Source organism: Motacilla alba, chromosome 4 (genome assembly GCF_015832195.1).
Source record: "Motacilla alba alba isolate MOTALB_02 chromosome 4, Motacilla_alba_V1.0_pri, whole genome shotgun sequence".
Classification (NCBI taxonomy): domain Eukaryota; kingdom Metazoa; phylum Chordata; class Aves; order Passeriformes; family Motacillidae; genus Motacilla; species Motacilla alba.
This window is the reverse complement of record NC_052019.1, coordinates 49,221,861-49,362,294: the sequence shown is the minus strand read 5'-3', so window position 1 is coordinate 49,362,294 and position 140,434 is coordinate 49,221,861. Positions and strand designations below refer to the sequence as shown.

Sequence of the window (140,434 nt, the reverse complement as noted above, 5' to 3'; positions counted from 1 at the left end):
AGTAAGTTTCAAAAGTTTGAACTGTTCATCATGGAGGAAAATCTGCTAAAAACATCAGCTGTTTCAAAATGTTAAGCTATAAAGTTGGTGGGCAGAGAGCTTACAAGTCAACTCTTGTGGGCTAAGCACGGTCACTGAGCAGGGAACAAAACAGAGAGCTGGACAAAAAGGAGGTCCAGCCATCTAGTGGTAAATTACCCTGCTGTGCAGCCTGCTGCTCTCTGCCTTCCAGAGGGAGGCTGCATCTAGGGCCTCGGTGTGCTCCGGACTGGGAGAAAGGGACATTGCCCAGATTTTGATTGGTTCAGGACTCAGCAGCAGTGAGACATTTGGGGAGCAAGCCAAGGTGCATAGGACCCTGCAGCAAAACTAGGAGAAAGGGTGGCAGGAGCAGTGACCATGTCAAACACAAGGGTAGCTTTGTCTGGGTGGACAAGGAAGAGCCTGCACTCAGTTCTGCACTATAAAGGACATCTGTTTACAGGTGCCTGCTTACAGTGCTTTCCTCTTTCAGAATACATTTTGTCCTAACGAGCTTATACTTGCTACCCTGCCTGCATCTGTGCAGCAGCAGTCAGGGAAAAATTTGGGCAGTTTTCCATAATCCCACAGCAGAGAACACATGTCCAGTGGATGTGCACAACCGAATGATGCAATGCACTCGTGTCCCACTTCACACACGGAAAAGCAAGATTTAAGCCAAATTGTCACATTTGAAACAAGAATGATGCAATCAAACAACTACATGAAGAAAGCCATATGCTGAGTCCAAGCTGGAATGAAACACCCATTAATTTATTGAGAGTGAACTGTTTTATATTTTCTATGTGGTTACAAAGTAATAGAAAAAACACAACCTTGGCAAAGCCAGAAGAGACATCAAAACAGTAAACCATTAAATACTTCAAGGAAAGTTTAAAAACCAAACAATCTGTATGCCTGAATACCTCCCAGAATTCAGCCCAGTATGCCAGAGCTCCCACTGCAAAAGTGATCTTGATGCTTAGAAGACCAAGTCTCCTTGAAAGCAGTCAGATGCAAGTCCTACAGGGCCTAGTTTGCAACTTGCTTGGGCACTGAAAATAGGTATCCAGTGGGATGGTGTAAGCAGTCTGGATATGAAATGACCATTGGTGATCTCATTTGACTGCTACTCAACACTTTTGAAATATCAAATTTTGTCCAAAGCACAACCCTTTCTTGGTTTACAGACACATGATGCTGCATTGCAGCTTGTAGTCAGCTTCCAAACACTGGCCAAAGTGCAGTCATGGTTATACCAGGCATAGCCAGGTGAATATGGAATAACTCTGTGAAACTCCAAATAGTTAACTTTGTGCTGCGAGATTTTTTTATAACTGAAACCAAAGCTTTGTTCCAAGTGGTTACCGCAACATGAACTGATTGTAGCAGAAACATTTGTTCTTTATCAGAAAACACAGCACTTGGAGGGACCACAGAAGATAATGCTTCCCTTGAGGCAGGAGCTAGCCAAAGTCAGCTGACAGCCACTAGTGTAGAAAAGAAATGCAGCTGTGTCCTCCCAGAGTGGTATCAGCTACTATATCTCAAACCCTCACTTCTCTTTGTGAAAGGTTTCTGTTACTCACAGTGATAGCTGAAAAAAGCAGGGAGGAAACATCTGGTTGCTACTTTGAAGAGGTTCTTGCTATTGATTTTCCAATGTAACACTAGAAAACAGATGCAAATTCATCAGGCATGTTTTGACAAAGTTCTGTTCTAAGGAGTATTTGGCCATGGAAAGGGTGAATTTCCCAATGTGCAATTATGCTCAGTTTTCATTTGGCCTTTCCCAAACATGCTCTCTTACCTGGCTAACAGGAGAAATTAACTGCCTGGTGCCTGAAACATTGTGTTCCCCAGCGGGATGCCTCACACCATCTGGCTTTACCACTTCCATTTCATTAATGGATCACACCTGAAATTTGCATTGAATCCTACACCACAACACTTTCAGAGCTATCTGAAATCACAGACTTCAGAGAGAAAACAAGGATAAAAGTTGTACTTCTCACTTTTCTGTTTTACCCACCAGGAAGCTGAAGTAACAGGTAAGGTGTAATGGACTTTCTTAAAGCATCTCAGTAAATCAGTGGCCAAGTTTGCTGTCTGTTCCTGTAGTCAGCAGTAAACAGGCTAGGGCAGAACGCTGGATATGAGCATCCTGCTCCACAATCTGACAGTCTGCTTTTCCTTTCTTTTTCTGGTGAACAAGACCTCATCTTTGGGATGGAGTAGTACCCAAATCTGCATTCCTTTGCCATATGTTTTGGAGATTCATTGAAACAGGGTTATTTTTTAAAGACTTGAAAGTGGAATTTAAAAGCTGCTGACTTAACAAAAAGGGGTCAAGAAGGAGAGCAACAGAAAAGGGATCAATGTTTTTGGGCAGAAAACATGGAAACAGCACCTCCTTCAATTTGTAAAACACCCACTGGGGTCAGGTTGGAGTGGTTTGGCAATGAGTACACAATCCTGGAGACTCTTTGGGGCTCTCTGCGCTCGGGGCACCATTGCTGTCCCACTTTCCCCTACTCTGTAGGTCCCCTGCTGCGCTCTGCAAACACTCTCCCATGGTTATTTTTGAAGCAGCTCCTTAAAACAGATGTCCTCATATGTGTCTCTTCCCTGCTACACAAATAACATTTTGCCTCATGCTCCTGTCATCCTTTTGAACTTAATTTAAAAAAAGGAAAAAAAAAGGGGTAAAGAAAAATATCCTTTCTCATTGGTGATTTCTGTTTTAACTTTCATGGCACTGCCACTCTGAGGCATGTGAGTTGCTTTTGTGCCCTTCATAGAGCAACCTACAAAGGTTTTTTCTTTCTGGCCTTCTTCCTTGCCCTTCCAAGGATTCTTCTCTCTTTAGGCCCTTTCCAACTCTCCCCCTCTTCTCCTTCTCTGACTTCTGGATGCACTGCAAACACCACAGGTGTCACAAAAACTTCCTCTTGGGTAATACTACTGAGGAAAAATCCACATGTACCAGTTACACTTTGTCCTCCTTGCAGTCTTCCTGCAGCTACCAGTACCATTGTCTGGCACACAGGCACACCTGCTTTGGGCATGCCAAACTTCTCCCTTGGAAGGAATCACTCTCCTTAAATACTTTATCCTTGCTTTTCTTAGTATTACTAACACTGGTATTTTTTCCCAAAGAAGCAAATGGAATGTGTGCAGAATGAACTAGCTTGAGATGCAATGATCAAAGGAGGCGCTAATTTGTGGAAAAGCAAATGAAGTAAAATACCCTTGATAGAACATTTGGCCTAAATGTCATTATCTTGTGTACCTTTTGTGCACACAGACACTGATTCTGCCAGCCTTGCTCACTAAGTAGGCAGGAAGTATCCTTAGGGTTTAAAGGGAACTGATCAATGAGGGACTTTCCATGAGTGGAGGAAGCAAGCACAAGCCAGCAGAGGTGGAAGCAGAGGAATTACGTAAGTCTATGAACTTTGAGCCCACACGTGAAATCCCAGCTCTGAGAAAATCAGTAAGAGTTTGGGGATTTTGGCTGGGGGTGGAAAGGTTTTACCTCACAGCTTATTGGGCAATGTTTCTACCAAAGTGCAAAATTAAACTAATTTGCAGAGCCAGGGGCTTCAAACAAGAGAAGAATAGTCTCCCCTGTATTCAAGGTCCTATGTACAATCAGCAGTGACAGCCCTGGAAGCTAAACCAAGGAATTATAGTTTAGAAAATGCAACTTCTCAGAGGCAGCCCTGGTAGTATAATAGCATTCCTGAATAGCTGTTGTAACACTGTTGTTAACAAGGCTTCTGGAACGCCAAACAAGGTATCAACAATTGTTAATCCCACTCAGTTTCGTTTGCTTCTTCCTAGGGGACTGCAAAATTATCAGGCTGTCCATTTCTACTCCTCCTCTTTGCCTGATGTCTGAGAGCAAGGTCCTTCAATCTCCAGTGCCTGCAGAAGCTTTGTTACTGGTGGCCCAGGGATTATAAACAGGCCATTGTGTAGGGACAGGGTTTAAACTGGACTCATAAGGTTTGGAACTTGTTTTCTCAGTTTGTGAGTTTTTCTTTTTTTTCCAACCATGTAGCCTCTCTCTCAACAGCCATGCTCCCCCTAATGCTAGAGAAGGAAAACAGCCTTCTCCAATTCAGCGCTGTCTAAGAGGAGATGGAATGATGCTTGACACACAGACAGGCCTTGCACACCCTGTGGAGGTTTTTTAGCCCTAAGTCACATCTCCCAGCATGACTTGGCCAGCAGAAGAAACTGAAAATGGGAAGTGTTACCTGCTAGGCACAGCTCTGTGCTATGCTGCGAACCCTTACACTTTTGCTGCTGTAGCACAGAAAATGGGTCACAGTTGTGATTTCAGGAGGAGGTCATTGGCCCAATTGCTCAATAGTGAGAAAGGGAAAACTTTAGCTGCTGTTCTGCCAAAAAAAAAAGTCATGACCCAGCATGATGTGAGCCCGAAGGTAAGCACTGAAGTTACATACGCTGTGTGGTTCCAGATGAGTGAGCATGTTAACCGCACCCAAACACAAAATCAAAATAAAGCAACTTAATTAGAGAAGATAAAGTAAAATCAAACATCCCCAGCCTCACAAAGCAGCCATGCTGGGAAACATGGAGGCTCCAGCCTCCTTATGCCGGCACATGAAGCCCATTGGCAGGGATACAGACACGGCTACACAGAGCCTGGAGGACACACCGACAAAGGGTCGGGTCACGTAACAGAACACAGGCACATAATGATGGGAAATGGGGAACAGTTTTAAACTAAAGGAAGAGAGATTTAAATTAGATAGTAGGAAGAAGTTCTTTACTGAAGGAGTGCTGAGGCACTGGAACAGGCTGCCCAGAGCAGCTGTGGATGCCCCGCTCAAGGCCAGGCTGGATGGGACCACCCTGATGTGGTGGGTGACATCCCTGCCCACAGACCAAGGAACACTCAGTGTAGCTGCAGTACAGCATCTCCATCATAAACACTGAAGCTCTCAGCATGATAGGGAGAGAGGAAAGACAGAGAGGGTGGCAAAGACCTCTAGGTGACCTTACCCACTGCAAGGGACAGGGGTTTAAAATCCCCCACATACCTGTTTCAGTGACAACTCTAACATTTCACTGTCAGCACAAAATAGGACAGGGGAAGACATGAGGGAGCAGGTTGAGGGTGGTGGACAGTAGGTTAGGACACCTGCTGTTGCTGGCTCTCCACCAGCCCTAGGACACGCATTCCCATCACCACCAGGATAACACCTACCCCTCTCTCCCTGCACAGTGCAGAATTCACCTCTCTTTCCATACAGCCACTCTGGCAGGTGGGAAGATAGGTCAGGAAAACCCATCCAGGGTGGATGTGGCACCATGCCTCTGGCAATAGAAAGAGCTTGTTGCAGGTCACATCTCTCTTCACAGTGCCACAAAAGCCTGAGCCACCTCCTCCAGACACCTTCTGTTCCCTACTGTCACCAGCTGAGAGAAAAAAGACTAGTTTTGTTTTAGTTAATTTTAAACCAGTGAAAGCTGATTATTACTTAGTAAGCCTAATCCATGCCTGCTCTCTAAACACAAAGGGAAAATATATATGTTTTCCTTTATATAGCAAAGAAGAATAGGTTAACACAAGAATCTCTTCAGAATCTACAAATCCGAGGACTTGGTGAGAGCTGTCCAATTTTATTCTCTTCCTTTCTAACTACCACTGCAACCAGGAGTTGAAATTCTGCTGGACTGAAGCTTTCAGCAGAGCGTGGTCAGCTCTGTGCTATCAACATCCTCATCCTGGAGGCTCACTCACACTTTGAAAAAAATATTCCGCCGTGTCAGAAGCAGTAAATTTCAAAAGCAGCAAATTTCACAAGCAGCAGCCAATGAAAAATCATGGAAACTTAGGTGCCTGTGACAGCTGGAACAAAGGTTTAGCAATACATGTCATGCTGTCTGCATCAAACCACGGGCAACAGATGTACTTTGACACCAAATCCTCTTTCTTCACATTTAGGTGTATTAACTGAGTAAGGGCTTCCTCCCACATACCTATTTTCCATCGCCCTTAATGCATGGCATTCTGCCACCCAGAGTGTAAAATGCAGTCACCTTTTTCTTCAGGTCACAGAGCAACTCCAGCCGTGCTTGAAGCTAAGCAGTCTCCCAGCTGCCACCACTTGAGTCTCATAGCAGCTGAAGCTGATTTAAAGGCAGCAGACAGCAAAGTCACATCAAGCAAAACTGATCCATTTCTGCTGCAAAATTTACACGTGGAAAGGCAAGGGCAGGCAATAACAGTCCATGGATCTCTAAAAGAATTTGGTGCAAGGTGCAGAGCTGCGCCAAAATGAAAGCAATACAGGAAGGCTGCTGGGTTGCCCACATGCCCTGGGGACAGGGGAAGGTAGCAGCTTCATCTGCAACCATTACCTGTCTTGGCCCTCTGGCAACACAGTCAGGGAAAAAAGAGCAAGATATGCATTCTTGTTCCCCTTCTCTCTTTCTGCAGATGCAAATACTCAGATTTTTCAGACTGCTTTTATGTCTTCCTATGCTTCATCACAGCAAATATTTGCAGGAAACATAGTGCTTCTTTTTGAGCCATCTCCTCCTTAAACCTGGATTCTCCCTTCACCCTCTTCTGCTTTGTAGTCTTTGCTTTTCTATTTGTATGGTTTACAGGAAGGATAAAGGTGTTTCTCTCCCCACCCTCCCCACAGGGGTGAAACCTGACAGGTTTGACCTGAAGCCATCACTTTTCTATCGCTGTCATTGTAACAAACCCACTCTTCTTCCTCAGGGTTTTCATCACAGATGCATACCAGATAAATTCACCTGTGCAGGGATGAATGGCACTTTTAAAATACCTGAGTCCCTTAGAATTTAATCTACAATACAATTTATAACTAGCAAAATGGCACCTGCATGTCCTCATAGGTCTATAATCCCTAGCTGAAAAAGCTTATATTAATCCTGCAAGGCTTAAAATCAATTTCAGATACAGACTGAACAGAGTTAACCAGCAGTTCCATGGGTCCAGCTGTCTCACTCTAGGGGCAGACACCTTATCTAATACAGGCAAGATCGATATGAGTAACCCTTTGATAAGCATCACCCAGACTGGGCTGGAAGGGGTTTGTGATTGTTTGGTTTGTTGCAAGGAGCTACGAAGAGTTTCTTGTGGGTCTGTAAACCAAACCAGGGAGTTTGATGAGACCAAAACAACGAGCATCTGGGGCTTGATGACACACACTGACAGCAGAAAAACTGCAGGTGGGTGCCATCATCAGTAACAAGTAGTTATAAATGTTCATAAGCTTGAAAGTGCTTTTCTTCATGAGTATGCTGGAGCAGGGCTGGTCTGCTGCCCTGCAGATACCAGCATCTTCCTATCATCTCCAGTGCAGTTGCTTTATCCTTATCAGCAGAGCCCACAAAATTGTTTACAGGGGAGCAGGCTGGTCAGGTTATCTGGCAGCCTTAAAGCTGTCTCTTTCTGACAAATACCACACATTCTGCTCTAGGAAGGGGCTGGCCCTTACTGGGAGCAGTAAAACAAGCCTAGTGGTAAATAAATCTAAAGTCAGATCCAATGAATATATCCAAAGGGAAGCCTCCCAGTGTCAGGCAGGTAGGTGAGTTTGAAACCTGAACTTTGACAAAATAATAACTGACAGCAGCTGCAAACCAGAGCCGGCAGAGCTGGAGGAGTCACCTGCACTTTAAAAGTGGGCTTTGTCTTTGGTTGTGAGAAAAGGAGTGACCTTCATTTATATCATCTAAGGCAAGATAACTAGTGCAAGGTAGGTGAGGGAGCAAGCCAGCCTTACAGCCTGATTTGTAACAACCAAGAAAATGAAACAACCGACTGTCGTCCTGCAGTGCTTAGACCAGTGTGACTCATACTGAAAGGACAAATTGTCCATGACAGGATATGAACTATCACGTACAAATACCATCATCTTTTTCCCCAACCAAATGTGTGTCCATAAAGCCAGAGAACAGGAAGCGCATCCTTGCCCCTGGCATAAACCCACCTGATGACAAGGAACATCTGTCATTATGCAACTTTCCCATGAAGCCATTTTCTGTGGCAGATATGTTTGCCAAAGGACATCCTGTGGCAGATACCAAAATGACTGATTGGGGGAGAAAACACTTTTGTCTTATGATTCCATAAGAGAAAAGTCCCTTTTCTATGGGTTTTCCATGAGCATGACTGGAATCATCTGCCCAGGGAGGTGGTGGAGTCACCATCCCTGGATGTGTTTAAAAAAAGACTGGATGTGGCACTTGGTGCCATGATCTGGTTGAGGTCTTGGAACATGGGTTGGACTCGATGATCTTAAAGGTCTCTTCCAACCTAAAAATTCTGTGATTCTGTGTGATTCTGTGACTGAGTTTTAACCCAACTGGTTAGAAGAAGAAAGTAAGTTCATCCATTCACAGTTAACTCACAGGTAAATAGGATTTCATAAATATTCCCACAGTCCCTTGGCAGCAGTGGCAGCCTCCACTGCGAGTGTGCCTAATCACACCTAAAGAAAAGTATTAAGTCACACTTTGAGCACCATTCTTTAAATCAGTGAAAATTTCTTTACACCCCTAGTGACATCTGTCAGCAAAGGAACTGTTCTGATTGCTTTAGGAAGATGTTCTGCACTGAGTCAAAAAGCCAAAGCCCTAAATTACAGTACCAGAAACCCGAGGACCAGCAGCCACGTTCTTTCCCTTACTGTCAGCTCAGAGGCTGGCACAGCAGGTTCAGCAAGAAGCAAACTGAGCACCTGCAGTGCCTGCAGGATTTCCTTGGTCTTACCTCAATGCTCAGAAATGCCCTGTTCCCCTCTGAACCTTGATTAAAGCTGCCCAGGCTGAGCTGTCAGCATGACTCAGCAGCAGCACCATACCCAGAGCTCACACCGAAGCTCTCACTCTTGTGCAGCTGCATTACAGATCTCCTCAGAAGCTTTGTGTGAGACAAAGGCAGCAGACATGGCCTGTGCATTGCATCAAGGTCCATAACAAACACAGTTACCTCAATTACATCTGAGGACTGAAAAGAAATGCAAACTTCTTGTAGCTATAAATCTTACAATCTCCTCCCCCTCCATATTTTTTCAAAGGAAAGTAAGTTATAGCTGGAATTCTCTATTATTTGAGCACATCTTCAATGAGTTCTTGAAAGAATCTTGGACTGTAGAAAATATATCTTCAAGAAGTTATTATGTGGACTGGCTGATATTTTTGTAAGCTTAATAAATAAGATTTTTTTATTAGCAAATTACAGTACAGATGCCTCAAAGTTAATTTTATGGAAGTTCATTAAACTTCCTTTACTCCTAAAACTTGTGTACAAATAACACCATTAGTTTTAAGAGTATTTTTATCTTCAACTAAATTTGTCTAGAAAGGAGTTCACTTTTTCAGGAGGCAACATGATGCATCAAATCTGGTAAGACATTTCTTTGGCAGAGAAAGAACACAGAACTGTTCTGTTCTACACAGAACAGTTGTAGCAATTACATCAAGGTCAGGCTTTTACTCCTTTGCAGACACAGACTCTCTCAGCATGGAAACTCTGAAATTCAGAAATTTAGAAACCTGAAATTCAGGCTGCTGTAACAGGTCAAATTCCCTAAAAAGTAAAGTTAATACCTAGGCGAGTGAGGGTTTTATACCTATTAGTATTTATCAGTAACAGTAGTTCCTTCCTTTTTGCAAGCTTCACCGTGCATTTATTATTCTAGAATAATGAAAGGAAGAAAAAACAACCCACAAAAACCTTCCTCTCAAGGAGACCCAAGTATTGCTCTTGTTGATTCATACTTCTACATTTCCAGGTCAGCCATTCTGTCACCAGGACAGACAGGAGCTTAAAATTGGGACATAAAGAACAAGCAGAATAGAAAATAAAGAAAAAAATAATCGAGATCGTTTCAAAACATCTCTCTCCCTTCAGCCGTTCTTCAAACAGCACGAAGTAGGATCTGGCTGACAGCATTTATTCCCTTGAAGGTCAGCTTTGAACGAAAGAGCTACTGTAGCTACCTCAAAAGACTGTGAAGCTTTTTTCTTTTTTTTTTTCCAGTGGAGGAGGAAGCCTGAACTCTGGAAGAAGGGAGCAGGAAGAGACAGGCGTGTGCTCCCCAGGGAGATGCTCCCATGGAAATGCAGCTCTGCCCCAACGTTGGGGTCCGCTGGCTGCTCGGGCTGCGGCGGGTCCTGATCTGCAGAGCCCCGAGAGGGGAATGCAGGAAGCTCCCTCACCGCGACAAAGATGAGTTCAAAGATGAGTTTCTGTGATGAGTCACCTCCCTCTCAGTGCCTCTCCTGTTTGACAGTGTGGAGCCAGCAAACAGTGCCTTTCCGTGGCAGAATGCCTGAGTGAGGAGATTAGGCTGCCTTAGTTAGGGCTGTTTCATTTATTAGGTCACGCGGTTCCCGAAGTCATCGTGGGGCTGTTTGAAAACAGCAACACGCGAGGCCAGAGCGGGGCAGAGAAGGTTCCTTTGCCAATATGCACCATTTGCATTTGTTACTTTCAACCGAAAGGGGATTTACAGCATCAGCAAAGTGAAAATCACACAGTACCTACAGACAGCTCTGCCAAGTGGCATCTGGACTTAGTGATTTAACTGTTATCAGGGTGCTTGCATGAAACAACCTTGATCCTCTTGATCAGGTGAGACAGACTTGGAGAGGGCCACACAGTACTACTTTGGAAAAGCTGTGCTGATTATCAGGAGATGCTCTTTTTTCATTTGCAATCAGATTTTCTGTTTCTGTAATTCCATTATTTTTATGGCATTTACGAGTCAATTGCAAGACTTTTATTTGCATGCTGTTACATTTTGGTTTGCATAGCCCTAAGTGGAAGATATTAAGTTGTTAACCAGGCTTCCAGTACTCAGCAACGGAAACCCACAAAAAATATGCAAACTAAACTGCAAACAGGACTGGCAGAGACCACAGTCTGGAAAAAAAAAAGGTATCTCCACCCTCATTTGTTTAGTGGTAGTTCTGACATGTCTGCCACCAGACCGAATTGAAAGGGGAGGCTCAATCTGAATTGTTTTGTGGAAAGCTACAGTGACACAAATGGAAGTGCCTGCTCGCAATGCATCTCTGTGCTGGAAATTCAACTGCTGTGTCAGCTTCAAAAATCAGTATTATAAATTCATTCAGAAAGGGACTCACCAAATTAATGGAGACAAATCAATCAGGAGCTATTAAACACAGCAGTCTTAGGTGCAGTTTTTTTGCCAAAAGTGGACAAGGTATCCCAAAGGAAAAAAATCACACTATGGATCTTTCATTCCTCAAGCTGTTTCCTAATCATCTGTCACTGGCCACTGTAGGAAACAGGACAAAGTTCAGTCAATACTTTAACCGAGTCAGTAGGACACCTTTGCTGTCAGCCTCAAGTTTAAAATAGTGGTTGAAATGATGGTTGAATACAGTATGTGCCAAAGCAAGGCAAACAGCAGAGTTCCTGGATCCCAAGTGAGCCAGAAAAGTAGTTTTCTGCAAGTAGATTTCTGCAAAGTATCTCTAAGTAATGAAGTATCATTCAGTAATGAAACTCCTGCATTTGGGGGAAATTTTGGGTTTTTAAACTGCCTCCAGAGAATAAACAAGTCCTGAATTTTACCACACGGAGACAAGTAAAGCATATCCCCTTTTACTGACATTTGAGTCTAGAGAACAAAGGTTCCTATCAGCCCAGTTCAGTGTTATAGTTACATATAATTAATTCTTCCTACTTGTACCACAACTCATAGTACTAGATAGGAATTAACATATATGTGACATTTTTATCCTCCTACACTGAAGGGAGAACAACAGTCACATCAAACTGCACTCTGAAAAGAACTATCAGCATTTTCAAAAACATCCACCATGGTTTATGGGTTACCTTTCCAATCCAGGCAGCTGCAGAGAACTGCTGTAGCTATTGGCATTTCCAGCTTTGGACTGTGGCAAAGCACAAGAAAAATTCCTGCAACAGTTATTTTCCTCTTGAACATCTCATGCCACTATTTCTCTCTTATTTCTTGAGAGAAATAAGCTCTCTCAAGGGCTCCCTGCAAAAGCCAGCCCATGCCACAACCCCCTGCAGCAGAAGCCCATAGGCTTTTCCATCTGTGTTAAGTCCTTCTTGCTGGGGCAGACAGGAATAGCTTTACAGGAGAACACAGCGAAGGTGGTTTTAGGTGATCCTGAACATGGCAAACACAGTACCAGCTGTTGGGGAATGGCAAGGCACTGCTGCTTTGTGTGTCTCTTTTTACTGGAGCTCCATTTGGGATACGCTGCCTACCGCTGTATTGCCAAACGTCTCCTTCCACATGTGTTCACCACTTGAAGGTTTTTATAGAGCCATCTTATTGCTGCTTGAGGGCAGCTGGAGGCCTGCACCTGGAAAATGTGCAAGTATTTGAGTCAGCATCCAACCATTTCAGCCAGGAAGGAAGTGGGAACATGCCCAGCTGTCAAACCTTTCCAGAGACTATCTGGAAACAAAACACACACCTGGTGAAGCTCCCAAACACTGTGTGTGTGTGTGTGTGATCTGCAAGCCTGCTGCAGGGAAATATATGGCCACATGCCCCCAGCAGAACAGCCTTGCACAAAACAGAGAAAAGAGGATGCCTAAAAGCCAGGAATGGCACTGGACTCAGGGAGTTTGCAGCCTGGGTGGACTGGAGCTGTTCTTACCTGTGCCTCCGGAAACCATCTCCCTATGTGAGCACATCATCCTGCTGGATCTTCCTAATATCTACTCATTCTGTGTCATTGAGGAGTTCCTTTTTCCAGGGCAAAATTCCTAAACCACACATTCCTTTCCCTGAGTCTTCCTAGAGCCTCTGCAGCAAAATCTAGACCACGATAGATTGTCCCCATGTTGCTTAATGACAAAGCAAAAACGAAACTTTGCTGAAAGAGAAAAAAACCCAAATCAATAAGGTTTTTAAAGTTGTCAATGACTGTTTTCTCCATGGGTAACACTGTAGCAAGAATGGAACACACCAAATGCCACAGGGCTGAAGTTACTGGAAAACAAGAAGTCAGTCCTCAGTGTTCACTGAAATTTGTAAAAAAAACCCAGATGGCTAGGTCTCACTAGATGACCAAAACAAAAGATTTAAGTAGCAGCTTATCTGACTTGTTTCCCTTTCTAGGGAAAGGAAAGTTTGAGGAAGGCCTCAAATTCAATTGAATTACTTTTCTGTAAAATATCACAGAGACAGAAGAAAAGCAGGGAAGCTCTGTGATTGCATTTTCTACCCCAGCACAGACATGGAGACCAGGATGGACTTTGGCAGACTATCAGGAAGTGACAGAAACTTTTCTCTGTCTTTCTCCCCTTCATGCCACCCCAGACCCTTCTGCTAACACCTGAGCTGAACACTGGACCAGTGCTATGGCAAACTCCATCCAGAGAGCAGAAGCCTTTCTTTTCTTGTCTGGTTGATGTTTACACTGGGACTTTGCTGCACAGAGCTGCAAGCTTTTCTTCCCCTCTTTGTCTTCTGCTGTTAAAAGGCCTTTACAGTCAATTGTCCCAAGGGAAGAATTCCAGACTACAAACTGGAAAATATGAACTGCCCTGTCCAACAAAACCATGTCAGAAACTCTGATTTCTGCCCGCTGTAGTAAGGGAGTGGCACGGGGTGAACTGGGAAGACCAAAACTGCAGCATTAAGCAACCAATAGAACTGATATGTGCACAGCAGTCACCTCACAGAGCAGCTGCCAAGGAGGAATTACAATGTTTAGGACAAAACCTACAGATTTGAACAGCATTTTGGGTTGACCACTTCAGATCCAGGAGAAGCGGTTTCGGTGTCCCAGGAGTTCAGTTGCTTTTGAGTAATGGTTTCGCTGTCCTCTGGCACATTCCTGGGAGGATGCTCCTCTATCTGCTGCTGGCCACCCCTTCTCCACTGATAGGTAAACTAAAAGAATGCCTTTACTATCTGCAGTCTCCATTTTAAGGTTATGGCTCAGCTTTGGGAAAAAAAAACTCCTCAAACCAATCCTTAATACATGCATGAGGCAGCTAGGAATCTCTTCTCCTACTCCAAACAAAAACCAACCCAGCTGCAGCCAGCATGCAGGTGCACTAACCAGCATGGTGCTCCAGAACTGCTGGAAAATGTTAGCACTCCAATAACAGTTATATACATATCTATAAAGAATAGCTAACAGTATAATAACAGTTACCATGAGCAGAGCTCAGCAATGCTGGGGAAATCTTCAGAAACTGTTATAAAATGGCAAAAATAAAACCTCTGAAAATTGACATAGCACATGGAAGAAACGAGGATTTTAAGACAGAAGTATTCTCAAATGTAGTTAAGACCTGTACAAACCTCCTTACAAAGTTGGGACCCAGCACTGCAAGACACAGCACTTGGCAACAGGAGAGCCAGCAAATGATCTCACTGCAAACACCTCACACTGCCAAGGCATTTCATTCCCTCGCTGACACACGCCGATTCTGCTGCAAATTCCTTTAGGGGACGGGAAAGCAGACCTAAGCCATAGTTGAAGCTTATCTGTATTAAAACAAAGGCATAGCTACACTCCAGCATTTCCAAGAAGCTGATTCTCTGCTGTTCAAACCTAGAAAAACACTAAAATAAAGGCAAGGAGTAGGACCGAGTTGCCTCAAGGTAATTTAACTAGAGATGACCCCAAACCATAATACTTCCAGTGCAATTAAGTTGTAGCCTCGAGAGCACCTAAGAGGAAAGGTTTGTTGGGTTATATTCAACCCAGAATTAATCCTGTTCTGGCAGAACACCTAGAGTTTCACACGAATACCCATCTAGAAAGCCACACAAGGGGCGGGGTTAATGCAGCAACAGCAAGTGCACAGAACCAGGAGCAGGTTTGTCCACCACAGGAGTGCAGCTGGAGGAGACCATGTCACAGAGTAAAGTGAAAACCTCGTCCCAGAGCTTACTGGAGATAACTGAGAGCACCCACAGCACAAGCTCCGAGAAGAGAAGCAGCTCCCAGCTGCTGAGGGCTGCCTCAGTGTCCCCTCAGCAATGCCGTCACTCCTGCTGCTGTCTGACGGCTGTGCACAGCTGTGCAGGGACAGCTGGACAGCACCAGCCTCTACTGAGAAACAATGGCCAAGCAAAAGCATCAAATCCATTACAAAACCTAATTCTTCCCTTTGCATCATGTTCACATTTTGCACAAATGTGAAAGAATCATCTATTGCTTAAGAAGTCATCCATACCCAAACAGTGGTTTTTTTACAGCACATTACTCAGTTACTGCTGTCACAGCTTATGACTACTCTGCACCGCTCCTACAACCCCCACAAAACACTGGCAAAGCTCCAGCTTAATGAAGACAAAAAGAGACATTCATGGCATGAGGCCTCATCACCCTCACAAACTTCAAACAACACTGAGGGTTAGGGGCTACTGTAGCCATAATTAAAGGAATACCAGAACCATGAAGGGAGAATTTACCTTAAAATTCCATAAAACTGTCAGTGCTTGAATCTAGTTGCCAATTTTTTTCTCCCCAAATAACTTTTGAAAAACCCCCATGGCCTGAGGAAGAAAAATATATATATTTAATCAAACCTGTTTTGCCCTTGATGCCCACCTGCCCCTGACCCCCCAGGTGGTGGGTACACGGAAGACACCTCTACCAATGAAGCAATAAATATTTAAGGGACCTTTCTGAGTTTGTTTTTTTTGGTTTTTTTTTACCCAATCAATCTGGGATGCATCTGTCCCCACATGCCAGCCTGCAAATTTCTCCCTCGCTTTTAGGGAATGTACTGAAGGATGAATGGTCCAGAGAAACTTTAAAGCAGCATCTCTGCCTCTGGACTTTGGGAGTCACCGTTTCCACACTGTGCCAGAGCATTCCCTCTTCAAACACACGACATGAACATGTCAATTGAATGATACGAATGAGGTGAGCCAAGTCAAACATCTACTCTTCTATCAGAAAACCTCTCAGGCACTCAAGTGCAAAGCTGTGCAGCGGTAACATCTACAGAAAGTTTTTTTCTGGTGCTGAAGCCCCCAGTGGGCAGCCCAGGCAGACCAAAGCCCTCCTGCAACTTCTCGGCGCTGTCTCCAGCTGTTTGATATCACTGCAATGGCACAACAGGAGCTCCCATTAAGGGCTCAGCTGCACTTTCCTGCTGGTTGATCCGCTACACCGTATTTAGACCACTCCTTCTTACTGGAGAAACTCTGGTAAACAAGGGAAGAGCAGCGATTTTGCAACCACAGCGTTACAGTGTTGCAATCACTGCTGTTAACACCAGCTCTGCTCAGAACAAGGCTGATGTGTGGGTGAGCTGCAGGAGCCCCAGCGACACACAAGCTCCAAACTGAAGAGAGAACACAGGTTTCGAAGTAGTTCCACACTCATGTATGTTTGAGCTGCATTTCTCTACATCCCATAGAGAGTCAAGAAGCTGAGACATTAGTTCCTCAGAAACTTTATTTTCATTCAAACTACAGAAATAAAGTAGTACCTTCCAATTTCCCATTATATTTTCTGTGTATTTGTACGGCTCAGGGCGAGATGCACTAGGATAAACTACCCTGTACATACGGAGGAAGATAAGGCTCAAAAACTAGCTTTACTTCAAAGAATGCCAAACCTGACCTATGAGGTTGGCTCCAACTCTTTGATAACAATAATAGGCACAACATAGGAAAAAAGATTGATCTAAACTACCTATTTGTAAGCAAAATCCAATAAATCATTACAGAAAGTCAAAGAAACCTTTTAGAAATAACAAAACAGTTTTCTACTTTGAAAAAATAGATGAGTAATTTTTGCTTTATATACGATATATTCACACACACTTTCAAGTATCATTTTCACTATTATCATACTTACATGGCTAGAGATAAAAAAATGAAATCCCATAAGCAGATTATTATGCCAAAGAAGTCACACACGGTCTTTATCTGGGTTTAGCAACACCTGGAATTCTCCATGGTATCACAGTGACTAAAAAAAGCAGTGACTAGACTCAGTGTAATTTTTCCCTTTATTAAACATGTTTTAGTAAGGCTTGAAAAGCATCTGGATTTAGAAAAATGGAGACAAGAAAAGCATAGGCAGTCATAAACCCCACGCAGTCATAAACCCCACAAATAAAGCCCACAAATTCACAGCTAAGCTTGTCACACGCTCAGTACTAGCAGGGAATAAAAAAAAATAAATCTGAGTTGTTTGGTTAGCAGGCAAACTGATACCAACAGGCAGACTTCAGCTAGGATGTTTTTACATTTAAGGCATCACACAGAATAACAAGTTAATGCTGGGAAGCATAACAACCATCATGTGCACAGCCATAATTCACATTTAGCTCTGGACACCAGAACCTGCTTTATTTCAAAACAGAAAGGCTAGGAGGGAATCCCATAGTCTTTTGGGAAAGTGCCAAACAGCCACCAGGCAAGAGGAAGAGTGACCGTGGTTTTTATCACAGGGAAAGGAATTTAAGTGCTTATTAAAGGCTTTGCTGCAGTGCCAGAGCCAGACACCTGAAAACAAATTCTGGCAGAATACAAAACTTCTAAGAGCTAAAAGACAGAAAATCTGTTCAAGCAGCTGCAGTGAATGGGTGTCCCACAAGGAGTTTAAAAATGGCCAAGCCATTTGTTCAAGCCTTTGGGAATTAATAGCTCCTGGAGCTCTGCAGTCATGATGGAGAGGTGCAGCAGGTGCCTTCCATAGGCCTGGTTCCACACTGCTTGCTAATGCACTCTGCACTTCCACCCTCCAAAGAATTTAGATGGACAGGTATGAAATGCCTCAAAATGAAACAGACATGACCAGGAAGGAAATAGGCATCACATTTCCATTTGCCTGTTTCTTGCCCAATGGGAAAAGGCACAAAGTCTGCATTAAAAAGTTATTTTAAGACCTAAGTAAAACCTATTAGCAAAAAAATGTTGCAGAAACCACTGACTGTTTTCAAGAGGGCAAAGTCATCTAAAAGTTAAGTGCCAGCCAGGCAGCCTGAAAGCTCAATGGTTTTAACTATCAAACTTAACTGTCTGGAAGAGTACTTGAGTACAGATGTTCTTAAAAACTAGTTTTAAGACCATCAGGCCAAGACTCAAAAATTAAACTTGTTGGAAACATGGGAGGTCACATATCAAAGGGGAGATCCATGACACTTCCAGAGACTAAAATGAAAGGTTTTAGGTTTTGGGGTTTTTTTTTTGCATTTAGTAAGAGTCCCAAAATGGAGTCCACAGTACTTTCTCCAAACAATTTAGTAAGAAAGGATTCCATTAGGTAGGATGGAAGCTTTGAGCTCACTCCAAGCTTGGCTAAAAGCCACTACTCCAAGTTTCCAGAATTTGGGTAAGATTGAAGTTAAGTTTCCTGAGCTAGAGACAACTTGTTAGACAAGACAATGACAGCGCAGCAGGACAAAGAGAAGCGACAATGAAAAGCATCGCACAGTCCAAGACTTAATGTTATACCCAGAAGCTGACAGTTCTCACATATTCCTAATCTGTTGCCCCACCTTCACAGGCTGTATTTTGGCACATTCTTACACCTCTTCTAGCACAGCAATTTCTGCTGTCTTTCCTTGCTCTGGTTTTGTAGCACATAACCCCACTTCTGTAAGATGCTTTATACATTTACTCTGTAGTCTTCCCAGGCTTGCTAAAACCACACATTGACAGCAGCCTCTCCTTTAGCTGGGAGTTTAAGGACACCGAATACTCTGCAGCAATAGGAGACACTTCAACATTTACTGCTTTGTCCTCTCCTGAGCCTGTGGCTGTTCTAGTAATACACAGAATGGAGAGCTCTCAGCTTTCTTTCTCAGCACACAAACTACACCATTATAATCAGAAGAACATTAGTATGCAGCACAAAGTGATTTGCAAGCTGGAGAAAACAAGTTTTGTGGTCATTTATTTCCTGTAAAAATGAATTAAAGGCATAGGCTGTATGTTTGAGAAAACAACCATGCCAGCTAATTTCCCCTCAAGTCTTCTAAAAATACTGCAATTGTTATGTGAGCAGCAAAGAGCCTCAAATCAACGCACCTGCAGTTTTCACACTACAGTGCAAGTTAGCTGGCTGCTTCAATAGGTTCAGGCTCAAAAACCTGACGCCATACCAATCGCTTTTCTAGCTGAAGAAAACGCTGCTACCCTAAATAATACTCTGGTCAGTCTCATAGTGCAATGAACGAACCCAATACTCTGTAGTTCTCACAACAGCACTCGGGTTAATCTCAATGCTCTTCACAAAAAGGGCAGCAGCACCAGTTACCAGTGACACTCCTTTGAGGGAGCCTGGCTGCCATGCTCCCAAATTACACACACACAGTCACCACTCGGGAGGCTGATTCATCTTCACATTCCCATGCAGGCAAGCACTACTGATGATTAGCTGAAGCTGGCAAACAGGCATGGACTGCTATATTCTACTATCAATGGACCTATTAAACTAACCTGACTTGCTCTCACACCTGCTGAATCAGGACAGGCAACCAGTTACACAAGAATCCACAGACACCAGCCCACAAACAGCCTAGACAGCTCTGTCCACATTCACAGATATCCTGGTTGATGACCAATACTGAAGGCATAGCATCTTTAGATAGAGATGTCTGTTCTAAGTGTTTCTATTAAACGGCTGTAATAATGATCCAGACATTTTTGGCATAGTCTCATATGCTCCTTATGACACATTTCTGAATAAATGTACAAGAAAAGTGTTCAAATCTATTTCAGCACAGAGACACTTCAGTGTCTTCATCAGGCAGATGCAACTGAAGCTTCACTGCCAGTGACTAAACTTGCTTTAATCAGTTATCACAAAGATCAAAACCCCAATAAACACCTGCCTTGATACTTAGCTAAAGAAAGGCTCCACAGCCCTGGCAAGATCTTTAAGTACATCACTCACTTATAAAAAAAAAGCAAGAAATCAGCAATAAAGCACTGATTTTGCTGCATGCTCTAAGAGGTGGAAAGAGCAAGCCCCTCATCTTCTGCTCAAAATAAGTGAACTTGACCCTCAAAATCTCCTCCATCCTGTGAGCTTCCAAGTAAACTAACAGCTCTCTGAAGTAACTTACAAACAATGAAACAAAGCTCCAACTACTCAGACATATGTAATAGCAAGCTATCTAGATACTCATACTTTTTTTTGTAGCCATGTCTCTGGGATGCTCTACTTGTACTTTATGCATTATATCCTTAGAGCAGAATCACTCACTGAAGCACTTTTACTGTAGCTCCTACCTGAACTAAACAGCTTTCTGTGTACTCTTAAAATTCTTGGTTGGGCATAAAACAGAAGTCAAAAGAGAAACAACACAAACCATGATCAATCAGACCAACCACTAAGAAAGAACAGTAGCCACATGGATAGAATTCCACTTTGATTTAGGGTGCTATCTAATAGGTTTATTAAAAGTTTCAACAGACTATAGCTCCAGACTTTATCCTTCTTGGAAGACACTACAATAGAAGCCACAGTAGAGACTGCCTTGTCACAAGAGGTACAAATACTTGCTGTATAGATGGAGAAATAAAAGGACAAATCTAGTTGTCTAAAAGACAATTCACTGTACACATTTTATTTACAGTTTTGTACACTGTCTTAGTATGAATGGGACCGCTTTTCTACTTGAGCCATTTTAACCAAAGCAAAATAACCTAAGTAATACAAAGTGTTAAAATACAGCATAAGATACAAAAACAGACATACTATTTCTAGTAAGGAATGTAAATTATGGTGTTACATTAAAAAAAAAAATCCACATTTATGTTCAGGAAATCACACAAAAAGATCACTGATTTGACTGAAATGCATAAATCCGTAGCAAAGCTCTGATGTTACAAAAAAACCAAAAAATTACCAAAGAATGCACAAAATTCATGTTTATTCCACCTTTGTCATACTCCCAGATTCTTCACCAAGTGTTACATGAGCAAAAACAACTGAAATCAAAATATCACTAATGTTATCAAATAGGGAAAACAAATAAATTAATCTAGCAGCCATCAGCAGAGGTTACAGCAAAGATGATGCTGTATAAAAAAATTGCTAGAAAACTGTATGCACCATACTCTTTTCCAAACCAGCAAAATCTTACTGCATACAATGCAAATGTAAAACAGAGTAATTTCCTGCAGGTACAGAAATGCAACTTCTTTTCTGAATACTGTGGATAAACAAATTATTTTTTGCAATAGTAATGTTTCTACCAAGCTATTACAGAGTGGGCCAGAAACACACTTATGGATTTGGGGGGGTGAAGTGTACTAAAATTCCGATTGGTAACAGTTACTTCGGCCAAAATAGAAAAATTGAACATAGAAGTACAAGACAAAGGCGAATGAGACTTCTCACAAATCTTAGCAACATTTAGATGGAAATCAAATTTAAATGTAGTCCACTCTGCTTTTGAAGAGGCTTTGGTTCAGCTCCCAATCTCGATTGCTTGACGCAGTCTCCTATGAAAGAATACTCAGAAGGTGTCGTCTTAAACAACAAACCTATTTTTAGTGGTGGAGCCGCTCTTAGTAGCTGTGTCTGCATGGGACTGATAACCAATCACTATCTTTGGAGGAAGTCCTAATCTTTCCTTGTATACTCTCCTGGAGAGGAAAAGAAATAAAACAACAGTTTAAGCAAAGTCCGTAAGAAGGAATTAGAATCAGGACACCTGCTTTTAAGATCTGGGGACACCATAAAAAAAGAGTTGCCTATTTAGAAACAATTTCTCAGATAAAGGACTTGAAATATGATTTTTCTAGCGTACTGCATCTCAAACCCACCCAAAGTCTTGTAAAATGACTTACCACATATAATAGGACAAGCTCTTCCAAAAAAAATAATTACCAGGCCTAAATAAATGCAATATGGAGGGACTCTATACTGCATTCATGTGAGTATCATTAAACCAGAAAGCTGTATTTCCACATACAGAAACTAAACAGCTATGAGGAACTCATGGCTCATGATTCCAGAACTACTGAGATGATAAAGTCACCTGAACCAAAGAAAACAGCAAATCCCTGGAACAGTCAGTTCTAATCACTCCACACACCATGGCTGCGGAGAGTTGCTGTCTTTCCTTTAACTACTGACAGAAAGAGGAGTCCCACAGACCTGGTCACAGGCACCTTACCCAATAGAAGCTTTAAGAAAAACCACCTTGGATCTTATGTCTAAAGAGAAAGCAGCAGCAGTACCTGCCTTAGACACGACCACACACACAGTGCTCCTTAGCACAGAGTGAGATGCAAGTCACTAACAGCCGCTCCTGTCTGGAGTTAGGGTAATACAGGAGCAAGCAGGCAACATAACTCACACCTTGGTACTTGTGTCAGTTTGCAAAACTTTTAACTTTTTCATAGTTCTCTAAAGGAGTCAACTCCTTAGTTAATGGTTTATACCTTCCTAAAACGCTGTCTGATGCCTACTAAGTTTATTGCAACATTGTGACAGCAGAAGATGAAAGCCCTAGTTTTGCTTGTTTATTATTAAACACTTACCATTGAAGCCTGGAGACATGACTGTACAATGAAATTGTTAGTAGAAGGCAGACACATTCTTAAAGGCCCAAACAAAAGCATGCATCAAAAGAGTCATCAGGGAGTGAAAAAAGTAAGCTGCTATGCCTAACAGTTCAACTTTGGCTTAAGACAGATGCACTAAGCCAGGAAAAGAAATATTTTCCTTGGTTTGCATAAGGTAAATGGCCTACAATGACAAATTTAACAGCAAGTTATTCCGAAGCATCAGTTCTACAGAATCCAATAAACACTTGTGTAATTAGTAATTGTAATGACATCATTGTGTAAATAGTAACTGTGTAATTAGTAATATCTGCTACACACTAGAGGACAACATGCATTTTCCATAGCACAGACTCAATCTGAGATAATTACTCTTGCTTTACTTAAAGACTAGAGCATGCAGGTCAAATAACCCACAAATCATCAGCTTTGCTTTATCTGTACTTAAACAGAGGCAAAACATAGAAAAACACCTGTGGAGTTACACAGCTCATCACTGTACAGCTTTTTTCCCCTCAAATTTGTGAAACATCCTTCTGTGCTTAAGACACCTTTCCTATCTTATTTGTAAGCATCACTTTCCTGGAAAAAAATTATATCAATGCTCTACTCTTACTGACTACTCACCTTTACAAACTGGCAGGCTGGAACAGATTGCACATTACCTACAGTTGTTAATTACAACGCCTCATTGTGAAATGAGAATTTTTGCCAAGATTTGTGTATGGGCATCTGTTAGTAACTACTCTGTACTGCAGCACTACCTTCACTGTAGTTTAGAAATGAAGAATTGAACACAATTTGGCACAGTTACTTAGGCTTGGGATACAGCTCTGCACAGGCTCCACTTGCCTGAAATGCCTCCTCTATCAAGCTAACTGGCTTTACATGCATGGTTACACTCCACAGAGCTGAGGCAGCGACCACGTTACTTACCCTATATGCGTAACAGCATCCCTGTTTTCACATTCAGTTGTCCATATTGCTATTTTATCACCCTTAGTTCTAACATTAACAACAGCACCACACACATCATCACTGTAGTCATCGAATGACTCCCCAATAAGGCACAGCAGCTGTGAAAGAGAAAGCAGTTCAGAGTCAGCATCCTGTTCTGTAGGCAAGCACTCAGTGTACACAAGGACTGATTTTTTACAGTCACATTTTACTGCCTACAGCCACTTGCCATCCAACAATCACTTTCTATTTATTGCAATGTCTTCAAGTTCCAAATATTACAAGTGAACATACTCTAGTAGGGTATCTTCCTTCTAGTCTGAATTTTCCATTCCTCCTCCTCCTCTGCCACCTGCTGCAAGTTCTGACACAGCTAATCATTTCCATTGCTGCCTTCCACCCCATCCTCCCAATCCAAAACAAGAGAAGAATTGATTAAAGCACTGTATTCTTCTTTCTACAGCACACTTAACACAGATGGACCAACCTGAAATTTTAAGCGTTTCTATCCATTATCTAGGAAGAACCTGTTAAGGATTATTTGCACAACATCAGGTACATAAGGTTTCATTTCTATGCTGCAGTCTATCAATTCAGAGGTAAATCTGACTGCAGCCAGACAGTAAGTGCTATCCAGTGAAATGTTACCTCCTATTGACACAGAAGCTTCAGCATTTCCATAAACTCTAAAGTGGGCATCAACAATCCTGAACAGGGTTTAATACAATGCACCAATGCAGGTGTACAAGTAACACAAGATTTTTCCTCCCAGGTTTGTAGCAGTGAGGCTTGGAATTGGCCAGGAACATCACACCGAGCAGGGTCACAGCCCTGTGCAGCATGCTAACTGTGAAAGCGGTATTGACCATCTTCAGCTTGCAACTTGTAAAACAAGCAATCCTGATATTCAAAACGAATGGTTTCTTGTGCTTGAGACAGATTCGCCAGGACTACGCTGAATTAAAAATCTTTCTGCACACTGAATCTGCAAGTGGACACTTGTTTCCTTCACTTGCACAGTACATGAAATACACCGCAGTTATGTCAGTTTTGTGGTATCACTGATAACATTTGGAAATTCAACATGCTTGCAACTTCTCAAACAGAGCAGGTCTTCCAGTACCCATCAGACCCCCAAGGGCTGGCTCACTCAAGGAAATGCGAAAAGGACAAAGTGTGCTAATGAATGAATCAGGTATAACTAAACATGCTTTAAATGTTACACCCAACTGCAGGCTGCACACACTCACCAAATAATTCAAGCCATAAATGGTTGAGATCAAACCACACACAAACATGCAAACTATCAACCCACTATCTTAGTTCACATGCAAGCAAAGATGACTACCATGCTCAATGAACACTACTCAGGTACATTTTTCATGAGTGTTGCACAACAGGGAAAGAAGTCTTTTCAAATGAAGTTTAGCTTACAGTTAAGAACATTATATCATAATAAAAATTTGTTCCAAAGGGGAGTTATAAAGACTTTGATTTCTATTGCAGAAAACTGGTTGCATATAATTACTGGAATTACAAGTGACAGGGCTGTTTCAGGGCACATATCACAGTCACCTGGGTATTTAGGCTCTGTGCCATTGCTCACTGCTAAGCAAAAAGCAGAGCCCTCTAGCCTTTAGTTTGCACAGTCTATCTACATGTTTCCAAGCCATATGTCATGGCTATTAGCAGTCAGGACTCACACATGCTTAGGCCAAGTACATGCAGCAGGATGTTAATTTGCTCACATGCAGTCACACTACCCTGTACTGTAAAGCTCTCTTCAAATCACAACTACAGTGACTACAGAGATCCTGAAAGTTCTGACATTTTGGATACCTCAGCTTTGATTCTGAAGGTCATTGCTCCCTTTTAAAGGGGTGTAATACTCCTTGCCTCTCACAAAAACAAGGACAAAAGATGAGAGATTTGCCAAGACTGCTGTGCATTGTCCTGTCTGCAATCCATGTCCCTAATTCTTAGATCGCACTGAACTGTTTTAGGCTATTCTGAGTCAGTTCCTAGACACATTTTTCTGTAATACATTTACTGCAATCCACACTAGAAATATATTTACCATTCAATTCTATTCCAAGAGATAAGAGCAATGGAAAAAAGAAGTATTTTTATGGTGTGTATATACAGGATCAATGTGCTATTATTGTTTACCCCAGCATTAAGATAAATACAGCAAGAAAAAAGTAAATCTGAAAGTCCCTTGTTCAAAGCCAAAACCTGAAAACTATTCACTTTTTTAAGAGTATTTGTAAAACAAATTGTTTTATCAATTGAACCAGCAAGTTGCACTCAAGGCAATGTATTATTTTCACAGTAGTTCAACAGCAATGTTCCGCACATTACATGGGAAACGCTTCATCTGTCCTACAGAACTCTCCCTGCTGCTGCCTGTTACAAGGAATTAAGACAGAATATACCCACATGAAGGATCACTATTGAAAAAACAAGTTTCAAATACAGCCTGTCAATAAAACCCTACAGGACACTCCGCTGCCAAGAAGTGAGACTAGCACAGCACCCAAATATCAGACCAGTTAAATGTATTTTCACACAAACGTAAGACTCCTCAGCTGCCACTGGTGCTTACTGTTTCTAGCCAGAAGCGATCAAGGTCACTTCGTCTCTGCTGCTTGTTTAGTGTAATTAGCCATCGGCCTCCGCGCTTGTTCTTTTCATCTTCCCACATGGGCTCAATCCCATCCTGCAAAGAAAGGCCGAAAGTTAAATCACACTCCTTCTCTTTTTCCTAAAGAACCACCAAAAGGCTAGTGATAACTGGAACAGTTAGTTAAGAAAGAAGCGTACAGTTTACGACACGCACCAGAAGGTCCTGAAATACTGTTCTCACACCAATATCAAACTTCCAAAATAACAAGTGCACACTAGTGAATTTTTGGTTCTACAGAAGCATCACAGTCGAGGCAAAAGTCTTAGCTACATTTGCATTTTAAAAAATCCTGAGGCAACAAACAAAGACAACCACCTGCTTTGTCCTGCATTAAACCAGAACGTAGCTGCTAATTTTATCTGGAGTCCTTATTTTATGTCTTGCACTCATTGCAAGATCAGCCAAGTGCTTCACTCATGCATACAGATTATTTCACTGAAACAGACACCTTTGGAAGTCTCTCTCAATGACTTCCTTCACATACAAGGTGAAAGTAAGAGGATTTTCACTGTTGGAGGAGGGGGGGGAAATATCAAGATACCCTTTCAAAGCAAGATCTTGATTCACATTTTGCCAGTGGCCCTGCACTGAATTAAATGATTCTGCATGTGCTCATACAGCAAAGCAGCCAGCTACTGCTCCCATATCAACCAGCCATGCTGCACTTCAGAAAGTCATTTAAAAAAATAGAGTAACTGTATAGACAGAGGAATTCTGTTAAGAATTGCACGACAAAACTTGTGGCTGAAAACTAAGTGTTCAACATGCAGGATGGAGTGGTGTCATCTCACTTTAAATATAACACCCTCACTGGCAGCTGCAGAGCTTAAACTACTTCATCACCTTTAAGAGGACCTCTTAAGAGGTCACAACTGAAGGGCAGCAGTAAGAGATTGCCCAGAAGCCTGAAAGAGTTGCCAACTCTATACCTGTTCCATGAAGTTACATAATTATTACTGCTTGATGACAAGCAAACACAGAACAGATACATGTAATTAAAACACAAATTAAGGATTTATGCAAAAAATACAAGCATTATCCATAGGTATCCTAATCTCTGAAGGGCCAACAGCTTCTTAAAATTCTAGAAAGCTTTCTCAGTCACCTAGAATACCATTACCTTTGCAAACCCAAGCAGCAGCACCTCTTCACTACATAAAGCTGCTGGGTCTACAAACAGTGCACACAGTCTGCTGAGGAGGCCCAGCCTGCAGCTACATTTTATAAGCAAAGGAGGAAGCAGGCACCAGCACTTCAGGGACTGTTTAGGTGCTGGAATCCAGAAAGGAAGCTGCATGATAGAAGCACTACCAAGACGTTAGGATTTAACTTAGAGCCCCAATTCAGATCTCCACCCCAGCTGAGGAATGATTTCCCATACACTTTCCCTCTTCACTAGTCTGGACACTTCCTCAGCATGTTCTTATTGTCCATGTTGGGTGCACTCTCCTATTTCATGTTTAAGTAATACAGCATTTACCCAGTAGTATAAAAATTAATAGGAGTAACGTGCCTCTGGCTAGCAGTACCCATAAGGAATACTGGGCAACACTGCTGTCTCCCAGAGACATTTTAACTCATGTCACATCAAGTGACAGAGCTGGAAAACCTTGCATATTGGAAAAATTTACACTTAATTGTTTGCACAAACATCTCAAATGTAAAACAAACACTAAGAGAGTCACAGATTAAAATCTCCTGTCTGTAATATGTGTTAAAGCAAGTACTTGCAATTTCAGAAGTAGTGACAACATGATTTTCAGACAATGTTTGGGACTTCCCAAAAAAAATTAACACCTTTATGACATTCCCAACCACATTCCTAGATGTCTTAAGTGAAATATTTGGACAGTATCTTGCTTAGTCAGGAAACAACCCATCAACATCCTCAACTCAAGAAAAAATGCTAGCAAGCCTACCTTAAAGAGCGAGTAGTCACAACCAGGCATTAAATTACTAGAGAGCTGGATATGGTTGTATAAACTATTGGAGGGAAAAAAAGCAGGATTAGAAACTAAGCATTGTTTTAAGGTACAAAATTCTTAAAGAATTTAAGACATATGACCAAACAAAGCCCAAAAATTAAGGAGCAATAAAGTTATTTCAGAAGCAACCCTATTTCTTTAGTTTTTTTCAACAATATAAAAGTATCAGTATTAAGATGTTCTAGGCTTAAAGCAGCAAAATGGAATATGAACCCCACAACTGCTTTTAAACTACTTTCCAAGGCTTCTTTTAAACATAGTTCAGTTCATAGTTTAGAACTGAAGTTCAAAGTTATTAGGAACATAACACACTGAGCTTTCATGGCAAGAGGTTCTCTGTCCATGAGTATTCTATACCTTCATGGAATAAGGATAATTGTTTGTATTTCTAGGGCTACTCACACTGCTGAGAAGTTTGGTTTTTTTTTTAGGAGAAATGCTCAACCTTGCTATTTGATACAGCACTCTAGGTATGAATGCTGTAGGCCTGATAATTCAAATTAAGAACTCAAAAGGCAAAAACAGATGATAGACAAAATGTCTATTCACAATTAAATTTACAACCGTGCAATTCAGAAAAACAATCAAAGGAGTACATAGTGTCTCCTCCTCAAATAAGGAGATGGATGCCTTTTGCCATCCCTAAGAGGTCAGACTTCAGAAAGAGGCCTGCACATTTTACTGCAACCTGTAGCCCAAGACCAACTAATACCAAGGCATAGCTTAGCATCAAAAAGAAAATTGATTAGTGTGATGTTCTAACAATGAGAAATCACACACAGGAATTTGTAACACCAGTTACAAATTTAACAGTTTACCTCTGAGATTTTCTTCCCAGAACAACACACCTATTTCGCCCTCCAGCCACAAAAGAGGTGTAACTTAACTGCTGGTGGCTGATTTTATACCTTCACTGCAGACATCTAGATTACGCACTTTTTAATTACCAAGACTATCTTGGATATAGAAGCTCAAAAACTTACCCTTAACCAACTTCAGTAGTGAGCTTCAAACAGCTCAGATGCCCATCACATACCCCACCACTGTCAGATGAGTGAACCATAATTTGCAGTCACCCCCATAGTAGGAATGGGGAAGCTGGTTACAAGCCCAGAATCCCATTCCCTGTCGGGACTGCACCAGTAAAGTCACTGAAAAGGCTGAAGCGTATTTCCTCCCTCTGCAAATGGGTCACTGATGGGTCCTATTACTACACTCAGACTCCATCTCCCTCCATGGGATCACATTCAAAAAAAGTATGCAACAGAAATAAGAATTCTACCACTCAATGTAGCATGAAACACTAAGATCAAATTTATAATGTTTTTTTTTTCACTCTCAATTTCACAGCACCTGCATTTTCTCCATGTTTTAGCATTATGGCAGGCAAAATCTTGATTGAAGCAAGTGTTTGGAGAGCACAGGCCCACCTTCAAGGGCTTTTTATTGCTGTTGGAGCCTAACCACACTCACAGACCTTCAACTTAGAATGAAGGTAATTTCTTCTGTAACCTCTAACAAATTTTTTTCAAGAATGCCATTAATCTGCACGAGTCTCAATTATCACGCTCCAGATTCAGGCACTCTTGAACATGCGACGTGAGCCAGTGGTCAATTTAATCAAGGAGGAAAATGTGGGGCCATGGAAGTGGCAATCAGTTGGCCACCAGAATTTACAGGTTCATGTTACTGTGAGATAGCTACTGCACAAATTAAATGTTCTACATGTCTGTCACGTACACATGAACATAAGCAGTGTTGCAGTGTTTCAGCAAGACAAGGTACATTTAAAGGATGAAGAACTTCTCCATTTGCATTTTCTTCAACATACTTCACCTTTAATTTTGTAAATACTTCAGATTACAAACGAGAATTTGCAGTTAATGGGAGTACTTTATGGTTTTTTGACTTGGACAAAAGCTTTGCCAACAAATCCCAAAATTATCACGCAGATTGAAAAAATCTTTACTTACGCCCAAAAATCCTCAACGGTATCGAACTTTGAGATAAGACGAAGATTTGCTTGCCAAGTTTTGCTCTTGTCATTTTTAAAAAACCAGAGTGCCCATCTGAAGGAGAACAAAATAAAAACATCTAGAAATTAAAGTATATTAAAAATGTAGTTATTTCTATTGTTATATTCAAACTAATTGCAAACCTTAATATTTTTTGAGCATGGAAGTCAGTTTTCATCAATAAGCTACATGATCAATTCTTTACAGACTAACAATGTTTGTGCTTTCATTACAAGAATCCTGGAAGACTATCAATCCATTAGGTAAATATTTTCAATAGCTTTGGAATGCTTTTAAGACTCTAAACTTCAGATGTTTCTCCTTGCTGTCACTGCTAAACTGCAATCCCCTACCACAAACAACTGACTATGGTCTAAAACAACACCAACAATTCAAACTGGGCTCCCTGGCCAGTAATTTCCTTATAAAGGTTACATAAGCAAATTAGATCACTCCAAAGCTATGTATGACATGAAAGCTTCCCAAGCACTCACATACTAGGAAAGCATAAATTTTAAAATGCAAGCTGCATTGAGCTTACTAATGGCAACCACCTCAAATGCCCACAGATTGATCGTTTCAAGTTTTAAAAGTACCATACATAAAGATGAGACTGAATTAAAAAAAATCATCTCTGCTGAGTAAAAATATCAAAACAAAATTGAACCTTTCACACAAAGATGCTCTTTCTGAATCGAAAAGGCATCACTGCAGCAATTTAAAATGCTGGAAGAGGATACCTAATGAGGTACTTAATCAAACAGTTGGGTTTTTTTTCCACTTCGATCATTTCAGTAGTGTTGAAATAACTCAGGTTAGCACTAGGCTATATTTATCTTCTCTCAGCAGAGAGCTTTAAGTCAGTAGGTGTCAAATCTATTGTTTTGAGACTCTTCCTGACATTTCAAACCTAGTTTTAAAAGTTTACTCCATTCCAGTAATAGCCTCACTAACACTTATAAAGAACTGTTAGCATCAACTTGGTCAAGGTGTTTAGAACAAAGAGCAGGAAGACAGAAGCTGAAAGACAACAAGGAAAATGGGATACACGCAGCATAGCACTACAGGGAAGCACTGTTTTCCACACTTGCTCAAAACTTAAAAACTAAGAGTAAGGTATCACTTGGTAAAAGGTACCTGCCAACAATAAGTACTGAGCATTCCACAGTAATTTATCAGCTCACTTGGAGAAAATTACTTCCAAGCTGGTCTTTTCGAAGCTGTAAGTGGGCTTGAATTTCTAACTTCGAAATATAATTTTAACTACAAGTTTTTACCACCGACACCTTAATTTACCCAAGTACAAGGCAGAATGCAAGGTTTCCCAGTTCTAGTGGGCAGCAGCTTCACCTCAGTGTCAGCCTCTTAAAAATCAACAAAAGCTCTGCCTGCCTCCAACTAAAAGCAAAGTCATGCTCTTTCAAAGTACCTGGCTGCATTTTGAAAACTTGGAAAGATTTTCAGCTTCTGTAACTGCATTATCTGAAGAAGACTCTGAATATTAACATCTGGAGCAGATTCTTACTCTGCAACCCCACTGCAAAAATCTTCAAAAAAACCGCTGAGAATTCCCAAAATACTGCTAGAGAATATAAGGTTAACAAGAGCTGCAAAGACACAGGCATTTGTCTATCCCTGGCAAAACTACAATCAGTTTCTGTACCATTTACCTGTTTTGTAGTGGATGTTTAATATACTGTTCAGGGCTGGCAACCTCCTGACTAGGTGCTGGCTCGGTTTTCTCCTCTTCTGCAGGTTGGGGGTTGGGAGTGGTTTCCTGTTTGAAGAAAGGAGTTATCATACATTCCTTCACAATTTTTATTGAAGAAATTTAGTTCTCTGAAGTTACTTTAGAAAGGGTAAAGCTAAGAGTTCCTATAATTTATCTTGATTGTGGGCCCAAAATCACATAATGGAAGCACAATTTGCATCTCTTTATTCCTCAACATCTGAACAGGTCCTACAATAAACACTAACTGCAGGAATTTGCATTGTACTGTTCAGTGATTTGCTTCCTATGTAATTTATTTCCAAAATGGTTTACTATACATACTTGTCTAATTTTGAAGTTGTGTATTTCTAAAATAGCACTCAAAACTATGTAATCTAGAATATGCACATCTAAAATAAATTCAGAGAATAGTAACTTCAGAACAAAAATTATTTTTATCAGCTTTTGATAGAGCATCACTTGAAACAGCCTCTGTTATTTAAAAAAAATCTATTAATACAAGTAGAAGATAAAACTCAAATTCTCAGATCTAAAATCAGCTACTGCAAGCAGCTAGAAGCCAAGCCAGTAGCACAGTTATCTTTATATTTGCAACATCATCACGAACCAAACAGAATTTGAACATGCATCAGTTCTCAAGTTTCCAACTGAAATAAATGTATTTACTGATTTAGTATGTATTAAATTGATTGCAAGAGTTATTTTTCAACTTTCTAGAGACAGCTCTAGAAATGTTAAATATACTTTAACATAAAGTAGTAAATTATATTCTCTTTGCATGCAAACCCCCTCAGGCTTGTCATTCAGTTTGAGAAGTGACTGTGTCAGATTTGAAATTCTAGTGCCTTTCCTTCAAACCAGGGAAGGCAAAACTTCATGGCGAGGCCAAGTGTCCCTGCCAGTTACCACCATCCCTCCATAACCTGCAATCCATGCTGGAATATCACAGAAACACAGAATGAGGACCATAGCTCCTTCCCAAGGGCGAACACAAAAATACCTATACAGCTGACCCCATGAAAGAAAAAGCATTTCAGTAATATAAATAAAAGCTAAGTAAAGTAGACCCAAAGACTCTAGACATTTCCAAATGTGGTAATATAGGAGTAGTATTTAAAAACTAATTTAAATTTTGTGGTTTTAACAGGAAAAAGTAACATAGGAGTGAATTAAGTAATGTTAAGCAATTTAATTAATGGAACAGTTCACTCCAGACTTCCACATACATTTATCACACCAAAGCTGTTGAAAAGTGGATTTGAAGTGCTAAGGCTGTTCAATCTTCACAGACCCAGCTAGCAAACTCTCCTGGATAACACCTGAAGATCTGTCTTAACAGAGATTTTCTTTTCATTATCAATATATTTAGCATTATTAAGCATGATATTATGCTTTACATCAGAGAAGTTACTCCTTTATGGCTGAAAATAATCAAGTATGCTTTCGTTCACTTGAAAACTTTAGTTTACCTAAAAAATACCTCATGACATTGCAGAACACTCACATGCACCTGCATTCACAGTGAAGAGACTGACATGTCAAGATCTAACAGGAGTACTTGGCCAGTACAATAGCACAATTCCCTTCCTCTAAATAAAACTAAATGCTTTCTGAGGATCTCCCAAAGAGATCATCACTAACAAGCCCACAGAAGCACAGTGTTGAAAAAGCTGTCACATCTCCTCCAGTGTAACACTATAAAAAGCTAAGCAGACCTTCAAAAAAACATTGAAAGTTTTTCAAAATATATCTGAACACAATTTCTAGTGTTGTCCCCACTTATTTTTGGTATCATTCATCTTCAGTCACACAAAACCATCCCACTGAACAATTCAAGACAGACAGTGCACAGAAGCTGTATAATTCACCAAGGAAGCACTTCAATAGTTCCTCCTTCACATTATCTGCATTGTATTAAAAAGAAACAAGTATAGACAACTAAAATTTCAGTGTGGTTCCTTCAGGGGCTTCCAACTAGAAAATTTAGGAAAGTTACATGTGCAAATAAGAAAAACTCGGCTGATATTCTGGAATAGCACCAGGTTTTGTGATAAAGCTTGCTTTCAATCACAACACTCTGCAGCTGTGAGATCTAATATTCACAACTGATTTACAAATGCTATTACACTAGGAATTTTAACATCAAACAGACTCACTCTTGGTGAATCCAGATGCAGAGCATCTTCCATAAACAATTTCAGTTGGTAATCTCATGTTTGTTCAGCAACTAGCTTTCAACATACAAAGAGCTAATCCCGAAGTCTCCCTGGTCACTCTTCCAGAATTATCACAACTATATAAAATGGAAGAATCAATACAAAGCCACTGAACAAATGCAGGGCTAAACTGTTTCATAACTTCTGACAAAAGACAACATTAGAAAGGATTAAGGTAGCATATTCAGACAAAAAGAAAAAATGCAATGAGCCTCAACACTTGCCTGGTACACTGATAATCACCCTTCACATGAAATTCTGGTTTTGGACGAACAGAAGACATCTGACTCAGCACATGCATTTACTTAAGCCACCACAATATCAAGTCCCTTTAGATATGCTGAAAGCTACATGGCATTCATGAAACTCGGACTAACCATTATTCAAGCTCCTGTCCAAAACAAGAGAATGACAGCTCAGCTCCAAGGCCCACCTAACAATGACCTTGACCCAGAACTGTGCCACTCCCTCAAAAAACTGTGCCACCAAAAGAGACTTTTTCAGCACCAGGCTGCCCCATCAAGGATAGCTACAGGCCTACACACAGAACTTTTTATTAAAGAACATTATTTCTGGCTGGCCTCAGAGAGAAGCCTAAACCAGCTGATTTTCACTTCCTTCTGTTTCCCACAGCCATCAAGGAAAACAGAAAAGTAACCATTTTAATTTTTGGCTGGTTAATCACTATCAGCTCCTCTTTCCTTTCATCTTACCTTTAACTCACTGTTCTGAGTACCAAAATGGAATGTTTGTATACCAAAGCACTTCCTGTTATTAGTCAAATAGAAACTATGTAAATTTGTTAATTGGTATTTAAAGTCCATTTAAAGTCCTGATATCCAAGAAATTCTACAAGAAATTGCATACAGTTTTATTGTTCCATGTACAAATACCACATGAACTAATGTTACTGTGTACATTTTAGCAATTCACAGCTTGGAACCCTGCAATTGCAACACTATTAACCAAAGTCAGACTGACTCCGCCTGCAGTTTCTGGACTACTTTATTTAAAATCCTTCATAATACTTTACCATTGCATTAGTAAAGAATTACTAATGTATTCTTTAACCTAAAATTGACTCTATACACTAAGTAACCACTGAGTTTGCTGCTTTTAAAAGTAATAAAATAGGGTAGTGTTACCAGATAAACTGGAAAGCTTCACATGGCCAATCCCACTTCTCATACACAAGACAGCACATAATTAAGTGACATTTATTCACCACCCACATGGTTTTTGATGTAGGAATCAGCCTGCAGAAGTCCATGAAACATTTGCCTATTCAGCATTTAATGACTCTGTATACCTGCAATTACTTGGATTCGGACACTTGCAAATTTAATTGGCGTTATTAACTCTTTCTCCACAGCTCATAATGACCACCATATCAAAGAAAGGTGTGCACGTCACTGGGACAGGAAACAAAGCATTTACAATAAAAACTGCTTCATCAGGTTCGTTTATTAAGGAGAACAAGCAGCTTGACTAGGTTTTACCAAGGGCTTTCAGATGCTGCCCAGACCACATTCATGTCATTAGCTGTCTACAGAAGTTGTTCAGCAAGTCCAGTTGGAGTGCAACAATTATTGCCCAAAAGGCCATAACCTAGCGCTATTACGTGCTCTTGGTGAAGGTTAAGAGAATTAATTAGTGGAAGAGGCTTTCCAAGTCTTCTTCCATTAAACCAAAATAAGTTACATTCTGGAGTTTTCACCTTCCTGTTTAGGGTTCCCAAAAGAAGAAAACTGCATGCCCCAGTTACCTGATGTCTTGGGAAAAACAATTTCTACTATCTGCTGGTCCTTAAGTGTCTTGTGGTAACTGCTATGACACTACTGTTAGGATAATTTCTAAAGCACAATATTCAAGAGCTACTTATTTCAAAACATTCTGGACCAGAAGAAAAAAAGCACACCCACAAGCAATTATTACATCTTGTAAGAAAACAAACCAAGTGATGATTTGACACACAACTCTGAGGAACGAATGCAGAGTGGCAAAAATCATATGTAGTACATGCAATAGCAACTGGAAGAGAGGTACTAACAGCCACCTGTTACCAATTTAAAAGTGTGAGGTAGATTTCCAGACACGAGGACAAAAAAAGGATTGCTACTTGTTACACAGCAAGGCGTAATAGAGAGCAACTATTCTAACATCATCACTTAGAACACCAGAGATTTTTAGAAAGGGAGTCACTATTAGAACACAAGCATGAAACTTGATTTTAGCTGAGTGACATCCCTTCACTTTACAACAGAAGTGAATGCGTGTACAGGAGAACAGGAAGAAAAGACTCAATAAAAAAGTCACACGCTTCCTCCATGGTCAAAGGTTTTCTAGGAAATCTCACCTGAGATTTAAAAGACAGAGAGACTATTTACAGCCCTCTTGACTTCTGCAAAATGGGTTATGTACTCATGAATATGCCCATCAGATTTTCGCCATTTAATTCACAAACTTCTAGCTAGCATTAGCAAACAGCTTAGAAGGAATATCAAACTACCTCAGTATCTTTGTGGTTTTTGTAACTGCCTAAGCAAGATGACCTTGCGCTAACACCTCTTACCCCAGCCTGCACCCTGCTGCTGCCTTTGCTACTGGAACACAAAATCTACCCATGGGATGACTTACCACATATAATCTGTCAGTTCTTAGGCACTCTGACAAGAAAATTTCCCAAAACTGCTGGGGAGAACAGTTCCGATGATTCAAAGAACAAAAAGCCTCTAGTCTCCCCCAACACTGCTACACAAAAGGCCTCCACATTCTGCATGTATACTGAGCCCCTGGTTCAACAAAGCACAGAATTTTATATCAGCTGAAAATTTAAGACACATTCAGTATTCCAAAAATAATTTAATGTACCAATGGTCAAAGAGAGGTCTTCAAAGAAAAAGTACTGGATGCACTACTGGTATGCCTAGTGACTGCAAAGGATGTCATACATACAGGTTATCTGATGAACAGCACAGAGGACAAGAGAAACAAACCTCTAATAAAAATCTCAAAGAGTTAAAACTTTTCTGCCTTACATCCACTATACAGAATGAAGGACAACTGGCAGGTGAAGGCCACTAACAACAGTCATGTTACAGCACACTTACATCTGCACGTCACACACTCACACCTTCTTAACACCAATGTCCTATACAGGAACAGGTTTTAAACTTCAAGAAACAAGATAATAAATGGCTTCTAAACTCAAGTTTAACCTTGACTATAGAATATTTCAAAAGGGAAAGACAATTTATCTAAGGAAAAAGTGCCATTAATTCACATACAAAGTCTGCATTTCTCTTTCACAATTCAGGCACTCTACCAACATCCCTTATTTAATGCTCCCCTCTATCTCCTCAAAATTCAAAATAATCTTTACAAAGCTGCCAAAAGGACACATTTTCCATCAAAAAGTTTCCAATGTACCTCTACACCTGCAGGTAGTACCAGTAAATGAAACACAGCTTGATTTCATTTGCTATTTTTATGCATTTCTTTGAAATAAGTTTGGTATTTTATATGCTGTGTGAAATGTAATTATTCAAAATTGCTTTCAAAAGCAATACTTAAGAAAATACTTTAGAAAAGTGTTTATCTCAAAAAATTTACAAGATGTGCAACATACTCCACTTAGAGGAAGCTCCATACTCACTCAGATATGTTATTTGAAATTCAAAAGCTCGTGATAAATATTCTCAATTATAAAACAGCATGAAAGGTACATCTATCCTGTATCATTTAGAAAAATGCAATGAGCAAGCAACTGTGTTCACAATACTGCAGTTCAATGTTACACTGACTTCAAGCAAAGCAGGTCACTGACTTCTACAGCAGAAATACCCAGCAACAAGAGCAAGTCTAAAGTTGAATTAAACTTACATGCTATCTGTCTGCAAATAATGCAAAATAAATACCTTTCAGTCTACACTGAATTTTAGGAGCAATTATGAACTTTCCAGAATTTTGAGGAACTATACCACTATGCTTGTAACTCCTTGAGATAATAGTTTCATTTAAATAAAGTTTTGATTCCCACCTATGTATGATTACCTTCTCAAACAAGCACTTTTCAAATTACAGATAACTGAAACGTCACTGTTGTAGACTAAAGAAACCAGAGTTAAATTTACAAGAATTGTGTTTATGACAATAAATGCCATTAAGCAAAAATACAAAAGAACCATGATGCCAATTCCAATTTGCACAATGAGGGATTAGATTTATATGCACCTAAAAGTTACAGGCTTTGTGCAGATACATTTTAAAGTCACCTTTGGTAAATTACTGTTTACTAAAGCATTACTACTGGTGTTGTTGTGGACTTTCTGCATGGTTTTACCTGATCACATTTAATCCTCAAAGGCTGTATGAGCACTCTAACAGGTGACACTTGTGCATATTATCAAAAATTAATCTGAATATCTTAAAAAGAAAAACCTAGATATCACAAGAAAAACTGAGAATTCTAACTTGTCAGTGTTATAAAGGTTTACATCCTCCCTGTTAAGTGGAGAAGCAAGCCACTGTGCAATTGGTCTGTATTTACACAGAATAATCTTGCTTTTTTGACAACTATTATGGGACTCTCTACAGAACTCTCAACTCAAGTTTCTGTATTGGTTAACAGTCCGAAATATTTTTTCAAGCCTTTTAAGACTTTCAATGTATACTACTTTTGAAACCATGACAGTACTAGAAACATCACTGATCTTACTAGAAGCTGGTATTAAAAAAAAACCCAACCCATACTCAGTTGTATTTTCATTTCCCAGGCCACATTCTCCCACCAGGAAAGCATTACAGATGACATCTCTACAAACCCAGGTCCAGATTTTGCAGGTGAGCAACAGAAAGGCCTCCCTATGATGAAGAGGTAATCCCTAACCACGGATGCAATTAAATTGTTCAGCTGCAAAGCACGCAGCATTTCTGCAACACCTCTGACCTCAGTCACTGCACAAGTCTAACTTGAGGCTTAGGCAGGAGAAGGGAGCCAGCTACAAGGACAATAAACAAAGACTTTGTTATTTACTGCAATTTGAAAATAAGCAAGCACAGGTGATAGCTGACTCCTGAATGAGAACACACTGCTGCTACGGCAGAACATTCTGCAACTGTGTTAATTACTTCAACTGCTGTGAGTATTGCCCCATCTTCTACTTTTAGGGGTTCAGCACAGCTGCTCATGGTGAACTGCATCTAGGCAATCAATCTTGCTGGGACACACCATGACAAAACCAACTGTTTACTTTCTGCTACATTAGGCCCAGATCTACCACAATGTGCAGATGGAGTTAATGGAGAAAATGGTGCAAAGACAGCTTTTGTGCCAGCAGCACAGCAAAGAAAGCCACAAGGTGCAGGCCTTTAGAGTAATTTTGATTTCCAAAGGCTATATTGCAAATTATTTATTGCAATTCCTACTAAGCTCCACAGTCACAAAGCACTGCACTGAGAGGAAGCCCTCATCTTCAGATACGCAGGCAACAACTCAAAGACTGGCTTTGGATGTGGAAACAAGTGTTTAGCACTGGCTGAAGAACACGGGAAGGGTGCTGCTGGTGGTCTCTCTTGCTCTCTTAATAACTGACACTCTCCCTGTACAGAACTGCTGCCATGCCATTTATAAATGCTGACCCACATCAAGCTCTTCCACATAGGTAAAATACGGGGTTTGGTTCACAGAAGAAAGCCATTAAGAGAAAAATCAGTGTCCCTTACACAAAGGGGCAAAATTAAGTCTATATATACAACCACTGATTTTTAATTTTTTTTCACTTTGTCTAAGTGTTACAAAGCCTCCCCAAACAGCACACTGGCTATTTAGTCACAGCTGGTATGCACAGCAGCAAGACACCAGCCCTCTTTAACTGTGCTTTCTTGTAACCCTAACAGAGTCTTCTGCTGTCCTCTCCTCATGATACACAATCATGTGGGATTAGAATAACAACTGTACTTGGATCACTTCCAGCCGCTCCAGCTCATTATGGAAGTGCAGGCTGGGGCTACGTTTGTAAGACCGAGTTTAATACCATGAACATAACTTATCACCTGGAAAAAAGAAAAAAAAAAGAAGTACTGAATTATCACGAAATGTCTGAAAAGAAAAAAAAATAAAGCAAACACCCCTCGAATAAAAGATGACACAACCTGGGAAAGACAATTTCGTTTGCCGACTCTCACCAGCCGGGCTGCTGTCGCGGCTGCCCCAGCAGCGTATCTGTGACTTACCGACGCCGCGCTCCCTCACCGCGGCGCCTCTGCCCGGGCCGCCGGGCACAGCGTGCCGGGAGCGCGGCCCTTGCCCGCTGCCGGAGGAGCCGCCCCTCGCCGCCCGGCTCGCCGCGGCGGCGGGAACCAACATGGCCACCCCCACCGCGCCACATGCGCCGGGCGGGCCGGGCGGCCGCCGGGGCCGCGGGCGGGGCGCCACACAATGGGCGCCGCCGGACCGCGGGCCCCGCTCCCGCCGGGCCCCGGCGGAGCCGCGGCCGCCGCACCCGGGTGGCAGCGCCGGCACAGCCGCGGCGCCCGCCGCCCCCTCCCCCGCCCCGGCCCCTGCGAGCGTGCGCTCCTCGCCGGCCTCCCGGGCCAGCCGCCTCCTGCCTGCCCGCCCGCCCGGGCCCCCGCCGCGCCCTCGCTCGTCGCGGCCGGCGAAGCGGCGCCTCGACGAGGAGGAAGAGGATAAGGATGCGGTGGGAGGAAGGCAAAGGAAAGGCGGGCGGGAGAAGGGAACGCGGCACTCACCGGCTCCACCGCCGCCATCTTAGAGCGCTCGGATCGCGGACGCACCGCGGGGCGGGGCGGGGGCGGGTAAAGGCCCCGGGCCGCACGCGATTGGCAGCCCGGTGGTCACGAGAACCCGGCGGCCGTTTGGGGCGCGGTGCTAGCCGGGAGATGTAGTCTTCAGGCGCGGGGGCCGCCGGGAACCCCGCCTACTGTCGCCTGGGCAGGAAGAGGCGGGCCGGGGCAGGAGCGCCCTCTCGCGGCCGCTGTGGGAGCGGAACCGCCCGCCCGCGCGGAGCGCCTGAGCCGCTCGTCCCCAGAGCACAGCGCTCTGCGGCCTCCTGTGTCCCGAACACAGCGCTCCGTGGCCTCCTGTGCCACAAGCACAGCCGTGTGGAGCCCCTTGTTCCTTGAACACAGCGCTTTGTGGCCCCTTGTCCCCAGAACACAGCGGTGTGTCGTCCCTTGTTCCTTGAGCACAGCGCTCTGTAGCCCCCTGCCCCCAGAACGCAGCGCTCTGTGGCCTCCCGTCCCCAGAACAGAATTAGAGAATCACTTAAGTTGGAAAAGAGCTTGAAGAACATTGAACTGTTAACCCAGTACTTCCAAGTCCAGCTCTAAACCAAATCCACACGCGTCACATCCACGCATTTTTCTGAACAGTCAGGGATGTGATTCCCCCACTGCCCTGGGCAGCCAGTTAAACCACGTAAACCCAGCCATGGGATTCATTTCAGTGTTGTGATTTGATTAGTACTTATCAAAGGGTTCAATAAAGAAAAACACAACAAAAACATAATTGAGTTCTTAACCTTTTGTAATACTGCTTGATGAAACAAATACCATAACAGTTTTCAAAGAAAAAGAACTGGGGCATATCTTAATCTCAGGGACAAAACAGAAATTGAAAAAGCAAATATTTCCTCTTAAACCATATAATTTTAAATCACATTATGATGGCAAAACAAGAAATAATCTCTGAAAATGTTACATTCAGAAAGTACATGAAGCTTTTTTTTGCTTTTTGTTTTTGTCCAATGGCATACTGTTCATTTTACCAATTTCATAAAATTTGATTTATGGTAATTCTTTATAGATGGTTTGATGCAAACCAGTAATTAGTAAATCTTCCTATTTATTTGCCTAATATGTTGCCATATGGATCTTATATTTCCCTTTACTTGTTTGGCGGCCAAGCACATTCTTTGACTGCCTGTTTTAATCCTGCCTTTAAGTCTCTTAACATAAATAAAGATAATCCATCCAGAATCATCCCCCTCTCTAATAATTTTTTCTTCATCTTCTTCTGTGTTTAATTTTGTATTTTCTACTCTCAATGAGCCAGGTGTACAGATCTACACTTTACAGCCCTGAATATCATTTTACGAAGAAGAACTGTAAGTGAGTGTTAACCACCAAATTGTATTGAATGTCATATAGCATTTGGCTATTTCATTTCTCTCATGCAAGGCAGGGAGAACAGCTTGAAGCCCTCTATAAAACAGCTATGCTTATTAACAGTGTTTAATTAGCTAGATGAATATAGCACAGCTGAGCTCAGAACACAGCCTACCTCATTGCCACACAGGAAGCAAGCACGTGTTGCGGTTTGGGATATGTTTTTCTTTGATTTGTTGAGTTTGAGAGGCAAAAAGCCTCTAAAGATGACATCAGAAGTTATCCAACAACTTAGAGCAGCAATGAGAGGATTATGAGCTACTGTAATCTTTTCAAGTGGCTAACACACATCACAGACAACATGCTCAGAAGTGATGTGGCTGCCTTGCAAGCGATATAATCTTCAAACTAAAAGGAAATTTAAGATAGAAGGCAAAGAGGTATCACAGATAGAGCCAGGAAACCCCAGCTTTTGAAGTTACAGTGGAGAAAAGAAGGGGCTGAAGTAAAGAAATGCTGAGTATCTCGTCTTCAGCAATCCTGCAAGAATTTATCAGTTTCCAGTGTGAATTTAGGTAGTGCTGGGAACATCTTCATTCTGTAAAGTGTGGCATCCACGTCAGAGGTGTGAAGGTATGAGCTCTAATTGATCTGCATGCCTGTATCTCACTGATTTGAGTGAAATTACATTTTTACAATCATTGTGTTTTATGTCATTAAAAATCTGATCATCTTAGTTTGATTTTGAAACCTGAAAATAAAAAGAATTTTTAATGTCACATAGTATTATTCATGGTATCTAAAGTGGAAATAAAACATTGATTGTATTTTACTACTATTAGACCTATTTTTATGGCCCTCTGATGACACAAACTAAGTGAAATCTCTTTGGATATCAGTAACATTCCCGTTGAATTCATTGGGCCAGAACTTTACTCCATGATTTCTACTCTGTTTCCATAGCAAAGAATTAAATTTTTCTCATCTCCAGACATATTCATGGATTCTTTCAAATATTTCCAGCAGTAGAGTTTCTCTCTTTAATGCTTGCAACTTACTGGTTAAATAGGAATGCTTTTTATAAAAACACTTTTTTTTTTTTACAAAGATGCAGCTTGTTTCCCTTTGATCTTGTCCCGTGATAAAACAACCAGTTTCATATGCATACATTGGAAAATGCTAAAATTCTTGGATACCAGAAGAGTGTTCTTGAATGCAGAGAGAACCATTCTTACATCATAGTGCAAATTTGATGCCCTACATTAATGCAGACTCTGCAAGAGGCAGTACAGCTTGAAAAATCAAATCAAATCAAAACAAAACAAAAGTATGTAGGATCTTCCTTTTCACCACAATTAAAGCTTGCTTGGAATTAGGTTTGAGTAAGGCTGCTCCAGCCTGGATTCTGGCTGGAGTGGGCCTTTCAGTAGTTTACTTTACATCTGCACCAATGGAGGGGAAAAGAGTGATACAGGGGCTTAAAATACATTTCAACCTCTTTTACCTTACAGAATTGGACAGAACTTGAAATCCCACATGATTTTTCCTTAAAGAAGAAAAACGGAAACAGGTATTTCTTTAATGCAACTCTATTCATTTACAAAAGGATGTTACAATGATTTTTTCCCCCTATGCTCTTAGAAGACTATTTTGCTTTGAGCACAGGTTTGTCTTTTCCTCTGGGTAATGTTTCCTATAGGGCTGGTTTTCATTCACTTTTTAAGATCATGCTTTTGTGGCCATCTTTGAGGTGTATGTGATGGGTTTGCATTTCTCTTTTTTTGCATGCACATACAGACACACACAATGTACATAACTGTTGCATTTGGAATGAGAAACTCAGTGAGTGCCTGTACCATCTGGCCAAGCCACAGCAGTGCACATTTGCATGTGGTCTGGCTCCTGGGTGGCATTTTTGCATTGTTTCAGCCCTCCCTAGACAAAGAAGCATTTAATTGTGTCTGCAATGAGCCTGAACAGGAGACAGCTACCAAGAGCTTCACTGGGAAAGGGGGACTGCCCAGCCCCCCCTGCTGCAATGTAGAGAAGCAAAGCGAGGAGGGGGGACCCAAGCTAAGGTGCTCTCTTAATTAAGTAATGTCAAATTCAGTGGCCATTTTCTCCCTAAGCTGCAGCTGTCTCAGCTGCCAGCTGCTCTCGCTTTTCTGCCACTGCTCTCTGACCCATGAGACATCCCTGACCTCCCCTTTTGCCCTCTTTGCTGCCCTCACGTACTCCCAGCCTTGCATCACTTTGGAGAAGCTGGGAGGACAGCAGTAGACACAAATCAAGCATCATGAATGGGCTATAAATTTGTGACTCATGCGCTGATCTCTGTGTGCATTGGTCTGTAACACAGGGGGACAGGCAGCCAGAAAGGGACGTGAAAAGCCTGACAGAGAAAAAAGACCTCCGCTCAGGTAAGGTCATAGTAAAGGTCAGTGAACTTCCCTGGTGAGAAAGAGTGTGCCACCAGATAATGGGAAATGACAGTGGATGGACCTCCAGGATGCAGGAGCCAGTTCACTTTATAAATCAGAACATCAAGGCCAAATTGGAAAACAAAAGCATTGAAATACCACAGAAACCACATACTTTTTAATATGGGGATCATGATGTAGGGCTGTTTAAAAAAGCATTTCAACAGCAAACCCTAGGCCAAATCTTTCAGGGTTTGTTACTCTAGACTGATCTGCCATTGCAGTCTGTGTTCTTTCCGAAGACTGCAGAGAACAAGCACACAAGTTTGCAAATTCCTCAATTAGGGGGGTTGCTGTTCTTTAAATTACACATACTTTTAAATTGTTTAATTAATACATGTATCCTTGGCTTCTCTGAAGAAGCAGGGAAACAGCATGACTTTAATTTGCGCTTCAGAAATACAGTAAATAAATGAAACTGAATAACAGAAGGAACCCCATCTACTAGTTAGAGCAGGAGTCCTCTTTTTTCCTTACATGCCTCCTTGTTGACCGCTACAAAATGAGCACAAGCACATTTTCCCGGTAAGGCTGAAAGACAAAAATAGGAATAAATTGTGAATTTATATTCAGATATGAATTTGAATGTCAATTAGATGATCATAAAATTTAGTAAAGTATCCTAAATTATTAATAATGATTGTACTGAAATCTCATCAAGAAGCAGATGATGACATTTGAGCAGGAGACACTGAAACTAGATCAGCCAGTATACTTCAGGATTTTTATACCATGTCAGTGACAACAGGTACTTGCAAACCCTGCTTAACCAGGTAAACGATGTCTGCAACTCCTTAGGGTTCCTTAAATGGAGCAAAGAGGCAACTAAAGTGTATGAAGGTACCTGTCCTGCTTTGCTTGATAGCTTGGCTTGTTGGTTACTTGGAAAAGTAGCACTGATTTTTCACAGTACAGTACCTGCTAGCACAAGGGTCATTAAGGAGCAATTCTGCCTGCTCAGTAACATTTTGCTTTAAGAAGGTTAAAATAAGCACTCAATGATGTGTCCTTTAAAGATGTTTCATGATGTTGGTTGGCAGTTGGTTGCCTGTCTTCAGAATTTGGACACAAATACTGCCACAGCGTGAGCTGCATGAATCAGAACACAGATATTTTCACTTGTTTAAGAAAATAATTATTGTAATCTTAGTGTTTTGCAGGCACCCTAGAAACATTCCTAATTTGCTGACAGTGAATTCATGCTTTCTACAAATGGTAGGCTGATACCAGTCTTATCAGTACTGGAGAAATGAAGGTGAGAACTATCAGAAACACAGATGTCCACCTGCAACTACACTTCAGTAATAGCATGACATCAAATTCCTTTGGTTCATTTGCCATGCTAAGTGAAACAGCTTATCACACAGCAAACCTGGATCATACACTTTATCTGCTGCCCTTGTCCTATAGTTGGCTGGGCTCCTTAGCCACTTTTTGCCAATTAATGCTATCATAATGCATCAAGCAGATTTATATGAACACACTTATTCTGAAAAAAGAGGATGTATGCTTTTCTGTTCTGGGAAAGCAGAAATTCTCACCTAACCTCTAGCCTAGGAAATAAGCCTAAGCCTTCGAGATAAAGATTTTTAAAATTATTGCTATTCTTTATTAAAGATGGGGACAGAAGACCACGGGGAATAAGACAGTTGCAGAAAATACTGAGATTATAGTTTGGATTTTGAATCACACTTTCTGGCAAGTCATCTGGATGCCAGGAAATCAGGAGAATATTTTGTGTACTAAGATCAGAATAAGGATTGGTGCAGTTTCATTGAAGTTAATGGCGCTGAAGTAGAAAGACCGACAGAATTTAATCCTGCAAAGTTTTAACTTAAATCATAGTCTGTACTTGCCAGCAGTGGGAAGACAGATGAAATTTAAACAAGGAGTGGGATCCCAGTACTAAGGGCTGGATCTTGCAGATACATGCTCTGAAGTGTTTTGCAGCTATTCTCCCACTCAATAGGCATCTCCCCATACTCTTTTTGAAAGCAACTGCTTATTGACATGAACCAGTAAAAAGCATCTTGCACTGATATTAAGCTAGAGATGTTTTAGTACATAGGATAGTGATCGTTCCTCTGTGATACTGTTGAGGCTGCATCTCAAATCCTGTGTTCAGTTCTGAGCCACTCACTACAAGAAGGACATTCAGGAGCTGGAGCACGTCCAGAGGAGGGCAATGGAGCAGAGGAAGGAGCACAACTCTGGTGAGAGGCAGCTGAGGGAGCTGGGGGTGTTTAGCCTGGTGAAAAGGAGGCTCAGGGAGGATCTTATTTTTCTCTACAACTGCCTGAAAGGAGGCTGTAAGCCACGCAGGGGTTGGTCTCTCCCGGGTAACAAGTGACAGGACAAGAGGAAATGGCCTCAGGTTGTGCCAGGTGAGGTTTAGATTGGATATTAGGAAAATTTTCTTCATGGAAAGGGTTGTAAAACATTAGAACCGGCTGCCCGGGGAGGTGAAGTGCCCATCACTGCCCATCGCTGAAGTGTTCAAAAAATGTGGATATGGCAGTTGAGGATGTGGTTTGGTGGTGACCATGGTGGTGGAGCAATGTGACGACTGGACTTGATGATCTTAAAGGTATTTTCCAACCTTAACAACTCTATGATTCTAAATTGACACTAAGTTTGAGAACACCCAGAGAACATAAGCACAGGCATCTCACAGGCACAGGTAGTATCTTTTTTCACTCTCTAACCCATGCAAATGAAAGAAATATAATATGTGCATTAATCACATTTATTTTTATGACAGAACATTGGTTTCGAGTCTTTCCAGGAAGATAATCAGCATCCTTCATGTGACAATGCCACCTTGACTCTGCAGCCTATTTTTCTAATTTTAGTTACTGCCTTACCGAATATTGAATTTGTGATGGTTTTACCTGGGCTAAAAATAGAGCAAAAGAATTGTTATAAACCACACAGACAGACCTACATACCACAGCCCACACTCCATAACAAAGAAGATATGCTTGAAAAATTTATTGTACAGCCTCGCAGATGAAAACTACAGCAAGTTCTTCACGGAATCAATTGGGGTCGGAGGGGTCCTCTGGAGATCATCCAGGCAGGGTCACTCAGAGCAGGTGACACAGGAGTGCGTCCATGTGGGTCTGGAATGTCTCCAGAGAGGGACAATCCATGTCCTCCCTCCCTGGGCAGCCTGTTACTCTCATTGTAAAGAAGTTCTTCCTCACGTTGAGGTGAAACTTCTTGTGCTTTACTTTATGGCCATGAAGTCCTCATCCCGTCACTTGGCGCCACCGAAAAGAGTCTGGCACCATCCTCTTGACACCCACCTTTGAGACATTTATGAGATCCCCTCTCAGTCCTCTGTTCTCTGGGCTAAATAGGATAAATACCCTCTTTACTGTGAGGGTGGCGAGGCGCTGGCACACGTCGTCCAGGGAAGCCGCGGACGGCCCATCGCCGGGACCGTTCAAGGCCGGCTCGCATGTGGCTTTGCGTCCCCGGAGCCTCCTCCCTCTCCCCTCGCTCCCGCCCTCCGTCCTGCTCTCCCCGCCCGCCCCAGCCGGCGGCAGCTCCGGGCGGCGGCTCCTCCCCCGTGGCCGCCCGGCAGCATGGCGGCGGCGGTGGAGACCCGCAGAGTCTGCGAGACCGCCGGCTGCAGCAGCGAGGCCAAGCTGCAGTGCCCCACCTGCCTCAAGCTGGGCATCCAGGGCTCCTACTTCTGCTCGCAGGTGAGGTTCCCCGCGGCCCAGCCCCTCGCCCGGCGCTCCGGGCGTGCGGCGGGCGCAGGATCCAGCTCCCCGCGCCGGCTCCCGGCCGCCCGGGCCCGGCCCGGCGTGCCCGGCTCTGCCTCTGTGCCCGCCCGCTCCCGGCCAGCCTGGGCCAGCGGCGCCCGGCCAGGGACCCCCGCACGAAGTTCCCCCCGGGTTCTTGGAGCCGGGGGAGCCGGGCTGGCGGCCCCCGGTCCCGCCCCGTTTCTCCTCGTGGCCGCGGGCGATGCGGGACCTCAGCGGCGCTGAAGCGGGGCCGGAGCGCTCGTGAGAGGGTGCACGGATGTTCCTGTGCCTGAAGGTGTGGGTGGTCCGGGTGCCCCCCTCGAAAATAAAGGCTTAGTGGGACAAAGTGAGGACGTGCTCATCAAATTCCAGCGGCTGCGTTTCCCTGCCGGCGTCAGCTCTGGAGTTGCTCGGCTTTGATAGACACCGGGAGACTTGTTGCTCTGAAAACAGATTTTCTTTCAGTTATGAGTTTCTGTGAAAACTGTTTGATACTCTTCCTTTTGTATATTATTCCCTTTTCACTCCTAACTTTTTTTTTTATCCCCACTATGTCCTTTGGTGTTCTGCTTTGAGGGTGCCAAACAGGAAGGTTCAGGTTAGGCCACATGTCACAGAGCAGTCAGCTCCCACTGAAATGTGAGAATTGAACCTGTTCTGTGGGCCACAGCGGTAACAGAGTGTGGTCCTTCAATAGAAAGAGCTGTCTGATGACTGTTTGAGTGCATTTTTTGCTTGTGGTGTTTGTTTTGGTTTTGTTTGGTTTTTTTTATTAACTTTCAATTGTGCACTAAAAATCATAGCCTAATCCTTGGAACTTTTTGTGTGTGTAATTCTGTCAAAATCAGTGAGGATGTATGTGTTTAGTTCAGAGATTAACACTGCCTTTCCTTGTCACAATTATAACTCAGAGTAAAGTCACTGAACTTTTGTGGATAAACATAAGAAAATAATTCAGTCACATCAGCTAGATTAATTTATTAATTGGGAAGAAATTTTTTCCGAGTCAGGATGTAAGCTGGTAGTTTGCATAGGACTAGGGGAAAATTTCCCACGTGCTTGTGACACACCCGCTGCACATTTTCTGGTACTTTCCCCTGAAGTCTCTGTGCCCTGTGCTGGGTGCTAAATTAGAGCAACTGCACCTCAGAATTGTTCTGACAGTTCTGTATCTCTAGTTCCCACGTGGTGCTTGTGGTTAACTTCTAGGATTTGCTCTAGATTTTACTGTGTGTTTTGACATGTCTGATATAAAACTCATCCTAAATGTGACATTGGTATATACAAATATTGGTTGGTGATGACAAAACCATTTGTTAAGGGAATGAACAGGCCAGTGAGATGAGTTCCAGTTACATCTTCACTCCCCTCCTTCCCATCTCTAACTCAGCTAATTCCATATGGGACGCAGAGATTCTTGTTTTTTATATACTGAGTTTAATTATTTGGAAATATCTGCTACTGTTGTAAGGTAAAATGGACTTACTGGAAATACTTCTTGGCTTGTTAAAATAGGCTGCTGGATAACTGACTACATGCTTGTAAGGCTGTCCTGCCTAGAAAATTAAGTACTGAACTGGGAATCCCAGTCGTCTCATTTCTGAGTGACTTGGGGCATGTTTTGCCTTGCTGTGCCAATCAGGAATGTGGGTAAGCCCACTGAAGGGGCTTTGGAGGTTTTGGGGCGAGGTGTTACAGAGAAGGACATGCACAGAGAGGAGTTCCCATATTCATCCTGTAGCAAGGGCCCTTAGCCCCCCTTAGTGCCCTGTGTTGGCCCAGCATGGAGCTGTCCCGAGGCTCCAGCTGTCCTTGTCACCTGGTGTGTGCCATGCAGGAAACTCGCTGCTGTCCTGCCCCGGTGTCTGGCCGGCGCAGTCAGGAAGGTAGGTGAGGTGCTGCTGACAACCTGGCTGCTTCTTCAGGTAAGCACATGGCAGGTGAAGCACTGTTATTTTCTCTGAACTTCCAGCAAGTTTCAGCTGACAGCAGTGGACTGGTTAGCATCGGTGAAACTTCTCTGGCGTTCTGTCTTTGGTGGTTTTCTTTCCATGCTAGTCTTACATGCATACACAACTCTTAGATTAGCTGGTGAGTGGACCTAGGATGTTATTCCACCTCACAGCACAGCCTGTGTTGTAGCTGGCTTGGTGCTGCTCCCTCCCTCTAAGGATGCAGGCTTCTACCCTTTGCCTTAGGCTGTCCCTGATTCCCTGGTGAGCCACTTCTGAGGTCTTCAGAGTTTTCTTTTAAATGGAGGAAAAGCAGTTGCATTAATTATTTGGGGTTTTTTTTGCTGGTTTAGCACTGCAGGGTCATGAAGCTCTTCAGGAGTGAGCTGCTGAAGAGCAGGCTTGCCCACTGTGACCCAGATTAGCCCAGCCATAAAGTCAGCCTGTCCTTATCGAATGCACTGGTGTTAGCCAGGTGTGTGGGTGCTTCCTTTGGGCTGAGGGTGGATTGGGAGCCACAAGCTATCTGGCATTTCCTTGACAGGTAAAAGCATCTGAATGGGCATGGACACCAGGTGATTAATCTGCTTGGAAGCCTACAATGCAGCCAGACCTCCAATCAGAGCTAAAACCAAATTTGTAGGAATTTATTTTCTCTAGTGCTAAGATTAAACAACAGAAAATTGTGAACTGCTGTAGGATGGTAACCATGTGAAGCCATGTGTTTGGATTATAAGTTACTAACATATCATTTGCTAAGAAAAAATTGATATAGAACTGAAAGGTATAGGAGGTATAGTAAGTATAGGGCTGAGACTAGATTAAAATTATTTTTCATGACTGCACATAGAGAATTGAAGTGAACTTTCCAAGTAGATTGCATCAATACAATGATTTCCCTGGTGGATTTATCATTTGTGTTTCTCCTTTCCTGGAGAAAGGGTGGTATTCTGGTCACTTATATTTTTATCTTCCTCTGCATCAAAACATATGCCTCAGCAACATGCCCTGAAAATGCTTAGGCTGGGGTAATTTGACATTCTCTGGGATTTCTTTGAGCCAACACTGTTTCTCTGGCACCTTGGAAGCTGGGTACAGTTGCTAAATGATAGTTGTGCTTGTGGATCGTGGGTGGAAAGGGGGCCATGTGGCCAGGTTCTGGCCTAGCAGGGAGGTTTTGAAGCTTTTGAACTGGTCATGGAGACAAGGTAAAAATGGCTTTTAGCAGCAGAGAAGCTCTTGAGGTGGTGTGTTGAACCCTGGCTTGTTTTTTTCCCTGTCACTTCAAGCTGTAACAAGAGCAACTGTTCTGTTGAGGGATTCTGTCTGCTGTTAACCCTTAGCAATATTTTATGCTAGTAAATCAAGTACTGTCACTACCAGCTGACTTTTTTCATCATCTTGTTTTGTTTTTGTTTTGGTTTTTTTTTTTATTTAGAGACTTACTGCAGTGTTGTGTGTGTATATCATCTTATGGTGAGATACAATAATTCAGTCTATCTTCTGAATGTGGAAATCACACAGATGTCCAGCATCACATCTCAGGTGTAGAGTTTCCCTTGCTAAGATGAATTTGTTATTGTGAAATCTGCCTTATAGCTACAGTCACTTGCATGTACATTGTGTGTAGTATACATAAAGAGTTTGTGTTTAAGTAGACAATTGGCATTTCTTTTATTGGCATTTCTTTTATGTCTTTTACAAGTGGCTGAAGGATAAAGAAGGGGAGAGTAGTGACTGTTCTTAAGAACTCCAGTTACCATTTTTATATGAGCCTTCTAATTGTGAATGGATCATTTATTAGTGATTTTGTGTTGCTTTTGTGAAAAACTTTATCTTTCATACTACTTACGTAAGTATCTTGGACAAAACAGAATAGGTTTACTGTGGTGTGGACTAGATGCTGGTACAGGGCCATTTCTCCAGCCAAATTCAGAAATACCTACTTGTAGACACACTCTGGAAACATTCTCTTGCGCTGAAGTCAGTGGCCTTTGCCATTTTTGTTTCTCAGAGAGCTGGTGGCCATGGGTTGTATCCTAATAGTAGTCATAACTGAGTCAAAAAGAAGTGTTGCCCCCTCCTGTTTTGTGTGCCCTTGTGTTGCCATCCCCAGGTGTACGAAGTGGTCTGGTTATGGAGTCAGAAGTGAGGACTGGGGTTATCTGGTGACTCTGCCTCATGTGTTTTAGGTGTTTGAAGGGGTAGCATTTCTCTGAACTGTACAGTCAGGGCCAGTGTCTCTCTTGCACTGGTGGGTGCCTCCCAATATCTCCTGATATCTCTTGATACATGAAGTGGGGTATGACTTGTTCAGGAAAGAAATACTGTTTTGTTCCCTCAGTGAGTTTATATACAATGTACTGCTTTCTGGAAGGCACATTTTCACTGACCCTCAGCTCTGGGCCCTTGACAGCTTTGGATGCTCAAGGTGACAGTAATTTGTGAAAAATCGTGGACCTGAAGAGAAGATTGTTGTTCCATCTGCTGCTTTGCTGTTTCCTTCACTGTCAGTGTGCTGGGGATGGGGAGCAGGGAGCAATAGACCTGGATGAAACTATTTTTTGTCCTCTCTCACATCAGACCATAGGACATCAGTGCAGTGTTTCATCCTTGGTTCACTGTTCTTTGTGCCTGAAATAGGCTGAAACCAGCTGCTTGGATTCAGCTGCAGCACATAGCAGTTTCCTCAGGCATAAATGGCACTCAGCTGATACCATCTTCTAGAAAATCAGATTTCCTTCGTCAGGAAGCTGACATTCTCAATTGCCTATAAATCACCATGAATACCTGTGTCTGAGGTAAGCACCTGATTGTTGGTGAGATACGAAAGCTGAGCCCTCATGACTTTCTGAAAGTAAAACTTCAGACTCCTGTAGGCAGACTTGCTGAGCTAGTGTTCCACGTACTGACAGGAATTCCTCTGGAATTCCTCTGGTCTCTTATTCCTTCACTACACTCAAAAATCAGTTGTGTATTTCTGTAAATCCAAAGAGCTGCAAAATGCAGTTCCTTCCTCAAAGGAAGGGCTTGGTCATGAGGGACTCAGGAGTCTCAGGCTAAGATGGGGTCTTAGATGCAGGAGAAAGTCAATGAACCCTGCTGACACCAAGGTTCTGCATGTCGGTGCTTCTCTTGGAGTTGAAAACACATATTATGAAAACACATATCCGACTCTTCTGAAAAACTGACTATTCATGTGTGCTGCTTAGACTTCTTTGGGAATTTTGTACGGAGTTTTTCAGACTGGATGCTGTCTCTGTGGGCTTGTACTGCCCTAGAAGGATTTCAGCATGCTGAAAAGAATCAACTGTTTCATTTAGCATCAAATGTATTAACATCTCAACATACTTGTACTTATGGGTAAAATATGAATTAATCTGTACTGTATTTAATATGTATATATAATTGATAGCCTGGTATTAAACTAAATGCTGTACTTCAGAGGGGTTTTTTTGTCTTCTGTTTTGCATACCTTTAAGGCATTTGGTTAAAAATGAGTTCTCATTTTGCAAAATGACATTAAGGTTATTTGTAAAGCTTTAGAATGTAAAACTGTCTGGGGCTCAGGTTAAGCCCCAGACAGTTTTACATTCTAAAGGACATTTGTAAATTCTGTTAAAAAGATTGCTCAGAATATTTTTAGCTACAGTATGCTGCTTGGCACTTGCAATTTGTCCATTGCAGTTCAGGATATAATGACATGCAAAGAGACAGTCTGTCCTCACAGTCTTGATTCTGACTTTTTTTTTTTTAATTTTCTGTAAAGTAGATATTTTTTGAAATTCATTGCAGTGGCTCTAAATTATGACCATAGAGGATGGAGGGGGTATTTCTGTGTAAGTTGGGCACAAGTTGTAGTACTGACAGAGGGGTTGGCAGAGATAGCTTGAAATGAGCCTTTCCCATGCCAAGGCAGTTCAGAAGCACAGTCTGTCAGCATGTCTTGGATTCTGTGCTGTGGTGCCTGCATAGCTTCCTGGGCTTGGCTATCGTAGAGGGGCCTGGCTTGGAAGAGACCTTAAAGACCATCTAGTTCCAATCCTCTGCCATGGGCAGGGACACCTTCCACTAGATCAGGTTGTTCAGAGCCCTGTCCATCCTGGCTGTGAACACATCCAGGGATGGGGCATCCATGTCTCTGGGTAGCTTATTTAAATCTAGTTTGTTATGTCTGTGCCATACAGAGGTTTGTAGTGCAGTAATATCCTAATCTTGATTGAGCATCCTTTTTTCTTCTGGAATTTGCAGTTGACTGTACTTTTCCACTTCTTAATCAGATTGTATGCATACATGAACTGAATGAATAAGAAGCTTTCTGTTATTGTTGTAAAAATGACAATAAACATAGCAGATTTTTTTTTCCCACTAATTGCTTCAATAACTATTTTAAAGGATGTTGTTCTTTCAATGGTTGATCTAAAAAAAAAATCTCGAGGTATTTGGTAGTGATCAGTGTGTTCATAGTGAAAATGCACCATACTATAAAACAAATGCTGCTATGTCACATGATTCTCTTGATATTGGGCAAGTCCTTAAGGTAAAAATCATTTTCAGAAATAACACATCTTCCACAAGGGAATCCAACAGGAATCTTTTCAAATGGTAATTCTGGTTGTGCCTTTGGTTACCTTTTGATATATTCTGATGAACACTGGGTTGAACTTGTCTCTAAACATAAAACCAGTGGGATTGGCACAAGAATGCCCTGAAGCCAGAAATGTTGTTAAAGGTTTCAGTATGTTGATAGCCTCTGTCTAGAAGACACATTTATATTTTTCTTACCAATAGAATAGTTGTGCCCAGGATTTCTCTAAACAAGTCAAGGATTACTCTCTGCTCTTTTGGTTTTTTTTTGTCATACATGTGACCTCTCTTCTTTTACAGTCCTCTTCAGTGCTTCCACGTGTGTCTTGACTGAGGTGTAAAAGTCACATGCAATAAAAAAAAGAAAAATGGTTTAGGTGAGAAGGGTGGGGATATTTATATCAGGCTTGCTAATGGATTATGTAGTGCTTGAAATGACACCCAGGAAGTCTTCCAAGGAACTTGAAGCCAAATTCATATTGTTCCTGTGTACTTTCCCACTGAAGCTATTTAATGTTTTAAAATATAGCCATGCAGTGTTACATGGTCCTTTTTTCATTGTATTTGAAAAAAAAAACCCAAACCTTTATTTTCTTCATTTTAATATTAAAAGTCACCCTGGATATTTTTTTCCCCTGGATTTTGTTTATTTAGTCATTGAAAATTTTCTACCCTGACCTGAGTAGGGCATAGGAACACAGAAGAATTGTTAAGAGGCAGGAATGGCAATAGCCAGTTTGAAGTAGATGTGTCAGGAGAAGACTCAGTGAAAAGCATGATTTTCTCCGGAAAATACTTCAAAAAGTGGCCCAGATGGAGAGAAAGAGTAGGTTTATTCCATATCTTGTTGGGAAGTCTGCAGTGTAGAAGGTGACGGTCTTTGCAATGTGCAGTGGTACTTTGGGAGTGCTTTGTTGCCAGAGCTATGATTCTCCACCCTGTGAGATGACAGCTGCCATATTTTTATGTGGAGCTGCCAAGGCAGAGCTCTGCAGTCATGTGCAATGTGGTGCTTGTGCCGTAGGTTGTTGAATATAAATAATTGGTATGTACCCGATAAGTCCAGTGCTCGCAGGAAGCGTATGACTGATCCTACACAAAATAGATGGGCTGTAGGTGGATGTGCAGCATGTCCTTTGAGTGCCTTCCAGCAGTGTCAGACCAAGGCAGAGAGATTGATGGGTTGTACAGCGCGCTTGTAACAGCCCCTGCTCACCAAAAGGCTTCGGACGTACTGTGCGTGCCTCTTGCAGTTGATGGATGTGCACATGGTGCCGGTGTCTCGGTTGTCTTGGGCTACAGCAGCTTTGGAGCTGTGCCCTGGGAGTTCTGGCAAAGCTACTGCTCCTCTGGAGATAGAGGGCAAGTAAAATCTGGGAAACATGTTTGGGAGAACTTAGGCATATGGCAGCATTATGCGGAATCATCTTAGGTTGTCCACAGCTGCAGGAAATGAAAAGCCAAAATGGAGCCTCTCAAGTTATGCTACTGTCCCTGGTGCTGTGTTTGCCTGTTTTTCTCTGGTTAGGGGCCAGCAGAGAGGAAAGGCTGCTGGTATAGGACAAAGCAAGGGCATTGGAGAACATCCTCCAGAATTTCATGGGAAAGCAGAGAATGAACTACAGTCAGTAATTGCCACAGCTGATGTGTGTCTTCCTTCCCCAAATACTCCTTTATATTCAAAAAAGTGGATTCTGGGTTTGCAAACTGTAGCTGCTCTAAGTCCTTAGCTGCTTAGTCTTCTTTTATGCTTCAGAAAAAAGACCTCGTGTTTGAAAGGGGATTAAAACTTACTGGTTTTTCCAGTGTCCTTGAAATAGCATTTTTAGATTTTTTTTTTTAATTGTCTTTTCCCTAAAGCAGGCCTCAGTTAAAACCTGTTCCTTTTCTCCCAGCTCCCCAGCAGAGAACAGTGCGGTGCAAAGGTCTGTGTGTGCAGTGGGTTATATAAGTGTGACAGTAAACTTGGGCTGCTGTTGGAAGTGACGTTCTCTCCGGCCATCGGAAGGGTTGGTTTCAGAGCTCCTGGCAGTGCAGGCACTCCTGGTGTGTGGGGCAGCACAACACAGCGGGCAGCTGCTTCTGGTCATGAGGGGAACAGCACACACACAGCAGGGTGTCTTTGAGCGTAGGTGCGCTTGTGCACCACTGCACTGTGTGTTTGTGGGTGCACTTTGGTGCCTGCTGGTTACAAGACTAATGAGGGAGGAGGGAGAGGGTGCCTCAGCAGGAGCAGACTGCTCAGAGCACTCAAGTGCAAGCCTGAAGCAAGGGTAGAATGTTACAAGCTGGGCTCAGTTTGCAGATGTGTTGTCTTGGACTGGTTGAGTGCTGTATACTTTAGGTTGAATCAGTTGGCTCTGGATGGTAGTTTTACAGTGATGATTCAGCATTAGTATTGTTTCTCCTTAAAAAGAAAACCAGTTTGCTTCCTGCCTCTTTCTTCAGAAATTCAGCTGTAATTGTCAGTGATTGGAATTAGCAGTTTCTTAATGGATGTTTTGAGTGCACATAGGCATTGATTTAGAATTTCTGCTACAAACCCAAGTAATTTGCTAATTAGCACCTTAAAGGATCACCTTTAATGCTGCCTTCTGCGGTTTTTCTACTTAAATCTCTTTTCTTTCATGTCTTTTCTTCATCTTAGTCCTTCTTTATTGTCCAGCTGTTAGTCATTTCCATCTGCCCCTTTGCCGATTCTTTGTTCCTTGCATGAACTGCTCTATTTGTGCTTGGGAAGAAAAGACCTAACTCCTCCACAGCCACTCTTTTCTTGATTTCCATTTCAACTTTCTCAATATTTTTTTTTCAATTTCCTATTTTCACTCAGTAGCCCTCGTTTCCGCCCTTTTGTCTACTTCATTAGTTCCCCTGTGGTTGTGCTAATTGGCCTCTGTTGCTTTCCTGTGCTGGAGCAGGAGGCAGAAGGGATGCAATTAGCAGGAGGGGATCGCTTCTTGTAGGAGTCAGGGGAGGACCTTGCTGCTCACTGCGGTGCTGTAAGATCAGGTACAGAGATAGACTCTGCTTCAGCCAACCTGCAGCCACCACGGTGTTTAGTTACTCACTGAAATGATAAATAGTCAATATATAGGATTATGTCAGTGTATTTCACTGCCATGGGTGTTGTCTCTTTGGCTGTGCTTTTTCTGCCTTTTCTAATTCATAAACTTTTGACTGTAATATTTTCTATTGCTAAGACTGGCAGTTACCAGTAGCATTACTGCATAATGCTGCAAGAATTAATAAAAAGTCTTCCAGTCTTCCAGTTTTCTTGTAAAATACATTTGCTTCTCTATTTTGTCAGCTTGGCATGTCCATCCATGTAAATACTGCTTAAAACATGTATTTATACATTTTTGTTTGCAATTCTAGGAATGCTTTAAGGGAAGCTGGGCCACTCACAAGTTATTACACAAGAAAGCAAGTAAGTACATTACTTTTTAAAATGCATTTTCATATTTCTTTGAATTGGTTTTGTCCTGTGCAGTGAGCTGTTGGTGGCCTTGCTTGAGCTGGGTATTGGACCGGATGACCTCCAGCTGTCCCTTCCAATCTCAACCCCTCTGTGCTTCTCTGCCTAGGAATGGTATTCCATTTTTTCCAGGACACCTGACACTGGGTGATGCGTATCTGAAATTTTGTCCAGTTCTCGACAATCTAAAGTGTTGTGTAAAATTTTAGAGGCAGAGATTCACGGAAGTGTTTGTTTCTGTTCACTTTTCTATGTGTATGAATTATTGCTTAAGCTACGTTGCCAGGTATATGAACACAGAAAGAGGGGTGCTGAAATAAAGGGCAAGGAAAATAAATCACTATTGTAAGGCAGTGTTCCTTCATAGCATTTTGATGTCTAATGCAGTCAAAGGCAGTACAGTGGGAAAGGTTCTTGCAAAGTCTTTGTGATTAGACATTTGCTGGAACACAAGTGAGTCAGAGTGCAGCTGTTCTGTACATTTTTGGGAAAAAAGGGAGAATGCTTGTGCCCATGGTGCAGCCAGTGATAGAGGATGTATCATAGCCAGGATTTTGCTGAGTTCAGTTCAAGGTGGTAAGTGTATCTATGTGCCCTAGTGACAGCTGGTAGCTCTGTCACAGAAATACTAGGAGACTGGTAGATTCTGCCTTATATGAGTAGTGAAAATAACCCATAAGTTTAAAACCAAAGAGAGGGCAGACCTCAGTTCTGCCCCCTTGCCTCCTCCCTGCCACTACCCTCCCTATCTTCATTAAGCCTTGCTGAAAAGGGAGGTAGGATTAAAAAGTGATATGGAAGAAACTCACATCCTCAAATAATTAACCTCCTTTCCTAAAACCCAATAAAGCTTCTTTTTCCATGATGAATGTTGAATGGTAAATAGCCTGGAGTAGTACAGATAATTACAAATGTTTTCCTTCTTTCTACCTTCCCAGTGTAGGGATCTAATAGTTCACGCTTGCATTCTGCATCTATTAATTTGTGTGAATAGGAACAGCTTTGGACTTTTAACTTGTTATTTCTCAGTTTCATCTGAACGGAATGTCATTTGAGCAGATGGCTCAGATGTCAGCCACAGAGGCTCTGAGGAATTGACATTAGGCCTTGCAATGGGAGACCTTTTGCTACCTCTTCATCCTTCTGAGATGTAAAAAGAGAAAACAAGTTATCCAGTTATGACTTAAAGATTAAAGTTACTGTGCTCTTTCTTAACCCTTGCCTTCTCTTTCTAAGTACTTCTCCTTTTGGTATTGCTCAGGATCTGCTTGTTTCAATCCTTTATGTAAACACCTTCAATTTGCCCTCATAGGAATGTGTTATTTGTGAATCAAGTCAGTCATTGGACCACATCAGACATGAATTTCACAAGGTTTGGAGAGCTGGGAAGCTCCAGAAATTTGGGACCATCTCCTAAGGTGTGAGCACTGTTTGTCCTGACCTGCAGAAGTGGCAGGACCTGCACTGTCTCCATCAGCTCTGGAGGGGTAGCAGCCTCCATGTGTTGAACCTGACAGTAGGATGGCCTCCCTTCCACCTTTGGATGGTCTCCTTCCCACCTCAGGTCATTTTGGTCACTGGGTGCTAAGGGAGATCACAAGGAAGGAATGCTCTCCTGCAGTGCAAGGGTGTTAATTGAAGGAATACTGAGTGCCTCTGCAGAAACAGGCTTTTTTCCCAGGAATTTGTAAAACTACAAATGAAGAACAGCTTAATTACTACACTTCTTTTGTGCATTCAGTCCTGACATTCCCCAGTTTGCTGTTGAATAGGGTAGGAAGAATGTGAATTTGGAATGGACAGTACAAAATGATAACTGCTACTTACACTTGCATATATCAGTATCTGAAATTCCAGAAGGAGTCAGGTCTAAACTTGGGCACTTGTAAGTCACTTTCTAGACCTCACATTTCTCATTCTTAGTAGGACGGATTTTGCTGCTGCAACCCCTTTTCCTTGTCTTTTCAGAAGATGAAAAAGCTAAGCGTGAAGTTTCCTCCTGGAGCCTGGAAGGCGATGTTAACACAAATCCCTGGTCTGGTTATCGATACACTGGGAAACTCCGGCCACACTATCCCCTGGTAAGCAAGAGGTGCCACTCTACTGCAGCTCTGCTACGTTCTGTAGCAGCTAACGGACCACTCCTGACCTGATGACCTCCCACATTTTTTGCTGAGAGAGGAGAACTTCTTGATCTGAACCCGATGACAAGGACGTACATGGCTGTCCTTATCGTGGTTCATTTTAGTTTTACTTGTTCTATCTCCTGTTATATTTATAATTAAGGGAGTGCCTGTAAGCATCAGTAACAGGCTTAAGCTCTGTTTCCATCCTTACCTTTTGGATGTACACTGTGACATTTATTCTGAAAAAAAGCTACTGCTGGTTCAGATGGTGTCTCCCAGCTGTTTGTTGTCCTCACCCGTTATGGAGCAGTCTGTTTCTAAATGTTCAGGTGATTTCATTTAGAATTTAAATAAATGGTTTTGTATTATATTATGTGAGTGGCTTAAAATAACCTGGTGAGTGAACTGGTGAACAGCTGAAAGAACAGAGGTTATAGTAATCTCCTGCACTGGAATGGTGAAGAACAGCAGAGGTCAGTAAGATCTTTGGTTGTGAAAGGTGGGTTTAGAAGATGATGACATATAACTGTGTATATGTATTTATTTATTTATTTATTTATTTATACACACACACACACAGTGGAACATACAGATGTAACTATATTTTTAAATTGGTACAAGTATCAATAATAGCATTTTATTTACATTTGTCTTTTCTAATTGGCCTGTGCTAGAAAAGCTGCCCCAGTGGCATCCTCTCTCTAGTCTTCTCTATGTTACAGGCTCACTAGAGAACAAATTAGCTGAGCCTGAGCCCATGTGTGTTTGTTAGTGTTGCTGGAGAAAAAGGTATATGGGACATTTCACTGGCTAAGTAATTTAGTTGTGTTACCTCTGAACATTGGCTTTTTTTTCTTGTGACTGCTGTGAGACTGAGGCAGATGAAATTAGAGATTTTGACTAAGGTGATGATTAGAAGTAGCAATCTTGATAAAGAGAAGAGGTATGTATTTGGAATCAGTGCACTTGCAGTCTGGAAAGCAGCAGAAAAAAAAGCTACAATAAGGCATAATACATTATAAAACCAGTTTGATTCACTTGACAATAAAAATTTGATTTTTAAAAAGCTGTGCAGTTGGCTATTAAAAGTTGTATAATATGATAGCAATAGAGGGCAAGAGCAGAATGTCTGAGATTGAAACTTGGAACTTTTGGAGTGTTTACATACATTGCAACTTTTTCTAAATGGACTTAGCCGTATTTCACATGAAATATTTCATATTGTATTTAATTTTGCTGTGTGACTCTGTTTTTGTGACTATAATAAGTGTTGTTGCAACCTAACCAGCTTTGCCTGTGATTTATTTAGACGCCCACAAGACCTGTGCCAAGTTATATTCAGAGACCGGATTATGCTGATCACCCACTAGGTAACATGAAACAAATCATAATTATGAGTGTTACGTCTGCTCTCTCTTTTCCTTTCCATTGAAAAAGCCTTTAAAGCATGAAGGAGATTCTGGAGAAGGGAAGCTCTTTTATCTGTTCTCACTTTACTACTTATCCACAGTAACTTACTGATTTTTAAAAAATCATTGTTGCAAGTATTTTTTCAAAGTCCAAAGTTTGTAATGGGCTGTCTTTCAAAGGTGTACAGGAAATTAAGAGTTAGTTAATTTGGTTTGGGTTTTTTTTTAATCTCAAACATACAAGTCCTAGTTCTGTTGCTAATTTGATAACAAACAGCAATCAGCTGACTGTCACAGATGAATTCTACTAAACCATTCTCTGTGGCATCAGTGTATCTGTTGAAAATTTATTATTTTATAATAAAACCAAGAAAATCTTGCATTATGCAACCCCCAAAAGAAAACTGGGGTATGAGTTCCAGCTGTTTTTGGACAGAGAGGGAATGCACATTCAAAATTACTTACTTACTGGATTGTTTTGGTGTTTTCCTCTTTTTATACCAGTATTGGGGCTTTGCATTTCCCTAAAAGGCTGCTATAAAGTCTGTTAGCATTATTTTTTAATTTTAAGATATTCCACCGTTATTTTTTAAAGAGTGTAAATATTAAAACAACACAAAATACTGGATTTTATGGGGTTGCTCATCTATAAAGCTGAAATGGCACACAATTTGGTAGGAGTAATTTACATGTTTTTGTCAGCTGATTATTGCAGTAGTATAACCAGATATATTCCCAAGCTCATGCAACCCTTTATGACTGTGTTAGAATGTAATTTTCACTAATTATTTTCTAAGAGCAGCTGAAAAATGCTTTTCTATGAATAAAACAACTCCGTTGTCAACCTGGTATTTAAGGTTGTGTTTTGACTAACTGGACATGATGGTTTTATGCATGGGCTAAGTGAATGGGCTTCCTGAGCACATGGGGCATTATGGTATTGTGGAAGGCTTATGAATGCCAATTAATCTGAATAATGATGATAATACTATGGCTTGGTAGGTTTCTTTCTTCAGGCTGTGGTGAGAAAGTCTGTACTTCTATTGCCCATGGTAAGCTAAGGAAGTTCCTGGATTGGATATGTGTAGCAATCATCACTCTACATAACATGGAGTTTTTAATTTCTTTTTTTAATCCTCTCCCTTTTTTCTTTTCAGGAATGTCTGAATCAGAACAAGCTTTAAAAGGAACCTCTCAAATAAAAATACTGTCATCTGAGGATATAGAAGGGATGCGAGTAGTGTGTAGGGTAAGGGGATTTTGATTTTTCTTGCAAGGTGCCTTTATAGTCTTTAAAAATCTATAATGATCTTACCACTTTTTCACAGCACATTTGGGAGTACAAACTTTCAAACCACTTCAGAGCACTGAAAAATAGCTTAGGAAGCTTGATATTTTCTGGCTTTTTTCCTTCTTGTGACCCCAGTTCCCAGTAAAGTATTTTGCAAGCAGAAGGATGACTTTTATCGGTTTCCTGCATTTGTTATTAATAGTAAGACAATCTGTGCCTGACACGTTGTTTCTGTTAAGAATATGTTTTATAGTGCATAAATGAGAACTTTTTCCTCTCCTGGAGTTGGTACTAAGTAAAAACTAAAAAGCAGAACAAAGCCCCATCCTTAAGAATTTTTGAGAAAAAGCAGTTCAATTGTAATCACTTCCTTGCGCATAAAGTCAAACTTTGAAATGCATTTAGGTAGTCTGATTTAAGATTATGGCATTCAAGGAAAACGTGGTCCAAACCTTAACTGGGGTATTTTCAGCTCTCACAGAGTGACTGAGTACATGACCTGGAGGCATCTCAAAGTCTTTCTAGAGCCCAACTCCACACAGCTTTCCTAGTGATCTCAGTGTAGCTGTCAAAAATGGGTTACAAATTTTGTAGAGGGTACTCCTGGCCTATTTTAAATCAACTTAAATTAGGCCAATAGATCAATTTTAAATCTATTTTAAATTTTAAATTGTTTCATTTGCAGCTTGCTAGAGAAGTATTGGATGTTGCTGCCATGATGGTGAAACCAGGAGTAACAACTGAAGAAATTGATCATGCTGTCCATTTAGTAAGATAAGTTTATTATTCTTCTGGTGTTTATAAGTGTTTTCTTCTGTCTCTTTATTTTTAAATGATTATTGTGTGGTTTTCTTTGTTGCATGAATTCCATTTCTTTATTTCAAACTGTTTCCCACTTTGAAGCTGGTGGGTAGTGCAGATGGCAGAAATGTGTTACAGTGCAATGGTAGGTTCAAAGTGATTTAGGAACTCCTGGGGCTCTCTCTGTATCAGTTGCTTCCATATTTCTGGCTTCAGATTTCTTCTAAGTATCTTCACTTGCTTTCTCAAATAACATCATGTTTTCTTTCTTCTAAACCCTTTTTGCTCCACAGATACCATTATATAAAGAACAACATTTGTAGGCCATGGACTTTTTGTACTCTGTGGTTGGCTAAGATATATAGAGGAGAAAGTGAAATTATTTATGATTGGGTATCAGAACTGCAGTGCCTCAGAGAGAACTGAAACAAGATGTTTGATGTAGTCTGCCAAAATAAAGCCACAGTCCAGTGAAGTGTTTAAAAAACATGTTCAAGAATGCTTCCTGCCTTAACTTTCCATAGATATTTGAACTGTGTAATTTTTTTTTGCTTTGCTGTCTTCTCTGTGAATCATTTAATCTGGTACTTCAGGCTACTTCTGTGCATTGTGAGAAAGGAAACAGTTTTGGTATAGTTAAGTTTATTAGAGAACTTTATTTTTATCTGCAGCTGTTGAGCCAAGATTGTCTGCTTTTATTAGGCTGGAGACTTCTGTTGAACTGCGTTAAACAATTCAAAATTGTTAAACACAAACTACTGCATTGAACATCAAACTGCTTGCTTAGGCATAATGTCTAATATGAACAAGTAGTAGTTAACATGGAGTTACCCCTCCTCAACACTTTATGGAAACTTTGGCAGGTTGTTGATACCGACTGATATCCCTAATTGGTATTTTGCAGTTTTAAAAAACAGTATTATTTTTCTAAAAATTAAAAAAAAATGTAAGGCAATATTTTTTCAGCACTTTGCTCAGTATGTCACAAAGTATGTGTATGTATGTATGTATGTATGTGTAAGTATATATGAAATGTGTCGGTTTTGCAAAAATACAGAAAGGTTATTACAGTGCAAGGGAAGCAGCTTAAGGTTTTAAAGCTGGGGGAAAAATAGTGCTAAATATTATTTTGTTTAGCTAGTGTGTCTTGCAAAAATCTTGGACTGGGTGCTTAAAAGCGGTAATTGAAAATTACTTTTTAAGACTGAGTAAATATTGCCATGCATTGTTTCAAACCTGAATATCTCAGCATTTGCAGTCAAACATGAAAATTAGTAGAAACAAAATGAAGGTAGCTTTAATTTCTTCCTGGTAAGAAATGCAAGGTGTAATGAAAAGATTGCCAAGAAATGCTTGAAGAATCTTATTTTCTGGAGTCGCTGCTTTTCAGCCTGTCATTCTTACTGTGAAGCTGTTGCACATATCTTTTTTACAGTGTTTTTTCCTTGTACAAAACTTACTAGTGTAAATTGCATTTTCTCTGTTTAGGCTTGTATTGCAAGGAATTGTTATCCTTCCCCTCTGAATTATTATAATTTCCCCAAGTCGTGTTGTACGTCAGTGAATGAAGTGATCTGTCATGGAATTCCTGACAGGAGGCCATTGCAGGAGGGAGATATTGTTAATGGTAAGTGCTTTGAAAATGAACCTTCAACATTTTTACCTTGTGTGCAGTTAAACCGTGCAATAAGGTGAGGTTTCAGAAGCTGGTGACATCACTGGAATAGCTTCTTAAGAGAGGCTTTTGTTCTCAAATACCAGTTAGGTTGTTCTCATTTACCTCTGCTCTTTACATACTTTAATTAATGTATTTATTTAATAAAATGATTTCAAAAGTTCAGTCCACTTTAGAGCTTTATAATTCTTCTACCCTGATCTGTGCATTAGTATAGTACCTGAATATTCCACTTGTAGACTAGATTGCAGTTGTTCCAGGCTGTGTATATATAGTGAATAGAATGTATATTGAATTATTCAACTGGATTAGTTCCGTGTGAATTCTTGATTAGATGGCTCCAGATTCTTACAATTTTGCTATGCTCATGATGATTATAATGACTCTAGAGGGTCCTAATGTGCAGGCATAGTATTTTGTATATTGTATTGTTACCCTTTTTTGAGCATCTCACAGCCTAACAATACCAGCTGCTTTTTGTTCTTGGTACTCAAGGTCCTTAGGCCTTCTTGGGTAGTGAGAGATAATTTTATAAATTATTTGACCATGTCTTGTTTTAACTTTCATTTCTTCTTGGTATGGCAGTAAAACTTAATGACACTTTTTTTGTACAAACATTTTCACCTTTGTTTATTGCGTTGGTTTGCTTTTCTCTTACCTTTAAATAAATGCACAGAGTATGCTAAGGTTTGACCTGCCTCTAGAAGCAAGTTGTAATATTTTTAGATTATCAGATATTTAATATATATTGGCTTGTAATAATAGCTACTAAGTCTACACCTCAGTGCTGTGGGTACCAGCCTTTTCAGAACAAGTCTCACGATTGTTGTCCCGTCTAGGTAAGGTGTGGTCTGGTTGAAAGCTCTGAGCTTGTAGGGTACATGTAACAATGTATGCCAAAGTTCCTTTATCTTACTTTAATTTCAAAGATGATGCCTTTGGAGAGCTCTTTATTATTGCCAGCTATTCAGGCAATTGCTGGCATCCAGCCTAAGAAGCCCAGCTCATAGAACCATGGTTTGGCTTGAAAGGGACCTTAAAGATCATTTGGCTTCAACTCTTGTGCTGTCAGCAGGGGCACTTTCAGTATAAACCAGGTTGCTCAAAGCCCCATCCAGCCTGGCCTTGAACATTTCCAGGGATGGGGCATCCACAATTTCTTTGGGCATCCTGTTCCAGTGCCTCACTACTCTCGCTGTAAAGAATTTTTGTTTAGTATCTGATCTAAGCCTGCTCTCAGTTTGAATTCATTCCTCCTTGTCCTCTTGTAAAAGTTACTCTCCATCTTTCTCCTTGGCTCCCTTCAGGTGCTGGAAAACCACAATTAAGTCACCCCAAAGCCTTTTCTTTTCCAGGCTGAACAATCTGAATTCTCTCAGCTTTTTCTAGTTGAAGAGGCTCTCCAGCCTTCTAATCAACATGGTTGGCTTCATCTACCCAGTGCCTTACCTCTTTGCTGTTTGCATGCCAAGGCTGTACCTCAGCCCTAGAGAACACCTTCTGTAAGAGGCTCTAGTCATACCTTTGTCCACATTCCTGCACTTGATTGGGCTTGGAGCCTTCTGCTTTGTTATGATAAAAAAGAAGCCCTTCTTTTCTCTCCTGTGAAGTAGAGGCTCAAAAGCCTGTTGAAAAGGACCAAAACAGTTCACAAGGAGGGATAGAAAAGGTACCTTGAAGGGAATGTACCCAATGAACAACTAAAAGGAAGCGTCCATCTTTTTCTTTATTTAAAACTTTTTAGCCTGGAAGCCATGCCAAAGTCCAAAACAGTTTTTTTGAATCACAGGAACATGCCTTCCAGAAGGTACAAGCAATTATGTCTAGTTGTTGACACCAAAGTGTGTTTTCCAACATCTTCCTATCAAAATTGTATTGGTCTCTCTCAGCAGCTCATGTTTGATATTCCTGAAGTATTATTGTTCACTACAGTTCCCTTCATGACAGTTTACCTGTGAGAGGATTTGGATGTGGGTTTCTTCATGAATAACAGAGCAATAGCTCTTCTAGTGGGTTTGGTGATCTAGCAGCTATTAGTCCTGCCGGCTGACCAACAGACTTAGAAAGAAAAGTTCCCATTCTGCCACAGCAAGACAACTTGATATGCAAAACAATGATTACATACGTTTTAAAATTTAATTTCCCCCTATAAATGCTGGAATGAATTCTGAGAAAGTACTATAATCAGGCAAATCACCATGGAGCAAAGAGCTTCTCTTTCCCATTTTTATATTTACCTAAAAAACCAATGCTAGCTTGCTGTGTCTGTGTTGTGTTGTTGGGGGATTTTTTTCCTCCCCCTCCTCCTTTTATTTTATTAAATCAAACTGTTCACCAGTGCAACACTGACTTATAAATTATTATATAGAATCTACAGGATAAGCACAAAAGAACTGATTCTGCTGGAAGAGTTTTCTTAGGGAATTCTTGTGAACTAATCACTTCCCAGTTGGAATGCCCCCTTTTTACAGGTTTGCTCTTTGAGCAGCGGAGAGGCAGGAGGTGAGGAGCAGAGCGCTAATTTCCCGTGTCTGCTGTTGTTTGCAGTGGATATCACCGTCTATCGCAATGGCTACCACGGAGACCTGAACGAGACCTTTTATGTCGGCGAGGTGGACGAGGGTGCCAGGAGGCTCGTCCAGACAACCTATGAGTGCCTAATGCAAGCCATCGATGCAGGTGAGACACGCCTGCAGCAGGAAGCTTTTGGTTCTCAGATGTGCTTGCTCATATTGCCACTGCTCAGGGTGACTTCTGGTGAGCACACAGAAGCGCTGGTGTGTTGTCACCAGCTGATGATGGGTGTTGTGTAATGCAGTCATGCTTCTGTGAGTGGTGGCTGCAACTTCTTTTTAAATGTGGGCTGATGAGGAAAATGTATTTGATGCTGAGCTGATGTGTGGATGATACTGACATGGAAACAGCCTTTTTTTGACCATTGATGAGTAAGCCATCCTTGATCTGAGTGACTTAGAGAATGTAACAAGCAAATTATGTTTTGGAAAATCCTACTTTTATAGTTTGTATTGTGTTGCACAGTGAACTGGTAAGGTAAAACACTGTGTGAGCACCTAAACATGTCTCTTTAGCCCTACCAAACCTGATGGTTATTTCATAAAGCTAGTTATGAGCTCTTGATTTTCTGTGGGAGGGTGCCAGAGAAGACAGATCCATATCTTCCAGTACCTACAGAACTTTAATTATCTTGTTTAGTTAACAGGGCAGCTGCATCAAGATATACAATAAGCTAGAAAGGTAGCTGCTTGTTTAACTTCAGAAAACAAAAGAAGAATTTCTTAAGTCTCTGGAAGTACTTGTACCATCTGTATCCTTTATACCTTGCAGCTTCTTGAAATCCCCATTATAATTTAATCACTTCTTGGCCTCTAAAGATTGAAGTATAGGGTACTATATGTAGTAAGGCTTTAAACTTGCATTTAATGAAAAGTAAATGTAAAACAAAGAAATTAAAATGAATGCAATTTGGGTTAATTGTTTGGAGATAGCTAGTCCAGTTGAAAAGACAAAAATACATAGGATTGATGTCTTGTGTGTCTGTTGTGTGATCAAGAAAATACTGCCAGGTTGAGCTGTGAAGAATAGAGATTACCTGTTTATGTGGGATTACTGTTCAGAAATGACCACTTTGTTTTTCAGAGCTAAACCAGAACAGTATGTATCTTTGGTCCTGTACTTTTTTTATAGCAAGTGTTACATGTGTTGTCTCTTATCCTTTGTGTCCTGGCTTTGGTGTAGAAACTGTGACAGAAATTTCCCCGTGTTTGTTACAATGAGATTAAAATTCTCTCTGTAAGTCTTTTTTTACCAATTTTTTAGATGCTGTAATGTGTTTTAAAGGGTTTTAGACATTGCATGTGAGTAGGAATTCTGGAAGCAAATGTCTCAGCTTCCAGAGGGGGTCACCTAAAAGGGGGTCACCTCTCCCCTCTTTAAATCATCTCAACATCTTGGTGTTGGACCAGCAGAGCTCTAGCTGGGAGAGCTGTATGAGAGAGAAGCAGAGGGCTCCGTGCTCCATTGAAATGAGTTGCACGTGCTGTCAGGCCCATACTTCACAGCTGTTCAGCACAAACACAACAGATGAATCTCTTCCCCACCATGTCCTTTTTTTAATTTTTGGAGAAGCATGTATATTCCAGTAGTATAAGTTTCTTGTTATTTTCTGTAAATTCAGCTTAGGGGTTTCAGTTGTAGTGGCTTACATTAGCAGAGAATTGAACTAAAAGGTTGCTTTACATAAAGCTTTATTTTTGTGTGAACTCCGCTCAAAATGGCTCCACACAACCACACATCTGGCTCCTGAGGGGACAGCATATATTCAGGGAGTTGGGAATAGTCTTGGAAAAGCTTGATACTTTGTTTTAAGGGGCTCAAGGTTGTTTTTGGGATGAATTTTCATTAGCTGAATGATGAAACATTGTTGCTTTTATGGTGTTATTACTCCCTTTTCCAAGTGCTCAAAGTTAATTTCTCACACCATTTTCATGTGTTTCAAACTCTTTAACTTGTAAGGCTTCCTAAAGGGGCTGTCAAAATAGGTAGACCGGAATATGAACATTTTTATTTGCTGTAGCGTTGTCACTGAGAATCTTGTCTAAGAGTAGAGATACCCGTTTTCCTTTTATTTCTTTTTCTAAATATCAGTCCTTTGTGTGCATTTTCCACATCGTAGAGGGATAAGTGTATATTAAAATATGGTTCCTACATTGATTGCAAAAAGCACTGCATCTCAGGGTGTGAGAGCTCAACAAGTACTTTGGAAGTCCTTTATTTTTAATTTCAAACTTTGACATCCTTTTAATGTGAGCAGTTGCATCCATGAAAGGAAGAAAGTAGTATTCTTGTGAAAAAGGCATTTTCTTCTGTCTGTCTTGTGGGTTTTTTTTAATATGAGACAGTTTCCTCCCTCTCCCAAGTTGTTGCACTCACATACATACCCAGTGGATTAAGTGATCATAGGAAGATGCATACTGGATCAGATGGACACACAAGCCATGAGTGCTGCAGAGATGGTGTTTGATGGTTAGTTGTGTTGAAGGAAAGCTCTCTCAATTCCCTTCTGTATCTTTAATTTTGCAGTAAAACCTGGTGTTCGGTACAGAGAACTGGGGAACATAATTCAGAAACACGCTCAAGCAAATGGATTTTCAGTGGTTCGGAGCTACTGTGGGCACGGAATCCATAAACTTTTCCATACAGCTCCTAACGTGCCCCATTATGCCAGTGAGTATTCACTCTCTTTGTGCTGTTCTGTAGACAAGTGATTTGCAGTGAATGCACCCAATTTACTTGAGCCATCAAGTTGGCATTTTGGCACTTGAGAAATAATTTTTGGTTTTTAACTCTGGACCATAGCATACTTTATGAACCTGTGCTTGCATTATCTGCCTGCACTAATGGTTAGTCTTAGCTCTCATCAGTACTGGGTAAGTGCTCAAAGTTTTTGCCTGAATTCCCAGCTGAGTTCCCTTAGACATTCTTGTCTGATGTGAACTGCCAAGTGTTTCTCTCCTTAGGAGTTCTAGGCCAAACCTTACTGCCATTTACAGATGCAAATAAAAAGCTCTTTGAATAGTATAGATGGGTGTTGTGCCTGAATATGGATCCTGTTTTTTTCCCTTTTCTTTGTTTGAGTGTTGTCGTTTGTTTTTTCTGGAAACTTCATCCTAGTGTGTAGCAGAGGAGGAATGAACATTCCCCCAGTAGTGATAGTTTTTGGAAATGTCCATGGTGCCATAACAGTTTTTCCAGCAAGACTAAGAAACAGCATCCACAGAGGCAAAGGACAGAAGGTTAAGTGCCAGTGGACAGTTAAGGGCAGAGTAAATATCATGAGGCAGTGATCAACACTTCACACTCACTTCAGCTGTAAAGCTGCCCTGATAATAGGACACTTATTCCTCAGACCTGGCAGGTGCCTCCATCTTCCCATCTCCTAATGAGCTTTAACACATGTTATGGTCATACAATATAGTCTAGCAATTCCTGACTTTCCATGTCATCATTTCCCCAAGTTATTTTTTCTCACAACAGCGCGAATCTGTTAACTGCAGAGTAAAAGGGTATCAATTCGTGGTATGTACTTTTTGTTGTGTAAAATGAAGAAAATACGGATTCTTTGGAGGTGGAGAGCTTTTTATACCAGTTAAAATCCAGTCCAATACAAAAGGAAATTTCTATCTTTCTTGGCTATTTAGAACTTTCAACTTTTTTTTTTCATTGGGCGAATATGTCTGTTCCCAGAAAGAAAGATGCTGAGGGTTTTTCTGGTATTTTTAAATACAAAGTCACAGCAAAAGTGGCAATATCTGAGGGACCTAAAGCCTCTTGGAGAAAAAAGAATGCTGCTGCTTATTTCTAGCCTACTATGAAAAGAGTTTGAAAAGCAAAAAGATTATTTTCTAAGAAAAATGTTCTGTTGCTGTTGTGGCAGCTTGATGGCTGAGATTTTTTAAAGCCTCTAGGTGATTTAGGCAGTGTAATAAATTAACACAATTAAGGTTAGCTAGGGGGATGTAAAATGAATGCAAATTGTCTACAGCAGCAAAGTAGCTTGGAGCTAATGGTTCCTGTGCAGTTCTGGAGTTTGTTCCAGCTCTCAGGCTCAGTTACATCTGAGCTGCGCTGTCCTTCCAGGTGAAACAGGACAGAGAAAATGGGCTGAAGCCTTTCTCCAGTCAAACTGCACTCCTGGAGTCATGCTGTCCATCAGTTCATGTGCCTCCACATAAGCATTTTTGGTGCATTTAACATCCAAAAGTTCCTGTGCTATTGTCCTGTATGCCTCAAAACGCTCTGCTGTTTTATGTCAGCTAATGAGCACAGCAATATCACTCTGACACTGCTGTGACCCCATTATCCAGGTAATGAGGAGGCAGTGTGTCTTTCATTAATGGAGTCACGGGATTACTTAACCACTGTCACATTTCGACAATTTATTGGAGCTAATGGCTCAGTGCAACCAAGTAAGGAGATTCCAGGCTTTCTCTGAATACCTTAAGTGCTTCTTACTTCTGTTTTTTAATTACAATTTTTCATTATAGAAGGGTGCAGAAATTCCTGTATTATATTTTTTCAGTGTTTTATAAAACTAGAGTTGAAATTCCAGTTGTTGAATAGAAAGGCAGCAATTAATTTTAAGCTGCTTGAGTAAGTATTACAGTGTTGGTGCATGGGGAGAAGGAAAGAGCTAAGGGAAATTTTTATGTAAATATAAAAATGGAGAAGTTAACAGATCATCTCAGAAAGGCTTTTCGGACTTTACTGTGTTTCTGTTGTATTCTGTTAGGACAAGGATTCATTCATTTACTAAGATGGTGTTCTTTTTTCTAACTTGAGTGTTTATTTTATTGCAGAAAACAAGGCAGTTGGAGTCATGAAGCCAGGTCATGTATTTACAATTGAACCAATGATCTGTGAAGGTGAGCAGTCTAGCAGTAGAGTAAAATGGTTGCTCTCATTTGCTCCTGAGTAGTGATGGAACAGGATGCTGGTTCTATCCTGTAGAGCTGATAGATTTTTCATTTCTCTTTGGGGGGACCGATAGCTGTTATTTAAAAGCTGGCAAGATGTGATGCTCTCTGTTTTCAGGTGGCTGGCAGGACGAGACCTGGCCCGACGGTTGGACTGCGGTGACGAGGGACGGGAAGCGCTCGGCACAGTTTGAGCACACACTGCTGGTCACAGACACGGGCTGCGAGATCCTCACCCGCCGCCTGGACAGCGTTCGCCCCCACTTCATGACCCAGTGATAGTCCACACTGAGCAGGTGCATCAGAATGAGAAATATATAAATATTTTTTGCCCCTGTACTATGCATTTTTTTAAGAGTACAGAATAGAAAGATTTCACCATTTACTTTGTTCTCAGTGATTGTAGATAAGAGGAATATCTCGAAGAACCTGACCCAATATCTGCAAAAGCAGAGAAGAATTTAAAGAATTTCCTGCTTTCCTCCTACCTACAACACTCATGCTGTACTTTCCTTTTTTTCTTCAATTATCTCTTTAGCACCTTTCTTCCAATTAGACCCACAATTGCTTCTGTTGCTGCCATGATATTAGCTAGAAAAGCGTGGGTAAGCTTTCCCACTGGGACTTGATATTTTGGGATCCAGGTTTTTTTTCACCATTTCAGTGTGCCCTGTCACTCTTGGTTTGTGAGAGGCACCTGAGATTTTAAGCATTTCTTATTCCAAAGACTTAACTCTTTACTTCTGCAGATACTATTTTGGGCCTTGTTTGTTCATTTGAGAATGGGGCAGAAGGGAGAAAGACATGCACGTACAAGAACGGGCTACCTTTAATTCTGCCCCCATCTCTCTGCCGGTGGTGATTGCCACTGTGGGTGGCACACTGTGTTAATGGCAGGACTTGTTTCTCTTGCTAGAGATTTGATAGGATGGGAAGTTAACAAAGTCTGTCTTATATGCAGCTCCCTGGAATAAGCTGCTTTTTGGCAAAGCAGTACTTGCAGGCAGCCTCCTGCACCAAAATCTTGGTGAAGCTGATGTATCAGACTTGCCTAGGTAAAGGAATGCAACAAGAACCAAAAAGATCCCATGATTCATGGGATCCCTATGTCTGTTAACTGTGGGACATTTTTAAAAAGTACATCCACAGTAGCTGTGGGGGATTGGTTTTGCAAGACTTACAGTGAAATATCTCAAAACAAGTCTGAGTGTGTGAAAATGAAACACGTTCAACACTGTATTCATTTTCTTTTGGTAATTTTTAAACGGGTCATTTTCTTCCCCCTTGGTTGAGTGAGTTTCAGGCTTTTGGGAAGTCTTAGGGGGGCAGCTATGAAAATTGATCTTTTTTTCCTCAGACAGGGTATAGAGTGGGCCATGTTGGTATATATACCCCTTTATATTTTATTAGTGGGTCATGGTGAGCTGAAAATGGTTATGTTAAGGAGTGTGGATTGATTAAGCCTCTCTTTTCTCTACCCTTTCTTTTTCCATGCCCATTTCCCTTCCATCATCTTTAGCGTCTCTGCTGAGGGAATTAATTTTTTCTTCTGAATTGTAATGAAACATTTTTCAGACCCCATTGTAGACTTCGTCTTACACCACTGTAACACAAGAAATACTTAAGCCAACACAGACATTAAATCATACAATCATGGGCATAAAATACACCTCTTACAAAATGTCTGGTGAATTTGTTGCCACAGATCCAAGAACATGAAGTGCTGCATACCCTTGGCTCCCCTTGGCACTGCAGAATTTAGGTGGGGGAAAGGGTTTAGTGCTTCACAGAACTGGACTCATCTACTTCCAAATTTGCCAGAAAATGTCTTCTCTGCCCTGAGTGCCTCAGACCTCTGTTGCTGTATCACTGCAATGTTTTCATTACTTTATTCTTGTTTTAATTATGCAGTAAAGTGACCTGAAACGATGCACAGAGAGCGCGTGTGCGTGCGTATGCGTGTGTGTGTAGAGATTTTTAACAAAACAGACTGTAGTACTTGAGTGGGATTACCTGTGCTGAATGAGCTGTGTTGAGGAGATGCCTGTCCTGGAGGTTTGCCCACCATATCCTTCACTTGAATGGTTACAATGGTCTTGCCTTTTCTATGTGTGTGTGTATGATGCAGGGGGTGGGGAGCTTCATTTTTGGTCTATAAAATAAAAGTTGCAGCTGCTTTTAACAGAAATAACTTTTTTTTTTGGTCTTGTAATCCAAACCCAGACATAGAATTTTTCATTACATCCAGGTTTGCTTGCAGCAGTGCAAGCCCCACAGGTATATGCATGCACCCAGTTAAAACTCACCCTTAAACCCACACATGTGCCACTTGGATACCTCTTTGTTGTTGCACTGATACGACCAAATTTAGCACATTTTTAATGCAGGTAGTCCATGACACTATGCATTTCTGCCTATAAATTGAAATCACAGCATGGTAACTGCTTATAGTGAGTTCATACTATTGCAGTATTTTTAAATGAGTGGAAAGCTTAGTTAGCATCTACACCAGATCTTGGAACATAAGAGGGCACATCAGCCTCGAGAACAAAATTTATTAAATAAAATATTGATAAAAACTATTTTTTCACCTATCTAGGTGTGTCTTTGCTTGAATATGACGTACTAGACTTGTGCTGACTGGATTGTGGAAATTAACTATTTTTTATTCTTACATAAATTGCTATCCACTTAAATAAAAGATCCTAACTTAAATCTACTTTTTAATGACATTTTTAGCAATTGTATACACTTTTACCAAAACCACAATCTTGCACTTAGTTCTGAATCAATCTCTTAATGTATTTTCCCTTTACTGTTGTAAAAGGAAAATACATTAAAATGACTTACTTTACTGTAAGTCAGTGTGGAAATTCTTCATGCTGTTTCTGCAACTTGACTTGAATATTTAAGGAGAGAAGGTTTGGTAGATGGTGTTGAGTAAGAGTAACAGCAGGAGGAGAGTGGCCAGCCTGCATGTTTTACATGACAGCCAGCAGAGTTCATGCACATTTCATTCACAGTGGATGTGCAGTTCAATACAGCACCTTGATCACCAAAAATGGGGTAGAAGCTCTTGGGTTTGAGTCCTTTTGTTTGCTCAACAACTTCAAAAAAACCCTATTTCAAACGTGCTCCATTCAATCAAAAGCTTTGCAGGATGAAGTAACGGCTGGGACATCAACTCCTCAGGCTGGAAAGAAGCTGCAAATCTTTGACCCAAGCGCTCTGGTGTCACCACATTTCTTTGTTGTTGGTATTACAGCATGGCTTCGCACAAACACTCTGAGATGCAGATTCTCTGAAGTAATAATGTAATTCAGACAAGATTGTGTGGTCTTGACTAGTCTGTGCAGCACAGAGGAACAGCTGTTCCAGTGTAAGTATGTTATATTTGTTAGATCCAGCTGGAGGGTGGTTTGCCAGGTTAGCTAGCATTGTATTGATACCACCTTCTAATTACTGAGTACTCTTACTGGAACTGCTTAACAGCAAGTTTTCTGCTGGATTTTCTGCTGTTCAGCCAGCCTTCCTGGAGCTATGAGGTACTGAGAATCACCTAACTGCTGGGCTAAAGGGCTCACTTTCTTGGTACAAATTCAGTTTTTATTTCCTCCTGATGATCAAAATTGAATTCTTACCACATTCACATTCATTCTTTACTGTCTGAAATAAAGTAGAAATGCACTACCTCAACTATTTTCCGAATGCTGTAGGGGATATTTTTAAATGAGAGATGGGAAAGATGTAATTGTCCCAGTTGTATGGCAATGGCTCGGAGTAATTGTTGGTGATGAGAGGGAATTTCTTCTAATAAGATTATTGTTTGCATTCCGTGTTCGCTGCTAGAAGTTGTTTTGACCAGGGTTCTTTAAAACATGAAACTTCTCACTTAATCTGTGTCCTTGATTCACTGAAAAACACAGAGTTTCTATGTCTCTAACTTTTTTTTTTTTTTTAACTGGCTGGGTATTCTGCCTCTGCTTTGCAGTCTGTTTTCTGCTATTTCTCAGTTTTTATGGATGTGAGGCACTGATTCCAGGTTTCAATACAAAAAGAACCTTTTCCAGTCAGTTCACTTCATCTAGAGTTAAGAAAATCTGCAACTCCAAAACTGAGACTTAACCCCTCCCCCTCCAACAAAAAAATCCCTGAAAACCCTGAAGCCATCATCACACAATGCTCTTTCCTGTGCCCCTGCAGCCCTCAAGAGCAGACTTGCTCTAATAATAGTATTTTCTGCTTCAGTGGCATGATCAGGTTTCTGACTAGAGGTAACAATCTCACTCTGTTTTTGCAGTGTTGGCTGCAAAGTTTGCTTCATTTGCCAGTAAGTTAAGGAAATGGGACAACTGTCCTACTGAAGCCTTGGAGCACACTACTAGAGCAAGTGACCAGAGGAGTTTGTGTCATGATCTTTACAAGAGGCTGCCAAAGAGACCAGTGAGAAATAAGGCAGAACATTGACCACCCCAGTGAACATAGGTACCCCTGGACACCAAAGTCTGCTCTACATTTGGCTTCAGGATTGAGCTGGATGCTACAATCCACTGTTGTCCTAGAATAGCCTCAGAAACGTGACAAGTTCTGGACCCTCTCTCAGCACAGTTGCAGCAAATGCATGCTGCTTCTCGCCCCTGTGCTTAGCTGTGCCTTGGGCAGTGAATCCCACATCATTTGCTGTAGACTCTGCAGAACACTCCCTCTGTCACATACACACCATGATATCTCTAGAGGAAAATATGTAAGACACAGCAATCACAGTCACTCTTAATGCTAAATAATTCCAACACTGGGTTTAGAAATAAGCTTTTATTAAGTAGATTTGAGTTAGCCACTTATTGAATTTGAAGAATGAGTATAGAAACAGAAGTTCTATAATCTGGACTAATTCCATAATGCTATTCAGTGGTTAATTTCTTATTATTTAGTACCCAGAATGCTCACCCTAAAATACATGGTCTTCCTAGTCCGAGTGAGTTTTCAGTTGCTTGATTCTATCTTCTATCAAAAATTCCATTGTAAAAAGGCAGTTAGCATGGTGCTGGCCAATTAGAAGATCCACATTTGGCTCTAAAATTTCAGGACAGTTCGAATGCTTAAAATAAAAAAGAAAAAAAAAATTACCAAGAAGTCAATTTTCTCCCCATCTCTCCCATCACCTTCATTGCTGAGACATATTTTAACTTCTGTCTATTGTAACAAATGAAGTCATGCTTATGCCTATAATATTTATTAAAAATCCAGGATACTGCTTGTTCTCTTCAGGTTTTTTTTTTGTCTCTCCTCCAGTAAAATAAACTCCAAATTAACTCTTTTTCAAACTAGGTGTCAGCTTTCAGTAGTAGCCAAGACTGATCAGGAGCAGTAATATTTACAGGCATTCTTCCTTTTGTCTATTTGGAAAATGTTAGATAGCTTTCATTATTAGTTTCCTAGGACATGCTCACGTATGAATAAAGCACTGAAATGATACTGAAGTTTATAACTGGGACGGGGATCAACTGCTGGATGCAATTTGCATAAATGCAGTGTTTCCAGTTGTTACAAATACAGTCAACTGATTTATCCCAAATAGAATCCATATGAACTAAAGCAGTAGAGCCAGTACTTTCTCCAAAGTTATATACAATAGATAGATATAGATTGAGATCAAATACAAAGACCATGCTGGTTTCCGGACATAATGGTCAAAACTATTTGTCTGTCTGCAGAGGAACCTAAATATTACAGAATAATCTTCAGTCTCTTTAAACTCCTTATTATAAGGGAGAATGTTTTAGCAATGGTGAAAGCCTGAGACTGACCTATCCCCTTTACCAGCTTTATATCTCTATTTCTCTTTTACACTGTTGCTTGCTTTTTACCGTGTGCCTGTATTTTGGCACTTGCCTGGAAGATCAGGTAAGTGTGTTTGTATGAGAATCAATGCATGTGGTCTTATGTCACCCTTTAGCTTCCCTGTTTAAAACATGACAGTGGTCAGGGAACCTGTACTTTGACAGTATCTGATCAGGAAGTGTCTTGTATACCTTTCAATATTGTGAACATTACCTTTTTCCTGAATGCATCAGCTCAAAAGCCTCATTAATTTTGTCAAAAGGCAGCGTGTGAGTCACAAATTCATCAACCTTGATCTTTTTGGACATGTATTCAGTCACCAGTTTCGGTACATTGTCTACACTCTTCCAGCCTGAAAGAAGGAAAACATGCCTTGTTTCCCTTTTCCGCCCATGTCAGAAAATTAAAAACACAGCCCTAACACAAAACTTGTATGATCAATATGAAAAGGAGCAGAGATGAGTGACATGTTTGTCCCTCCTATGGAGGTCTAGCATAAGCACACATTATCCAAACACAAGTGTTAATGAAAAATCTTTCGCTAGCTGTTCCAGCATTCGACATTAACAGCAGCCCTCACAGAGGAAAGCATACATAAGGCATCTCTGTCAGGCCCCCTACATATCTTTATAACCCAACCCAGTCAGTTGTGTATTGCTTGGACAAAGAGCAGTGTAATAATTCAAAGTCTGAAACTGAACTTCAATCAACTTCAGTAATTACTGAATTTCCAAAAAAAAACCAAACTCAATGTGGTTTTGAGTTGACAGCAGAAAATATGTATCAAGCACTTGTTCCCTTTTTGTTTTAAATGTCTTAAGAGCACATTGTCATGTTGGCCTCACAATTTACTTAGTGGTTAAGCAACACAAACATACTGATGTGAGTTCCCATCTCCCCAAAGACCAGGTCCTTTCACTGGACCAAACTGAACCAAACCTTCACTTGGTGGTAAAGCAGTCTGCCTATCCCACTCCTTTAGTATTGAGTGGGATATAGATCTATTCTCTCTTCAAAATATGTTAGATGTGATACCAATGTGTTCATCTGTACCCTGTCTGTAGGAATAACAGATTTTAAGAGTCTTTATCTTAAAAGCAACATAGCATTTATGCATAGCCTGTCAATAGTACATTTCTTGCACAAGCAAAGCCAAGGGGGTGTGATCTGCCCAGCTTTAGCCCAGAGTAAATTATTTTTATTCCCATAGCAAGAGAGAGTTACCTCCAAACGCGGTCCCTTTCCACGTCCGCCCAGTTACGAGCTGGAATGGCCGTGTGGCGATCTCCTGGCCAGCAGCAGCCACTCCAACTATCACACTGAGTCCCCAGCCTTTGTGGCAGGCTTCCAAGGCAGCCCTCTTCATGGACAGACAGGACAAAGAGTGTTTATTGCTAAGGTTTACACTGCCTGGACTGGTAGCACTTCCTTTCCCTCAATTAATGAATCACCACATCAACATTTAAGGAACAGTAAATACACTGAAAATTACATTATATTTTCCATTGGTTCAGATTCCCTTACACTGTTAAAGGTTCACTTTGCACTTTTTATATTCTATCTAGCTTTCAGAGAAGTCACTCTGAACTCTCACTGAGAGCTGGGATAAACTGTAATCACAGGCTATATTACCAACAGTTAGGAATGCTACTGTGATTCCTGAAAACCTAGCATTACATTTAGTAATAAAAAACTAGTATTACATTTAGTAGTACTTCTGCATTTCCAAAGGTGAAATGAATTACTTGAGAAATTAGGGAAATACTGAGTGATCCCTGAGATTTTACTGTTCATTGCACAATATATTTTATGTGAGTTTTGTTAATTTCAACTGTCAGCACAGAGAAACTCAGGATGTCAAAAAAGTCTGATTTAAGGAGAAAACATTTTTAAGTGCCATTTTCAACCCAAGCAATATCAGCTGCTTCCATTTTATAATTAGGATTGAGTGTAAACTGTCCTTATGAGTCATAGCAGGTATCATGACTATTAAGAAAAAAAAAGGTTAGTGAGTGTGACATGTTTTGTGTTAAGAAAGCAGCTGATCTTGCTGTTGAGCTGAACTGGTCCCTCCCTGCACATGCTCCTGTTGTCAAGCACTCACCATGACTCCGACATTCCCGATGCACTCAAATGAGTAGTCCACACCACCATCGGTCATCTCAACCAGAACCTCCTGGATGGGCTTCTTGGAGTCTTGGGGGCTGATGCACTCAGTAGCTCCAAACTCTTTGGCTTTGGCATACTTATCCTTGTTAATGTCAATGCCAATGATCCGGGATGCTCCTGCTATTTTGCAGCCCATAATAACCGCCAGCCCAACTCCTCCCAAACCAAACACGGCGCATGTAGAGCCAGGCTCCACCTAGGAGTAAGAAAGGAATCATGAGCAGCAGAAAAAAAAATTTATCCTCCCAGGGGAAGAGGAAATGCAGGTTAAGGAGGCTGTAATAAAGGAAAAAATGGAAGCAAATATGCATGGCTATGAGATTTTACAGACAAGGGAAACTATATAGAAAGTTAATTCTAAAAGCTCTTTAGGCACTAAGCCTTTTCTTTTGCCTGAAGACTCATGCCCACACACCTACCACCTCTATCTCATCCTGAGCTTCACGCTATCAGAATGACTTGCAGCAAGATGAACATGAACTGGAAAAGTAATTCTATACAGCTGCTGTCAAAAGGGATGCAGAATACTCCACCTGAATTTCCTCCAAAGGGCAACAGGTTCTTCTAACCTGATCGGGCCTCTTATGGGGAACTTAGAAATTCTTAGCTAAACTTAATCAGTTGAAGGGGAAGAAGGAACACAGATTTGGTACATCCCATTTACAGTCCTAGTGTAGTCGCTAAGCTGTGTGTGCCACAAGCCCAGCCTTTACCTTAGCAGTGTTGACAGCAGCCCCATAGCCCGTGGAGATGCCACAGCCCAGCAGGCACACTTTATCCAGAGGTGCTGCAGCATCTATCTTGGCTACGGAGATATCGGCCACCACGGTGTACTCAGAGAAGGTGCTGGTCCCCATGAAATGGTAAATCTGCTTTCCCTTGCAGGTGAATCTGCTGGTACCATCAGGCATGACTCCTTTCCCTTGAGTAATTCTTGAGGCAAAGACAGGAAAGTGCTGAGTTTTAAGCAGCAAATACTCTAACCAGACAGAATCCACTAACCAGCACAGAGAGGCAGCTGCATACTTGCACCTTTATATTTTGACCACTTCAGTAAAACTAGGAGTTCACAGAAGTGGGATGCTAAAGTCCTAAAACTTCATGCAGTTAATTCCTCCCAAAAGAAATGGAGTTTATTCACATGATGACCTTGTTAGTTACTAATGCTAACTGTGCCACAGCACCACACCACTGTCTTGGCCTCCTTCAGTACCCTCCCCTGAACAGCACCTGTCAGTTATGTCACTGGTGCTTTTTTTGAGTTTGGGAGATTTTTTTTTTCAGAACAGGAGCTGCAAATTTATCTGGGAAGCAGGTGTTAAGGGAAAAAAGAGCTGCATGTATGATTTTGTACCACTTGAAAGCTTTCGTGTTCACTCCCAAGAGCTAAATTCCCTGAAGTGGTTCCCTTCAGTATGGATTAAATATGGAGTCAGAGCATTTATGTTTTCCAGCCTGTGAACACGAGGCAGTAGTCTGCCCCTTCACATAAATGGAAAGAGAGAAACAATTTTATTTCAGGGAAGAATAGAAATTTTAAGGAAGACTGGAAAAAAATTGCCTAAGTGGCTCCTGAAACACCTACTTTCCAAGTTATTAAATGATGCATCAACAGATTTATTCTTCAGAGAAAATTCCTATCACTTACTTTTGCTTACTACAGCAGGTATACATTGAACAAATACTATAGCATGTGTCAAAGTCATACAGACCTTATCTTCTGGCACAGGTTAGTTTTAGGATTCTTACAGAACTTGCACTCTCCACACTGAGGGATGTATAGAGGGATAACAGTGTCCCCTAAAGAAAAAAATATTCTGTGTCTAGTTATTGAGTCAAGCAAGGCATTCTGAAAAAAAAAAAATGAAGCTACTTGATTCTGCTTATTTTTCTGTGAGCTTGAGTTCACTTAAAACCTTTGTGTACTAAAAGCTGTTTATGGTATACAGAGGTATTACAGAGTGCTAGACAAACCACTTTAATCCTGACTGAGCAGACAACCCATCTGAAATTCATCATTCCAGAACAAGTAGCAATGTTAATGTGAAACAAAACAACCCCAAATCAACAGTGAACAACAAGACTAAACACTTTAGGCCTTTTAATTAAACCAACAGGTAAAAAAACTATAATTTAAAAAAATAATAAACCCCCAACTCTCTTGTAATTACACACTGATCTGATTTCAAGTAAAAAAAATGCTATTCTGGGCTCTTTCAAGCTTTAAATCAAGAGCTCATTGAATAGATAAGTGTTTTGTCTCACAGACACAGAAATCTACACAGGCATATGCCCTAGAATAAAATATTGTATTAACTCCTGCAATATATGGCATTTCAGTGACCCAATTTGACAGTTAGTCTTCAAATAATGTTTCAAGGAAGGCAGAAAACTTGTAAGGTATTTCCTTACCCTTCTTTACTTTTGTTACTCCTTCCCCAACACTCTCTACAATTCCAGCTCCTTCATGTCCCAGGATCACAGGGAAACATCCTTCGGGATCAGCACCACTCAGAGTATAGGCATCAGTGTGACAGACAGCAGTGGCAACTATCTGTGAAGAAATAAATAATCTGAGACACCCTGAATAACAGAATAGTAGCACAGATCTAAACTATTCCCTTTGGTCAGAAATTAAGAACAATTGCCAAATCAAAGTTCTGGCAGCATTTGGGATATGGGCCACATACTTTCAATTCCTGGCAAGGCAGTTTTTCTTATTTCAGAAAAGCAAAGTCATGACAGTATTTTTATAATTTCCATCAACCAAAATGTGACACTGAAAGGGGTAAAAGATGACCTGTCTTTTCCTATAGCTAGAAATCAGTGCTCAAAGTCATCTCAAAGTAGTTTAGCATCTCAGCTTTGAAATAAGTTAAAACTCAGAGGTAAAATTTCCAGAGGGACCATGCAGAACTCTCACTACTGCATAAATCCTGCTTTAGTCTTCAGCACCACACAGAAATCCTTTCCACAGGAATAAATTTCAAATTAATGCGTACTTTTTGGCAGATACAGGCTCCTGGAAAGTCCTGACGAAATCAGAAACTTGGGTATAGGGAATCCAAGAGACCAATCCCAGCTCAGCAGCCAATAACTTATGGCCTGACTGAAGTAAAATCCAGCAGGTTACACAGCTGCCACAAAGGACAAATTGCTGTCTTTGAAACAAGATAAAGGTGTTCCCAGTTCAGACATTTTGAGGGAACTTAGGTTGTAACAACTGGAATTGATCCTCAAGATTAGCTATTATCCTCAGACCAGACTGTGAAGTGAGACTAGCAGAAATTAAAAGTGTTTTTCATAAACAGAAGATCTAAATGCTGTCATTTTCTTCTCTGTAAAACCAGCTGAGATACTAATGAACTAATGATATCTATTCAGCATTTCTTCTGTTGGCAAACAAACTATTAATCTTTAACACTCAGTCTCCCAAAATAGAAAACATACAGAAAAGAATTTATGTAATTACCTTGATACGAACTTCATGAGCTTTTGGTGGAGCAACCTCCACCTCCTCAATAGAGAGAGGTTTACCTGCCTCCCAGGCAACAGCAGCTTTGCATTTAATAACCTAAAAGACAAGAACAAGGAAAAAAAAAAAAAGAGGACATCTGTTATATGGTTCATTTAAAATAATTCTTGTTCAGCCAAGTGAGAAAATAAAAGCAGCTCTACTGGCTTTTGGAAAGAATCCCAGATCTGAAATTCATAATTTCAACACAAAGGTTTAATTGCCCCACATTTGCTTTCAGGAGGCTAAACAATAATGAGTAAGCCAAGATCTGAACTTTGGATGTCATTCTCTTACTGTGTGAAAAATATAATAAGCCTGGGAGTGCTTGGGAGACACGCTGCAGTGAAGGGAGCAAAATGAATGGAAAGGGTGCGTAATAAAAATGGTGGTTTAAAATCCAAGACTGCCATTCATTTCAGGTATGTTCATTAAACACAGTGTTTGAAGTTGGTAAGTTCAGAAAGGGAACCGTGGAGACCCACTTCAAGATTGAATTTCCTGTTCCTGGTCAGTATGGTTTCCAAGTAAGATTCCAGCAAGGAGATGCAGCTGACGTGCAGAGCCCCCAGTGAGGCAGAAGGACCAGAGGGACTTTGCTATAAGGCTCTAACACCTCGGTAGTGGCCACAGTGAAGAGTATTAGCAACTCTTCACTCACTGCTCTCAGTGCCACGACAAATCCTGCTCTGCAAGCACACCTAAACATCCCGGGAAGCTTTTCAATCCCAACAGTGAGAGCCTGGATAAGAGAGCAGGATTTCTGGATCTGTAAACCCTATTGACAGGTACATACACACTACTGACTGAGAACATCAGCAGGCATCACAGCCATACACTCTAGAGCAGCTGCAGGATAAGCACCTGGATTACCCTTAGAGGCTGGTTTCATGAAGATGACAAAATCTAAGCCATTGCTATTAGAAATATAGATTAAGAAAATAATTTGACATTTTGTGAGTTCAAAATAGCTGTGGTGTTCCCATGGAATGCTTGAAAGAGCGGATTAATGTAAATTCCCAAGATCAGCAATACAGTCACTCAGCGTTTTTGAAGTTTCACTTGCTGGAAGAAATAACAGTGCCAAGACCACCTTTTGAGCTTGCCAGGCCTCATTCATCACCTGTGATCAGGAGAAAATAATGGCTAGTCTACGCCTTTCTGCAGTATTTCTGTTATACAATAAACAGTGCTAGGCTTTGCCAGAGCCAGTTAAAATCCTCACTGTACCTTAATTTGCTTAAATTTGATAAAATTTGGAATATAAATACTACAGAGCCAAAAAGCTTTGTAACAGAAAACAGGTAATCAAACAGCCGGCAGGGGTCTAAATTAGACAGAAACATCCCTAACTAGAACCATGAAATCTTCTTGTCGTGCTTTTTAATACCAGGGTTAATATTACAAAAATGCATGGAATGTGCCATAGTAACTAACTGTGGAATTACAGTGTGAGCCATCAGCCATAATCTCTAAATCTACCAAAGATTTTGCAAGAAAATCTAAATTCAAAGCACAAAGTGCAAGGGGAGCCATCATTCGGTAAATCATTTACTGGTTTTCAATCCATCCCCTCATCCTCCCCTCCTTAACTCATCACTTGTTCTTACATGTGAGACTGCACATTCCTAAAATTTGATTTTCACAAGCTTAGTTAAACACAAAATTAAAGACAGAGAGGAGAAAAAAAGTCTCCTTACAGGATGATTTCTGATCATCTAAAACTAACAGTATGCATTTGGAAGCACATTTTGAAATAGTAATTTCTGATTCAGTTCATACAGCCCCAAAGGCCTCTGGACTATTCAGAGTAGGTATCAGGAAAGCCCCATCTTTTTCTGCCCTCTTCTTATTCACAGCTTTCCACTGTTGCTTTGCTGAAAGTCTTGAAGCCAACAACTGGAAATAAAAAACTGGAAATAAAAACCAAAACACCAACTTCCAGCAGTTCTTAATTTCCTCTATTACCATGCTAGCACTGGAGCACAGCTGTCGGGTTGCTTGTGGCTATGCACACCATCAACTATCTCGGTCGGGATGGAACCGAGCTCTGGCAGTGACAGAAGCTGCTCCAAACCCAGTGCCAGCCTGGAGCAGCTTCAGCGTCGGCCAAGCGCGGCCACCGACCCCGCTGGGGCCCCGGGCACTGACCGCCTGCACAGAATTCGGAGAAACACTGGCAGAAGGTCCGGGCTACCGCTCTGTTCCTACAGCCATGCAGCAAACGCGCCAACAGTGGCTTTGTGAGCAGGCAGGGTCTTGTTTTACCCCTTCTCTCCAGCCGATTCGGTCGCACCTGCCCGGAGCCCACAGGAAACACGCAAAGCTCAAGGTCTCCTGCTCGTTCCTCCGCCGCCGCGACCCAGGAGCGCCCGGAGCGCAGCCCTCAGACCCACGGGGGTCGAGTACAACACACGGCGGGCAGCAAACGCGTGTTTTCCTCCCCACTCCTGCAGACACTCACAGCGGGAGCCTCCCACGCCAAAGCAGCGGTACCGGCTCCGCCGCACGCCTCACACGCGTGGGGCAGGAGCGCGGAGGCGCCCGGACAACCCCCGCGCCCCGGCTCTCAGCGCTGGGACGGGAGCGGCCACGGCGACCCCAGCCCGCGGCCCCGGCAGCGACGGCAGGGCAGGGCAGGGCAGGGAGGGGAGGGCTCGCCCGCCTCGTCCTGCCCGGTGCGGGACCCTCCGCCCGCCCCCGGGCGACCTTCCCGCCGCGGAACGCAGACGCTCACCCCGCTCGCCATCGCGCACGGCTACGGCTGCCAGCGGAAGGGGAAGGGGATCCCGCCTCCTTCTCCGCTGCCTCTCTCCCCGCCTCCCTCTCAGGGGCGGGCGAAGGAATTGGCTCCTTCCTCCCTTTTTCGCCTCCCACCCTTACAGGGCAGGGGCGCGCTGGGTCGGTCGCAGCCCCCGCTGTGGCGCTTTTGTTCCCGCAGAGCGCGGCGCGGGCCGCGGTCTCTGTGTTTCCTGAGGGTGCCCGCAGTGTTGCCTTGCCGTGTGGCCGGGTTTGTGGCTGCTGGCGGCTGCACCACCGCTGTCTTCCATCGCGGCTCCTTTAGTCCGGCCGGCAGATGGACATTGCTGTGCCCGTGAGGGAGCAGGCCCGCTGTCCCGGCCGGTGGGCCTGTTCCTGCCGACTCCAGGTTGCCCAAATTCCTTCCCGGCTAACGGGACGCCGCGGCCTCCTCTGCGCCGCTCCCCGAGGGCCGCAGCAGTGCCTGGATGTGCCTGCCTTCCCCGGGCTGGGTATCCCGCCCTGGCTCCCGTTCTGGAGGTGTTGGTACCGCCTGTGTCCCACCTGGGCACAGGGGGAAGCTGACCATGTCTGCAGAGCATTGTCCTTTGTGCCTGAATCTGTTCTTGGCTGGAGGAACTGCAGCGGTGCAGGATTTACTGGGTGGCAATGTGAAGACACTACTTCAGACTGGGTGAAGGCAGCTCGCTGCCAGGGTAGGTGAAGGGCTCTGCAGAGGGACAGAAATTTTGACTGGGCTTCTTCACATTCCATTCATCAGCCTTTGAAGCAAAGGAGCTATTGCTGCAAGATGGGATCATTCACTGGCTTATGCTGTTGTTTAATTTTCCAAAAAAACGTTTTTCTTCAGGCAGGGTAGGGAGGGCTTCTTGTGAGCTCTGCTGACATGATTGTGTAGGATGGGGGGGAACAGTGAGCTCTTGGGATTTTCCACAAGAGGTGATGGTGCTTGGGGAATGGCAGGGTGTAACTAAGTCCCCCTCAGTAAGGAACGGAATTTTTATTTTCCAGTGACATGCTAACAAAAGCTTAGCAAATACTACAGATAGACAACAGCACCAGCATGTGGAAAATTAATAACAGGACATAAGCAACTATGGCATTTAGTAAATAACATGAAAGTAACATAACATTTAATAACAAAACTAAAATGAGAAACTAAATCTGTAGGCTCCTGAAAGCTGACATGGAACTGGAAGGTAATTTGGCTAGTGAGGGTGGTATACAGGTTACACACCTTGTTGTTGAAATCAACACAGGCCTTGTCCATTTCCTTGGTTAAATTCAGCTCTGCCAACCTCTCCAGCTAATTTCATGCTCTTGGCCACCCCTGGTTTGTCAGTGCTTCCAAAAAGCCTCCAAGCATTTTATGTTTAGCTAAACTCCACAGATGCTCTGGTTTTTTAAGTATCTTTGACATTCTGAACATTGTAGTTACTGATTATGGTGGACAAAGGGACAGATACATAAATCAACCTCTTTAACACTCGTTGTCTAATTTCAGAGGTGAAAGAGATTATTTTTTCATCTTTCCTTCCCTTGCAGTTTTGTGATGCTGCCCCCAGTGTTGCTGTGTACTTTTGGAAGCCCCTGGACACTGTAAGTGGTTTTGCAACTTTCTTTCTGTTCTCAGTACCGTGCAAGCAAATCAAGTTACCACTCCATGACCTTGAATAAACTATCCACGCTTTGTCACATGTTTCAGGTTTATGTAGGTAAGTTCTATAGGAGAGGACTTCCACTGCTGCTCTGGATTTTACATTTGTTTGATTTTGGTGTTCTTCTATCAGGTGTTACATTTTAATCAGGAACATCAGCTTGGATCGGGAAAAGAGGAGGGCTTGGAAGCACTCTGAGTATGTAGGAGGGAGACTTGGCAACCATGTTCTTGTTTGGTGGATGTGGTCTGTAAAGCGGAGCGAAAAGTGCAAAATAACTAGGGATCTGTATTACATTTTTTTCCTTTTTTTTCTTTTAACTAATGCGTACCCTAGAGGCATTAGGGTTTTTTTTAGTTTTTTTAGTGAAGCTTTTTCTGTACCTTAGTTTAAGTTTGAAGCACAAGAAGAAGTGGGGGAAGAAATCTCTTGCAAGCTTGGCAGGCAGTGTATGGCTGAACGAAGATGGAAGTGATCTGCCAGGGTGCCCATCCTGGGACAGTGTGAGTGCCAGTGGCAGGAGCTGCCTGTGTGCCTCCCTGAGGAGGAGGAGCCGGTGCTTTGGCACTGGAACTGCTGGCTGCAGCCTCACATGCTGGTGAGCAGATTGGCAAGGCACAGGGAGGCTGGAGCAGACTGACAAGTCTACCCAGAAGCAAAACTGAAATGTGTTAATACAAACATTGCCTGGTTTGTTTTCCCCAGGCAGATATGGTTGGTTCTACATTGTCCCACAGGTAATTTCCCTTCTATTAATACTGTTAATTTTACAAATAAAACCACTAGTTTTGATAGAAATATTTCATTAGAGCAACCCTCTTAGAGCCGGGATAACCTGTGTGCTAGTTCCAGCAGTGGATGCTTGAGTGCAACTCTCTTTTTGTGGGGCATTGCTCTCAAAACCATCCTTTTGAATTTTAAGTTTCTTACATTTTCCTGTGAAGTACTGGAAGATAAGACTTGTGCTCAAAAATGCTCAAAGCTGCTTGGTATTTCTTTGGATAATGCTTAGGTAATTGCAATATTTTGTAAACATAAATATAAATCTAAATATTATCTGGTAATTCAAGAAATGGTTGGTTCCAAAGGAAAAACTTTAGGAATAATTTCACTAATTGATCCTAGTATAATTCTAAAGTATACTAGAGTAAAATAACTTTTCAAAACTAATCTGATGTACTCAAAATAAGTGTGAAAGTGACCATGACAGTTTTGCAGTAGAAACACATGAAGTTGGGATGCTGAAAGATGTTCAATATTTTAGATATGGAAATAAGTAATTTGGGGAGTTTTGTGATTAAATACTCTCGGGTACTCTCTGCATTCCCTGAAAACCAAATAATACACAAAGCTGATCTAATAAGTGCTGATTTTAATATGTTAATATTAAAAAACTATGCAAGGGAAATTTGAAAGATCAAAGTGCTGAAAGAGTTGTGCTGTCACCTCCTTTTTTGCACTTGGCAGCATTTTCTTCTGGTTTGTATTAATGTCTTTGCTTTCAAATGTAATTATTTGGCTAGCTGTGAAACAGGTGATGTTTTAGGGATCAAGCAGAATTTGAGGAGCTCTCTAATTATCTGCTAAAATTTGAAGTCCTGCCCAGTTAGTGATTGTTGCCGAAGGGGCAGGAGGATCTCCGAGATCCGAGGCAACATGCCCGGGGAGCAGGGACAGGTGACCACCAGGTGGCCCTGCTGTAGCAGAGAGCTCCTCAGTACTCAGAAGGGCTTATGCAATTTTTCATGTAACAGCAGTTCAAAATAATTGGTAAAGTGCAAGTTTACCAATGTGCAAGTACAATTTACTTTAGGAAGATTTTTTTTTTATAGTGATCTAACTTTTTTTTTTTTTCAGCTAGGTCTAGATTTTTTCCAAAAAGGATAACATTATTGTCTTTTGTCCCAGTCCTGCACAGATTTATGTGTTTATATTTGTTAGACAGATACCTGGCAAATTGATTACATTTTTGAGACTTGTCACCTGTATAAAATTAAGACTGTGCAGATGCATGTGCAGTATTAGGGAAACATTGTTTATTGGAAGTTCTTGGAGTTTTCTCAGTAGGGAAGTGCTAGAACTCAGTTAATTAACATTTATTGAGTTATAATGGTGTTGACTTATTACCATCACTCTTATTGTCTTATGTTTAAAAAGTAGTTAGGAGAATTATAGCTAACTTTATGTCATGGCAGAGTAATATGTGCAGAAGGTACCAAAAATTGGTGGACAGGATGGGATTTGTTTAACTTCAATAACACATTTGTGTGTTCTTGATATTCTGTGTAATTGCTGATTGTGCTGAGGGGTTTCCAGAAGTTCAAAGGGCTGTGGGATGTGATAAGTGTTGCACAAAAGAGGTCAAAAGGCATGGTAGTGTTATGGGTCCAATGTTCAGCACTGAAAGAAGGATCTGTTTAGCAGAATGACCATCTTGGAGTGACAATCCTGTTCTTTGGGGAAGATTTTTCAGAGTTGTACTTTAATATACCGTGGGACTTGGTTTGGAAAATATATTAAAAGAACAATAGCATTTGCCAAAAATGAAACAGCATCCATGGATGCTGTATGAGTGTTACATCATTATAAGAAAGTTATCTACTACTTTATATAATATGCTTCAGAGCAGCAGCAGGGGTGGTTTCCCTGCTGGGATTTGCTGGAAGCTGCACCATTCACCCAGCTGAGATGGGGGCAGAGAGGAGAGGGCCGAGTTCACTGAGGAAGACGAAGGTAGGAGGCAGCAGCAGAGGACGGGCAAAGGCCTTCGATCACTACAGACAACAAGGGTGTGGTGGAAGGGATGTGATGTAAGGGGGAGCTCCCCCTGTCATCTGGAAACACTTTTGTTTTAATGCATTACACAGGACAAGTTTGACAGAAACCCTTTATTAGTAAAAGCATTTTCCTGGGAGAGACGTCCTTCAATGTCCTGTCCGGGCACAGCAGGACCAGCAGTGCCACCAGCACAGGTGAGTTCCTCACTCTCTTCTCCTGGTGCCCCACAAGGAGAGGTGCTGGTTGAGAAGGGCCCGGGCCAGGAGAGCAGCTGCTGCTGTGCTGGTCCCTGGCTCGGCTTCCTTGGCTGTGTCCTTCAGAAGAGCAGGACAGTGCGGATACTGAAAAGTGGAAGGGAAGGGAGGGTTTGCTGCAGCTCAGGAGCAGGCAGTTGTGGCAGGCAGGTGTGCCTGGGGACCGGCCACCTGCTTTGTCATCCAGCCTCTTCCTGACTGAGCTGCATGAGGCGTGCAGCAGTGGGGCAGCCTTCAAATCCCTGCTGAGGGGAACCCCCTCACGGGATCAGGCCACAGGATCTGTGCTGAGCAGAACCATGAGCAGGAGGCTTCCCAGCGCTGAGCATGGGCTCTTCCCTCTGGGCTATGGCAGATCTTGCCAGCACTCAGCCGTGAGGAGGCCCTGCTTCCTCAAAAGGCTCAGGTGCTCTTTGGGAAGCCAGTGTTGCACGCTCTGCCCCTTGGAATTACAGGACGAGATGCTGAGGTTTGCTGAAGCTCCTGCTGGTCAGGGTCTCACCTTCTTCCTGCACGTAACAACTCAAATCCCTCGTTCACTTTGGCGAATGGCAGCGTGTGTGTGATCAGCAAGTCTGAATTGAATTTCTTCTCCAAATAGCTGGAAACTAATTTGGGGATACAATCTCTTGTCTTCCAGCCTAGAAACAGGAGAGAGCAGGAGCATGAATAGTGGGAGGAAGGCTGTTTTGGTAAGGGAGTGTTACTGTGAGGGCCAGGACTGAGTGACCAGTGCTGGTGCCACACACTTGTGAGATGCTTTCTGCTCTTTAGGATGAGTGGGTTACTGTGTGAAACAGGTAGAGGATTATTTGCATGTCTAATGCTATTGTTCGATACAGGCAATGCAGTGTTCCTCTTTAGTTGTCTTTTACTTGAAAACCCTCATTTACTCTGAATTGTCAACTGCCATGAAAGAGAAAGCTGAAATATTTAGACTGCCTTCCTAAGTTCACTACCTCCAAGTGCAGTCCCCTTCCAGGTACGCCCAATCAGCAGAAGGGTGGGATCGATGGAAATCTCTGAACCAGAATCCAGTTCTCCAGCCATCACAAAGACACCAGTGCTCATATTGCAGGAAGCCAGGGCAGCAATCTGATGGGACAGGCAGGAGAATGAGAGAAAGCCATGATGAGTTGGTCAGGGGAGTGCTCTTTTTGTGCAATCTCCTGCTCCTCCCTGGTAATCTGAAAACACACATCTCCCCTTGTGGAGCACACCTGGAGAGCTTGGAGCCTCTTTTAAGATTTGTACACTGTTTTATGCCCAAGCCAGCAGTCTGCCTTTGTGCATCCAGCAGTGCAGGCAGCTTGTGAGGAACTTCCCATGGGTTGCATTTAGCCCTGAGAGGAGCCTGTGATGATGTGGGAGGGAGGACAGGTGCTGAGGTGCCACCTACCATGGTGTCTGCGTGCCCGATGGCCTCAAAGGAGTAGTCGACGCCCTGCCCGGTCATCTCAGTGAGCACCTCCTGGATGGGCTTCTTGAAGTCTCGAGGGTTGATGCAGTCGGTAGCTCCCAGCTCCTTGGCCTTGGCAAACTTGTCGCTGTTGATGTCCACAGCAATGATGCGGGAAGCTCCGGCTGCCTTGCAGCCCATGACAACAGAGAGGCCAACTCCTCCGAGGCCAAAGACGGCACAGGTGGAGCCTGGTTTTACCTGCACAGATGGGAGCCTGTGAGTTTCCAGCAGGAAAAAGAGTAGGAAGAGGGGGAGGGAGAGGATGAGGACAAGGAGAAGAAGCAGGAGAAGGTTTCTTTTGCACAGGATTGATGAGGTAGTGAGGGTGGCCATGAGGTGCTAAATATTCCAACCTTGGCAGTGTTGATGGCAGCCCCATAGCCTGTGGAAAACCCACAGGCAAACAAGCAGACTTTGTCCAGAGGTGCTGTAGCATCTATCTTGGCAACAGTGTACTCTGGGACCACGGTGTATTCTGCAAAGGTGCTGACCCACAGGAAGTGGTGGATCTGCTTCCCTTTGCAAGAGAAGCGGCTGGTCTTGTCTGGCAGCAGGTTTTGTGGTTCAAAGAAACTGTGGGGGATATGCAAGTATTTGTATTTGATTGAGTGAGGCACTGATGGATGTGTCAGATGTGTCATCAAGTCAATCCCATGTGGGTGTAGGGGAAGGCAAAGTAAACTTACTGGGACTTCTGGCAGTAGTTCGATTCAGGATTCCGGCAGAAGCTGCATTCCCCACACTGAGGGAGGCACAGGGGGATCACTTTGTCACCTGGAACAAACAATATCCTGAGTGATGTGGCTCTAAGGATGCTGCCTGTGTGAGAGCTGATTCCTGGGCATGTGTTTGTGTGTGTGTGTCAGTTACCTGGTTTCAAAGAGGTCACTCCTTCTCCAACGCTTTCCACGATTCCAGCTCCTTCATGGCCAGGGATAACTGGGAATTCTGCGTTGGGAAAACAGCCTTGCAGAAGGTGTTCATCTGTGCGACAGATGCCTGTGGCCACAAGCTATTGGGAGAGGAACAAGTAGATGTCCTTGCCTCTGTCTTACTCAGTTTGTGTAAGCGATTTTCTCAGGGGTGTCATGATGCCCCTCAGTCAGTGCTGGCACTCTACGGCAGCACACAGAGCCCAGGCTGAGCTTTCCCCTTCTGCTCACTCTGGATGCTCCATGTGGCTTTCCCCTGCACTGAGCTGGAGGTGGAAATGGGAGGGAGGCCACAGTGTTGTTACCAGAGCCCTGTCCAGCAGAGCAAGGGCTGGAGACAGGAATTCCTATGTGACAGCTTAGGCAAGGCTTGGTCCAAAAAGGAGCCCCTGGCAGATGGTGCATTTGAGCCAAGGCAGCTCTGGACAGTGCGAGCCTCTTGGAGGACACAGAGCCCTGAGTTTTACTGAAGGTCTAACAACAAGAAGAGCAATTCCCACAAGGTAGGAAGAAAAAGTTATTGAAACGTATCTTTACCTTGATCCGGACTTCCCCTGCCTTTGGGGGTGCAACTTCCACCTCCTCAACAGAGAGTTTGCCTGGGGCCCAGGCAACAGCAGCCCTGCACCTGATAACCTGGAAACAACCAAGAGGAATACATTGCATGGGAAGATCTGCCTTTAGCACACGCTTGGTGGAAGTCATCCCGCAATCACCTGAACCCGAGGTGTTCAAACCTGGTGATGCTCAGCTGCACCTGAAACCAAGTGCTGTCCAATAAACACCGGGCAGGTTTGGGGTCTGAGGAAACCCCATTTGTGGTTTGTGACCAAAGAGTATCAGGTGTAGCCTTGGAAAATTATTGGGCTCTGAATGCTGTGGTGGATTTTTCCTAATATCCCCATGTGTTACTGGCCAGACTGTGCTGTCATGAGGACTGCGGACCCTACCTAGTGGAAATGCCCATGGAGAGCTTTGATGTCAGCCCTGTGACACACTGGGCTGAAGGTGGGAGAGAGGAGTTATGGAATTGTCCCCATCTGCTTGGCACCTGGATAATTCTGTTCCTTTAGCAAGGTTTGATTTGTGTGTGACATGGCTCAAAGCCTCCCCTGATCACCTCAAAGCAGCTTGGCATCAGCAAAATGGGGCTTGCAGCCTGACAAGGGCATTGCCGTGGACAAGGCTGGGTGCGGGAGGTGAGCAGCTGAAGAGAGCACCACTGAGGAGCTGCGTTTGCTGCCAGAGCAGGAGCACAGAGTGGGATTGAGCGGGAGCACAGAGTGGGATTGAGCAGGAGCACAGAGTGGGATTGAGCGGGAGCACAGAGTGGGATTGAGCAGGAGGGTGTTTTCGAAGGCAGCACAATTCCCCAGTTTGTCTCCTGAGCAGCGGGGCAGGACAGAGGGGGAATGCACTGCCGGCTGCAGGTATGGACACGTGCATTTGCCCGAGAGCAGAGTCTGGTGGAATTCACAGGGGTTTGGGAAAGGTGGGGGAGTAAGTTCGGAGGAAAGAGTGGTGTGCAGGCTGAGCCTTTTGCAGCGGATTTGGCCAAGAGCAGGGCAGCTCGGAAAGGAGGATGGGAGACGCCTCGTCCTTACTTTTCCCGCAGTGGCCATGTGGTCTTAGCCGAGCTGTGTCTGTCGCTGTCGCAGGCTGGAGGAAGCTGCTGCCTCGGCGTGTTGCAGGATCCCGCAGGCGTGGAGCGGGAGCAGTCCCGGTGCGGCAGCGTCTCTGGAGAGCGCAGGTTAATGTGTGCCGGGTGCTGGATGCTGGGCTGCACTGTGTGCTGAGGGGAGGAGCTGGCTAGCGGCAGGGAGATGGACGGGAGCAGAAGTCCTGCAGGGAGGGAGGCTTTTATCAGTGACTCTGCCCTTGGGTCATTCCCTGCTCTCGCTTCCTGAAAGGCTCAGAGTGCTGCGAAAGATTGGTTGGTTTCTTCCAGTTTCTTCTGGAAGGTGTGGAGGGAGGAGATCTGCATCACTGCTGGGGCTTCCTCGCAGTCCAGTTTTTGCCAGGTCGGAGCCTTTGACATGGTGGCCCTTCACACCATTATATTTGCAAAAGGATTAAAAATTAAAAAAAAAAAAACAAAAAAAACCCCAAAACAAATCAAAAGTCAGTGAAAATGTTGCGTGGTGGACAAAGGCAGGTGTCCTCCTGGTTTGAAGCTTGACTGTCTGTGTTATCGCAGCTATTTTCACCAGATCAGTAATGGCAGAAAGTGTCAGAAGAGGATTTTTTCCCCAAGTACCCATTTGCTTCACTCCGGTGTAACCAGGTTTGTCGGTGGGTTCATTCCATCCAGGCTCTTCAGGTTCCCCCAGAGCTGTTTTCTGCTGAGGCATTGGACAAGGTGATGCATTGCAGGGATTGGATGAGCGAGAGCTTGTTGGAGGACCAGGCTAAGATTGCAGCCAGAGTGTGATGTAACCCCCTCAGTTCCAAAGGAATCTTCCTTGTGTGTGGCTGAAAGGACACTTTTGCAAACCTAAGGAATGGGATAATTTCCTAGAAGGCTGGCACTAATGACATGAACCCTCTTTTTTGTTCACTAGCCATTTAGAATGATATAATGGGGAGAAATTAGCACTTTGGTTATTGAGATAGTTCATATGTGTGTATATATATAGAGATTTTTTTTTTTTAATCAAAAGCCATCTTCTGGCATTTGGATTAGCAAAAATGGGCCAGACATGTTTAGAAAAAAATGTAACCTTCATGAATGAGGAGGGCATTGCGCTGTAGACTCAAGCTTGGCACGTTCAGCTCTACAGTTGATTCACATGTCCTTCACAAAATCACAGAATGGCCTTGTTTAGAAGGGACCTTAAAGATCATGTCCTTCCAGCCCCCACCATGGGCGGGAACAGCTCTCACTAGAGGAACTTGCTCATAGCCACATCTGAGTGGCCTCAAATGCTGCCTGGAAGGGAGCATCCACAACTTCTCCTCAGCCTGTTCCAGTGCCTCAGCACTGTCACAGTAAAGAATTACTTCCTAATATCTGGATTAAGCCTACTGTCCCTCATGCCTCTTATCCTGGCAGATCTCCCACCAGATGTCGTGGAGCAAAAATACACTTCTTCTCCAAGATTGTCATGTACTTTCCTGTGCCTTTCCTGTGCCTTTCCTGTGCCTTATACTTCAGCCTGAAAGTGGGCTGATTTAAGTGCTCAGCCAAAACCAAAAATACTCTGTAGGCTGTTCAGACAGACCCAGTATACAGAACTCCTGGGACATAGATCAGTTGGCTTTGATTCCCGTTCCGTTTTCTGCCTTGCACAAGGGCTGGAAAGCCATTCCAGAGGACAAGTGCTCTGTGGCTGATATCCCATAGGGTTGGCAGTATTTGAAGTTGAAACCAACACATTTCAGAAGTCCTGTAACAAAGAATGAATTTGTTCACCTGCTTCCTAGATAGCATTCCATACAGGTGGCTTATGATTTCATCTCACACCTAAGGGCATAAATGTGCTACTTGTGCTGGCACTTCGTGGCTCTCAAGATGTGTCTAATGTCTGCTGTTGAGTGTATAACCGACACAATGGCTGTAAAAAGATCTTTCAAATACGTACTGTTATTTTTCCTTAAAACATCCATGCGATGCTCTAGTCCCCCAAACTTGCAAACCCACCAGTGATGTGAAAGGAGAATTTCTGTCGGCCCTGCTTGCAGCTGTGAAGGGCCCTGGGGAGCTGGCACATCTGCAAAACACTTGAAATGGGTAGGTATTGATTGTAGGGAGCTGATACTGAGATCCTGTTGCTGTGCAGCTTTTTGTATCTCTTTCAGACAGGTGTTTGTTGTTGTTTTCTTCTTATCCAGGTAATAGAGGGAAAATAAGATCCAAGTTGTATGTCAGCAGGCATGGATTTAATGATTGACATTTTAATGGCAGATCATTTGTCTCCACGTTCTACAGTGTGTGCTCCCCTGAGTTGCTGTAAACAGTCATGCATTTTATAAGCTTTAATAGCTGATTGGTGAGGTCAGATGTTAGTACACACACAGGCACAGAATTCAAGGTGTGTGTCTTCATCTTGGTAGTCAGTTTTGTGTCCCCCTCTTTATGTTCTGGTTGTTAGCTGCCTTTATCAAAGAGGTGGAGAGACAGTAGAATATTTGCCAGAAATCTCTGTGGAACAGATGCTGAAATGCACTTATGAGGGCTAAGTACAAATCTTATCTTTTCTGGTGCCAGCAGCAGGCTTCTGTAATTTTTAATTACAAGTCGGAGTCTGATATGAGTGCCCTTATTAATGACCCAGCATTACATTTCTGTCCACAGTGTAAGTGGGCACCTGTTGCAGAGACAATGTTTGCATTCTGCTGTGAAGGACAAACTAGATGATATCCTAGCAGGATTTGTTAGCAGTATTGATAATTCACTATTCTAAAAGATGTCCTGGTGCTTTAATTTCCATAAGAACAGAAATATTGTGTACCTCTTCCAAAATGATAGCAGTATGAGGCAAATGAGGTAAGGAAAGTGGGAGTTAGATTCAGCCTGGTGTATTGTACCTGGCAGAGATATAGAAAAAAATTCTGATAAAGATCCATTAAAATGAGCAATTGGTTCTGTTCAGCCTAGTGGAGGAGAATGGCTGCGGGAAAAATGTTAAAATAGAGAACAGGACTCTTAGAGCAATTGCTGATTTTGAGTCCATGCTATCACAGAATATTAGAATATCTCAACTTGGGGGGCACCCATTAGGACCATAGCCTTGCCTTTCTTTTTTTTTTTTTCCTCAGAACAAATTCCTGTGTCAGACCAGCTGTGCTCATAGTACATCCCACAGAATTTCACTCTGCAGTTACATTGCCGAGGAGGAATTTTACTTTAGGATTTCTGATAGCCTAGGGATAGCACCTCTGGCACCCACATGTGAGTGTGATGGGACAGAAATGCACGTTCAATGTCTCTTCCCCATTACAGTCTGTACATTTCTCTGAGGATGTTTCAGAGTGAAAACTAGAGCAGGAGAAAAGCCTCCATACATCAGGATGTAAAGAGACAAATAGGAATCAAAGAGGGAAAAATTAGGAGAGAATAGTACAGAGCACAGTGATGGGTCTGTAGTAGATACCAATGGTGACATCCATATAATTTGTTTGCCCCTTGATTCTCACCCAGAGGCTCTTAACTGGGCCAGTTCAGCTCCATACCTTCCAACCCTTCCATTCCATGCCGTGCTACCTCCCTGCCTCTTCTGCCCTGCCTTTCCCTCCTGAATAGCCTGTAACCATGCAATGGGGCACTGCAGTCACAGGACTTGTCCCACCAGTGTCACTTATACCCAGGCTGTCAAGTCTCTGGCATCGGGCGACAGCTTCCCGGTCATCATTGCTGGTTCCTCGAGCTGCATTCATTGGTATAGAAACATTTTCACGAGTGGTACTTTGTAGCCAACACTTGTGAAGCAGATTGAGGCATGTCCTTACTGCTCCTTTCCTCACATTTTGGTACACAATCCCACTCTTCATCACAGGCCAGCCTGGTATTTTCCCATTGCCCTTCCCAGACTAGTGTAAAGCTCTGTCAAAGAGCCCTGCTGGCTCCAGTGCTAGAACTCCTTTTCCCCTCTGAGAATGGCTCATCCTGTCAGGTGTCTGTAGATGAGATGGTGAATGGATCACCCCACAGTCAAACACCCAATATTTTTTTGCTCCCACCAGCCTTGGAGCCATGCCTTGACGCCATGGATCTGCCTATTCCTACCAGTATAATTCCTCGTTACCGACAGGTCAAGGAAATCACTGCGTGTGTTCCTGATCTGCCAACCAATTGTCCCAAGGCCCTGGAGCCTCTGTTGATTGAGTGCACTGTGTCAGATGAGTTGGTTTAAAAGCCTTTATTAGTACAAGCATTTTCCTGGGAGAGACATCCTTCAATGTCCTGTCTGGGCACAGCAGGACCAGCAGTGCCACCAGCACAGGTGAGTTCCTCACTCTCTTCTCCTGGTGTCCCACAAGGAGAGGTGCTGGTTGAGAAGGGCCCGGGCCAGGAGAGCAGCTGCTGCTGTGCGGGTCCCTGGCTCGGCTTCCTTGGCTGTGTCCTTCAGAAGAGCAGGACAGTGCGGATACTGAAAAGTGGAAGGGAAGGGAGGGTTTGCTGCAGCTCAGGAGCAGGCAGTTGTGGCAGGCAGGTGTGCCTGGGGACCGGCCACCTGCTTTGTCATCCAGCCTCTTCCTGACTGAGCTGCATGAGGCATGCAGCAGCGGGGCAGCCTTCAAATCCCTGCTGAGGGGAAGCCCCTCACGGGATCAGGCCACAGGATCTGTGCTGAGCAGAACCGTGAGCAGGAGGCTTCCCAGCGCTGAGCACAGGCTCTTCCCTCTGGGCTATGGCAGATCTTGCCAGCACTCAGCTATGAGGAGGCCCTGCTTCCTCAAAAGGCTCAGGTGCTCTTTGGGAAGCCAGTGTTGCACGCTCTGCCCCTTGGAATTACAGGACGAGATGCTGAGGTTTGCTGAAGCTCCTGCTGGTCAGGGTCTCACCTTTTTCCTGCACGTAACAACTCAAATCCCTCGTTCACTTTGGCGAATGGCAGCGTGTGCGTGATCAGCAAGTCTGAATTGAATTTCTTCTCCAAATAGCTGGAAACTAATTTGGGGATACAATCTCTTGTCTTCCAGCCTAGAAACAGGAGAGAGCAGGAGCATGAATAGTGGGAGGAAGGCTGTTTTGGTAAGGGAGTGTTACTGTGAGGGCCAGGACTGAGTGACCAGTGCTGGTGCCACACACTTGTGAGATGCTTTCTGCTCTTTAGGATAAGTGGGTTACTGTGTGAAACGGGTAGAGGATTATTTGCATGTCTAATGCTATTGTTCGATACAGGCAATGCAGTGTTCCTCTTTAGTTGTCATTTACTTGAAAACCCTCTTTTACTCTGAATTGTCAACTGCCATGAAAAGAGAAGCTGAAATATTTAGACTGCCTTAAGTTACTACCTCCAAGCAGAGTCCCCTTCCAGGTACGCCCAATCAGCAGAAGGGTGGGATCGATGGAAATCCTCGAACCAGAATCCAGTTCTCCAACCATCACACAGACACCAGTGCTCATATTGCAGGAAGCCAGGGCAGCAATCTGATGGGACAGGCAGGAGAATGAGAGAAAGCCGTGATGAGTTGGTCAGGGGAGTGCTCTTTTTGTGCAATCTCCTGCCCTTCCCTGGTAATCTGAAAACACACATCTCCCCTTGTGGAGCAGACCTGGAGAGCTTGGGGCCTCTTTTAAGATTTGTACACAGTTTTATGCCCAAGCCAGCAGTCTGCCTTTGTGCATCCAGCAGTGCAGGCAGCTTGTGAGGAACTTCCCGTGGGTTGCATTTTGGCCTGAGAGGAGCCTGTGATGATGTGGGAGGGAGGACAGGTGCTGAGGTGCCACCTACCATGGTGTCTGCGTGCCCGATGGCCTCAAAGGAGTAGTCGACGCCCTGCCCGGTCATCTCAGTGAGCACCTCCTGGATGGGCTTCTTGAAGTCTCGAGGGTTGATGCAGTCGGTGGCTCCCAGCTCCTTGGCCTTGGCAAACTTGTCCTTGTTGATGTCCACAGCAATGATGCGGGAAGCTCCGGCTGCCTTGCAGCCCATGACAACAGAGAGGCCAACTCCTCCGAGGCCAAAGACGGCACAGGTGGAGCCTGGTTTTACCTGCACAGATGGGAGCCTGTGAGTCTCTCGAGGGAAAAGAAGCAGGAGAAGGTTTCTTCTGCACAGGATTGATGAGGTTGTGAGGGTGGCCATGGGGTGCTAAATATTCCAACCTTGGCAGTGTTGATGGCAGCCCCATAGCCTGTGGAAAACCCACAGGCAAACAAGCAGACTTTGTCCAGAGGTGCTGCAGCATCTATCTTGGCAACGGTGTACTCTGGGACCACGGTGTATTCTGCAAAGGTGCTGACCCACAGGAAGTGGTGGATCTGCTTCCCTTTGCAAGAGAAGCGGCTGGTCTTGTCTGGCAGCAGGTTTTGTGGTTCAAAGAAACTGTGGGGGATATGCAAGTATTTGTATTTGATTGAGTGAGGCACTGATGGAGGTGTCAGATGTGTCATCAAGTCAATCCCATGTGGGTGTAGGGGAAGGCAAAGTAAACTTACTGGGACTTCTGGCAGTAGTTGGATTCAGGATTCCGGCAGAAGCTGCATTCCCCACACTGAGGGAGGCACAGGGGGATCACTTTGTCACCTGGAACAAACAATATCCTGAGTGATGTGGCTCTAAGGATGCTGCCTGTGTGAGAGCTGATTCCTGGGCATGTGTTTGTGTGTGTGTGTCAGTTACCTGGTTTCAAAGAGGTCACTCCTTCTCCAACGCTTTCCACGATTCCAGCTCCTTCATGGCCAGGGATAACTGGGAATTCTGCGTTGGGAAAGCAGCCTTGCAGAAGGTGTTCATCTGTGCGACAGATGCCTGTGGCCACAAGCTATTGGGAGAGGAGCAAGTAGATGTCCTTGCCTCTGTCTTACTCAGTTTGTGTAAGCGATTTTCTCAGGGGTGTCATGATGCCCCTCAGTCAGTGCTGGCACTCTACGGCAGCACACAGAGCCCAGGCTGAGCTTTCCCCTTCTGCTCACTCTGGATGCTCCATGTGGCTTTCCCCTGCACTGAGCTGGAGGTGGAAATGGGAGGGAGGCCACAGTGTGGGTACCAGAGCCCTGTCCAGCAGAGCAAGGGCTGGAGACAGGAATTCCTATGTGACAGCTTAGGCAAGGCTTGGTCCAAAAAGGAGCCCCTGGCAGATGATGCATTTGAGCCAAGGCAGCTCTGGACAGTGCGAGCCTCTTGGAGGACACAGATCCCTGAGTTTTTCTGAAGGTCTAACAACAAGAAGAGCAATTCCCACAAGGTAGGAAGAAAAAGTTATTGAAACGTATCTTTACCTTGATCCGGACTTCCCCTGCCTTTGGGGGTGCAACTTCCACCTCCTCAACAGAGAGTTTGCCTGGGGCCCAGGCAACAGCAGCCCTGCACCTGATAACCTGGAAACAACCAAGAGGAATACATTGCATGGGAAGATCTGCCTTTAGCACACGCTTGGGGGAAGTCATCCCGCAATCACCTGAACCCGAGGTGTTCAAACCTGGTGATGCTCAGCTGCACCTGAAACCAAGTGCTGTCCAATAAACACCGGGCAGGTTTGGGGTCTGAGGAAACCCCATTTGTGGTTTGTGACCAAAGAGTATCAGGTGTAGCCTTGGAAAATTATTGGGCTCTGAATGCTGTGGTGGATTTTTCCTAATATCCCCATGTGTTACTGGCCAGACTGTGCTGTCATGAGGACTGCGGACCCTACCTAGTGGAAATGCCCATGGAGAGCTTTGATGTCAGCCCTGTGACACACTGGGCTGAAGGTGGGAGAGAGGAGTTATGGAATTGTCCCCATCTGCTTGGCACCTGGATAATTCTGTTCCTTTAGCAAGGTTTGATTTGTGTGTGACATGCACAAAGCCTCCCCCGATCACCTCAAAGGAGCTTGGCATCAGCAAAATGGGGCTTGCAGCCTGAGAGGGCATTGCCGTGGACAAGGCTGGGTGCGGGAGGTGAGCAGCTGAAGAGAGCACCACTGAGGAGCTGCGTTTGCTGCCAGAGCAGGAGCACAGAGTGGGATTGAGCGGGAGCACAGAGTGGGATTGAGCAGGAGCACAGAGTGGGATTGAGCGGGAGCACAGAGTGGGATTGAGCAGGAGGGTGTTTTCCCGAGCAGCACAATTCCCCAGTTTGTCTCCTGAGCAGCGGGGCAGGACAGAGGGGGAATGCACTAGCGGCTGCAGGTATGGACACGTGCATTTGCCCGAGAGCAGAGTCTGGTGGAATTCACAGGGAGAGGTGGGGGAGTAAGTTCGGAGGAAAGAGTGGTGTGCAGGCTGAGCCTTTTGCAGCGGATTTGGCCAAGAGCAGGGCAGCTCGGAAAGGAGGATGGGAGACGCCTCGTCCTTACTTTTCCCGCAGTGGCCATGTGGTCTTAGCCGAGCTGTGTCTGTCGCTGTCGCAGGCTGGAGGAAGCTGCTGCCTCGGCGTGTTGCAGGATCCCGCAGGCGTGGAGCGGGAGCAGTCCCGGTGCGGCAGCGTCTCTGGAGAGCGCAGGTTAATGTGTGCCGGGTGCTGGATGCTGGGCTGCACTGTGTGCTGAGGGGAGGAGCTGGCTAGCGGCAGGGAGATGGACGGGAGCAGAAGTCCTGCAGGGAGGGAGGCTTTTATCAGTGACGCTGCCCTTGGGTCATTCCCTGCTCTCGCTTCCTGAAAGGCTCAGAGTGCTGCGAAAGATTGGTTGGTTTCTTCCATTTTCTTCTGGAAGGTGTGGAGGGAGGAGATCTGCATCACTGCTGGGGCTTCCTCGGAGTCCCCTTTTTGCCAGGTCGGAGCATTTGACCTGGTGGCCCTTCACACCATTATATTTGCAAAAGGATTAAAAATTAAAACAAAAAAAAAACCAAAAAAACCCCAAAACAAATCAAAAGTCAGTGAAAATGTTGCGTGGTGGACAAAGGCAGGTGTCCTCCTGGTTTGAAGCTTGACTGTCTGTGTTATCGCAGCTATTTTCACCAGATCAGTAATGGCAGAAAGTGTCAGTAGAGGATTTTTTTCCCAAGTACCCATTTGCTTCACTCCAGTGTAACCAGGTTTGTCGGTGGGTTCAGTCCACCCGGGCTCTTCAGGTTCCCCCCGAGCTGTTTTCTGCTGGGGAATTGGACAAGGTGATGCATTGCAGGGATTGGATGAGCGAGAGCTTGTTGGAGGACCAGGCTAAGATTGCAGCCAGAGTGTGATGTAACCCCCACAGCTCCAAAGGAATCTTCCTTGTGTGTGGCTGAGTGGCTGAAAGGACACTTTTGCAAACCTAAGGAATGGGATAATTTCCTAGAAGGCTGGCACTAATGACATGAAACCTCTTTTTGGTTCACTAGCCATTTAGAATGATATAATGGGGAGAAGTTAGCTCTTTGGCTATTGAGATAGTTCATATGTGTGTATATATATAGAGTTCTTTGGTTTTTTTTAAAATCAAAAGCCATCTGCTGGCATTTGGATTAGCAAAAATGGGCCAGACATGTTTAGAAAAAATGTAACATTCATGAATGAGGAGGGCATTGCGCTGTAGACTCAAGCTTGGCACGTTCAGCTCTACAGTTGATTCACACGTCCTTCACAAAATCACAGAATGGCCTTGGTTAGAAGGGACCTTAAAGATCATGTCCTTCCAGCCCCACCATGAGCAGGAACAGCTCTCACTAGAGGAACTTGCTCATAGCCACATCTGAGTGGCCTCAAATGCTGCCCGGAAGGGAGCATCCACAACTTCTCCTCAGCCTGTTCCAGTGCCTCAGCACTGTCACAGTAAAGAATTACTTCCTAATATCTGGATTAAGCCTACTCTCCCTCATGCCTGTTATTCTGGCAGGTCTCCCACCGGATGTTGTGGAGCAAAAATACACTTCTTCTCCAAGATTGTCATGTACTTTCCTGTGCCTTGCCAGCCTCACTTCAGCCTGAAAGTGGGCTGATTTAAGTGCTCAACCAAAACCAAAAATACTCTGTAGGCTGTTCAGACAGACCCAGTATACAGAACTCCTGGGACATAGATCAGTTGGCTTTGATTCCCGTTCTGTTTTCTGCCTTGCACAAGGGCTGGAAAGCCATTCCAGAGGACAAGTGCTCTGTGGCTGATATCCCATAGGGTTGGCAGTATTTGAAGTTGAAACCAACACATTTCAGAAGTCCTGTAACAAAGAATGAATTTGTTCACCTGCTTCCTAGATAGCATTCCATACAGGTGGCTTATGATTTCATCTCACACCTAAGGGCATAAATGTGCTACTTGTGCTGGCACTTCGTGGCTCTCAAGATGTGTCAAATGACTGCTGTTGAGTGTATAACCGACACAATGGCTGTAAAAAGATCTTTCAAATACGTACTGTTATTTTTCCTTAAAACATCCATGCGATGCTCTAGTCCCCCAAACTTGCAAACCCACCAGTGATGTGAAAGGAGAATTTCTGTCGGCCCTGCTTGCAGCTGTGAAGGGCCCTGGGGAGCTGGCACATCTGCAAAACACTTGAAATGGGTAGGTATTGATTGTAGGGAGCTGATACTGAGATCCTGTTGCTGTGCAGCTTTTTGTATCTCTTTCAGACAGGTGTTGGTTGTTGTTTTCTTCTTATCCAGGTAATAGAGGGAAAATAAGATCCAAGTTGTATGTCAGCAGGCATGGATTTAATGATTGACATTTTAATGGCAGATCATTTGTCTCCATGTTCTACAGTGTGTGCTCCCCTGACTTGCTGTAAACAGTCATGCATTTTATAAGCTTTAATAGCTGATTGGTGAGGTCAGATGTTAGTACACACACAGGCACAGAATTCAAGGTGTGTGTCTTCATCTTGGTAGTCAGTTTTGTGTCCCCCTCTTTATGTTCTGGTTGTTAGCTGCCTTTATCAAAGAGGTGGAGAGACGGTAGAATATTTGCCAGAAATCTCTGTGGAACAGATGCTGAAATGCACTTATGAGGGCTAAGTACAAATCTTATCTTTTCTGGTGCCAGCAGCAGGCTTCTGTAATTTTTAATTACAAGTCGGAGTCTGATATGAGTGCCCTTATTAATGACCCAGCATTACATTTCTGTCCACAGTGTAAGTGGGCACCTGTTGCAGAGACAATGTTTGCATTCTGCTGTGAAGGACAAACTAGATGATATCCTAGCAGGATTTGTTAGCAGTATTGATAATTCACTATTCTAAAAGATGTCCTGGTGCTTTAATTTCCATAAGAACAGAAATATTGTGTACCTCTTCCAAAATGATAGCAGTATGAGGCAAATGAGGTAAGGAAAGTGGGAGTTAGATTCAGCCTGGTGTATTGTACCTGGCAGAGACATAGAAAAAATTCTGATAAAGATCCATTAAAATGAGCAATTGGTTCTGTTCAGCCTAGTGGAGGAGAATGGCTGCGGGAAAAAATGTTAAAATAGAGAACAGGACTCTTAGAGCAATTGCTGATTTTGAGTCCATGCTATCACAGAATATTAGAATATCTCAACTTGGGGGGCACCCATTAGGACCATAGCCTTGCCTTTCTTTTTTTTTTTTTTTTTTCCTCAGAACAAATTCCTGTGTCAGACCAGCTGTGCTCATAGTACATCCCACAGAATTTCACTCTGCAGTTACATTGCCGAGGAGGAATTTTACTTTAGGATTTCTGATAGCCTAGGGATAGCACCTCTGGCACCCACATGTGAGTGTGATGGGACAGAAATGCACGTTCAATGTCTCTTCCCCATTACAGTCTGTACATTTCTCTGAGGATGTTTCAGAGTGAAAACTAGAGCAGGAGAAAAGCCTCCATACATCAGGATGTAAAGAGACAAATAGGAATCAAAGAGGGAAAAATTAGGAGAGAATAGTACAGAGCACAGTGATGGGTCTGTAGTAGATACCAATGGTGACATCCATATAATTTGTTTGCCCCTTGATTCTCACCCAGAGGCTCTTAACTGGGCCAGTTCAGCTCCATACCTTCCAACCCTTCCATTCCATGCCGTGCTACCTCCCTGCCTCTTCTGCCCTGCCTTTCCCTCCTGAATAGCCTGTAACCATGCAATGGGGCACTGCAGTCACAGGACTTGTCCCACCAGTGTCACTTATACCCAGGCTGTCAAGTCTCTGGCATCGGGCGACAGCTTCCCGGTCATCATTGCTGGTTCCTCGAGCTGCATTCATTGGTATAGAAACATTTTCACGAGTGGTACTTTGTAGCCAACACTTGTGAAGCAGATTGAGGCATGTCCTTACTGCTCCTTTCCTCACATTTTGGTACACAATCCCACTCTTCATCACAGGCCAGCCTGGTATTTTCCCATTGCCCTTCCCAGACTAGTGTAAAGCTCTGTCAAAGAGCCCTGCTGGCTCCAGTGCTAGAACTCCTTTTCCCCTCTGAGAATGGCTCATCCTGTCAGGTGTCTGTAGATGAGATGGTGAATGGATCACCCCACAGTCAAACACCCAATATTTTTTTGCTCCCACCAGCCTTGGAGCCATGCCTTGACGCCATGGATCTGCCTATTCCTACCAGTATAATTCCTCGTTACCGACAGGTCAAGGAAATCACTGCGTGTGTTCCTGATCTGCCAACCAATTGTCCCAAGGCCCTGGAGCCTCTGTTGATTGAGTGCACTGTGTCAGATGAGTTGGTTTAAAAGCCTTTATTAGTACAAGCATTTTCCTGGGAGAGACATCCTTCAATGTCCTGTCTGGGCACAGCAGGACCAGCAGTGCCACCAGCACAGGTGAGTTCCTCACTCTCTTCTCCTGGTGTCCCACAAGGAGAGGTGCTGGTTGAGAAGGGCCCGGGCCAGGAGAGCAGCTGCTGCTGTGCGGGTCCCTGGCTCGGCTTCCTTGGCTGTGTCCTTCAGAAGAGCAGGACAGTGCGGATACTGAAAAGTGGAAGGGAAGGGAGGGTTTGCTGCAGCTCAGGAGCAGGCAGTTGTGGCAGGCAGGTGTGCCTGGGGACCGGCCACCTGCTTTGTCATCCAGCCTCTTCCTGACTGAGCTGCATGAGGCATGCAGCAGCGGGGCAGCCTTCAAATCCCTGCTGAGGGGAAGCCCCTCACGGGATCAGGCCACAGGATCTGTGCTGAGCAGAACCGTGAGCAGGAGGCTTCCCAGCGCTGAGCACAGGCTCTTCCCTCTGGGCTATGGCAGATCTTGCCAGCACTCAGCTATGAGGAGGCCCTGCTTCCTCAAAAGGCTCAGGTGCTCTTTGGGAAGCCAGTGTTGCACGCTCTGCCCCTTGGAATTACAGGACGAGATGCTGAGGTTTGCTGAAGCTCCTGCTGGTCAGGGTCTCACCTTTTTCCTGCACGTAACAACTCAAATCCCTCGTTCACTTTGGCGAATGGCAGCGTGTGCGTGATCAGCAAGTCTGAATTGAATTTCTTCTCCAAATAGCTGGAAACTAATTTGGGGATACAATCTCTTGTCTTCCAGCCTAGAAACAGGAGAGAGCAGGAGCATGAATAGTGGGAGGAAGGCTGTTTTGGTAAGGGAGTGTTACTGTGAGGGCCAGGACTGAGTGACCAGTGCTGGTGCCACACACTTGTGAGATGCTTTCTGCTCTTTAGGATAAGTGGGTTACTGTGTGAAACGGGTAGAGGATTATTTGCATGTCTAATGCTATTGTTCGATACAGGCAATGCAGTGTTCCTCTTTAGTTGTCATTTGCTTGAAAACCCTCTTTTACTGTGATTTGTCAACTGCCATGAAAGAGAAAGCTGAAATATTTAGACTGCCTTCTTAAGTTACTACCTCCAAGCAGAGTCCCCTTCCAGGTACGCCCAATCAGCAGAAGGGTGGGATCGATGGAAATCCTTGAACCAGAATCCAGTTCTCCAACCATCACACAGACACCAGTGCTCATATTGCAGGAAGCCAGGGCAGCAATCTGATGGGACAGGCAGGAGAATGAGAGAAAGCCGTAATGAGTTGGTCAGGGGAGTGCTCTTTTTTGCAATCTCCTGCCACTCCCTGGTAATCTGAAAACACACATCTCCCCTTGTGGAGCAGACCTGGAGAGCTTGGGGCCTCTTTTAAGATTTGTACACAGTTTTATGCCCAAGCCAGCAGTCTGCCTTTGTGCATCCAGCAGTGCAGGCAGCTTGTGAGGAACTTCCCGTGGGTTGCATTTTGGCCTGAGAGGAGCCTGTGATGATGTGGGAGGGAGGACAGGTGCTGAGGTGCCACCTACCATGGTGTCTGCGTGCCCAATGGCCTCAAAGGAGTAGTCGACGCCCTGCCCGGTCATCTCAGTGAGCACCTCCTGGATGGGCTTCTTGAAGTCTCGAGGGTTGATGCAGTCGGTGGCTCCCAGCTCCTTGGCCTTGGCAAACTTGTCCTTGTTGATGTCCACAGCAATGATGCGGGAAGCTCCGGCTGCCTTGCAGCCCATGACAACAGAGAGGCCAACTCCTCCGAGGCCAAAGATGGCACAGGTGGAGCCTGGTTTTACCTGCACAGATGGGAGCCTGTGAGTCTTCAGAGGGAAGAGGGGGAGGAAGAGGAGCAGGAGAAGGTTTCTTCTGCACAGGATTGATGAGGTTGTGAGGGTGGCCATGGGGGTTAAATATTCCAACCTTGGCAGTGTTGATGGCAGCCCCATAGCCTGTGGAAAACCCACAGGCAAACAAGCAGACTTTGTCCAGAGGTGCTGCCGCATCTATCTTGGCAACGGTGTACTCTGGGACCACGGTGTATTCTGCAAAGGTGCTGACCCACAGGAAGTGGTGGATCTGCTTCCCTTTGCAAGAGAAGCGGCTGGTCTTGTCTGGCAGCAGGTTTTGTGGTTCAAAGAAACTGTGGGGGATATGCAAGTATTTGTATTTGATTGAGTGAGGCACTGATGGAGGTGTCAGATGTGTCATCAAGTCAATCCCATGTGGGTGTAGGGGAAGGCAAAGTAAACTTACTGGGACTTCTGGCAGTAGTTGGATTCAGGATTCCGGCAGAAGCTGCATTCCCCACACTGAGGGAGGCACAGGGGGATCACTTTGTCACCTGGAACAAACAATATCCTGAGTGATGTGGCTCTAAGGATGCTGCCTGTGTGAGAGCTGATTCCTGGGCATGTGTTTGTGTGTGTGTGTCAGTTACCTGGTTTCAAAGAGGTCACTCCTTCTCCAACGCTTTCCACGATTCCAGCTCCTTCATGGCCAGGGATAACTGGGAATTCTGCATTGGGAAAGCAGCCTTGCAGAAGGTGTTCATCTGTGCGACAGATGCCTGTGGCCACAAGCTATTGGGAGAGGAGCAAGTAAATGTCCTTGCCTCTGTCTTACTCAGTTTGTGTAAGCAATTTTCTCAGGGGTGTCATGATGCCCCTCAGTCAGTGCTGGCACTCTACGGCAGCACACAGAGCCCAGGCTGAGCTTTCCCCTTCTTCGCACTCTGGATGCTCCATGTGGCTTTCCCCTGCACTGAGCTGGAGGTGGAAATGGGAGGGAAGCCACAGTGTGGGTACCAGAGCCCTGTCCAGCAGAGCAAGGGCTGGAGACAGGAATTCCTATGTGACAGCTTAGGCAAGGCTTGGTCCAAAAAGGAGCCCCTGGCAGATGATGCATTTGAGCCAAGGCAGCTCTGGACAGTGCGAGCCTCTTGGAGGACACAGATCCCTGAGTTTTTCTGAAGGTCTAACAACAAGAAGAGCAATTCCCACAAGGTAGGAAGAAAAAGTTATTGGAATGTATCTTTACCTTGATCCGGACTTCCCCTGCCTTTGGGGGTGCAACTTCCACCTCCTCAACAGAGAGTTTGCCTGGGGCCCAGGCAACAGCAGCCCTGCACCTGATAACCTGGAAACAACCAAGAGGAATACATTGCATGGGAAGATCTGCCTTTAGCACACGCTTGGGGGAAGTCATCCTGCAATCACCTGAACCCGAGGTGTTCAAACCTGGTGATGCTCAGCTGCACCTGAAACCAAGTGCTGTCCAATAAACACCGGGCAGGTTTGGGGTCTGAGGAAACCCCATTTGTGGTTTGTGACCAAAGAGTATCAGGTGTAGCCTTGGAAAATTATTGGGCTCTGAATGCTGTGGTGGATTTTTCCTAATATCCCCATGTGTTACTGGCCAGACTGTGCTGTCATGAGGACTGCGGACCCTACCTAGTGGAAATGCCCATGGAGAGCTTTGATGTCAGCCCTGTGACACACTGGGCTGAAGGTGGGAGAGAGGAGTTATGGAATTGTCCCCATCTGCTTGGCACCTGGATAATTCTGTTCCTTTAGCAAGGTTTGATTTGTGTGTGACATGGCTCAAAGCCTCCCCCGATCACCTCAAAGCAGCTTGGCATCAGCAAAACGGGGCTTGCAGCCTGAAGAGGGCATTGCCGTGGACAAGGCTGGGTGCGGGAGGTGAGCAGCTGAAGAGAGCACTACTGAAGAGCTGCGTTTGCTGCCAGAGCAGGAGCACAGAGTGGGATTGAGCGGGAGCACAGAGTGGGATTGAGCAGGAGCACAGAGTGGGATTGAGCGGGAGCACAGAGTGGGATTGAGCGGGAGGGTGTTTTCCCGAGCAGCACAATTCCCCAGTTTGTCTCCTGAGCAGCTGGGCAGGACAGAGGGGGAATGCACTGCCGGCTGCAGGTATGGACACGTGCATTTGCCCGAGAGCAGAGTCTGGTGGAATTCACAGAGGTTTGGGAGAGGTGGGGGAGTAAGTTCGGAGGAAAGAGTGGTGTGCAGGCTGAGCCTTTTGCAGCGGATTTGGCCAAGAGCAGGGCAGCTCGGAAAGGAGGATGGGAGACGCCTCGTCCTTACTTTTCCCGCAGTGGCCATGTGGTCTTAGCCGAGCTGTGTCTGTCGCTGTCGAAGGCTGGAGGGAAGCTGCTGCCTCGGCGTGTTGCAGGATCCCCCAGGCGCGGAGCGGGAGCAGTCCCGGTGCGGCAGCGTCTCTGGAGAGCGCAGGTTAATGTGTGCCGGGTGCTGGATGCTGGGCTGCACTGTGTGCTGAGGGGAGGAGCTGGCTAGCGGCAGGGAGATGGACGGGAGCAGAAGTCCTGCAGGGAGGGAGGCTTTTATCAGTGACTCTGCCCTTGGGTCATTCCCTGCTCTCGCTTCCTGAAAGGCTCAGAGTGCTGCGAAAGATTGGTTGGTTTCTTCCATTTTCTTCTGGAAGGTGTGGAGGGAGGAGATCTGCATCACTGCTGGGGCTTCCTCGGAGTCCCCTTTTTGCCAGGTCGGAGCATTTGACCTGGTGGCCCTTCACACCATTATATTTGCAAAAGGATTAAAAATTAAAACAAACCCAAAAAACAACAACAAAACAAATCAAAAGTCAGTGAAAATGTTGCGTGGTGGACAAAGGCAGGTGTCCTCCTGGTTTGAAGCTTGACTGTCTGTGTTATCGCAGCTATTTTCACCAGATCAGTAATGGCAGAAAGTGTCAGAAGAGGATTTTTTTCCCAAGTACCCATTTGCTTCACTCCTGTGTAACCAGGTTTGTCGGTGGGTTCAGTCCACCCGGGCTCTTCAGGTTCCCCCCGAGCTGTTTTCTGCTGGGGAATTGGACAAGGTGATGCACTCACTGCAGGGATTGGATGAGTGAGAGCTTGTTGGAGGACCAGACTAAGATGAGCACCCAGAGCATGATGTAACCCCCACAGCTCCAAAGGAATCTTCCTTGTGTGTGGCTGAAAGGAAATCTAAGGAATGGGATAATTTCCTAGAAGGCTGGCACTAATGACATGAACCCTCTTTTTGGTTCACTAGCCATTTAGAATGATATAATGGGCAGAAGTTAGCTCTTTGGCTATTGAGATAGTTCATATGTGTATATATATATAGAGAGAGATTTTTTTTTTTAAATCAAAAGCCATCTGCTGGCATTTGGATTAGCAAAAATGGGCCAGACATGTTTAGAAAAAATGTAACATTCATGAATGAGGAGGGCATTGCGCTGTAGACTCAAGCTTGGCACATTCAGCTCTACAGTTGATTCACACGTCCTTCACAAAATCACAGAATGGCCTTGTTTAGAAGGGACCTTAAAGATCATGTCCTTCCAGCCCCCACCATGGGCGGGAACAGCTCTCACTAGAGGAACTTGCTCATAGCCACATCTGAGTGGCCTCAAATGCTGCCTGGAAGGGAGCATCCACAACTTCTCCTCAGCCTGTTCCAGTGCCTCAGCACTGTCACAGTAAAGAATTACTTCCTAATATCTGGTTTAAGCTTACTCTCCCTCATGCCTGTTACCCTGGCAGGTCTCCCACCAGATGTTGTGGAGCAAAAATACACTTCTTCTCCAAGATTCATCATGTACTTTCCTGTGCCTTGCCAGCCTCACTTCAGCCTGAAAGTGGGCTGATTTAAGTGCTCAGCCAAAACCAAAAATACTCTGTAGGCTGTTCAGACAGACCCCGTATACAGACCTCCTGGGACATAGATCAGTTGGCTTTGATTCCCGTTCCGTTTTCTGCCTTGCAGAAGGGCTGGAAAGCCATTCGAGAGGACAAGTGCTCTGTGGCTGATATCCCATAGGGCTGGCAGTATTTGAAGTTGAAACCAACACATTTCAGAAGTCCTGTAACAAAGAATGAATTTGTTCACCTGCTTCCTAGATAGCATTCCATACAGGTGGCTTATGATTTCATCTCACACCTAAGGGCATAAATGTGCTACTTGTGCTGGCACTTCGTGGCTCTCGAGATGTGTCTAATGACTGCTGTTGAGTGTATAACCGACACAATGGCTGTAAAAAGATCTTCCAAATACGTACTGTTATTTTTCCTTAAAACATCCATGCGATGCTCTAGTCCCCCAAACTTGCAAACCCACCAGTGATGTGAAAGGAGAATTTCTGTCGGCCCTGCTTGCAGCTGTGAAGGGCCCTGGGGAGCTGGCACATCTGCAAAACATTTGAAATGGGTAGGTATTGATAGTAGGGAGCTGATACTGAGATCCTGTTGCTGTGCAGCTTTTTGTATCTATTTCAGACAGGTGGTTGTTGTTGTTTTCTTCTTATCCAGGTAATAGAGGGAAAATAAGATCCAAGTTGTATGTCAGCAGGCATGGATTTAATGATTGACATTTTAATGGCAGATCATTTGTCTCCACGTTCTACAGTGTGTGCTCCCCTGACTTGCTGTAAACAGTCATGCATTTTATAAGCTTTAATAGCTGATTGGTGAGGTCAGATGTTAGTACACACACAGGCACAGAATTCAAGGTGTGTGTCTTCATCTTGGTAGTCAGTTTTGTGTCCCCCTCTTTATGTTCTGGTTGTTAGCTGCCTTTATCAAAGAGGTGGAGAGACGGTAGAATATTTGCCAGAAATCTCTGTGGAACAGATGCTGAAATGCACTTATGAGGGCTAAGTACAAATCTTATCTTTTCTGGTGCCAGCAGCAGGCTTCTGTAATTTTTAATTACAAGTCGGAGTCTGATATGAGTGCCCTTATTAATGACCCAGCATTACATTTCTGTCCACAGTGTAAGTGGGCACCTGTTGCAGAGACAATGTTTGCATTCTGCTGTGAAGGACAAACTAGATGATATCCTAGCAGGATTTGTTAGCAGTATTGATAATTCACTATTCTAAAAGATGTCCTGGTGCTTTAATTTCCATAAGAACAGAAATATTGTGTACCTCTTCCAAAATGATAGCAGTATGAGGCAAATGAGGTAAGGAAAGTGGGAGTTAGATTCAGCCTGGTGTATTGTACCTGGCAGAGACATAGAAAAAATTCTGATAAAGATCCATTAAAATGAGCAATTGGTTCTGTTCAGCCTAGTGGAGGAGAATGGCTGCGGGAAAAAATGTTAAAATAGAGAACAGGACTCTTAGAGCAATTGCTGATTTTGAGTCCATGCTATCACAGAATATTAGAATATCTCAACTTGGGGGGCACCCATTAGGACCATAGCCTTGCCTTTCTTTTTTTTTTTCCTCAGAACAAATTCCTGTGTCAGACCAGCTGTGCTCATAGTACATCCCACAGAATTTCACTCTGCAGTTACATTGCCGAGGAGGAATTTTACTTTAGGATTTCTGATAGCCTAGGGATAGCACCTCTGGCACCCACATGTGAGTGTGATGGGACAGAAATGCACGTTCAATGTCTCTTCCCCATTACAGTCTGTACATTTCTCTGAGGATGTTTCAGAGTGAAAACTAGAGCAGGAGAAAAGCCTCCATACTAAGATCAGGATGTAATGAGACAAATAGGAATCAAAGAGGGAAAAATTAGGAGAGAATAGTACAGAGCACAGTGATGGGTCTGTAGTAGATACCAATGGTGACATCCATATAATTTGTTTGCCCCTTGATTCTCACCCAGAGGCTCTTAACTGGGCCAGTTCAGCTCCATACCTTCCAACCCTTCCATTCCATGCCGTGCCACCTCCCTGCCTCTTCTGCCCTGCCTTTCCCTCCTGAATAGCCTGTAACATGCAATGGGGCACTGCAGTCACAGGACTTGTCCCACCAGTGTCACTTATACCCAGGCTGTCAAGTCTCTGGCATCGGGCGACAGCTTCCCGGTCATCATTGCTGGTTCCTCGAGCTGCATTCATTGGTATAGAAACATTTTCACGAGTGGTACTTTGTAGCCAACATTTGTGAAGCAGATTGAGGCATGTCCTTACTGCTCCTTTCCTCACATTTTGGTACACAATCCCACTCTTCATCACAGGCCAGCCTGGTATTTTCCTATTCCCCTTCCCAGACTAGTGTAAAGCTCTGTCAAAGAGCCCTGCTGGCTCCAGTGCTAGAACTCCTTTTCCCCTCTGAGAATGGCTCATCCTGTCAGGTGTCTGTAGATGAGATGGTGAATGGATCACCCCACAGTCAAACACCCAATATTTTTTTGCTCATACCAGCCTTGGAGCCACGCCTTGATGCCATGGATCTGCCTATTCCTACCAGTATAATTCCTCGTTACTGACAGGTCAAGGAAATCACTGCCTGTGTTCCTGATCTGCCAACCAATTGTCCCAAGGCCCTGGAGTCTCTGTTGATTGAGTGCACTGTGTCAGATGAGTTGGTTTAAAAGCCTTTATTAGTACAAGCATTTTCCTGGGAGAGACATCCTTCTATGTCCTGTCTGGGCACAGCAGGACCAGCAGTGCCACCAGCACAGGTGAGTTCCTCAACTCTCTTCTCCTGGTGTCCCACAAGGAGAGGTGCTGGTTGAGAAGGGCCTGGGCCAGGAGAGCAGCTGCTGCTGTGCGGGTCCCTGGCTCGGCTTCCTTGGCTGTGTCCTTCAGAAGAGCAGGACAGTGCGGATACTGAAAAGTGGAAGGGAAGGGAGGGTTTGCTGCAGCTCAGGAGCAGGCAGTTGTGGCAGGCAGGTGTGCCTGGGGACCGGCCACCTGCTTTGTCATCCAGCCTCTTCCTGACTGAGCTGCATGAGGCATGCAGCAGCGGGGCAGCCTTCAAATCCCTGCTGAGGGAAAGCCCCTCACGGGATCAGGCCACAGGATCTGTGCTGAGCAGAACCATGAGCAGGAGGGTTCCCAGCGCTGAGCATGGGCTCTTCCCTCTGGGCTATGGCAGATCTTGCCAGCACTCAGCCGTGAGGAGGCCCTGCTTCCTCAAAAGGCTCAGGTGCTCTTTGGGAAGCCAGTGTTGCACGCTCTGCCCCTTGGAATTACAGGACGAGATGCTGAGGTTTGCTGAAGCTCCTGCTGGTCAGGGTCTCACCTTTTTCCTGCACGTAACAACTCAAATCCCTCGTTCACTTTGGCGAATGGCAGCGTGTGCGTGATCAGCAAGTCTGAATTGAATTTCTTCTCCAAATAGCTGGAAACTAATTTGGGGATACAATCTCTTGTCTTCCAGCCTAGAAACAGGAGAGAGCAGGAGCATGAATAGTGGGAGGAAGGCTGTTTTGGTAAGGGAGTGTTACTGTGAGGGTCAGGACTGAGTGACCAGTGCTGGTGTCACACACTTGTGAGATGCTTTCTGCTCTTTAGGATGAGTGGGTTACTGTGTGAAACAGGTAGAGGACTATTTGCATGTCTAATGCTATTGTTCGATACAGGCAATGCAGTGTTCCTCTTTAGTTGTCTTTTACTTGAAAACCCTCATTTACTCTGAATTGTCAACTGCCATGAAAGAGAAAGCTGAAATATTTTGACTGCCTTCCTAAGTTCACTACCTCCAAGTGCAGTCCCCTTCCAGGTACGCCCAATCAGCAGAAGGGTGGGATCGATGGAAATCTCTGAACCCGAATCCAGTACCCCAGCCATCACACAGACACCAGTGCTCATATTGCAGGAAGCCAGGGCAGCAATCTGATGGGACAGGCAGGAGAATGAGAGAAAGCCATGATGAGTTGGTCAGGGGAGTGCTCTTTTTGTGCAATCTCCTGCCCTTCCCCGGTAATATGAAAACACACATCCTCCCTTGTGGAGCACACCTAGAGAGCTTGGAGCCTCTTTTAAGATTTGTACACTGTTTTATGCCCAAGCCAGCAGTCTGCCAGCAGTGCAGGCAGCTTGTGAGGAACTTCCCATGGGTTGCATTTAGCCCTGAGAGGAGCCTGTGATGATGTGGGAGGGAGGGCAGGTGCTGAGGTGCCACCTACCATGGTGTCTGCGTGCCCGATGGCCTCAAAGGAGTAGTCGACGCCCTGCCCGGTCATCTCAGTGAGCACCTCCTGGATGGGCTTCTTGAAGTCTCGAGGGTTGATGCAGTCGGTGGCTCCCAGCTCCTTGGCCTTGGCAAACTTGTCCTTGTTGATGTCCACAGCAATGATGCGGGAAGCTCCGGCTGCCTTGCAGCCCATGACAACAGAGAGGCCAACTCCTCCGAGGCCAAAGACGGCACAGGTGGAGCCTGGTTTTACCTGCACAGATGGGAGCCTGTGAGTTTCCAGCAGGAAAAAGAGTAGGAAGAGGGGGAGGGAGAGGATGAGGACAAGGAGAAGAAGCAGGAGAAGGTTTCTTCTGCACAGGATTGATGAGGTTGTGAGGGTGGCCATGGGATGCTAAATATTCCAACCTTGGCTGTGTTGATGGCAGCCCCATAGCCTGTGGAAAACCCACAGGCAAACAAGCAGACTTTGTCCAGAGGTGCTGCAGCATCTATCTTGGCAACGGTGTACTCTGGGACCACGGTGTATTCTGCAAAGGTGCTGACCCACAGGAAGTGGTGGATCTGCTTCCCTTTGCAAGAGAAGCGGCTGGTCTTGTCTGGCAGCAGGTTTTGTGGTTCAAAGAAACTGTGGAGGATATGCAAGTATTTGTATTTGATTGAGTGAGGCACTGATGGAGGTGTCAGATGTGTCATCAAGTCAATCCCATGTGGGTGTAGGGGAAGGCAAAGTAAACTTACTGGGACTTCTGGCAGAAGTTGGATTCAGGATTCTGGCAGAAGCTGCATTCCCCACATTGAGGGAGGCACAGGGGAATCACTTTGTCTCCTGCAACAAAGTGGATCTCTGTTAGGTTCCTTTAGCTCTGCAGTCCCTGAGGGCATTACCTGTTGAATCACCTCTCCTGAACTTTCTCATGGGAGAAACCTACCATGAACCCTCTGCTTTCCCTGTGAGGATAAATGCTCCAGGCCCCACTCATCTACATGGGGAGCAGAGTGGAAAAGTGGAAGAGTGGACATGAGAGTCCAGTGCATTGAGTCCACAATTACTTTTTTAAACAGTGACTCCGGAGCAGGGGGAAGTTTCTGAGCTCTTGACAGAGCTTTGAGTCCTGAATCCTGGGCATGAGTTTGAATGTGTGTTGGTTACCTGGTTTCACAGAGGTCACTCCTTCTCCAATGCTTTCCACAATCCCAGCTCCTTCATGGCCTGGGATAACTGGGAATTCCACATTAGGCAAGGAACCTTTCAAAACGTGTTCATCTGTGTGACAGATGCCTGTGGCCACAATCTGTTTGGAGAGGAAAGAGTAAATGGTGATTTCTAGACATAGTCCAGCCACTCTTTATTTCAGGTTGTGGAAGAATTCTCCACAGAACTTCTCTGGGCAGTTAAGGCCCATGGGTGGACACAGATCACTCGGTTATATCCCAGCTACAGCCACAAGAAGAGCAGCTCCCTCAAGGGAGAAAAAGTTATTGGAATGTATTTTTACCTTGATCCGGACTTCCCCTGCCTTTGGGGGTGCAACTTCCACCTCCTCAACAGAGAGTTTGCCTGGGGCCCAGGCAACAGCAGCCCTGCACCTGATAACCTGGAAACAACCGAGAGGGATACATTGCATGGGAAAGGTTCACCTTTGACAACAGCCCAGGACAGTTGTCCTACAATCACCAAAGCCAGGGCTGCACAGCACGTGTCTCTGCACCGTGCAGCACACACTTCTAGAGCTACACAACTGTCCTGTGCTCTTTTGTGAAGGTTGCTGGTTGGGTATAATTCAGCGGGAGAGCAGAAACATTGGTGTGCTCAGCTGTATGCAAAGCCAAACAATGTTCAGTAAACACTGGCTTTGTGTGAAATGTGAAATACAAAATGAAGTGACTGGTTCATCTGGTGTATGGGGCAGATGTGAGCAACATGAGCGCTTCTGCAGCTTAACGCAAGCAAGACAGAACTTTTCATTTCAGTGAGCTGAAAGTATCTAAAAAGAGGTTACAAAACAGTCCCAGCCTGGCAGGCAACTGGATCATTTCTCTCCTTGCCGAAAGGATGATTTATGTGTGACATGGCACAAGCCCTCCCCCAATCACCTCAAAGCAGCTTGGCATCAGCAAAACGGGGCTTGCAGCCTGACAAGGGCATTGCCGTGGACAAGGCTGGGTGCGGGAGGTGAGCAGCTGAAGAGAGCACCACTGAGGAGCTGCGTTTGCTGCCAGAGCAGGAGCACAGAGTGGGATTGAGCGGGAGCACAGAGTGGGATTGAGCAGGAGCACAGAGTGGGATTGAGCAGGAGGGTGTTTTCCCGAGCAGCACAATTCCCCAGTTTGTCTCCTGAGCAGCTGGGCAGGACAGAGGGGGAATGCACTGCCGGCTGCAGGTATGGACACGTGCATTTGCCCGAGAGCAGAGTCTGGTGGAATTCACAGGGGTTTGGGAGGGGTGGGGGAGTAAGTTCGGAGGAAAGAGTGGTGTGCAGGCTGAGCCTTTTGCAGCGGATTTGGCCAAGAGCAGGGCAGCTCGGAAAGGAGGATGGGAGACGCCTCGTCCTTACTTTTCCCGCAGTGGCCATGTGGTCTTAGCCGAGCTGTGTCTGTCGCTGTCGAAGGCTGGAGGAAGCTGCTGCCTCGGCGTGTTGCAGGATCCCCCAGGCGCGGAGCGGGAGCAGTCCCGGTGCGGCAGCGTCTCTGGAGAGCGCAGGTTAATGTGTGCCGGGTGCTGGATGCTGGGCTGCACTGTGTGCTGAGGGGAGGAGCTGGCTAGCGGCAGGGAGATGGACGGGAGCAGAAGTCCTGCAGGGAGGGAGGCTTTTATCAGTGACGCTGCCCTTGGGTCATTCCCTGCTCTCGCTTCCTGAAAGGCTCAGAGTGCTGCGAAAGATTGGTTGGTTTCTTCCATTTTCTTCTGGAAGGTGTGGAGGGAGGAGATCTGCATCACTGCTGGGGCTTCCTTGGAGTCCCCTTTTTGCCAGGTCGGAGCCTTTGACCTGGTGGCCCTTCACACCATTATATTTGCAAAGAGCAAATAAAAAAAAGCGAATACAGGCAGTGAATATGTGGTGTGGATGACAAAGACACATCACTGTGTTGAAGCTTTACTGTCCGTGGTATTGCAGTTATTTTTACCACAGCAGTAAGGGGAATGTCTGTCATGAAAGGATTTTTTCCCAAGGACACATTTACTTCACTCCTGTGTAGCCAGGTTTGTGGGTTCACACCCCCTGGCCTCTTCAGGTTCCCCCAGAGCTGTTTTCTGCTGAGGCATTGGACAAGGTGATGGGTAGGAGAGACAGGATGAGCTAGAGCTTGTTGGAGGACCAGGCTAAGATGAGCACCGCGTGTGTTTGGGAACTGTTTCTGTGTTTGGGAAGACATCAGTCCCACGTTTATGTGTTCAGTGGACTACCTGCAGAGGTTTGTGTTGGTGCTTGCTATTGAATGTCCCAGCTCTTTTCCATGGGCTGAGGGGGAGTTTGGTAGCAGCTGCAGGACTCAAGATTTGGCCGGCCAAGCCCCCAGCTCTCAAGTTCCCTGAACCTATCTCCAGCTCTAGGGATGCAGCCCAGCTGCTCTATCCTGCCCCAGCAGTTGTCTGAGCTCTTGCACAGAGCATGGCAGCCCTGTGGTGTGACAGTGGTCCCAGCCACATGCATGTGCTGCTTGGCATTCAGTTCTTCAGCCCTGCTGGTCAGCCCAGCCTCTAGGTGAAGACATGCTTCTGTCTTGGAGGCTCTAGAGCAGAGATGCCCCTGCGGATCACTTTTATCTGTATTTTAGGTAAACAGGGATGTTTAACAGTTTTTCCGAAGAAATTTCTACTTTTTCATACATTTGTTTGCACACCTCTGGTAGCCTCAATCAGACCATGAATGATGATGATGATGTATAATTTCCCAGAAATAAGGAGTTTTAGAATGAAGTTTTAAAGATTTTCAGTATGCAGCCTGGTCAACCTGTTGCATTAAAAAAAGAAATAAATCTATCATGACTTCTAGTATGATTTGTGTATCTTGTAAGAGAAAAAAAAAATCACTTGTCTAGAGCAATTTTTTTCACTTGTCCAAAGATGTGATAACCCCTGAACAAAACATGGGATTGTTCTCTCCCAGGTATCTGTGTAGCACAGTTGTTCTTATTACTGGGATCTGTGGTCTCCATCTGATAACCTGGAAGCACTGGAGACAATTGTGTGGGAATGATCATTTGGCTTTGATGCACTGTCAGGGAGCATGATCTTAAAAGCACATGAAAATAGAGCTGCACACTGGAGAATGTCCCATTTCCTGGGGGAGTGTCTGGGTGGGTGGGGTCTGGTGGGAGAGCAGAAACATGGGAGTGCTCAGCTGTACGCAAAGCCAAGTGACGTTCAGTCAAACTCTGCCATAGTTCAAGGTCTGGGAAAACACCATTTGTGCTTTGTCTGGTAGTTAGTTTTTTTCTTGGGAAATTACTGGATTTTTCATGTCTTTGGTGGATTTTTCATGCTGTTATCATGTGCTAGTGGACAGTTGGTGCTCTGATGGGGCATGTGGTCTCTACTCGCTGCCAGGAAAGCTCCTAAATGGAGGCTTACACAGAGCTGTGCAAGAGCTGTCCAGAGCTGTCCAACACTTCTGGACCCCCCCCCAGGAGTACCTCAGAGCCAGAGTGTCATTAGGAAAGGCCATCAGAAACCTTCTGTCCAAGTTATACAAGCACACAAACAAATTCATCTTCAGCTGAGTGTTCATGAGGGTCTGCAGGGCAAAATATTCTAGGAAAGTATGAACTTTTTGTTGTTTCCCAGTCAGAATACATTTCATTCCTCCATGTGAGGACAGATCTAGATGGCTGCCTTATAAAATATCCCTAATAGAAATGATTTAATGGGTTTATTGTTTTGGACTGCAGCAGCTATTGTACTAAAGATACTAACAGCAGGCATTTACTATGCTTGGCAGATGACAACCACAAAAATGGGCTTTGCATCATCCTGAAGAGGATTGAAGTGAGGTTTGTTGTACTTCAGCTCTTTTGCACTGATGACTGAAGTTCAGCTCTCAATTGTTGTGCAAATTTCATTTATAAACATGTTTAAGGTTAAACTGTAATCTCTTGATTCTCAAGTCATTAAACTGTGATCTCTTGTCCTCAAATCATGAAACTAGCTGGGCCACTCAAAGACTCTTTCTGCTGACACAAACAGGTAAGTCATCCATAGCACAGTCCCCTTGCTTCACAGGCTCTTCTACCCAGCTGCCATGCGTGTGAGTGCCTGTGAGCTGTGATTAGTCCATGCTAAAGATATGTCAATGTTCACCATATTTGCCCAAATAGAAATAGCCTGTGTTTCTGTTTCCACATTGCAAATTCAGAAAACTGTAAGATGCTTTATGTTTGGGTTTTGCAAACTGTTACGAGTCACCCGTTTCTTCTCATTTATTATGTATTTATACTTAAGAAATTGAGGAGCGTCCCCTTTGTATAATGAAACAAAAAACAATACTTGATGCACATTCGTATTTCTTCACACTGCTTCCCAAACGTCAGAGGCATTTGTATAAACTGGCCAAAGGTCTTAAACCACACTGATCAACAACTAAAACAACCTCAAGAAAGAGGCATAAAGGTAAAAAAAACCCCAAACCACCAAATACAAACCACGACACAGAACAACAACACACCAGTTTTACGTAAAATATTTGGGAGTGTTAATCTGGTAAAATACTGAATGGTTAAACATTCTCCAGTCTCCAGTAAGTCTATGATTTACTTAAATTATTAATTCAAACACATGGTCACCATAAATTTTAATTTTTGCTATATCATTCCTTGCTTATTAGGCACTGGAATAATACAGTCATTCATTATGGATACTCAGTTCTAACCTAGAGTTTCACTATGCTGAACTGCATGTACAAATTTCTTAAGTTTGCAGTGTTATGAAAGCCTAAAGAAACAGTTTCCTTCCTTTTTATTTTATTTAAAGATTGCATATTATAAGTAATTTTTTAAAATAAAAACTTTTTAGAACATCTGTTTTAGAACAGGAGGAGGTCTTGTAATTCATAACTGGCTATTAAAAAAATATAAAGCACAATATAAAGGATTTAAAACAAGAATGAGGAGAAAGAGGTAGAAGGAAAAAGATGGTTTCATTTATAAATTATGTGCTTGAAATGTGGGGTTTGAGCTTGATTCTTTTATTCCAGGGTAGTGGTAGATCTTTCAGGAAAGCCTTGGTTTGCATTTCATGTAAGTTATATTGGAGGACGGTGAAGTTAGTACTGGTGCTGAGCCATCTGCTGCTTAACGTCTGGGAATCCTAAAATGTCAGGACACTGCGGATGCTGCAATATAAAATGACAAGTTAGTGACTAGAAAATCCCCTGGGCTGGCATCTGCAGAACACTGCTGTTTTCTCTGATAATCTGTGCTATTGCTGTCAAACAGGTACTCCCTCCCTGCCTGCCCCTGCCGCAGCTTGCAGTAAAATGACAGAACAGATGTGCAAACTTTGCTGCAGATGTAGAGAACAAAATTCACAGAAGACTGCAAAGCCTTCACTGATGAAGTCCAGGGCTCCTGGTAATTAATTACTAGCTACAGCCAGAGAAGTTCCTCAGAGAGGGGCTGAGACACATCTTTCCAATTACAGAGTAACTGGTATAGCTTATTCTGCTCTGAAACACTGAAGGATTATACTCCGTTAAAATGATCAGATGCAACGTGCCTCCATCTCCAGGCTGACTACCAGTATCTTAGCAAAGCTGCTGGCATCTCTGTCCTCCCCACTTTCCTGTTTGTTGTACTAAAAAGTAAAACTAACATTTATAGCCTATATAAAATAAGGACAATCAAAAAATGAAGTGTGTGCTGCATCGTTAGAACCTGAGAACAAACCTCAGGGCCTGAAATTCTTCTGTTACTTGCTTTTTATATTCAGAGTGAGGAACATCTAAAATAACTGCTAGTAAATGACAATGAAAAGAAAACATGAATGTAATTCTTCAGACTCTATAAGTTATAAACATCTAGAACTTTCAAAAAGGGTAGTCTCAACACATACTAAGGTATACAAATGTATTTCCAACTTCTGCTAAGGACAATTTTCAATTCCCATGGTGAGTCTTGTTAAATGTCTCTGTCAAAAAATATTTCTGATTTCATTACCCTGTGAAAACAGTCTGAGCTGAATTTTCACAATATTTGAGGAAAGCACAAGAGCTAAATTCTGAGTTTGCAATGTATATATACACCAAGTTCTTTCCTTTTTTAAAAGCTCTGATGCTGAAGGTAAAGTTCCCAGTGACTTTAGGACCAATTGGACTGGGACGCTGTTCCCTAACTCACTAGAGGAGTAGGCTATTTCTGTGTTCCTGCTCCTCATCCTGAAATGTTTCTTGGAAGATGATGTAGCTAACCCTTGGCACTCTACAGCTTGGCACTCCCATGCTCCCTTGGTTGTGAGCCTTTTTCCAGTGAGTACTGGGACTTTCTCAATTGTGTAGTCTTTTGTCCCTCTACCGCTCAGTGACTCTGCCCAAACTAGAATCTGAAAGCTCCTCTGCAAGGGCCCGCTGCATTTCAAAAGCTGAAGGTTTGCTGGCTTTATGACTCCAGCTGCAACCCATGGGAACACACTGGGAGGGAATAAGGGGCATGCTGGGCTGCCTTCCCCATTCTCTGCCACGAAGTCAGACTTTGTCTTACCATACATCTCCTTTAGGTTATTTTTACAGAACCTTTACAATGAAATGATTTTTACCTTTTTCCTGTCCTTAGAAGATCAAATCCTTCATTGATCTTTGTGAAAGGTAGTGTGTGGGTTATTAATGGATCCAGAACAAACTTTTTCTTCATGTAGTCAGCAACCAGTTTGGGAACTGCATCTTTACTCTTCCAGCCTGAAAAAAAAAAACCCACAGAAAATGCATAATGAAATTAAATGCTTCTGAAAATACATAAAACCCAGGGCAGCTAAAATCTTTAGATAAACTTTCTATAGCAGAGTAATAGGCTGAAATGTGGCAGCATGGCGTTACCTTTGTAACTCAGGGTGCCAGCAGAAAACACGGGACAAAGTGCAGCTATTCCACATACGACAAATGCAGCAGAAGACCAGTACAAATGCCAGTCTTTACAGAATCCAAACTTTCCCCCACATGAAACACTGTTTCAACTTAATCACATTTCATACAAAAGCCAGAGTGCTGACATCCATGTTGGTAAGTTGAAACGTGATTATCTGCTCAAAATTGGGGAGTGGGTGGTGGATGTGTCTCTCTTTTCTTACAAGCACCACTAGATAAAGCTGTCACAAATAGTAGAATGCCCTTACAAAGGAACCTGATTTGTCTATGCTGTTTTATTCAGGTATCTTTTTGAATACATGAAAGGAACAGGTTAGGAGTAAGAAAACCTGTTGTGGAAACAAGTTTTCTGTGGCCTTTGAGTTGCGTGAGCTAGGACTTGCTGAGTGTGGGACTGCTGAAAGAGCTCCAAAAAGAGAAAGAATGGGAAGGGACTGTTGGCAGCTGGCCAAGGGCTAAGCTGGGGTCTGACATTTGTGGAAATCAGCTGAGTGTATGCCCTGATGTCCTTTACAGTCCTGACTCTCCATCTCTCCTGCCATCTCTCCCTCTCTTTCTATTCCTTTCATTCTTTTTTGCACTTGCTCTTTTTCTCCCCTCCCTCTGTCCTCTCTCCCTCTTTATGATTTTCTCTCTTTTTTTTTCCTTTATCTTCTATCCTTTATCTCCTCTTATCTCTCTCCTTATCTTTTTTCCTCCTCTTTATTTTTATCCAACCTCCTCCCTCCCCTCCCCCTCATTTCTTTTTCGCTTCTCTCCCTTTTTTTCTCATTTTCATTTCTTCTTTCTTTTTCCTCCCTCTTTTTCTCTATTTTCTGTCTTTTTATGTCTCTCTTTCTTTCTGTCTCCTCTTCTCTTTCTTCTCCCTCCCTCCCTCCCTCCCTTTCTGTTTTTTTTCTTCCTTCACTTGCCATTATAGTTTCCATAATTAATTCCCTTTCAACTTCTTTATCAGCAAAACAGCCATCAATACTGCTTCCAATAACACAGCCTAAGCAATTAATTTGATGTGTCCTGTTTCATTCAAGATGATTTACAAGTTTCTCAAGCCAGTTAAATCACATCTTTCCAAGTCCTTACCTCCAAAGATGGAGCCTTTCCAGCTGCGACCAGTGAAGAGGAGCATGGGATCAAAAGTGATCTTTTGTGCTGCAGGGGGCACTCCCACGATCACACTGACTCCGTAGTTATACTGACAACTGGCCAAGGCTGCAGTCTACATTAGAAACAGAGGGACACCCAGAGTCAGGCAAGATATGTCCTTGGGGCACAGAAGTTTGAACTCCATCTCCTCCTCTCAGGGCTCTGCTTCCAATTAATTTTTTGTAACTGAAACCACATAAAAAATTGTCCTTTGTATCTGCTCACACCATTGTATCTGCTCTCACTGGTTAAGTATATACTAGCTTTGCTCCTTCTCACCCATTTTGTCTAAACTATTAGTGATAAGCCACTTTTGGAGAGCATGTGAAATATGTGACATGTAGCCACCCTGGTTTGGCCAGGGCACTATAGTGAAGTTCCCTTTCCTAAATTTCTGAGCATGCTTCTGTCCCTGCATCTCAGTGGTCAACAGTTGGACTTAACAGGTTTGAAGTTCGCTTGGTACGCTGCCAGTGGCTCCCAGCTCCTCCTTGGTGCTTAGTGGCTTGGTGAAGAGAGTGCTAAGGAGTCTCAGCCCATCTTTTGGTTGCATACCATGGTATCCGTACGGCCGATGACCTCGAAGGAGTAGTCCACACCCCCGCCGGTCATTTCCATCAACACTTCGTGGATGGGCTTATTGAAATCTTTAGGGTTGATGCAGTCGGTGGCTCCCAGCTCCTTGGCCTTGGCAAACTTGTCGCTGTTGATGTCCACGGCAATGATGCGGGAAGCTCCGGCCGCCTTGCAGCCTATGATAACAGAGAGGCCAACTCCTCCGAGGCCAAAGATGGCACAGGTGGAGCCTGGTTCCACCTATAATAACAAGCATGTAAACATGGCATATTGTTGCAGGCTAGGGAAAGTACCACGCATTTCCTCATTATCAACAGGATTTCACTTAAGCCACTTCTTGCAATTTATTGATTACCTGCTGAGAAGGAATTTGCACATGGATACCTGCTAGTGCAGTAGCCAGCTGTACTGTTATAATGCTACATGTGACTAAGAGAAATTCTCCCTAAAATACATTTCTGAGACCAGGTTTTCATTATAGGTCTAAGTTTCAGGTTTAGACACTTTTTTTTAATGACACTTTATATATTCCACTGGTGTTAAGATCTGTAGTGTCACTCAACTCCTGACAGTGCCAGCTCTAAAACTCACATTCATATATTGCTACAATTGTGAGCGTTGTCTATATAGGCTTCTATGTATTCCTAGACCTCAGTTACAATAAAAAAAGAATGAACTCTGTTGTGACATTTTTCTAGGGGTGATAAAGCTCTGAGGCAGAACATTATAGATGGTAATAAGTAATTTTACTGCATTTTGAATTGAAGATTTCTGAGTACCCTAGAGACAGAATCTGAAGATACTAGGCAAATAACTAGTATCTTCTTTCCACACTGAACTAAACAGAGTCTGTACCTCCTGGCTGCCATGCTGACAACCCACTTGCAGGCTACACAATCTTGAACAGACACCATAAAATATCAGAAGCACCCACCACAGTATTTACCTTGGCAGTCTGCACAGCAGCCCCGTAACCAGTTGAAAATCCACAGCCAATTAGACAAACTTTTTCCAGAGGAGCAGCAGAATCGATTTTGGCCACAGCAGATTCATGCAGTACTGTGTATTCAGTGAAGGTACTTGTACCAAGAAAATGGTGAATTGCTTTTCCTTTACAGGTGAATCTGGTGGTGCCATCAGGCATTAATCCAGCATTTGCACCAAGGCTGTTTGAAAGATGACCAGAAATAATGGCGAGTGAAATTCGTTGTTTGTAATCAGTTTTGGATAAAGTCAAATCAAATTAGGGTTGTAAGTAATCCAGGAAAACTCACTCAGTTTTACTGCATAGGTTACCCTTGGTGTTTAAGCAGTTCTTGCACTCCCCACACTGTGGAACAAAGAGTGGAATAACCTTGTCTCCTAGAAATTAAACAGTAATGACAGAGGATTAAAAAAGGCAAACAAGAAGCATGCAGGTAAAAACATGAAGCAAGCATATTTGATCTCCAGGCAAATATGCACTAGGAATGCAGCCAGGTTTTATTTCCTTCTGCTGCATTTTTAAGATGAACCATCTCTCTGTGTTTTACATAAAAGACATAATTAGGGCAAAGTTATGACAACTAATTTTGATATGCAAAATTTCTGGTGTCTTTCCACGGAACTGAGTCAGACCTATATCATAAAACCATGATATCTACTGACACTTCTGAAGTACTTATTCAGCAGTTTATTGCATCTCCTGTGTAAAAATAAGGTAGTAATACACCTTCTTTCAGTAAAGAAACTGAGATAAAAACTGACATCCACTAGGAGAGCAGATTGGAGTGCCAAGATAACAGGGCTGTAAACCATGTATACAAAGAATGTGGAATTAAACATTAATTTGCCAGTCCTTTTGAGCATCTTTACTATATAGCAGTCCTGTTACTGTTGTGTTGAGTAAAGGTTGGTAAAATACTTGTCTGAGAAGCAGTAGCACACACAATCTAAGCCAGCATCTCTAATTCTCTAGCACAATTCTGTGATTAACAAAGTAACACATAGCTTCCCAGTGCAATTTTTTACTCCCAAGCAATTTCCACAGCAATGATATATGGTAAATGCCTAATAATCTCTAAACAGGTGTTTCCTAATACATATCAGTTTACGATTTGTCAGTTTTAAAATGTGGCTAATCCTTGACACATTGAAAGTCAAGCGAAATTTTTGATTTCCACCAAAAAATGAAAAATACCTACAGAACATTAAAAGCCTCCACTACCTGGATTCTGAGTTAACTTAGAACTGTGTTATGGTCTTAGTGATCATGTTGCTAAAGAAATATTGCACAAGTAGAAGCTCTTTTTCAGAACTTGGAGCTGTAAATTAAGCAACATCTGAGAAATGTGCTTTTGTGCATGTATGTGTTCAGGCCTGCTATTTCAGCTCACCTGGAAACACAGGGCAGCTAGAATTAGACAACAGAGAGATTTATGAACCCAGACATAACAGAAAAACAGCTAGATCTGTCACTGAAATTTTCAATACACATATTTGTTTGGAGGTAAAGCAGAAATCTCTAATAAATTTTTTTGTTATATATAACCAACCTGCTTTGGACAGACTTCATACTTGTCAGTATGGACAAAGACACTGGAAGTAAAGAGGTGTTAAAAGTGGGCTACTCAGGTATCATAACAAACTAGCTGGAAATTGAGTGATTCTGTGTAGATTTTTTTTCACTGCATATTTTTTCTTAATAATTTAGCCCTTTTTTCGGTCCTAGAAAAGTAGAGGAAATCCCAGCTCATCTTGCAGCACTTGGCTGAAAATTGTCATCCTTTACTGGCTAGCTATGCACTGTGGTTCAAAGAAAACTTAGGGTGAGGAGCAGCTTGTCCAGATGAGTGTCCTCAGAGCAATCCAGCCCTCAGGGAGCAGTGCTGCTTCACCTGCACTGGTGCTGCCCATATGCAAAGCCTGCAGCAGGGTGGGCACCCCAGTTGTGCCCTGATGCTTTTAAAGTGAAGTAAGACCTAAGTTCTGGTCAACTGAAGTCAATGTATTCTTTAGCTGTTAAGAGAATTAAAAGGTGCTTTGACTTGTTTGTCATCTAGTGCTTTGCTTTGCCTTATCCTTGAGAAAGGTGAGCTGTATAAACTGTTCAGAGAACCTGCAGCTAATGCCTGATTTCATATCAACAACAGCAAAGACTCTATGTTCTTAGTCCCGCAACAGGAAAAACATTATGTAGATGGAAAGCAAGCTGCAGATGTTTTTTGCCAAAACCAAAAGAAATTGGGTAGAAAATGTGAAAGTATACTGGGGACACAGAAAGGCATAAACAGCAGGTTTATATCCTTTGAGGTATCCTTGAAAAAATTGAAATTGGAATATTTTCCTGTGCAGTAAAAATACTCATGAAATAAATAATCTTTGACTTGAGGAGTCTAGAAACTCAGCACAGGATTTGTTTTCAGTGCTGTTTCATACCTGGCTTGACTGCAGTCACTCCCTGCCCAACACTCTCCACAACACCAGCTGCTTCATGCCCAAGAATTATTGGGAAAGGCATAACCATTGCACCAGTTATCACATGGTCATCAGAGCGGCAGATCCCAGTGGCCATGATCTGGTTCACGGGAAAGACAAAAATATTTCTGCATTTAACTGTGACATGTCTTATGTGGAAGTGAAACAATGTTCTTCATTTGGAGAAGCCACTTGCTTCTCTCCAAAATCCAATCTGCACACAATAAATCTACAGGTAAAACAAATGTAGTTGTCTGATTTAAGATTTTTATGGTGTTTATTAATCTTTAATCTACAGGGCAAAGCTCCTTTGTGAATGTTTGCTATGCAGTACTGAGCTCTATAGGGAGTCCAGAGATTTTCTGTATTTTCTGTAGAACCAATGTTCTAGCAATACAATTATATAGGGAGAACGGAGTAAATTAAATTATTCTTAATATTAATATATAAATCCTTAAAAAGAAAGTGTGAAATATTATATAAATAAAATTATGTAGATATTTAAATTATTATGTATTATAAAATTTTGTAAATTAACCATCACATATTATAAACTCAGAAATAGTGTGTATATTTTGTATTTATTACATTTAGATTATATGACAATACATAATAGATATTTTATATAAATGATGTATTAAAGAATGATTTTCTATTATAGATAATTATACAATAATTATATTATTGTGCTTTGTAGATATTTAAAATATTTTTATATATTACATTAAAAAATTAGGCTAAATAGTGTTTTATATGACATTTTGCCTTTTCTTCCAGCTAGAACAGCACTGTTTCTTTTGAAATATTCAGGTATGTGTTTACAACTTTTATTCTGACAAATGGATTTGTCAACCACAACAGAGGGTTTTCCTCATGTGTGTAACACTTGAAACTGTTCAAAAATTAAGGCAGCTGCTGAATTCCACTGAGGCAAATACTCGGGTAGAAAAGGAAGCTACCCGGAAGGCCTAATGAGCTATTTCCTAGCACAGATTCAAACAAAGTAAAAGAAATTTTCTTGCTCCACACTACAGGAAATTCTGATTTTTGCCTTGTACTGTAATTTTTTCAGCCTATATAGAAAAACAGATGTCAGTAAACAAAAAATACAGCCCTGAAAAACTTTTTTTTTTAAAGAAACTCATTATCAAATTAAGGACTTTAAACATGTTTCATAGGAGCTCACTGATTAGTAACTACTTTCTAGTAGAATGTTTTCTGATTGGGTCTTAAAAATTTACATAGCTAATTCTGATTAAAAGCAAGATAGAATGCAAGTCGTAGGAGTTGTTTCAAATTTTATTTTCAGTACCTTTACGCGAACTTCATGTTCTTTTGGTGGGGCAACTTCCACTTCCTCAATACTGAATGGTTTATTTGCTTCCCACAGCACTGCTGCCTTGCATTTAATAACCTGCAGACAGAGCAAAGAAAATGGGAATGGCACTTGCATTTTCAAGTCACCACACAGATTCTTCCCTTTCTGCATGTGAAACTCCTGCTCATATTTGTGGAGATGAGAGGGAAACGACAGGGAAGAAAACCAAACCAAACAACAAAAAAAGTCAACACCAAAGGTCAGTGTAAGCCTGTTTTTTCCCCCAACAAGATCATGTCTGATTTTGCTCATCATTCTGTCACATCAAGTTTTCAGCTGCATGTGTAATAGCCTCCTAGGTAATGGGATACCCTCCCCATTCTCATTGCTCCTTTGCTAACTTCCTTGGTCCATTTCTTTTGTCGTGTTGGATTACTTGTCTGTATTTCTGTCTTCCTTAATGTCACTTCCTGAATGATGTCACTTATCAGGCGGTGATGAAGTCTGTATTGCCTAGAACTGTCTGTGTTGGGAACTGACAAAATTGCTAAAAATGGAATTCAGAGCCTAGTACAGATTTATAAACCTTCTAGTAGAGCCCAAGTTCAGCCATGAGGTGAGGCTGAAAGGACACCTGTACAAACTGATGTAGCACTACACAGAGGTAATCTTGAACAGTCCCTTTAAGTGCAGTATTATCCATGCTAAGGTACCCGCCTTCTCAGAAGGGATATATAACTCAGGTGGATTTACTACCCAACTATCCAGGACAGTTTTTCAGTCATCTCTTAGACTGAAGTTTGTCCATTAACTCTTCAGGCTTTGTCCTGGTAATGACAGGCCTTAGGGCTCCTCTGACCATCTGTCACTGGGAGAAAAATCCCCTCAGAAAAGAGAAGAGCATTGTCCACACCTCATCCCAGGCTCTCAAACAGGTTTCCTACTTGCAAGCTCAATCCTAGTGTATTCAAAAGCAGTGGGACCTCTCTGTCCCCATAACTGCTGTTCCTCCTTGGAGGTGTTTAAAGATCTCATCCTAGGTCTTTAAACAACCCCAGTCCCTGAAATATGATTTTCTTGGGTGACACACTATAAAGTCCTCAGTCCTTCTGTTAAGTCTACTGACTGCAAATGTTCAGGTGGCATTATCTTGAGAAGGAAATTGAGTGGAATCAAATCCAGGATGCAAGAAGTTTAGCATATGCATATTTATCTTGTGTGACCAGGACAACTTAACACCAGCATGCTGCAAAAGTCACAGGGGAAAACAAAAAACAAACAAATTTTTAGTATCAAAGCTTTTGAAGTAGAAGTAGAAATAATGTTTGATTATCCACAAACTGAAAACTGGTAACAAAGAAAATAATTACTAGGAAATACTGAACATATGAAATAAAACAGCAGCCTTCCAGCGGCTAGACACAGAAATGGGATGGGCACAATGCTTTGAAAAAAGTGCATCAAGAGATATTTTCACTAAATTTAAATTTAACGTTTAGATGCAAGCGTGATTAGTGAAAAATTCACAAGTGTGGTCAAAGATCACATTTCAAAGGGCACCAGCTTACTTTAAAAAAAAAAAAAAAGGCAGTATATATATATTTATATTGCATCCCACGTAACACAGTGATGATTCCATGACTTGCACATGCAAAGCACACGTCGCGCTTCTAAGAACAAAGGTGGCCAAGAAGTGTGGACTGCTGAGAACAAACAAATCTCTCGTATAATGAGACTAATGTAAACTAATAATGTTAAAATAGTTAACTAATGAATTAGTTAATAATGTTAACATTAACTAATGTTAACATAGTTAACTAATGAATTAGTTAACTATGTGTTTTTGTGACTGCTTAGTCCCTGTGAGCTTTTACGGATTGCAACAGGATCCCACAGATGCAGCAAGAGCACATTATCACCCACTTCATCTGCTAAGACAAGCACTGCCCTCGCAGTTTTTTCTCTGCTCCGGTGTTCTACCAGGCGTGTGAGTTACTGCAGTGGGGGAGGGCAGGTGTAGAAACACACCCTTTTATGGGACACAAGGATTATGCTGCTTGGTTACATAAATTGCACTGTAACTCCCGTGTTATTCCAAAATAAACACAGTGAAATCAAAGCAGTTAAGCTACATCACAACCCTTCATTTACTGTGCTACATCCAATGCTGAGTAGAGGACTGAACTTGGTGAATTTACCTACAGTAAGCTACAATTAATTTTGCACTTGCAGTAACTCAGAGTTAAAGAGCATTTTTTCCTTTCTCTTTTGGTTTTGGAATAGTGAAGACAGCTGGCAGTAACAGCAAATGATCTCGGAACTATCTTAAGGCACATTCTATCAAGGTGCATGCTTTCAGTTGTTTTCCATTTCTAGTTGCTTGTCCCATAATCCCTCTTGCAGGTGCCTGGGTGCTTGTTAGCATCTTGCCAGCAGTGCAAGAAAGAACATGTATTGGTTGGTATCAACCTCCATCTCTCTTGTCATCTAATTTCTAGCAAAAATGTAACTACTCACTTTAATCCAGCTCAGTATTGCATTGCATGTGAAATTTACTTCTGGTCTTCATTAACTAAAGTTTGAGACTTTTTATATGCATATTCAAATTTAATTACTGTCCTAATACCAGCACAATTCCCCCTGAAATTTAACACAATATTAGCTATATCTTCTTTTGAGAAAACAAGCTGATAGCATAATAAATAAACTAAAAATATTTTAAACTACTGTAGGATCTCAGAATGGAAACTGGTATATAAATACATTGATCTAAACACTCAGTACATGCTATCATAATTTAAACTATGCAATCAGAGATTGAAAATTTTGCTAACCCAGACAGGATGTTATACTTATTGTGATGCTTTTACCTTATGTTGCCTCAAATAAACTATTGTCTTGAAGAGTTAACAACGATTTCCTAGGAAACTACAGTAGCCTGCAAGTAAAGGCAGCTCTTCTGTACCAGCTTCCTCCTAAACTCTAATCTGTGCTATACCACCAGGATTTACAGTGTCCCTGCAAAGAATTCACATTTAAAAACGCATTACTCAGCTGCAGCAAAGAAATTTTCCCAACGCAAACTGTTGCTTACTTTTCCTGCCATGCTCATGTTGACCGGTGTGTCTGTTTCGAATCTTGCCACCGCTGATTTCTTGCACCAAGAACTCAGTCACCCCCAGAGCAGCTGGGTTGCTGGTACCACAAGTCCTCTGCAGCACACTGGAACCTGGTTGTGTGAAGCACTCGCATAAGTGGACTGCTCTGATCTTTTAGCCAAGCCTCCCAGATCAGAGTCCCACCCCTTAATCAGAAAAAGTGCTATAATGAGAGTGAACCAACCACTCATCTGATGAAAGCTCACTCTTTCAGTGCTTCCGTCTTCCTGACTCCTTTGTCATGCTCTTCCCTACCCTTTTTTTGCAGCTCACCTGTGGTTGCCATGGGACAAAAGCAACAGCCCTGGCTGGAAGCTATTTCCCTTTTTCCACCTCCCTGGAAGCTGATTTCCCAACCCACTACTCTCAGGGGCACTGTAGGTGCAAAGAGAAATGGAGAGAGTGGCTCTTGAATTCACAGCAGCAGGGACACAGTGAGAACATGAAGGTGTTGCTGATGAACTTTGGTGACATTTATAAGAGCCCAGGTCATCCATTAAAACATGGGATTGTGCAAGCTGCTTTAGAAACATACACTGACTGTGTGGCTGTGGCTGTATGTGCTGCTGAATTCTTAGTGTTACAGTCCGGCTACTCATTAATCCGTTGGAATGGCTTTCACTTCACTGTGTCCAAGGACAATGTGCCAATCATGCTGATGGCAGAACAAAAATCAGTAAGTCAGAAGTGCTGTGACAGAATGTTTCTTACCACATGCAACACCCTGCTTGTTTTGTGCCTGACCTGTTGGTTCTGTCAATACCCACAAGCACAGCCCCCTATCACTGCTCACATGCCCACACACTTGCCCTCTCCTGGCACTACATGTTGGTGCAGGGAATTGGGTGGAAGTCAGCACTCATGCCTTTCCTGCGGACTTCAAGCCTCATCTATTTTTAAATTATGCCCAGCATCCTGAAATCAAGATTTTTTTCCTTCATAAACAAGTAAAAAAGAGATAAAATGCTGCATATAACCTGACTGGGAATTACTAAGTGTAGCACTCTCTCCTGTTTACCTGTATGACTGAATTAATTCAAGAAGAGATTCTTCTCTTCCCTAATCATGCTGGCTGCTCTATTTCTGATCCAGGCCAGGATGCCACTGGCCTTCTTGGCCACCTGAGCACATGCTGGCTCATGTTCAGCTGCTGTCAACCTGCACCCTCAGGTCCTTTTCCTCCAGGCAGCTTTAGCTGTAGTTCTGCCTGGGGTTGTTGTTACTGAGGGCAGGACTTGGCACTTGGCCTAGTTGAACCTCTGTGCTGGTTTTGGCTGGTGCAGTTAGTTTTCTTCACTGTGGCTGGTTTGGGACTGGGTTTTGGATTTGTGCTGAACATTGGGCTGATAATGTAGGGATGGTTTTGTTATTGCTAAGAATGGTTTATAGAGCAAAGACTTTTTCTGTGTTTCATGTGGCCACACTGGTGAGGAAATTGGGGGTGCGTGGGAGGCTGGGAGGGATACAGCCTGGACAGGTGACCCAAACTGACCAAAGGGCTGTACCAGACCACATGACATCATGGTCAGTATATAAAGTGGGGGAAGAAGGAGGAAGGTGTGGACATTTGGAGTGATGGCATTTGTCTTCCCAAGTCACCATTACACATGATGGGGCCCTGCTCCTGTTAATGTATTTATAGAAACATTTTTTTATGGTCTTTGATGGCAGTGACCAGATCAAGTTCTACTTGGGCTTTGGCCTTTCTAATTTTCTTCCTGCAAAAACTCATAATGTCTTTGTAATCCTCCTGAGCTCTCAGCCCTTTCTTCCAATGGCCATAAACTCTCCTTTTTTGTTCAAGAGTTCCAGCCAAAGCTTTCCAGTCCTCTCAGGAGGTACAACCTAGTGATTTGCACTTCCTAAAATAACTTATATCAGAATGAAGTATTTCTACTCTACTCTATTTCTTGATGTTTATCCTTTCCTCCCTTCTTTTGTCCTTGACGATTTTAGAGGTCTTTTCTAACCATTCCCATCCCTTTTTCTTATTGGATTATGTCTCATATCCCTTTATATTTCCTTTCCCTTTGAAACTTTCCTCATATCTTTAGCTATATGCATATCAAGGCCATGGCTTTTTGTTTCTCCTACTCAGAACACAGGATCAGACAGTGGATCCTGTCTGCAGCCTGTGCAGGGGTAGGTGTCATGGTCTTTAGGCAAAAAAGGACAAGAAAAGAGACTGCACAGGGTTCCAGTGAAGCACGAGCAGACTTGCATAACCATGTTGCAGAAGTTGCTTTATTTGCCTTGCTCTGCCCGATTCCTAAAGATAAATGAGGGTGAGGCTCCAGCTCAGGGTATACAGTGGCCCTGGAATGCAGGGAAACCACAGTGCCACCCCTTTACAACTTGCTTGCACAGGCCCTCGGCTGAACCCTTTGACAAAAAATACTTTCTAAAATCTAGCTGATCCCTAGACCTCTCCACTTTTAGGGCTGTTCACTATGAAGACAATTTTCATCTGTGTTTATCTACATGTTGTGCAATTAAAATCTCTTCTTTCTGGTGACCAGTGACATGACCCAAGGGGATGGCATGAAGTTGCGTCAGAGGAGGTTTAAGTTGAATATTAGGAAAAGATTTTTCACCTATAGGGTGGTTGGGCACCTGAACAGGCTCCCCAAGGCAGTGGTCCCAGCACCAGACTGACAGAGTTCAAGAAGGGTTTGGACAATGCTCTCAGGCACACAGTGTAACTCTTGGGGCTGCCCTGTGCAGGGCCAGGAGCTGGACTTTGATGCAGGTCCCTTCCAACTCAGGATACCCTGTAATTCTATGGAAATATGATGCATAATTCCTTTATCTTTTTTTTTTTATCTCACTTTATCCAATTGAACATGATGCAGTAATAGCCCCTCTCCAGTGATTTACTAACCTCAGCAGATTCCAGTGAAATGTGTGTCAGAGGCTGAAGACAAAGAACGTACTGGAGGTGTTCATGGCTGGTGAGCCTGCACGCAGAAGTTGGAAGCAGTGGGCAAAGGCCTGTTCTTGCAAGTGCAGGTTATCTTCACTTGGGGACTGTAACTTGGGCAAATGTTATGAAACAATGACCATGCTCAGCAGATTGTAGCCATAGCTACAGTTTCTGCCTACAAGGCACTTGTAGGGGAAAGTGGTTCTTTGCTGCCACTTCACAGGCAGCACAGCTTGCTTCCCACTCCTTAATCCTGCCAGGGCTGAGAAACCTTGCATTGCTTGCTTGCCTGAAGCGGTGCATGATGTTGACTCCAGGTGAAGAGAGCCAGTGCTTTCTGAAACAGCTTTCTTGTAATGAAAAATTAGTTCTGCACTGAACTTGGCTCTATTTACAGGCAACTATTTTAACACAGCTCAAGTGACCTAGCTCTTTAGAGAACAAAAAACAAACAAAAATAAAGCTTTTAAGAGCTGCTATGCATCACAGATTTTACTGACAAATAATAAAATGCATACTAGCTTCAACTAAAACTTTAGCATTTTTAAAAATAGGTTACTTCTTCCATGTTGATTTTTAAGCTTACCAAGGTACCTTTCTTTCTTTCAGACAGTGAACTTAGCTGTTAAGAAAAATAAACCTTCTGGAGGGTGTTTAAATTGAAAATCCAGCATTTCTTCCTACTCTGTGATAGCAATTTCCAAGTTACCCTCTTATGGGTCACTTCTGAAGAACTTGGTAACACAAAAGCTCTGGGACACAGATGTTAGAAGAAGATAGGAAAAAAAGAGCAACATTTCTGAAGTCCCACCCTACACAGTATAGAAGCTGTAACTGCTACAACCCCTTTGTATTTTACCACCTGCACATTTAAGGATGTCCAAAAGATTAGGTATACAAAATACAAAACCCTGCAAGTGTTCATTGTTATTGAAGCACAGAGATTGAGCAGAACTAGCTGGCAGGGAAGGTTATGCCCTTCAAAAAGTTTAGGGATTGTATCTGA

General features: G+C 43.2%; 8 protein-coding genes across 12 annotated transcripts; 1 reads left to right on the top strand and 7 right to left on the bottom strand.

The window, feature by feature from the left end:
• Positions 1-19,919: 19,919 nt before the first annotated feature.
• On the bottom strand, positions 19,920-41,030 carry EIF4E (eukaryotic translation initiation factor 4E). 4 transcript variants are annotated; one of them, XM_038134903.1, is made up of 7 exons: positions 40,901-41,028; positions 31,873-31,979; positions 30,161-30,281; positions 28,122-28,185; positions 26,122-26,235; positions 23,496-23,635; positions 19,920-21,635 (listed from the first exon to the last, which is right to left on the bottom strand). In XM_038134903.1, exons 4-7 carry the CDS (start codon positions 28,149-28,151, stop codon positions 21,521-21,523), a joined length of 399 nt encoding a protein of 132 aa, XP_037990831.1. In that variant the 5' UTR covers positions 28,152-28,185; positions 30,161-30,281; positions 31,873-31,979; positions 40,901-41,028; the 3' UTR covers positions 19,920-21,520. The 4 variants fall into 4 exon arrangements, with proteins under 4 accessions (XP_037990831.1, XP_037990828.1, XP_037990829.1 ...); XM_038134900.1 differs by lacking the exon at positions 40,901-41,028 and adding an exon at positions 40,385-40,554; XM_038134901.1 differs by lacking the exon at positions 40,901-41,028 and adding an exon at positions 36,788-40,080.
• Positions 41,031-48,298: 7,268 nt separating this feature from the next.
• Positions 48,299-76,036, top strand: METAP1 (methionyl aminopeptidase 1). Its single transcript, XM_038135545.1, has 11 exons — positions 48,299-48,467; positions 58,427-58,478; positions 60,495-60,607; positions 61,962-62,022; positions 63,219-63,310; positions 64,038-64,121; positions 65,642-65,780; positions 68,376-68,507; positions 70,929-71,072; positions 73,205-73,270; positions 73,440-76,036. The coding sequence occupies exons 1-11, from the start codon at positions 48,348-48,350 to the stop codon at positions 73,598-73,600; spliced, it is 1,164 nt and encodes a 387-aa protein (XP_037991473.1). The 5' UTR covers positions 48,299-48,347; the 3' UTR covers positions 73,601-76,036.
• Positions 76,037-78,114: 2,078 nt separating this feature from the next.
• On the bottom strand, positions 78,115-87,696 carry LOC119700421 (alcohol dehydrogenase class-3). The gene is made up of 9 exons (XM_038135546.1): positions 87,583-87,696; positions 84,804-84,905; positions 83,744-83,885; positions 83,044-83,131; positions 82,045-82,264; positions 81,267-81,527; positions 80,387-80,522; positions 79,376-79,514; positions 78,115-78,419 (listed from the first exon to the last, which is right to left on the bottom strand). Exons 1-9 carry the CDS (start codon positions 87,592-87,594, stop codon positions 78,395-78,397), a joined length of 1,125 nt encoding a protein of 374 aa, XP_037991474.1. The 5' UTR covers positions 87,595-87,696; the 3' UTR covers positions 78,115-78,394.
• Positions 87,697-92,136: 4,440 nt separating this feature from the next.
• Positions 92,137-96,628, bottom strand: LOC119700849 (alcohol dehydrogenase 1-like). The gene is made up of 9 exons (XM_038136518.1): positions 96,294-96,628; positions 95,227-95,325; positions 94,628-94,769; positions 94,444-94,531; positions 94,111-94,330; positions 93,695-93,955; positions 93,255-93,390; positions 92,798-92,936; positions 92,137-92,382 (listed from the first exon to the last, which is right to left on the bottom strand). Exons 1-9 carry the CDS (start codon positions 96,309-96,311, stop codon positions 92,358-92,360), a joined length of 1,128 nt encoding a protein of 375 aa, XP_037992446.1. The 5' UTR covers positions 96,312-96,628; the 3' UTR covers positions 92,137-92,357.
• A 3,904-nt stretch (positions 96,629-100,532) lies between these two features.
• LOC119700848 (alcohol dehydrogenase 1-like) lies at positions 100,533-104,877 on the bottom strand. The gene is made up of 9 exons (XM_038136517.1): positions 104,635-104,877; positions 103,577-103,675; positions 102,978-103,119; positions 102,794-102,881; positions 102,461-102,680; positions 102,087-102,347; positions 101,647-101,782; positions 101,194-101,332; positions 100,533-100,778 (listed from the first exon to the last, which is right to left on the bottom strand). The coding sequence occupies exons 1-9, from the start codon at positions 104,650-104,652 to the stop codon at positions 100,754-100,756; spliced, it is 1,128 nt and encodes a 375-aa protein (XP_037992445.1). The 5' UTR covers positions 104,653-104,877; the 3' UTR covers positions 100,533-100,753.
• A 3,999-nt stretch (positions 104,878-108,876) lies between these two features.
• LOC119700844 (alcohol dehydrogenase 1-like) lies at positions 108,877-113,372 on the bottom strand. Its single transcript, XM_038136511.1, has 9 exons — positions 113,001-113,372; positions 111,934-112,032; positions 111,335-111,476; positions 111,151-111,238; positions 110,818-111,037; positions 110,433-110,693; positions 109,994-110,129; positions 109,538-109,676; positions 108,877-109,122 (listed from the first exon to the last, which is right to left on the bottom strand). The coding sequence occupies exons 1-9, from the start codon at positions 113,016-113,018 to the stop codon at positions 109,098-109,100; spliced, it is 1,128 nt and encodes a 375-aa protein (XP_037992439.1). The 5' UTR covers positions 113,019-113,372; the 3' UTR covers positions 108,877-109,097.
• Positions 113,373-117,223: 3,851 nt separating this feature from the next.
• LOC119700843 (alcohol dehydrogenase 1-like) lies at positions 117,224-121,403 on the bottom strand. The gene is made up of 9 exons (XM_038136510.1): positions 121,338-121,403; positions 120,279-120,377; positions 119,933-120,074; positions 119,521-119,608; positions 119,188-119,407; positions 118,772-119,032; positions 118,343-118,478; positions 117,886-118,024; positions 117,224-117,470 (listed from the first exon to the last, which is right to left on the bottom strand). Exons 1-9 carry the CDS (start codon positions 121,353-121,355, stop codon positions 117,446-117,448), a joined length of 1,128 nt encoding a protein of 375 aa, XP_037992438.1. The 5' UTR covers positions 121,356-121,403; the 3' UTR covers positions 117,224-117,445.
• Positions 121,404-124,720: 3,317 nt separating this feature from the next.
• LOC119700658 (alcohol dehydrogenase 1) lies at positions 124,721-136,937 on the bottom strand. Of its 2 annotated transcripts, none has more exons than XM_038136115.1 (10): positions 136,779-136,937; positions 136,442-136,576; positions 133,342-133,443; positions 131,991-132,129; positions 129,848-129,935; positions 129,520-129,739; positions 128,553-128,813; positions 127,935-128,070; positions 126,530-126,668; positions 124,721-125,111 (listed from the first exon to the last, which is right to left on the bottom strand). In XM_038136115.1, the coding sequence occupies exons 2-10, from the start codon at positions 136,457-136,459 to the stop codon at positions 125,087-125,089; spliced, it is 1,128 nt and encodes a 375-aa protein (XP_037992043.1). In that variant the 5' UTR covers positions 136,460-136,576; positions 136,779-136,937; the 3' UTR covers positions 124,721-125,086. The 2 variants fall into 2 exon arrangements, with proteins under 2 accessions (XP_037992043.1, XP_037992044.1); XM_038136116.1 differs by having other exon boundaries at positions 136,690-136,925.
• Positions 136,938-140,434: the final 3,497 nt, after the last annotated feature.

Excerpts from the sequence above, each read along its gene's own strand:
- EIF4E (XM_038134900.1), bottom strand. The coding sequence starts at position 40,539 with ATGTGGCGCGGTGGGGGTGGCCATGTTGGTTCCCGCCGCCGCGGCGAG. Across the intron at positions 28,186-30,160 it reads ACCGTTGAGGATTTTTGGGC|TTTATACAACCATATCCAGC; the intron begins GTAAGTAAAGAT and ends TCCCTCCAATAG. Across the intron at positions 26,236-28,121 it reads GTGACTACTCGCTCTTTAAG|GATGGGATTGAGCCCATGTG; the intron begins GTAGGCTTGCTA and ends CTTTCTTTGCAG.
- METAP1 (XM_038135545.1), top strand. The coding sequence starts at position 48,348 with ATGGCGGCGGCGGTGGAGACCCGCAGAGTCTGCGAGACCGCCGGCTGC. Across the intron at positions 68,508-70,928 it reads AATGCAAGCCATCGATGCAG|TAAAACCTGGTGTTCGGTAC; the intron begins GTGAGACACGCC and ends TTAATTTTGCAG. Across the intron at positions 71,073-73,204 it reads TAACGTGCCCCATTATGCCA|AAAACAAGGCAGTTGGAGTC; the intron begins GTGAGTATTCAC and ends ATTTTATTGCAG.
- LOC119700421 (XM_038135546.1), bottom strand. Across the intron at positions 83,132-83,743 it reads AGTAACAAAAGTAAAGAAGG|GGGACACTGTTATCCCTCTA; the intron begins GTAAGGAAATAC and ends TTTTTTCTTTAG. Across the intron at positions 82,265-83,043 it reads AACCTGTGCCAGAAGATAAG|AATTACTCAAGGGAAAGGAG; the intron begins GTCTGTATGACT and ends CTTTGCCTCAAG.
- LOC119700849 (XM_038136518.1), bottom strand. Across the intron at positions 94,532-94,627 it reads AGTGACCTCTTTGAAACCAG|GTGACAAAGTGATCCCCCTG; the intron begins GTAACTGACACA and ends TGTTTGTTCCAG. Across the intron at positions 94,331-94,443 it reads AACTACTGCCAGAAGTCCCA|TTTCTTTGAACCACAAAACC; the intron begins GTAAGTTTACTT and ends TATCCCCCACAG.
- LOC119700848 (XM_038136517.1), bottom strand. Across the intron at positions 102,882-102,977 it reads AGTGACCTCTTTGAAACCAG|GTGACAAAGTGATCCCCCTG; the intron begins GTAACTGACACA and ends TGTTTGTTCCAG. Across the intron at positions 101,333-101,646 it reads GAAGGGGACTCTGCTTGGAG|GCTGGAAGACAAGAGATTGT; the intron begins GTAGTAACTTAA and ends TCCTGTTTCTAG.
- LOC119700844 (XM_038136511.1), bottom strand. Across the intron at positions 111,239-111,334 it reads AGTGACCTCTTTGAAACCAG|GTGACAAAGTGATCCCCCTG; the intron begins GTAACTGACACA and ends TGTTTGTTCCAG. Across the intron at positions 110,694-110,817 it reads CTGCCATCAACACTGCCAAG|GTAAAACCAGGCTCCACCTG; the intron begins GTTGGAATATTT and ends CCATCTGTGCAG.
- LOC119700843 (XM_038136510.1), bottom strand. Across the intron at positions 119,033-119,187 it reads CTGCCATCAACACAGCCAAG|GTAAAACCAGGCTCCACCTG; the intron begins GTTGGAATATTT and ends CCATCTGTGCAG. Across the intron at positions 117,471-117,885 it reads TTGTTACGTGCAGGAAAAAG|TATCCGCACTGTCCTGCTCT; the intron begins GTGAGACCCTGA and ends TCCACTTTTCAG.
- LOC119700658 (XM_038136115.1), bottom strand. Across the intron at positions 129,936-131,990 it reads AGTGACTGCAGTCAAGCCAG|GAGACAAGGTTATTCCACTC; the intron begins GTATGAAACAGC and ends TTTAATTTCTAG. Across the intron at positions 129,740-129,847 it reads AACCTATGCAGTAAAACTGA|CCTTGGTGCAAATGCTGGAT; the intron begins GTGAGTTTTCCT and ends TCTTTCAAACAG.